The sequence below is a fragment of the Mirounga angustirostris genome, unplaced genomic scaffold (genome assembly GCF_029215605.1).
Source record: "Mirounga angustirostris isolate CCGP_5_RB_7025 unplaced genomic scaffold, mMirAng1.0.hap1 SCAF_8, whole genome shotgun sequence".
NCBI classification, from domain to species: Eukaryota; Metazoa; Chordata; class Mammalia; order Carnivora; family Phocidae; genus Mirounga; species Mirounga angustirostris.
In genome coordinates, this window is record NW_026991716.1 from 31,217,934 (window position 1) to 31,351,724 (window position 133,791).

The window sequence follows — 133,791 nt, forward strand, 5'->3', positions numbered from 1 at the left end:
GAGTCCTCAGCTCCAGCCCCACTCCCAGCTGGGCTGGGCCCTGGCAGGGTCCCACCCTGGGCTGGGGAATCTCCTGCCCCTCCCATCCGCCACCTCAGGCGGGGGGAGCAGTTCAATGCCTGTTTGTTTTGTTACTCAGGGAACAGCTGGTGCTGGGGAGATGCAGCTTTATTGGGGGTTGCTGTGAAGCTGTTTATTGGGGAGGTGGGGGCAGGAAATGAGGCCTAGTCCCAGCGTTGGCCAAGGAAAAGGAGAAAGGCTGTTCCTGTCATACAGGGTACAGGCCACTTGAGGCCTGCGGCCTGGGTATGGGCCACTGGGTGGGTAAGGGGATCCGGGCTGGTTCGGTGGGCCTGCCCGCTCCCCAACACGCACACCCAGGTAGATGCCCATTCACGGGTTCGCACACACCCGAGCCCCGCACAAATGCATGCGCACACACAACGTTTGTCCAGCCTCAGGGGATCCCCCAGACAGCCAGACCCTTCAGCTTTCCACCCTGTCATCACCACCAGCACTGCCCCTCCCCACAGGAGGCGTCTGTTGAATCTTAGAAAGGAGCGTCTTCAAGGACTTCCCATTTCTCTCCTAGTGCACCCAACTGGGGCCCCCAGGCCGTCGGCTCCCCTGGGTGCTCAACCCCGGGTGCTTTGCTCGGCAGCTCCCCAGACCACCAGGGTCCCGGGCCCACCACTGCCCTGCCCCAACCCCTGGGCTCTGGGCCTGTCCCCCTGCTCCAACCTGGAGCCTGGTCTGGAGGCTCCGGGCTTCAGCAAGCCCCCGCCAGCTGTGGTCGGGCCCCCAGCAGACCCTTCCCTTGGCAGAGCAGTGGCGGCCGGCGGAGCAGAAAGGTTGCCTGTGTTTTATTAGCCAAGCAGAACTGGCCATGTCTTGGGGGCTGAGGCTCTGCCCCTGCAGAGTGGCCTCCCTTCAGGCTGCATAGGCAGGGCTCAAGGTATGGCCTTGGGGGCTCCCGCGGGCTCTGCGGTCAGCCCAGGGAGACAGGTGGGCAGCCTGTGGAGGGACGGGCCCTTCTGAGGGTGAAGGGCCCGGATCACAGGGCCAGGAATGCCTGGGAGATCAGTTCTGAGCTCGCAATCCATGCCTCCAAATCCTGCCTCTTGTCACCCACCTCCCCACAGCTGGGAGGGCGCAGCCCCCATGGCAAGGCGCTCTGGGTTCCCACCAGACTTACCCGTTAGCTGTCTCGTGCCCAGGGAGTCGTCCACCGCAGCGCCAACCTCGGGGGCCCAGGAGAAGGCGTCGGCAGTGCGGGCCACAGCTGGGTCTCAGCCAGGCATCTGGGGCGGGGGGCAGCGGGACCAGGGGCCAGCAGGGCTGGGGGCAGAGGTGGTACTCGGGTGGGCCGCTGGGGGCCTGGCCACCATCCAGGGGTGGCCCTCTGAAATCTCGGGGCCCTGTGCCCCGTAGGGAGCCCTTTGCCCCCAGCCCAGGGCCACCTGTTGGTACGGTGGCAAGACCTAGCTTGCGGGGCTTACACAGAGGCTGTGGTGGGCTCAGGGGGCCAGGTCTGAGGGGCAGTGTGGACACGGGCCGAGTGCAGGAATGTGTTTGGAGGAAGTCAAGCAGCCTCGAGATGAAGAGTTGGCCAGGCCTGATTTCCCATTATAAGTAATCCTTCCTTATTTACCTGAACAAATACGCTCCCTGCTTACCTCAGACCACAGGCGGGCTCCTGGTTAACCCTTGCAGGCCTCCCTCTCCTCGATGGGGGGATCCACGCGCTGGCAGCTAGAAAACCCATTCATTCATTCACTCATTCATTTGTTTATTCACTTACTCATGTTCATTAGCTGATGCATAGCTACTGAGCTTACAGTGTGGGCAAGTCACAGGGGATACATCTAGAGGGACGTGGGACAGGACACTAGGAGGGAGGAGCCAAGATTGGGGAACAGATAAGCAAGTTCAGTGGAAAGTCAGAGCCACCCATGCCTTGGTGGAGGGCTGTGGAAGCACCCAGCAAGGCAAGTCAGAGAGGGCTTCCTGGAGGAGGTGCGGTCTGGCTCTCCAGGCCAGGGATGGAGGGAACTTCAGAGAACCCTGTGGAAAAGGACCTGAGGCTTGCGGGGGCCCCACCCACCCTGCGTGCAGGGCCCGTGCTTGCTGTGATGGATGCAGGCCCGTGATGCAGCGGTGCTCAGGAAGGACTGGTGGCTCACTCTCCCAGGCCCAGAGCGGGGCCGGCCAGCAGCAGCTAGCTCTCCAACAGTCCCTGAAGGATGGAGGCCATGAGGTACCCACGCTTGGCTCCTCCACCTCCATGAGTCCCAGGACGACCACACAGCTGACCTCTCGGCTTCCTCCCCGTCCTGCCAGGCGGGTTGAGGGATGTCCCTGGAGGGCAGGGCCTGGCTCTTCCTTTCTCTGGATCACCTCAGAAAGGCACCAAACCCCTGCTTCCCCCATCCTGTCAGATGAGGGCGTCTGAGATACTGTTCATTGCTGTTTTCTGACTTCAAGGAACCGAGTGGCTGCCCACAGTGAGAGTATTCTAGGGCTGCAGGAAGATTCCAAGGTCTTCAGCACTAGCCCCCTCACCTTAACTGATGCCCAGGTTCTCCTACATCCGGTTGGACCTTTCAGCCCGGAGAGCCCCGTGCTTGCCAGTTATGGTCACCGGCACCTTGGTGAGGATGCGTTTCCACAGTCAGTCCCCAGAAAAAGTGGAAGTAGGGTGGGCCAGAGATAACACAAAGTCCTAAAATGGCTACCATCCCAGCCCTCCAGGGTCGATAAAAAGAAAGACCCCTGATGTCCCAGGCAGGACCTCCTCCAGAATGCCCTGCACACCCCACCCCCCTGCCTGACAGGCCGTTTTCCTCTCAGAATCCCATGCCCTTCTCAGCACTGCAACGCAGTGGTAATATTGGCCATTGCTCAGGGAGCACCTACTAGGTGCTCGGCACTGTGGACACCCAGGAGATAAGGTATTCATCATCTGTTAAGTACTATAACATGGGTAAGTACAGGAGTACCCCCCAGAGGTGCTTTTTCAATGGACGGGGTGTCAGAGATAGATAGTCACCCCCAAATGACCATTCTCCCAATTTCCTCAGTAAACAAGCGCCTAATTTTTAACTGGGAACTTGGCTACCTCGAATGAAGACTATCCTGACTCCTTTGCAGCCAGACTGTGGTGACCAAGTAGAAGTGTCGTGTGTCGGTTTCTAACAATATTTCTTAAAGGTAAACTGCCTTGTGTCATTTGCCCCCTTCTTCTTGATCCTGCCTCCATCTTGCTGCCCGGAATGCAGCTGTGATGGTTGGAATTCTGATTGCCATCTTGGACCATGATGACAAGCTAGTGGATCAGTGAGCAGGAACAAGCCCAGGTCTCGAGGACTGCATAAAACCTCCATACTGGCTCTGGACTGCCTGTCTCAGGAATTTTATGAGAGAAATAGACCTTATGCTTTTGTTAAGTGTGGTCTTTAATATTCAAAGCCAAGTCAGATCCTAGCTGAGACAGACAAGAAGATAGACAAGCAGATGAAGATAGTACACTCTTATAGCCAGAAATGATATCTCACTGCTGGGTGGCATTGAGAAGGCACCTGGTCATGCCACGAAAAACCTTGGCCTTGGGAAGGCTGCCCCTTGAATGCTGGGTATATTCTTGCTCTGGGTGCATGGGAACACCTCATAGGTCTCTCCAGGGATGGGCGGATTTGAATGGATGGACCAGGCTAAGCTGAGCTGAGGGTGGACCTGCCCAAGCCTAGAGTAGGTGCCTCTGGAAGCTGGGAAGCTCCAAGAGGGAACAAAGGAGGGGACTTTCCATCTGCTCAGCTGGGGCTCACGTGGGCGAAGGTGCTAAGAGGCTCCTGGGAGAGACATCAGTGGTGGGCTCAAGGCAGATTTGGTGCCCACCCAGGACACTCTGTTGGGTTCCAGGGGAAGGGAGGGCCAATTATAAACTATCTTAACCCATGAAGGGACTCTAGAGGACACACACCCCCTCAATACCTTGATCCATCCAGAATAGTGTTGTGATGTTATGTGCTCAGGATTTGACCCAAATGCACAGCCAGGTTCCGTCACCTACCAGCTTCATGACCTGGGCCGAGTATCTGAAGCCTGCTGAACCCCCCGCTCCCCATCCCCAGAGAACTCTCAGAGCTGCTGTGGGAAGAGAGATAATATTGGTGAAAGTGTCCTATGAACCGAGACACCCTGTCGTGATGCCTTGCTGGCCACCAACCACATGTCACCAGTCTGACGTGTGTCATCTAGCTCCGCATAGCAACCTCTCTAGGTAGATGTTACTATGCCCATTTTTAGGTGGAAATTGAGAAATTGAGGCCAGAATGTTGAAAATGTCTTGCCCAAGGTCATGCTGGGAAGCAGACTCAAACTCAAATTTGGAGTTTCTTTGACTGTCCCGTGCCTGATAGGACACGGTTATTATCCCTTGTCCCCTCAGGGTCAAGTCCCAGGTTCCTGGCATGGGTCACTGGGTCCACTGGGCCACAGTCCAGCCCCCACCCCAGGCTGGTCTCCTCCTCGACCCTCCTCTGGCCAGCTCCCATCAGGTGAAATGTACCCTCTCTTCTTCTCCCTCCGTCTGCATACCACCCATCCGTTGTGGGCACCCTCCAGACCTGGGGGCTGGCACACCACTCACATTGGCCTGATGTCACTTCTCCCTGGGACTTTTCTCTGACCCACCGCGATGGCATATTCTCTCTTGCACTGGGGTTTCTGAGCCCCGGCCCCAGTGAGGTATGCTGTGACAGCCCACAAGACCAGCCCCAGCAGGAGCCTTGGCTGAGCGAACATCTGGATGAACCAGTAACATCCTTTGTTGTTCAGATGGATATGAGCTGAGTTTCTTCTTCTTGGGATTACTCCTTCAAGCCCCATCTCAAGAGCAATCATCTCCACAAAGCTTTCTCGTGTTCCCTCCAGCCCTCGTAGACCCCCCATTTCCCATTTCTTTGTGCTCTCATGTCTCCCAGTGGTTCTTTTCTCCCTAAGCTTCTAACTCGTCTAGGGCAGGGACCCTGGAGCTGTGGCAGGACGGGAACCCGCACACAGATTATGAGCCCTCTCCCGGGGCGCTCCTGCCTGCCGCTCACCTATCACCCGTCCGAGAGGACAGTGCCCAATGGGGGCAGGGCCCATTTACTGGTGGGGTGCCGACGAGCCAGCTCAGGCCCCCTCTGGCCCTCCCTCACCTCCTCTGTGGAGTAGAGATAATACTCGCCGTGCTGACCTTGTGGACAGGGCACTGTGATGAGTGAATGTCAGCTGACAATGGGAGTTGGGAGTACTTTGGAAAGGGCAGTCGGTCTTGGTCGGTTGGTTGGTCACCTTCCTAGCTTTCTTCCTGTCCCCATCTCTCTGTTCCCCCATCGTCCCACTTGGGTCCTCCTAGGAGCTGCAGCCTTGGGGGTGATGGCCGGGTCAAGGCTGGGCTTCATGCCAGCCACAGAGAGATGGGGCTGCCCCTGCCCAGTTGACACAAGGCCCTGCTCTCTGTCCCAGGCTCCAGCTCTGAGAAGGTGGGGAGAACTCGGGGGAGGACTGCCCTGCTGAAGTGTGAAAAGCCTGGGGCTGGTCACCCAGATGGGACCGCAGGGGCGGATGGGCAGGAAGCCTGGTCTGAGGGGCCCCACAGACCATGCAGTCCTCATGGCACAGAGGAAGACCCTAAGACCAGAGAGGCTAGGGAACAGACCCAAGGACACACAGCAGGGCTGGGATAGGAGTCCAGCCTCCAACCCATGCTTCTATGTGGTGTGTGCTAGTTCATCTAATCTTAGTAAGTCCAGCACCTGAGGGCCCCGTTGGCCTTCTCCTCCACAGTTGAGGAACAGAGGCTCCTTAGATCTCGCCAAAGTCAAGGCTAGAAAGTAGCAGAGGCAGGATTCAGGCCAGTCTGTTGGTGTCTTTCCAGGATACCATGCCGCAGCCAAATGGTGGACAAGGGGACCAGGCCTAGCTTGGGGTGGCAGCTGTGTCCTCAGGGACTACATAACTAGGCATTTCTCCCAACTGGCACATGGAGGGTGCCACTTGGGTCCAGGGGTGGCCGTTGGGCCCCCCTGAGCCATGACATGTTTTTCTGTTCAGACCGGCATGCATTTCTCGGGCACCTACTCTATGCCAGGCCCTGACTGGGGGAAGGATGGCCAGAAATAGTCTGTCCTCAAGGAGCTCATGGACTGGTGGCTGCAGCAACTCGGCGTCTCTGTCTCTGAGGGCCCCGATGCCCCCCAGCATCCCTCCAAAAGCTAGCCATCTGGGGGATTACTGGTTTCTCAAACACCTATTACCTGCAGTCAGCTGTGGTGCATGACTCTCTCCGTTCCAGGAGCCCGAGGCCCTCCCTGCTTGGGGCGTGCTTCCCCAGGCCCTGGGCTTCCTCACCAATGCCATTTCCTGTTCTTCTTCAGACTGACCCCTCGGAAAGGACCCAGGCCCCTAGGGGGAAGCTGAGTAGACAGGCAAATCTTCCGTGTCCAAGGCTTGCTTGTATACTGCCCTCTTCCCTGTGGCTTCACACCCCCACCCCCATCACCCACTCACACCCGGGATACCATCAGAGGAGGCCTCATCCCTGCCCAGGGCCCCAGCACAGCCCTCAGGGGCCCCAGAGTTTCCCTGTGAACTGAGCCAGAGTGGGCTCTCGCCAGAGGTGGCCTCCAAGCCTGAGGAACCTGGCAGGCCTCTCGGGGGGCAGACACACATACACACAGCATCCTCCCTACTGGCTCATCCCTGTGATGGTAGAGCAGGGTGGTGTCCCAAGGGACACCCTCGATCTTGGCCTGGTCTCTGCCCCATTAATCCATTCACTCTACACATATGTGGCCTCCGGGCCTGCACTGGGCCAGGCACGGTTCACTGGGATACAGCAGCGGGTTTCACCGGGTTCACATTCTAGAGGGGAAAGACAGAGTCAACAGTAAAAGTAATAAATGAGGGGGCGCCTGGGTGGCTCAGTTGGTTAAGCGACTGCCTTCGGTTCAGGTCATGATCTTGGAGTCCCGGGATCGGCCCCTCCCCTCAGCAGGGAGTCTGCTTCTCCCTCTGACCCTCCTCCTTCTCATGCTCTCTGTCTCTCATTCTCTCTCGCAAATAAATAAAATCTTAAAAAAAAAAAAAGTAATAAATGAGTACATTATATAGTACTCCAGAAGGTGACAAATGCCACGAAAAATAGGGCCAAGGATGTCAGGAGTGCTGGGTGGGGCATTGGGAGCAGCATTAAATTCAGTGGTTGGGGCGGATCCCCTTGAGAGGGTGGGATTTGAGCAAACACATGAAGGAGAGAAAGGCATGAGCGCCGCGGTTACCTGTAAGCGTTCCAGGCCCCAAAGCTTGAGCAAAGGCCCTGAGGTGGGCTTGTGCTCAGTATGCTTGTGGAGCCAGCAGGGGGCTGGTATGGTTGGGACAGAAAGAGAAAGCAGTGGAGCTCGGAGATGAGGCCTGGGAGGCGGTGTGGATGGAGCCAGACTTCAGGGCCTCGAAGCCCCCGCTCCTTCATTTCCCGAGTCCTCCCTGCCAACCACCCCACTTACCTGGGCTCACCGTGACCTAGCTGCCATGCCCACGGCTGTACAGCGTTAATTTTTTTTTTTTAGATTTTTTTTTTTTTTGAGAGAGAGAGAATGAGAGAGAGAGCAGGAGAGGGGGGAGGGTCAGAGGGAGGAGCAGACTCCCTGCAGAGCAGGGAGCCTGATGCGGGACTCCATCCTGGGACTCCAGGATCATGGCCTGAGCCGAAGGTAGTCGCTTAACCAACTGAGCCACCCAGGCGCCCCTGTACAGCGTTAATTTATTTAATCTCCTTAACGGCCCTCTGATGAGCATGCCTACTTTAACCTCAGGGAGGGAACTGAGGCACAGAGAGGGAAGCAGCCTACAGGGTGAGGCGTGGGGCCAGGATCTGGAGCATGCCCCGCTCTCAGCCCCCGCGGGGCCCCTCCCCGCTCAGGTGCAGTGCGTCAGGTGTCCCTCGGGCCTGCGCCAGAGTGCCAGGTGCACCCCCGGCCCGCCGTCGTGGGGGGTGGAGATGGAGGGGCCGCGTCACTGCCCACACCTAGAGCCGCCTTTCCCCCCATTAGCGCAGAGCCAGCAGGGCCTTACAAAACCGCAGTCCCAGATAAGAGCACAATCGGAACCTGTTTTGCTCCGCGGCAGGCCGTGGGGCTAGGCGGCGGGGGGTGGGAGGCAGGGGGAGGCAGGGGGAGGCCGTTGGCAGCGCCGGGGCCCTGCTATCAGCAGCCCTGCCCACCCCCTTCCCCATTAGCCCCTTTGAAATTTACCCACCTTATCGGGTGCAGGCTTGCCGAGGGCCAGCTCGAATGCCTTTGTCAGGCTGCGGAAGGCTGCCTTCCGCCTGGCCCGGCCTCCGCCGTGACCATGTGGGGGGACCCGGGTAGGAAGGAGGACCTGGCTATCAGACACCGAGGGGGGCTCCTCGAGCAGACCGCCTGGAGGGCGGGCGGGCCCCTCCCCTCTCCTCCCCTCTCCTCCCCTCCCCTCCCCGCGCCGACTCCCCTGCCCTCACCACGCGCCCCTGCACGGAGCCGGCAGGACCCTGCGCCCGCATCCTTTCCTCCAGACTTCTCAGTGGTTCTCCTCCTCCTCCTGGCCCTCCTCAGCACCCCGTGCCTGACCCCCCAGGCACACCCTCAGCAAATGTTTATTGAGCACCTACTAGGCCAGGCGCTGGGGCACAGCGGGGCAGACAGACCAATCTCACTCTCCTATGGAGCTGACGTTTGCAGGCTGGGAGAGATGATAAATAAACACAAATAAGTAGGACACAGAGTGTGTCAGAAGGTGGTAATTGCTGCTATGGGGCAAAAGTAAAGCAGAGACACGGGGATGTGTTGGGGCAATTTTAGGTGTGTGTGTGTGAGGGGGCTGTGGGGTCAGGGGAAAGCCTGTCTGGAACGGGGACGCTTGACTCAAGATCTGAAGGATTCTCCCTTGCTCCCTCTCTATGGGGTTAGAACCACAAGCACGGAAGGGCAGCGCCAGGAGGATAGAGATCAACCAGTCCTACAGACTCCTTTTTTTACTGAGGCTCAGGGCAGTGAAGGGCTCAAGGTCACACAGCACAACAGCAGCAAAGCCCAGCAAGAGTTGGAGCCCAGGCAGGACGCTTCCCCCTATTCTAGCCTCCCCTCGCTGGGGTACTGCCAGGACCCTGGGCAGGACAGTATGGCCATTGCTGGGCAGCTCTGGGGAGTGGGCTAAGCCTGCGAGGGCAGATGTTCATGGCGGTTGACTCTGCTTTTTGCAGCCTAGGGCCTGCCAGGTCTTCTCGGAGGATGAGTTTGCCCCCTGCCCAGAGTCATGGTCCTCCTGCCCCCTCACCCAGCCCGTGTACTCCCCGTCGGTCTGTGGATGCCTAAGTGCACCAGTTGTCTGACCTCAAGGGATTGTTCTTCTAGGAGACGCTCCTTCCTACCACCCTACCCCCTCACTCCCAACACACACCTGCTCTCCTGCAAAGGGGAAGGAGTGAGTGGCCTGGAAGTGGGGAGGGAGCAGTGGCTGCATCTGCGGGCAGGTAGCATGTGGGGTCCTGGGGCCCGAATGCGGATGCGCAGACTTGTGCCAGACGGGCTTTGAGGAGACAGGCGACAGAACAGATGCTGAAGGTGGCTCACGCTAGCAGGCTGCTGGGTGGACCATCCCTGGTGGGTCCTGGGCTTTCGGGGCTTCAGAGGCCCTCAGGGCACAGTTTGGATTGGGCTGAAGAAGGCCAAGGCAGCTGGGTTGCTGGGGAAGAGCGCTGAGTCTGGAGACAAGTTCAAATTCCAGCTCTGCTGCATTCTCACTGTGTGACCTTGGGCCAGTCACTTTCCCTCTGGGCCTTTTTCTTTTCTCAGTAAAAGGGGAAAAAGGCTGGGGCGCCTGGGTGGCTCAGTCACTAAGCGTCCGCCTTCGGCTCAGGTCATGATCCCAGGGTCCTGGGATCGAGCCCCACATCGAGCCCCACATCCGGCTCCCTGCTCGGCGGGGAGTCCGCTTCTCCCTCTCCCACTCTCCCTGCTTGTGTTCCCTCTCTTACTGTGTCTCTCTCTGTCAAATAAATAAATAAAATCTTTAAAAAGTGGGGGGAACAAGGCTTTGTTTTCAAAGGGATGTCATAAGGAGCAAATGAGAAGACAGGAAGTAGGAGTGCCTGGCATGCGGGTGGCCTGTCCTCAGTGGGCTCTCTTCCCTGCAGGGACTTCGTTGTCACTCAGCTAGACAATGGCCAGGGTATAGGGAGCACTCAGCATGTGCCAAGTACTGCAGAGGCTTTTTTTTTTTTTTAAAGACCCACATTAATTGGATTTACCATAATCCTGGGTTTACAACACACACTCATCATGCATGCATGGCCCTCTCTTAATTTTTAATCATATAATGAACACTGTGAACCCACCGCCAACCCAGAACCAAGGTTATTACGAACAGTGCTACATGTATTAACTCACTTATTTCTCACATCAGTCCTATTGTTTAGCTCTGAATTGTCCCCATTTTACAGATGAGGAAACTGAGGCACAATTGAGGGCTTAGGGCATCTGCTCCACTGGGCAATGCTGAAGATACATTGGGGGTATTCTTCCAGTTGACTTCCTTTTCTGGGTTCCAGGAAGGCAGAGCTCTGGACAATGATATCATCACAGGACCCCTGCCCTGGTCCTGCCAGGCTGGCTAGCTCAGCTGAGGGGATTACAGCCACAGGCCAGCTCCCTCCCCTTGCAGGGCCCCATCTGCCACGGAGGGTGGGGGGAGCTGCGAGGAGCAGCCTGCCTGGTCTGGGGGCTCCCTGCTTACCTGGGGCTCTCCTGGCCCCTTCTTGGCCCCCAGGGGTCCCCCTAGCCCAGCTCAATGACACAAAAGCCTGGTGCTCCTAACCACTCTCCTATCCTCTTTCTCGGTGGTGCCCAAGAATGAATGAAAGAAATTAAGTGAATGAATGAATGGGGATGCTAGAAGAGGGAGAAGGGTATTACAAAGAAAGATGGAGGTGGGAGGGGTGGGAAGTGGGCAAGGTGGGACTCAGCATTGAAAGGTGCCCCTTTGTCAGCTGCCTCACTCAGGGAACCCCAGGGAACCCCTTCGGTAGTGTGGATTGGACCTTCCCATCCTACTGCCTCTGCCCTGACCTGAGTCCTGCTCCCTCCCCCATGGTGACTTCCCAGATGCCACGACAGTCCCAGAGTTCCCAGGAACCTTTCAAAGCTAACACAGCTGAAGTTGCTCCAGGGAGCTGGGGTGTGGGCGGGACACCTGGGCTGGGCGGTGGCAGCCCTGGGAAATGCTTGGTGCCCTCGCCTGCTGCCAGGAATGGCCAGGCCCCGACAGAGGCTTGGGGAGGGTTTGGCAGAGTCAGGGGTAGGCTGAGATTGGGAACTTTTTCAGCAGTGTCTAGATGCACTGCTGGGTGCAGGAGCTTCCTTCCTCACATGCGTGGGTCCTGACCTATATGGGGAACTGGTCACTCTTGCGAATCTACTAAAAGCTATGGACTCCCCACCTCTGAAAACACACACACACACACACACACACCCCAATTCCAGCGGCTCACAGACCCTCTGAAGCCTCTCCATGAACCCCAGATTAAGAGTCCCCGTTGTGGATGGAGGGTAATATGCCGGCAGGACTGCCTGATTCATGGCCAGCTCACAGCAAAACATGTGGCATATAATAAGTGCTTGATATGTGTTTGTTTCCACAAATCAACGGACATCAACTTGTTGGATGAAGGAAAAGGGAGCTGCGGGGACACACATACTGGATCAGAGTCAGAGTCGGGGAAAGGGAAGGAAAGTGGGGGTGGTGGAGGCTGTTACTCCGCTGCTTACAATCCTCCCATGGCTTCCCATGGCCCTCAGAGAAAGTGGAAGTCTTATGGGGGGCCTGGGAGGCTCTGCTGGATCTGCCCCAGTTGCTCATCTCGCTTCTGCTTGCAACCACACGTGCAGACTCAGCCCTAGGCGCTGCCAGGAGCTCTCCCTAAACATCTGCTTATTCCAGCATTTACTGAGCATCTGTTGCATGCCACCCTGTTTTAGACACTTGGGGTACAACAGTGAACAAAACAGACCTTGTCCTTGTGAGGCTGACAGTGGCTCTCGCTTCCCGACTTGCTACATGCACTTGTACTTTCCAGAATCCATGAGCATCATCTCCTCTAAGAATCATTCCCTGATCCCACCATTCTGAGATGACAGCACATATCCCACCTTACCAAATAGTCCTTCTCCTGCTCTCTCCTGCACTGGGAGAGCAGTCCTTCGAGACAGGGCTTTGTCTAATTTGCCCGGCACAGAGCTGTGCATGGAGTAAAGGGATGGATGCATGGATGGATGGATGGATGCATGGATGTGTGGATGGATGGATGGATGGATGCATGGATGGATGGACGGATGGATGCATGGATGGATGGATGGATGGATGCATGGATGCATGGATGGATGGATGCATGCATGGATGGATGGATGGATGCATGGATGCATGCATGGATGCATGCATGGATGCATGGATGCATGCATGGATGGATGGATGCATGGATGCATGGATGGATGATGCATGGATGGATGGATGCATGGATGGATGCATGCATGCATGGATGGATGCATGCATGCATGCATGGATGGATGGACGGACGGATGGATGCATGGATGGATGGATGGATGCATGGATGGATGATGGATGCATGGATGATGCATGGATGCATGGATGGATGCATGGATGCATGGATGCATGGATGGATGCATGGATGGATGCATGGATGCATGGATGGATGCATGGATGGATGCATGGATGATGCATGGATGCATGGATGGATGCATGGATACATGGATGGATGGATGGTTCTGTTGGGACTGGAGCTATCAACCAGGAAGTGAGAGGGGAATGGGGGCAGGGCAGGGGTAGGCCTGAGAATGTCCCTGGGGAGGACAGAAGGTGTGGGGAGGGTGCAGGGCTGGGTTCCCTCCTCTTGGTTCCCGTGTGGACAACAATGGCCATAGCCATGTGGTAAGGAAGGTCAGGGGAGGGGTGACAGAGAATAGGATTTGTTTCCTCATCTGGGGTTTCCAGCCACTCTCACCACTCTCACCGCACCCTGGGGCTCCAGTCACAGGCACCCTTCCCCTGAAGGGACTTAAGCCCTGCCTAGCAGGGAGGGTTGGAGGACGGGTGGACAGTGCAAGACCACCTGTGTGGGGCCTCTGGGGGAGGGGGACATTGATTCTTACCTTCCTGGGTGGGGACCTTCGTGTCACCAGCTCCAGGAGGGGCTGAGACTCAGGGCTCTAAGTCAGAACTCAAGACAGCCCCAGAGAGAATATGGGGGCTGCCCAGAGTCACACAGTGGGCCAGGGCTTGACTCATGGCCTCTGCTGTCTTCATGCTCGGCCCGGGCCTACCCAAGCTCTGCCAAACCAATGTGGGGCTTCTTTGAGGATCGCCCCCCTCCAATGGAGGGGCAAGCCAGGCCTGCCTCTGAGGGTCCCAACCCAGTAAAGGGGCCAGGCCTATCCCCGGGACACCAGGGGCCAGCAGAAACAGGACAGAGGCCTTGCGGGGAGGGGACCTATCCCTCTCCTTCCCACCATCCCTGCACCGTGACTGCCTCCCCACTTCCTTCAACACAAAGGCTGCCCCTCTCCCTTGGCTGCCATCCTGGAGGAGGGGGAAGGAGAGAGGGAGAGAGCAGAGAGGCTGGGGAGGGGTCCAGTCCCCCCGTGTGCGAGGACTGTAAAATGGGAGGGGTGTGGTGTGAACGCAGCCTGCCTCTGCTTCGCAGAACCATGGATCTCAGAGATAGAAGGAGCCTCCGGCTGAACTAGTCTAATGATTCGTTTTTTTTAGGGAATGCAGCAGAGGCCCAGAGAGGAAAGGGACTCGCTGAAGGTCACACAGCACTGTAACTGCTCAGCTTATGGAGTGTTTGCTCTAGTACCAGGCATTCTCCCCGGCTCTTTACACATATTAACTCTTGCCTGAATCCTTCCAGCAACCTTATGAGGCAGGTGCACTATTACAATCCCCATTTTACAGACGGAGAAACTGAGGTACAGAGAGGTCAAGGAGGTTGCCTGGAGTCAACAGGTTGAGCAGGAGGGCTGATCCTTGAGCCCAGGCAGCCTGGCTCCAGTGCCTCGTGCAGAATCCCATGCTTTGTTGCCTCTTGCTATAGTTACCAACTAGGAGTCTTGGTCTGTCCTTGGCTTTTGCCTGCTGTGTGGCTTCTGAATTGAAGATTCATGGATGGATCCATGCATCCATGCATCCATGCATCCATGCATCTCACAGTCTCTGTGCATGGACACTAATAAATATACTAATAACGTTACTATTTGCATTTATTGGACACTTTCTATGATCTAAGCCCTGTGAACAAATCCCTTTTCTACATAACGTCATTCATTCTCACAATAATACTATGGGGTAGGTATCATAATCTCCATTTGCAGACGAGGAAGCTGAGGCCCAGAGAAGTGAATTAACTTGCCAGGACACACAGCCAGTAGGAAACAGCAGGATGCAAAGCCAGCCAAGCCCACGCTGATCATGACCCTGTCCTGCCTGTACTCGGGCTGGGCAGGACGAGGGGTCTCCGTCAGTCCCAGGAAGGTCTTTCAGTCCAGCCCCTCCGTCCACCTTTGGAGGCCTCTGGCCGTGTGTGCCATTCGCTGGACGCAGCAGCCCTCCCACCCCGCTGATGACCCTTGCCCCCTTCTGCCACCTGACGCCACGCCTGCGTCACTGCATCCCCGCGCCCAGGCTGGGACGCGGTTGGCAGCAGCTGCAGGAAGCAGGACTCCCCCAGCATCTCAGGTGTCACTCATAAGCCCTCTCCCTGCTCTGCTCGCTCCTTCTTTACTCAGCCCCAGCTGTGTGCCCGGGGGTGGGGGGGAGCTGAGACCGGGGGCCCAGCGTGAACGGGAAGGACTCCCGGAGCAGGAAGGGGGTTCTGGGTTCTGAGAGGCTGGGCAGGGGCGGCAGCGGCGGGCCAGGCCTTGAGGGAGGAGCTTGGCCTTGGGGGGCAGGGAAGGGACGCCTGCTGACCACCAGAGGTGCTGCCGTGCTGGGTGCCTCTCACACGGGAGGCACAGACAGGAGTGGGGGAGCGGACGGACAACTGAGAGGCTCCCCGGGGTCTCAGCGCGGACTCGTGGGTGGCAATGAGGAGGAATCTTGCTAACTCCAAGCGGAGAACGCCTGTGAGTGGGGCCTTGGGTCACCGCTGGGTCCCCACAACAGCGGGGTTGTCTTCCGATTCCCATTTCAGAGTTAAACAAGCTGAGGCAGGGCAGGGGTGAGGCGACCTGCCTGTAGCTGAGCAGGAGCCAGGGCCTGCCTAACCACGCATCTCAGAGCCTGAGGCCGGAGTGGGTGGGACGTCTGGGGGCTGGAGGGGAGCTGAGGCTGGAGACTGTCTTCACAGCCCCAAAGCAGTTGGACCAAGGGCCTGGACCAGGGAGCTCCAAACCCAGCCCTACCTCTGACTTGCTGTGCAACCTCCACAAGTTCCTTTCCCTCTCTGGGCTTTGGCCTGGTCTTCTGAAAGCCAAGAGGCTGGATTAAACAGTTTGTCACTAGGTCCCTTGTGGGCTCTCCCTATCGTTGTGGGGAGGGACTCCCAATCTTCCCCTCACTGAAATTATTCTGTCACCATCCCCAGTACCGTCACATTGATTGGGAAGGCTCTTTACATACGTTGTTTCATTTCATCTCCACACACCCTTGTGAGGAAGCTTTCATTTCCGGTTTACGGATGAAGAAACTGACCTCCGGAGAAGGGAAGTGGGCAGAATGAGGAGCCGAAATCTCCATGCCCCTGCCTCTCCTCCCAGGTCAGGTGGTCACCTGGCCCAGTGGAGACCTGGACTGCCTTGTCCCCTTGTCCTCCAGCCCAACAGAACTGGGGGAGGCCGGTTTTAGGACGGGGTGCCTCTCACTCGGCCTGAGGCTGCTCAGGCCTCAGCTGGGACCCTGGGGGCCGCTCCAGCACCATCTCTCCGTGGGCCGGTCTTTCCACATGCAAGGGCTGGCTGTGGGCATCCTGGTGGGTTGCAATGGCTCTTCCTCTGCACTGCTCCATCTGGGAGCTTCCCTGGGTGCCCTCTGGGAGGAGGAGGCCCCGTTCTCACTAGGTGGACAAGAGTCACAATGAGACCATGCACAGACCCTCGAAATTCTCAGCACTTGACACATTTTAACTGTTGAAGCTGCACATCGACCCTAGGAGGTGGGCACAATCATCAAGCCCATTTTACAGATGAGGGAACTGAGGCAGAGGAGGGACTCCATTACCTCCCGAGGAGCACAGCTGGCAAGTGCAGAGTGAGGATTTAAATAAACCCTGGCGGCTTGGCCAGAGAACCACCATGCTCTACCCCCTCCCAACGTACACGAAACAAAGGAAAACAATAGTGGACAGGCAATCTGTAATTACCAATTTAACTGTACAGGACAGACTCTCTGTGCCCGAGAGAAGCTGAGAGGGGAGGCAGATCAAAGTTTCCAAGAAGAAAGCCTGAGTCCTGGTGACTGAGGTGTTGGAAGGGGGGGGTCAGGGTCCAGGCATGGGTCCTTCTGGTAAAGGTATTTGATCCATTCGAGACCTGGGTCTCCATCCCATAGGTGCCAGGCACTTTGCCCAGACCACCTCCCTGTCCCCACACCCCCTCCGACACTTCCATTGCACAGATGGGCGAACTAGGCCTGAGCTCTGTCCAGCAGGGCCCTCTGATTCGCAGAGGGTGGAGGGTGTTGGCTGAAGGGATGAGTTTCTGGGGGCTCAGGAGGAGGGGCTGTGGACCCTGAACCTCAGCTCTCCAGGCTTCTTCCCAGCCCACCTGGCGAAGGGTCCCCCTCCTCCCCTTTCCTCCCCACTGTGCTCCGCTATGGTAGGTAGGGCCTAGGCAGATGGGAGGCCAGCGTCTTTCAGCCTTCACAGCCAGCCCAGGAAGGGGGTGCCCAGGAAGGGGGCCACTATCACAGAGGGAAACATTTAGAGCTCCTCGAGTTTCAGTCTTGCCCAAGGTCACAACCGCTGATTGGAAGTGGGTCAGTTTGCCTCTCTTGAGAAGGGGGAGGAAAGGCAGAGAACAGAGAGAAGAAAGGAGAGGGTAAGAGGGTGAGGAAGGGGAGGGGAGGGGCGGGCTCGGGTGTCCTGAGCCCAGTTCTCACAGCTCCCTGCCCCAGCCTCAGTCTCCCTGGTTGGCTTCCCTCCCCCTTCCCAGAATGGATAGACCCTGGCCTTGGCCGTAGGCATGAGGCATGGTGGGAGGGGACGAGCTGGTGAGGTTTCAGTGGGGTGTGGCCTCCGGGGAGGGGCTGGGGAGTGGCTGTTTGTTCCCAGGTTCGGGGATGGCTTTATAGTGCCATCTGGAAGATGTGGCATGGGCGGGCCTAGCTGGCACAGGGCCAGGGCGGGGAAGGGGGCACTGGGGCACAGTGGGGAGCTGCCCCCCAGCTGTTGCCTGGCACCGAGAGGAGGGTGGAGGCCCCTGGTGAGCATGAGCCCAGCGTAGTCTGACAAAGATTCGGTCCCCATTTCATGAGTGGGGACACTGAGGCCGAGCAGATCCGTGAACTGCCCAAGGTCACACGTAGCCAGTTATGAATGATATTGGAGCCCATGTGCTACCCACATACCCGCCTCTCAGCACTGCCACACGGACGCTGGGCACCAATAGCAAGACTGGAACCAGAGGACTTGGCCCAGATGCTCTTAAACCTGGGGCAAGGGTCTCTACCTCCTTAGGGCTCAGTTTCCTGTAAAATGGGGGTAACATATACCTTCTTGGGTGGATCAATGGGAGAAACAGCTGAGATAGTATTTGTGAACACTGTCTCTGAGCCTCAGTGTTCTCATGTGTCAGGTGGGGGGCAGATAGCATTCTCTACAGAGGGTCCATGCGAGGCTCCAGGAAGCCCCTGTATGAGAAAATGCATCACATGTACGTAGAGTATAATGACTGAATAACAGCATGGACCCCGTAAGCAGTATCAGTCCTTAGCTCCTCTGTGAGGAGTTTCTTTGGTCCTCCTAAAGGGCCTCAGAGACATCACGGTGAGAGACAAGGTCTCCCGCAGCAGGACTTGCAGAAAGAGACAACTGGGGGTCATTAGCCCAGTCTTACTCCTTCCCTAGCACCCCGAGGCAGCTTTCTCCATGGAGAAGTGTGCTCGGGGTTTAGGAGTTCTGCCCTTGGTGGTGAAAGTTACTTCCCTCATATGGCTAGTTTGGGGGTAGGGCTGGTTCCCTTCCAAGCCCAGTGAGAGGCCAGGAGGGTCTGCCTGGGGATGTGAGTATCTGAGGGGAGGGAAGCCCTGTCTCTTTTGTCAGGTGTCCACCATTCAACTACACACACGGGACCCAACCCACTAGAGAGGACCACTTAGGAAAGACCCACTAGGACAAGTCTTGGACCCTCCGCATTTGCTAGGTGTCTAGACCCAGCCACTCCTCTGAACAGCCTCAACTATTGATGTAGGACCTCCTACCCCCTGTGATTCTTTTTGTCCTTTTCCAGGCTTGGGCCCGCCCCTGGACTGAGGGTCCTAGCACCTGACACCTGCCCTGGGCCCTTCCATCTGGAGCTGTGTTCCATCCCCTGCCTCTCAAGGGTCTATAGCCTTTGGATTCTGGGCCACTCTCCTGAGGGCTACCCAGACTTATCACATACACTTACTGAGTGCCAACCATGTGCCTGGTGCTCCTTGATCACCTGGTTAATCACTATCTACTATCTTTCCCTGGTTTATCTTCTTGGTACTTAGAGGAGCCTGAAAAGACCTTCTTTAGGCTTTGGTCTGTGTGATGCTCTCTCTCCCCATCAGAATGTCAGCTCCTGGAGGCAAGGACTAGATCTGGCTTGTCCACTACTGTCTCCAGTTCTGGTCCCTGTTGAGCAGCGAAGTGGGGAGGCCCTGCACTTCCTCTCTGATGGACAGCACAGGCTGGTGTTCTGTGTTCTTACAAGTAATTCCACTCTCCCCCCACCTTTCACTCAAGTAACCCTGGAGGTGTGGTTCTGTTACTGGCAACCCTAACAGGTTCAGAAAATGTGCTGTGGGCTCCTTACCAGAGAACAGAAGGGTTGGGGTGAGGAGATGGGGCCCCACAGGTGGAGGGGACACCATGGCTTTATTAAGGCACAGAGATGGAAGAGTGCAGGGCAACAGTGCTAGTCGCCTCCCTAATATCCACTCTCTCCTTCTTTCTTACTAATGGAATCCCAATTTTCCTGGCTAGAATACTGCCCGCATTCCTTGCAGACAGAAAGAATAGTCAACCAAGTTCTGGCTAATGGGATATACATGAAGTTGTTAGGTAGGGATTCCAGGACAGTTCCTTAGAAAGGCAACTGATTCAGTCTTTCCTCCTTTCTGCCTGGAACTGGGATGTGATGGCTGGAGCTGGTGGCTACATTGTGATCATGAAGAGGCCTTGAGGATGGAAGCCAGCCCTGTAACTGCCTTTGGACTTTACATTTAATGACAGAAAATAAATCCCTATCTTGTTGGACTGTGTTACTTGCAGCAGAATGCAATTCCTAAATCACTTAAGAGGGTCTGTCAGTTTCTCCTTCTTTGCCATCTCCTTTGTCTAGATGGTCTTGGGTGACCATTTTCCTTAAGAGGGTCTTTGAGAAGCAGAAGGGGAAGTGAAGGGAAGGGGAAAAGGGCCTAGATGTGGAGCCAATCCTGGGAGGCGGTGATCAGGGGGTACCCAGGAGAGAGGTCCTCTAGAGATGAGCCATGCCTGGGAGTGTCCAGGGAGGCTGGAGTCTGAAGGGACCCTAATCTCAGTTCTCATCCACTGTTCCCCTCAAAAATAAATGTGCAGATAAGTGTATGACATCCAAGTCACAAACAAATCTCCAGTAATACCACCCCATTCTCCCAAATACACAGAGCCAATATATGAAAGTGCTTTAATATCCAGGAACTATACCCGGGTCTCCCTTATGGCAGCCCTGCCCACTGCATCTAGAAGGGTCAGGGCCATGGACTGAGGCTGTGGCCAGCTCAGGAGTGAGGGCGGCCAGGCCAGAGGCTTTGCTGTGACCAGACCTGGGGGTGACCACAGACACTCCTCTGCTGTTTAGGGCAGGCCCTCGAGGACAGAGTGCTCAGGTGGACACGGTGGCTCATGATCTCGTATCATGTGGGTGAAGGGACAGAGCCCAGAGACGGGACTGGTTCCATCAGTCCCACAGACCTAAAGGTTGGGGCAAGGCAAAATGCCAGAATCTCATTTCACAAAATCCACCACTGTCCTCTAAAATCCAACAGGCACCTGTGTCTTTCCCCTTTTTCGGCTGTTCTCCTTTTCTGGAAGGCTCTTTTCCCAGACATCACAATGATCACTCCCTCGGCTGCTTCACGTCTTTCTTCAAACATCACCCTCTCGGTGGGGACCTCCCTGACCTCCTATTTAAAGCACTTCACCTTTCCCCCTTCACTACCCCCCTTCCGTGTCTCCATATCCTTTCTCATCATCCAACACGCCACCTATTTCACACTGTTCAGCCCCACGATGCTGGGTACTTTCAGGCTGTGTCACTGCTGCATCCTCAGCACAGAGGACAGGGCTGGGCCCAAGGTAGGGAAGTGCTCCATAGCGCTGTATTAACAGAGTGAATACAAGGAGGAAAGTCCAGCCTCACCAGCAGTGCTTCCACAGACGGAGGGCACAGTGAAAACGCTTGGATGGCTCCTTCTAGTGCAGAAATGTCCTCCCACGCGCTCCCACAGGCTGCAGCCCCTGAGCGCACGGCACAGCACAGAGCTCGCCGGTCCTTCGTGAGCCAAGACGCGCCCTTTTAAGGGTCGATTGAAAACAAAGCTTAAATTGTCTCGGCTGCTTTCCTCATGGAAAAAACAATAGACCCTTCCACCTCTTTTGAGATCAGGGCTCCCTGTGACTGTGAGGGTTTGCGCGTGCGTGTTATTGGGTACTGATGCAGTGTGGCTGTCTGGAGTCAGCCTCCAGTCTGGCTACTTCTTAGTGTGTGACTGTGGGTCTGAGCCTCAGTCTCTCGCCTCCTAAATGGGAATAATAATGGTGCTGACCCTACCAGAATCCTGGCTCTTCCTGTGCGGACCGTCGATTGGGAAGGCACACGGGGGAGCCTGCTGGGGCCCTGGACGTGTTCCAGACCTTGACCTGGGTGATGGTGACGCAGGGTGTTGATAGGAAAGAGTTCACCAAGCTGCACCCGTAAGTTTTGTGTTCTTTACGTATGTAAAGTATAGAACAGTAACAGGATAGCAGTGAGGCTGGAATAGAAAAATTAAATAAAAACTAGTGAAAAACACCAGCTATTATTATGAAGTATGAACAAGTGCATAGGGTGCGAAGTTCCTGTGGGCACGTGGTGGTGTGATGGTATGTCTGGCTATGGGCTGAGGGAATGGGTGGGCTTCTGTGTCAGTATGTGGGTGCCCGTGTGTGGTGTGAGTGTGCGTTCCTGCGTGAGGGGAGCACAGCCGTGCACTGGATTACGTGCTTGTGAGTCTGTTCCTGAGCACGCAGGTGTGGAGGCCTCTGTTCCTTGGGCCCCAAAGCTGAGCCCGTGGGACTGGGACGCAGCTGTGCTCCTCACCCCAGGTAAGGTGGGGCCTGGCTGGCACAGGGCCTGCTCCCCCATCCCCACCTTGTGCGGGGGGGTGGCAGGCGACTGAAGTCCTGGCCAAGGGCTCCCAGCCCCCCTTCCCTTCCCATAGCTGTAACTTCTCAAAGATGCAAATTCCTCCTCACTTCATGCAAATGAGTCCTGAGAGCCAAGGCTGCTGTCCCTCGGGCCCAACCACTGCCACTCTGATTGGACCCCACTGGATAGCCTGGCTGCCCGGCTCAAGGATCCGAGCCAGTGCAGTTGGTTCCTGTTTCCCAGCCACTGATTCTTTCTCTCCCCTGGGGGACCTTGGCTCTCCTGCTGGCTCAGGTGTCCTGGAGAGAGCCTGGGCTGGGAATAGCCACACTGGCGGTGGGACTCTGGGGAAGGCAGTGCCCTCTCCGGCTCTTCCTGCTCTCGTATTTGGGGATGCTCTGGAATGGTCACTGTCCCCAACCCAAGGCTGCTGGAGAGAGGCCTGGCTGCCCCAGACCCTCCTGCATGGCATATTTACCGTGGACCCCACTCACAGGCCTTAGCCTCTCCAGTGGGCCCCTGGTGCTCACCTTTCCCATCTCCTGGGTCCGATCTCCCCACAGGGACGGGCGTCTTCATCAGCCCTGGATGACACATATCGGGGGGCGGGGGGGGCTGGGAGGGGCGTGACACATACACAGACTGCCCTTCTGACCTGTCTGGGTAACAGCTGCCCCCACCCCCAAGCCTTCGTCCCCATGGCTTCTGGCGAAAGGGTGCTCAACTATCAGGAAGCCAGGAGGTGTGGGAGGAGAGAGGCCATTGAAGGAGGTGGCAGACGAGCGGGAGCTGGAGATGTGCAGAGGATTTCTGCACTCTCTGGCACCAGCAAATGCCACAAGGAAGGGGTGCAAATGCCGCTGTGGCGCCCACCTGTGGCCTGGCCTCCGGCCCTGGCGCTGATATGGGCCCTGGAGGGCAGCTGGAAGCAAATGTGTCGGCCCCACGGCTCCACCCTCGGAAGTGGTTAAACCACCGTGGCCAAACCAGTTCCCAAGCAGAAGTTTCAGGCTGTCATTCTCAACCTCATGCACACCTGTGACACCCTTGCCCTCCAGGAGCCCCGCCGCCGTCCAGGGGCTCGGCTGGGCTGGGCAGTGTGCGCCTCTAGAAAGCAGGCCAGTCCCCCACAGGGTGGCCTCTCCTACACATTTGTTCGTTTCTCTACTCAACAAACGTGTATTGGGAGCCTACTGCCTGCAGCTGCCCACACGGCTCTTCCCCTTCGAGCCTCTTCTTAGAGGGAATTAGGATCTCCTAGACTCCCTTCCAGAATGGTCCTTTCCTGCAACCCAGCTCCCACCCCAACCCAAGAAACAGCCACAAGGATTTACTTGAGATAAGGGATTTTTTTGGACTCTGTCTCCCAAATGCCCAGTGTCCCAGGATCCTCTCCTCAGGTCATGAAAATATAACAACGGCTCACCTCATGTTGGACACTTACCATATGTTAAACTTTTATGATGGGTTTCAATTCTCATGACGCCTCTGGAGCTGTCAGGACAGTGAGCTTCTCAGTGCATAACCTGACCAGTCACACATGGAGACACAGCCGAGCCTCGATTCAGGAACGCAAGCTCACCTACCTGGAGTGGAGGGCAGGGGCAACACGCCCTGGAGGAGTGGGGATCTGGGCAACACATTTGCAGGGGGAGCCGGGCCTGGGCAGGGTCCATCCTTTCCCGACAAGGCCTGGGCCACAGGGCACCCTCTGCCGGCTTTGGGCCCACCCTGCCCCAGCTCTGAGGTGGCCACACTCCCAGCACCCCCTGGGACGGGTCCTGCTCTCCACATGTCACCCCGAGAAGGCATTCCTCACAGCCCAGCTGCAATCTCTCCCTGGACCTTGCTGTCCCACTGCCCTCGAACTGTCTGGGGGGCCTCGGCTGCTCAGAAGCCCAAAGCAGTGACAGCCCAGCTTGTCAGGGATCTCGGGGGTCTCAGTTGTTGACCAGGGCCAGGGGGGGTCCCCACTCAGCCCCCATCCTCTCTCAGACTTCCCTTTCCCACAGCCCAGCAGGAGGAACTCCTAGAACTTGGCTCCAGAGCCCTAGACTGTCCTTGAGAGGACAGGCCACAGGAATGAAATTACAGACTATTGGGGTCCTGGCTTCACTCCCCCATGCCCCTGCCACCTGGCTCCTGGGTAAGGCCGCCCCTGGCCTGGACTGCAGGGAACCCCTCATGCCCTCTGTATCCAGCTGAGAGGGTTGGGACAGAAGTGACTGCCAGGACAGGAGAGGTCAACTGCAGCCCTCAGAGCTCAGAGTCTAAGAGGGTCTGTCTTCTTGGTCAGAGAAGTTCATCACAAGGGAGCTAGGGCAACGAGGAGGCTTTGAGGGAGTGTGCTGACTGATGAGGCCAAACCTGGGGGCACTCTTGGGATGGAGAGCTCCTCTAGTCCTGAAGCTCTAATTTCCACCTAATGGTGACAACCCCCACCGTCTCCCACCCCCCATCTCCCCCGCGCAGCAGACTTGCCTATCCACCTGGCTGCCCTGCGCCTCCCACAGATGCAAACGGGCATCTCACATTGCACAGGTCTGGACCCGACCCCAGATTCTACCCCACGAGCTGCTCCTCAGACAGCCCTCCCTGTCTCAGCGAACAGCGACTCCTCCATCTTGCACCCCGTCCCTCTCTTGGCACTCTGCATCTTACCCGTGGGCAAATACTCTCACTTCCCAAGTGTTCTGAAGATCTAATCACTGCTCCCCAACCCACTGACAGCGCCCAGTCAACACTGGTTCTCCCTGCTTCTGCCCTTGTAACCTACAGTGTTGTCTCCTTTGAAGGATGTCAGATGTGTCCCTCCCCATGCTCACAGCCTCCTATGGCTTGTCTCGCCCAAAGTGAAAGCCAACGCCAGGTCAGTCACCTCAAGGCCCCATCTCACTTGACCCCCCTCAACTCTCTGACCACATTTTTTAGATTTTGAGAGAGAGGTCTCACGACCGTGAGATCATGATGAAACCAAGAGTCAGACGCTAAACTGACTGAGTCACCCAGATGCCCTTGACCTCATTTCCTCCTACTCTTTTTTTTTTTTTTTAAGATTTTATTTATTTATTGGGAGAGAGAGAATGAGAGACAGAGAGCATGAGAGGGAGGAGGGTCAGAGGGAGAAGCAGACTCCCTGCCGAGCAGGGAGCCCGATGCGGGACTCGATCCCGGGACTCCAGGATCATGACCTGCATGACTCGTTTAACCAACTGAGCCACCCAGGCGCCCCTCCTCCTACTCTTCTTGCTCACTCTGCAACAGCCAAATTCCCACCTCAGGGCCTTTGCATTTGCTGTTCTCGCTGCCTGGAACCTTCTCCCTCCACATATCCACAAGGTGTTCTTCGTGCATGTTAGTGAAGGCTTCTCTGGCCTTCTCTAGCAATCCTCTCTCCCTCACCGGCACTCCCTGTCCTTCTTTGCTTTCTCTCTCTCCACAGCACCCGCCACCTCCTGACATCTGTGTTACTTGTCTTGTCCGCCCTGACTAGAGTGTCAGCTCTACGAGGATAGGGACTTCGTCTCTTTTGGCCACGGCCCTACCTCCAGCACCTAGAATGGTGCCTGGCATAGAAGTAATGGTCAATAAAAGGGTGATCATGCGACCTGCAAAGGGGCAAGGGCAGCAGAGCTCTCCCAAACAGTCACCGGGAAGGCCATTCTCCTCCTTCCCCCTCCACATACAATTGGCCACAGGAAGCAACAGTCCTGGGAGAGGCGCTGACCTCCTTTCAGGGTCTCAGTACATCACCCTCTCTCCCACCTTCCCATCCCCCATCCCTCCATCCTTCAGGTTGAGCTCGTGCCCCTTCCCCCCAGAAACCCCTGGACTAAGTGGGGGCTGCTCACTGCATGCTCCTCAGTACCTGCACTTCTGTTCTCAGGAGTCGTGAGACTTAGGAGTAACTTGTTCACCAACTGAGCATCAGACCGGCCTGCCCTGGGATGCCTCATGGTTGTGAGGAGTAAATGAAGTAATTCATGTAAGTAGTTTAATAGGAATTGGTCAATAGCAGTCAACCAATATAACCACAATTAGAGTGGACACGCCAACATTTGTTTGTGACACAAACGCAGTATGCTAGAAGTAATGTGTAAGCCAGAAATCACAGCCTTGGATAATCCCTGGGAAATGCTGGGGAACCATGGCCCACATTTTGAAGATCACTGTTCTAGATACTGAGTATGACTGTTGAACTCCCTCAAATTCCAGTGGGCCTGGCCAATGCAGCCCTGGCTAGACCTGGCTCGGTCTCACAGACCCAGGAGGTGGGGGTGCTGGCAACCCCTTCAGGCATCCTCTACTCTCCCCATGCAACGTGCAGTCCCAGGACCAGCAGCATGTGCTCATCCGGGAGCTTGTCAGACATGCAGAATCCTGCCCTCTTCCCCAAGATTTACTAAATCAGAAGTTGCATCTTAACACGTTCAAGTTTGAGAAGCACTGCCCGAGATCACAGCATCTCAGACTAAGGGCCAAAAAGGATATTCACCACCCCACCCCCCAAACCCGAGAGCGCCATTGAAGTCCTGGCTTTTACACATGGCCACATCCATCTTCTAGAGAAGGGCATCTGAGACCCATCAGTCATGCTAACCTGTCAGAATCCATTCTCTGGACACTCTGACCCCCAAACTCAAACACACTCTGCCGGCTCACAGCAGTCTTGCCTGCTCCCTACTGCACCCCCAGGAGCGCCCTCTGGGCCCATTCTCTTGGCTGCCACAGGGCTGGACACCAGGTGGTGTCTGGGAAAGTGGCCGAGTCACAGCCAGCAGGTGAGGGAGGGGCCTTCTCGAGAACAGGGTGGGAGGCACCCAGGTACAACCTGAGCTGGGGCAGGGAAGTGGCTTGAGGACCTGTTTGTTCTGCCAGGAGGGCTGGGCCTGGACCACTGCAACCGGCTCCCCCCGCACCTCCACCCCTACCCTGGGCAAGAGAGCCCCCTCCCTGTCACCTAGCCCGCGTGGGAATGGCTTGACTCAGGAGCTACCATCCAACCTGCTCCCCTCTCCCAGGGCCTAGTGACTTCCTGACAGGTTACAGCCCCAAAGACAAACAGATTCTGCCAAGCAAATAAGTGTCCAGCGGTAGGTAGGGGTATTGAGGAAGGCCCGGGAGTGGGTCTGAGCTGCCGGAAGACCCAGGTGACAGGGTGGGGGCCCCTCTCCTGCAGAGAACAAACAGCCCAGGGCACCTGGAAGGAAGCAGGATGCTGGTGTGCTGTCACGGCACTGGGAGGGGGCTGGGTGAGGGCACTCCCCACAGGGGTCTCCGGGCCAGTCTCCCACACTGGGTGTGGGCTCTGCGACCAGGCTAACCAGAGGAACTGGAGTCCTGCATTTAGGCCCGTGGAGCGGAGGCCAGCTCTGTGGTGCCTCCATTCCTCTCATCAATCTGTGGCCACCGGTTCCCTCACTAAGCTGCTTACAGAGAGACGGCCTCACCATCCTTTAGAACACACAGCTTTGCCAGCCGGGGTGAAGGCCCAATTGGGGGGTCTGCAATTAAGTGAATTTAATGCCAGCATCTGGGAGCTGAGGCCATGGGTCTGAGCCTGTAGCAACTCCCTTCCTCTCTGATCTCACTTTCTCTTCAACAGAGGGGTGATTATGTGACTAAACAAACTTGAGTTCTGAGCTCTTAAACGTGCTACAGACATGAAGAGATGGATCCAGTGAACCCATCATTTGCTGTCATGCCAATTAAGTGCATTCCCTCTTCCGTCTGCATCTAGGATGCCAGAGGCCCAGCTGGGACTAAGAAGGGGAACTCCCCAACTCAGCCTTGTCTTTTTTCCCAGGAGGAAAGATGCCCATGATGCTCTGCATTCCCCCTGTGCTATTCCTCTACCTGGGCTACATACCTGAAAGGCCTGCTGGCTGATGGACACTAACTTGGCTGCTACTGCTTACGTGCTGGGCATGGCGAAGTGCTAGAGAGATGCACAGTACCCGGGGGACCTAAGGCCCTTGGAAATGATTTCCTCCCCTTTCTGGTCACTGAAGCCAGGAAGGGCAGATCTAATTATAACCCCAGGGTGAATTTCCCAAACATAAACTCAGGGTCTCAGTTTTCCCATTTGCAAAAGGAAGACCCAGGGACCAAAAAGTGCACATCAGAGAGTCACTGTGGGGGCAAGCAGATACACAGGGTGCTTGATGGCACAATAAAACTCACTGACACACATGAAAATAGGTTTTTTTTTTTTGGTGTGTGTGTGTGTGTGTGTTAATTTAATCATACAAATATTCATTTATACAGTAAGGAAAAACCTCCCCATCTTCATCTCCTCCCAGGCACCATGAGGCCCCACCACAAACACCCACCCAGCTTGCTTGCTACACACCACTGTCCAGGTGGAGGGGGCAGACACAGCTGCTCCAGCATTCACCCAAGGAAATGAAGGGAAGGAAAGGCAAGGCAGGGTGGGGTGGGGGAATCAGCTTGCATTTCTGAGCCCTAGCAACCCCACCATCCTCTCCTGCTGGGGCTCCGACTGAATTTGGGGATCCCATCTTGGCCACCCTCAAGCCACACGAGCTGTCTTGGTGAGGTTCTATGATGAGCTTAAGGTTACAGCCAATCCTTACTGGGGGAGAGAAGGCTGTTTCTTGTAGAAAAATACCCCGAATTCAACTGCCTCCATGGCAAAAAGGAAAAAAAAAAAAAAAGGGCATGCACGCGTACACACATCCACACACACCTCACTCCATGCACACGCTAGGTTCTTCCCAGGCCTGAGCCCCTCTGCCTCCCTCGCTGGGCTCAGGCCCCTAAGGGTGCCGTCTGCCTCCTCTCATGGGTGCCGGATACTGGTGGTCCTGCCTAGAGGCAGCCTGCCTTCTGGGGCTGAAAGGGCCACTTCTACCACCACACTAGGCAGGGGAGGAGAGGGGCTCTAGGCACTGCTCAGAACTCAAACCAGTGAGAGGAGACAGAATGAATGGGACTGGTACCCCCCTGGTCCTGGGGGAGCCGTGGAATCCCGACTCCTACCGCACGGCTTGGGCTTGCTCTGGCTCTCTGCAAGGAGCTCGCCTCTCCAACAATGCGCACAGAAATGGTTTGCTCTTGGGAGGGGAGTCAACGTGCTTGGGACGGTCACCTTGCCTACAAGCAAGAGGAGGAGCAGGATGCCTCTGGCAGGACCAGACCCACTAATGGTGACCTATGAAAGCCCCTGCTGAATAAAGGCAGGCAGCCCCTCCTGGGAAATGGGGAAGGGGCACCAGATGTGGGGCAGATGAGGAGGCCAGGAAACCAGGCCATGTAAAGCCTCCCACAATCCTGCCAGCAGCAGCCAGAGATGTGCTGTTTGGAGGGCTGGGCATGTGTGGGCTCCAGGGTGGCAGTGTCCCAGGAGGTTGGCACCAACAGTAGTGGCAAGCTGGGCCCAATAGGGCCCTCAGACAAAAAGTCATGGTGAGCCCCTGGCTTGGGCCAGTGATGGACTGGGCACCCACCAGGACGCCCCTCTACTCTGCTCAGGAATGGGGCACTCGAAAGCACTGCAAATGGCCACTCCTCTGTGAGCCTTAGGCTAGCCCCAGACCCAGCTGCCAAACCTTCTCAGCAGGTTGGCTCCATCCTCCCCCAGCGCTTCTCCAGTAGACCAAAGGGTTTCCTGCCTTTTATTTTTGGGGAGGTGGGGATGTGAAGGAGGAATTTCATACAAGCTTTTCTCCCACAATCAAGCTTTAGAAAACAACAGTCTCAGAAGAGGACAAGGAGAAACAAAGAGCACACATTTCTGGAGCTCAGACACCCACACAGAGACAGACGGGCAGGCAGACCCTCACCCACACCCAGGCTCTATGACCCCTTGCAGCCGCTCATCACCTGGTCTCCTAGCTTGTCTCACACCCCCGAGGTGGGTGAGGATGCGGTTAATAGGCAGGTAACCCTGCAACCACACCCTAGATCCACATCCCCGGCTATCAAACCAGCCAAGACTCAAGGGAAGGAGAGGGTGAGAAGAAAAGAGAAGAGGGACTTTGCATATTCTTGTATCTTTGGCAGACAGCTGTTCTAGCCTGGTTCAAGCTTCCCATGGAGAGGTCCACAGCTCAACCTGCTTGGAATCCACAGGACTCCAGTGGGGCCACATGCCCAAGTGGGCAGCCAGCCAAGTAGCCTCTGCTCTGGCTGGGTTGCCCCTCGCCCACCACCTCCCACTACTGCCCAAGCATCGTGCTCAGGGTGGGGGTGCTCTTGTTTCATCAAACTGTGGTCTCCAAAATCACACAGTCAGTAACTGTGGCCCTTCCCCATGGCCAATTCCCTGCTTGGGGCTGTATCTCCATACCTTAACAGCTCAGCCTCCGCGAACAGGCTGTGAAAATACCACAAAGGACAATGGGAGGGAAACACAAGGAAGGGAGTTGTGTCACAACAGAGAAGCCTGGACACCTTTCCACCTGCCTGCTGCACACTTTGCTGGTGAGCTGCACCAACACCCGTGTGTGTGCGTGCACGTGGCACACACACGTATGCAGCACAGAGGCACTCTTCCCAGAGTGAATGAGGAGCCGCTGTGTATGAAGAATCCAAAAGAGCAGTAAGCGTGATGGCATTTCTCTCTGCCAAGAGAAACATGGAAGAAAAGCAATTTGAGTTGTTATAAGTGTGTGCAGAAGGACACCTCTCGGCCTTAGAAACTCCCATGTCGCCCAAGGTCTGTCTTCAAGGCTTCCTCTGCTGGCCACACAGGGAAGTTTGGTCTTCAGAGAGGTTCTGATGGTAACAAGCCACAGGGGTTGACGGATACAAATGTCAAAGGTGTAAATCAACAGAAGATTAAAGAAAAAAGAAGAGGAAAAGGATGATAACTCATTGGCTGATGCCATTAAAAACAAATGGGGTCAGAGACTGCTGGAGTCGGGTGGCACAGGAGATGTCTTCCTGTGGCACGGACCCGCAGAGTCCCCAAACATGCCACGCCAGCTTGTAACCTGAATCGCTTCCAGAGCAAGCAGCTATTCTAGAAAGGGTACGTTATCCCTTACCTAAAGAAAAAAAAAAGTGGGGAAAGGGGGAAAAAATTAACATGTGCTCAAAACTACAACCTGTCTGTAGGCAAAATAATTTTTGTTTAAAAAGATGGCTTTTTTTCCCCCATTTGAAACTTTTTTTCCTTCCCGAGTGACCTAATGACTTGTTAGACTGACGCCTAATAAACAAAACCCAAGGCGGCTGCATGGGTTTCTTCTTAGTAGCCTCAACACCATTCCGCGATTCAGCATTCACACATGCATACTGAGTTTACTCAAAACTAGTCTGTTCTGCTTCTTCCTCTTCTTCCAGGATGGGGGGGCGGTCAGAGCCAGGGGTCCATGCGGTGTGGTCTGCAATCCAGAGGAACCCCCTGTCCTCCCCCCCACCCCAAAGTCAGGCCTTCTGTCTTTTGTTAATTTTTCTTCTTGCCGATGCCCGTTTAAGACTGGCCGAAGGGGTAAGGCCCGTGGAGCCCCTGGAAGAGAGTGAACACAGTCAGTGATGGTAAACAAAGCAGGTACAACTTGACAATCAAACCAAGTCAAAGAATCTATGGTCCCCAGTGAGCCAGAGGGAAGCCCCACGGCACAGACAAAGCCTGAGGGTTGTCCTTGTCCTGCAAAACCTCAAGAGGCCAACTCTCAGCACTGCCAGTCGCTAAGTGTTCCCACTGCATCACGCCATCTGGAGAGAGGGGAGGCAGTGGAGGGCGGTAGTCTTCATCTTTCAACTGCTGCCTCAATCAGCGCCAACCTTCCTCCACCCAGGTCACAAAGCCTGCCTTCCTGCTGGACAACAAGGTCTCAATCTCTCTGCTAAAGATCCCTGTCCACCATTTTCTGCACCTTAACCTCAGATGTAGGCTACTTCTGGCTAATGACCCTTCTACCAACACCAAGACTGCAGCAGCAATGGCAACTGTCTACTGAGCACCTAGGTAATAGGCATGGTACTAGGAGCTTTGTATATATTGTCTTTAAACCTCAGCCTGTAGCCAGGTGAGGATTCCCACACTCAGGTAACTCTTGCCCATTTGACCGCAGAGACTAAAAGACCTGCTCCAAGTGACATGGGCAGGGAAAGGCAGAGCCAAGGTTCAAACCCAAGTCTGATTTTTTTTTTCCTCCCACATTGCCTCTCCCCTGCCACGTGATAAGGTTTATTCTCAATTCCCAAGGTATTTTTGATGCTGCCTGTCTGGGTGGAAAAGGCTTCACAGTCTCACTTTTCCCTTATGTTCAGAATGATACACCAAGATGTGCCAACACCAAAATCAGTGGCATGAACTTGCTGGAGAATGACCTGTGCCTCCCTCCACCTTCCCACCCTCCTCCCAGAGTATGCTCCTTGGAAAGACCCAGTCAATGCCAAGACCTAGGAGGGCAAAAGTTAACTGGTGACCAGCCTCCCTGGAGTCCTACACCCTAAAGTGGCCTACAAGCAGCGGGGCTCTTGGACCAAAGGGACCAAATGGGTACCAAGAGCAGGTGACTCAGCCATAATCACGACAAATGACCCGGAGAGCATTTCCTAATGCTTGACAACTACGTTAAGAATCCTGAATCCAGGCACAATTAGGAGTGAAAAGGCACAAGAATGAGTGAGATGCGGGGCGCCTGGGTGGCTCAGTTGTTAAGCGGCTGCCTTCGGCTCAGGTTGTGGTCCCAGGGTCCTGGGATCGAGCCCCGCATCAGGCTCCCTGCTCGGCGGAGAGCCTGCTTCTCCCTCTCCCTCTCTCTGCTGCTCTGCCTACTTGTGCTCTCTGTTAAACAAATAAATAAAAATCTTAAAAAAAAAAAAAAGAGTGAGATGAAATTTTCCATTAGCTTGATGGGATGTGGGCAGTCAGAATTTGTCTTAAGAAAAAAAAAAAAGACATTTCTTTGTGGAGGGAAAAACAGTGCTTGTTGCAGGGTCGCCAGTGATTAGAATCCTTTTCACTATGACTTTGGTTTTGTTTGCTTTCATCTCTCCAGCATCTAGCATGATGCCTGGCCCAACAGGTACCCAATAAACATCTGTTGAATTAATAACTAAAAGAGGAAAGGTGTTTCCCAGACTACTACCTGGAGTGTCAGACACCTTTGAGTCACAGGAATATTGGCCCTTCCAAAACCAAGTTTTACAACAGCTGCTTAGGGGCGCCTGGGTGGCTCAGTCGTTAAGCGTCTGCCTTCGGCTCAGGTCATGATCCCAGGGTTCTGGGATCGAGCCTTGCATCGGGCTCCCTGCTCTGCGGGAGGCCTGCTTCTCCCTCTCCCACTCCCCCTGCTTGTGTTCCCTCTCTCACTGTGTCTCTGTCAAATAAATAAACAAAATCTTTAAAAAAAATAAAAAAATAAAATAAAATAGCTGCTTAGGCCTGGGGGACACAAGTGTCTGGGGGTCATGCCATCCATCTGGTCACAGCCTCCTAGGTCCCAGGTCCCAGGAGAGGCGGGGCTCTCTGGAGGTGGTCAGGCTAGAGATGCAAGACCCTTCCTGTTTCCACTGCAGTGGGATGTAGATGGAGAACTGGGAGGGGATCTGGGTTCTACTCCCAGCTTCGCACCAGCTCACCAAGTGACCTTGAGTGAGGTCCCTTCCCCTCAGAGGAGCTCAGGTTCCTCTCTAAATCTTCTCAGGATTTAAAGTTCTAGAAGTCAATACAGTGCCTGGCTCAGAAGGCTGAAAAACAGGACTCCAAGAAAGAATGCCCTTTGGTCATGCTTAGGCCAGAAGTCAAAGCTGCCAAGAAAAGGAAACATGAGATTAAAGTTCCTATAGTGTTTTCAGGGGAAGGCACTGAAATCGCTTTTGCTTTTTTTCCTCCCCCACATAAAGCCTCAAAAGACCAGAAGTATGTCTCTAGCTGCTTGGTGGTTATCACTGAACACAAAATCCCGACTGGGTGAATCTGGGGGAGGGGCAGGCCAACGTGGACGCAGCATCAACTACATGCCAGGTGCTGCTGCTGGGGCACTTTACCATATTCTCTGTAATTCTCACAAAGATCCACTGAGACAAGCCAAGATCTCCAAACTCAGAGAGGGAACCCACACAAGGGCACAGAAATGGTAAGAACAGTGGTGTTTAAAATGGCCACGTGTCTGCCAGCCCCCAAGCGAACTACGCCTCCAGCACACAAGCTGAGGCTGGGACCATCTCAGCAGCTATGTACCACCTGATTAACAAGGGTGGGCTGGGGGACCGAAGGGCTCTCAGTCTCCATCCTGCAGGGCCTGGTCGGAGGTCACACACACCAGAAGTAGCAAGTATGGAAGCTTAAAACAAGCTGCGCTTGGTACTTCCCAGCATTTGTTCATCTGGAACAATCCAAGGAAACAATAAAGGCCTAGAATTCCCACAAGAGTTGGAACCAATACAATGCTCAAAGGTCTCTGTGCAGGAAAAAAAATGCACAGACAGAAGAAAACCCGAAAAACAAACAGCATTTGTTTTCTATGAAATATTTTCCCCTAAATTTAACTGTTTTCCAGACCAAAGCTCCACACATTTCACATGGGCCTTTATAATGCAAGTAATAGCCTTTTGACTTATCTAGAATGCTTCGAGAAGGGAGTTTGTGACTTTGCCAAGGAGCTATTGCACATTTCCATTTTACAGATAAATAAAATGGGTCCTATGCAACTGGCAGAGAGAGACACAAAGGCATGATGAGCATTTTCAGATTTCCACGTGAGTGCCCTGGCCCTCCGACATTCAGTGAGGTATGTAACTAGCTTAGATTATGGATTTGTTGACCCTCTAACTTAGTGGCTGAGGTTCTGTGCCTTTGGGGGAAAAACGCTACCTAAGTCCCTTTCACCCAGAGAATGGCATGTTGGAAGTTGTTGGTGTTTTTTTGGTGCAGAAAGGTGGCTTGGGAATAAACTCTCTTCCCACCCACCCCATCCCACCCCACCCAATTAACTACCATCACTTCGAGGAAGGGAGAGGGAGCCAATTCTATTTCAAAACCACTTTATCATCTAGACTCCCCACATGCAGGATTATAGGTGTCACAAATGGATCACAGAACACAGGCAATGCAATACCAGTGGTGGAGGAAAAGCCTGGCAGAGATTCCAAGAACAGCTTGTCCAGGGCGTCCTATGGCAGGAGGCCAAGCAGGAAGTGTCTTTCCTAACAGTAGGATGGAGGTATATTGGAAATGGGAGGCCCATCCACACTTCAGGTTCCACTGGAGTTCCAATACCCAGTGTAACAGGTTCTGGTGGCTAATGTCTCTAACCCCAGACTAAAAGCAGGGTTTGGCAATAGTGTCCATTCTCTTCTGGGGCCTAGGAACTCTTCAACCTCCATCCATAGGAAAAGCAAATGCCAAGTATTTTAACTAATTTGGCATCACTTGACACCTCTCCTGTAACAGTTGTGCCTCTTCTAATAAGGAAAACAGGGATAGAGGCATCAGATGGTAGTTACCACAGAGCCCTGAATTAAACTGACTCAAGTGACAATTGAGGCCATCAGATGATTAAAAGCTCAGGAGTCTGATGCAGAAGGCTACGCTTCTCTCTGTGAGGAATCACTTCTCACCACCTAGGGACTGGCAGCAAGGCTGGATTTATCCATGCTAATAGAGGGTATGAATAATCAAACCCTGAAAAGAAGTCCTATATCTGACTCTAGGTCTAAAGGCCAGTTCCCCAGGGCCTACCTGAGTTGCATAGTTTTCAAGGCTTTCAAACGCTACGTCTGGGACACCTGGGTGGCTTAGTCGGTTAAGCATCTGCCTTCAGCTTGGGTCATGATCCCAGCTCGAACCTCGGATGGAGCCCCACATCAGGCTCCTTGCTCAGCGGGGAGTCTGCTTCTCCCTCTGCCTGTGCTTATGCTCTCTTTCTCTCTCTCTGACAAATAAACAAAATCTTAAAAAAAAAAGGGGGGGGGGCTACATCTGCTAGGGAACAAGAAAGTGTTCCTGGCAAAGGAGAGATAGCCTTTAGGTCCACGGTGATTGAGGTGTCGCCTGTGTGCTCAGCCTTCCCCATTTTTCACTCAACAGCTGTAGTAGTGGTGAGCCCTGGGACCTAAGTTCTACTTGGCTACAGGGCAGGTAAGCCCTCCTAGAGCACAGAAGTGCCATATCGAACAGCTAAGACAGAGGTGCCTCTCTGTTCCTTGGTGTCTGGGAAAAAGACCCTGGCCTCGAGCCAGCCGAATCATCACAGTGGTTGGGCCAGGTCCTGAACTGCACTTCCATGATGGAAAAATGACTGAGAGCCATAATTTGGCTAATATTCTCAAGTATTTTTAAATATTTTTAAAGACATTTATAAACATAAACATAAACTCAGTCCCATTCACCACAATCTCTTTAAAAAAGACAATTTAAGATCCAGTACTTGTGATTCTGTTCTCAAGCAAACCTAAAAATAATCTCTGATTTTTCACAAAATCACTGGGGACCAGCCAGTGATCTGGTTATCACTGATCTCATGTGAGTGTGCACCTATAAAAGTTCTCCTAAAATTATGGACTAATCAAAGTAACTTTTCCAAAACAGTACTAAAAATTGTCACTCAGAGAAAACACTAACTGCAAGCTAAAGTACTAAAAAGACTGGACACTGGTTCGGTTTCAGCTAGCATATTTTTTAAAAGTTTCTTCATCAATTTCAACAGCAGGAAGTGCGGGGCTATCAGGAGAGCAAACTGCCCTTGGAGAGGGTGGAACCTGCTTCTGCCAATTCTTTATGCCTTGCATACAGTAAGCCTCAAGTATTAGTAACACGAATGAAGGAATGACAGTGAGCTACTCTGCCCTGGTGAGCCATCTGTTTTTTCACATTTAACATTCCAGGAGGAAAAAAGAAGGCTGAAAAGCCTATTGAAACAAGAGTGTCTTACAAGGGCTTTTTGGGGTACGCTTTTTCTATCCGAAAGCTAGTTGTTTAGATAAAGCACCACAACATGGAGACTTTCACACACCTGTCTTTATTTTGCTTTTATTTGTGATTTAAAGAAAGAAAAAGGTTCACACACGTTAACACGAAGGAGCGTGCGTGGCAGGGCTCTCCAGGTGCACACTGATGGCAGCATCAGGTAACACCGCCGGGCCCTCCTTCTCCTCGCTTCCTGGGCCAGTCCTGGTCAGCGCTGTGTCTGTCTAGTGCTCCTTTCGCAGCACTAAGTTCACTGAATGCAGACAGAAGAATACAGGCTTTAGTACTAAGTTCTGTCCTGATCCTGTACTGCGAACACGGGCTGGTGGGGCCCTGCTCACATGGCTGGTTCGACTGCCTGAGCCCTCAACAGTCCTGTTAGTCTCTCACTAATCAGAAATAAAATCAAGTCCCTACTGGAGTCCCGGGGGCAGGGCGAGGAGGGACGGTCTCAAGAAGATGCAAAAGGGACCCTTCCCTCCATGGCTGCTGCAGGCTCAAGGCGGCTTCCTACTGGAAGAGCAGGGCCACGTTAGCGGGACAGGAACTGCGGCAGACGCTTTCATACTGGTGTTCAAGCCACTTTCGTGGGACAGTCCTCCAAATTTCAAAGATACATTTGATGCACTGGCTGAGGATGAGTATGAGAACCAGCCAAAGGAAAGAAAAGAAGTCTTATTTTTATGCACGAGGGCCGATCATGGGGCAGGCTCCGTTCACAGTCTTCTTTCTGCCTGTGCCAAAACTGCTCAAAAGCTTGACTCAGTCATAAAGTGTGATGAATTTATTTTTTAAAAAGCCCTGCAAAACCATTTTTTTATATGTACCTCTGTAATACAGTGTTTCTTTTGCTCCTGACTTCTACAGTCCTGCTGGGGACCTTGTCATTCATCCATCCTCCCTCTACCCATCCATCCAATCCTTTATCATGCCACCCTCATTCTTCCTCCCTTCATCATCCATCTTTCCATCCTCCCTCCAGTCTTCCATCCACCCAGAGCTCCCCATGGCCAAAGGCAACTCCCAGAGCATTCACCTACCCCGTGGCAAATCAAGAAAATCACCATAAAGAATAAAACTCAAACATCATTGTGAATGAAAACAAAGAGATGAAGGATACTGCCTGGGTTGGACTTCCCCTTTCAGTAAAGACTTCAGAAAGAGTTATTTGCAATTTGGAATTCTAGCTCCCAAATCTCATGTAATAGGAAGTGTGCTAGAATCCAGGTATGAGGCTGGCACACAGAGCTCTCTCATGGTCATCGCCCGGGGTAGAGGAACCTCCTAAAAAGGAAGAAAGACCTGGTAAGAGTCTCACTGGGGAGGTTACCCAAAAGGAGAGCAGCTTATCCAAGTTCCTAGCCCTGCCACCACTGGTGCCGGCTGTACCGTGGGGGTTCTGCTAAAGCACTCTGGGTGAGGCTGTTGCTCCCACTTCCTCTTAGAATTTCCATCCAAACTCCTGTAACCTTCCATCAATTACCCCTTATTTACAAGCTATTGTGTTCTCTCTCCTCTCTTACAATTAATTCACAGAATCCCCCGCCCCCCAAACGTCTGGCTGATTGAGGTAGGAGAATAAATGGACTCGCCTTGGTCTTATGCAGCCATATTTGCTATCATCTCGCCACTACCCTGGCTCCAGAGTATCGTCACTCTGCTTCCTTGCACATTAAACATTGGCTCTCATTTGCTTGGCTTTCAAAGGTCTTCCTTCAAAATTCGCTCCACCCTCTTTAAGTACACTGTAGGTAGGCTGGCCAGTGTCCCGTGAACACACCCTGCCTGTGGATGCCTCTGGGCCTTCCTACGTGGGGTTCCTCTTCCCTCCAATTTAGTTTGAGCCTATCATCTACCAAGGTACCACTGCCTTTTCCGTCCTCCAAATTCATATGAACACTTACTTAAAAGTCAACTGGAACTCAATATACTCCTTCTTTAGTGGCTGTTAGTCTTTCCTATGAGCTAGTCACATGTATGTAATCAGACAGTAAATTCTTTGACGATAAGGATTAGGATGGGTCGAGCACCTAGGAGGCCTCTCTTATTAACTCAGTAATATCAAAGCTATCTCTGTATAAAGCAAACAGTTTAAATTGGCCCTTGGGCAATGAAATCACAGCAAAAAGCCCAAGACCCTCAAGCCTTGCAAGTGGATGTGTCCACAGCTTTGGAAAAAGTCTCCCTTGCAGCTGAGCTCTAAGGAAGCCCATGTTTTCCCCCTGAGATCCAATAGCTCCCAGCTCGTAACCTCACATTTCGCACCTGTTCTGCTAGAACTCAGTTACAGCGGACTTAGCTGAGACCAAGTTATTTGAAACCTGAGCATCTATACAAATTCTCACACTTCCGAATTTCATTTATCTGTTTGAACCTGTAATTTCACTAGTCCGACTTTCAGAACTTCCACCAGAAATTAAAATGCGAAATTCAGAGCCTAGGAAAGAAAACGCACCTTTACAACCAAAATAAAATATTCTGGCAATCCTGGGAACACTGGTTGTGTTTCAGCTACAGGACTGCCCAGCGTCAGACCAGTCTAAAACAATGCTCAGAGCCCCAAAGCAAATAAAATGGAGCTGAACAGCTTTGAAGCTGTTGAGGTACAAAAGGGAGAGTTCCTGGAGATACTTCTTATTCTCAGTCAGACAGTAATGTTACAAACAACAAAAGACATTTTCTAAAGCTCATAGTGTTTGCTTAATTTATTTTTAAAACGCACACACGACCCATGCCAATGCAAACACCAGCAAGGCTGGGAGGACTTTCCTGGCTCCTCTGGGTTTTCAAAAGAGAGTCATGGTAATATCATTAAGCCACAGTTTCCTGACAATCCCCTTCTGGTACAGAACGTACTAATCGGCCAGCGAATGGGGCAGGTTCCTCCGTTCTGCATTGCTTCCTCCCTGGTCACAAATTCTTCTGGAGCTCTTAAAGATGAATGAGGACGTCTCTACAACCTGACACTAGGTGTATAAACTACCTTCAGGGAACAACCAAAAGACTATGCTTCTGCCAGCAAACCTCATCAGAGTGTGGTCTAGAAGAATACTGGACTCACACTGGGTCCCTGGGTTCCAGCCCATGCTCCACCTCCAATTTGCTATGTGAATGTGAGCAAGTCACTTATGACTGCCGTATTATTTTGTCCAATGAAGACTGTAACTACAGAAGTCATGAGCCTGTTATGAATTGAGAATAAGTACAGCAAATGTGCTTTGAATAACATGAAGTGGTTTGTTTACATGTTAGACAGACAGTATTAAGCCCATTCCGGTCTTTGGACCTCTTCTCTGCCTACACCAATGGTTCACAAGTAGGGCAATTTTGTCATCTCCCCGCCCAGGGGACAGTGGACAATGTCTGGAGATATTTTTGGTTGTTACCCTTGGGGTTCGGGAGGTACTATGCCGTGTACTGGGTAAAGGCCAGGAATGCTGCTAAACATCTTATGATGCATTTAGATACCCCCCACTCCTTGCCTCCAGACATACCTGGCCTAAAGTGTCAATAGTCTTAGTACTTTGGCTGAGAAACCCTGCTCTACACTCAGTGGACTGCAGCCAGTCTCACAGCATTAAATATAATCCATACATCAATTCCCAAATTTATATCTCCACCCAGACCTCTCTCCTAAACTCTATATGCAACTTGGATAGACAACAGCCCAGGTACCTGACATCTCCATTTGGATATTTAAAGGAATCCCCAGTGTGCCCCAAGTGGAACTCTGGACCTCTCCCCACTTTTTTTTTTTAAGTATTTATTTGAGAGAGAGAGAGAGCACAGAAAGAGTGTGAGAGGGAGAAGCAGACTCCCCGCTGAGCAGAGAGCCTGACGTGGGGCTTGATCCCAGGACCCTGAGACCATGACCCGAGCCGAAGGCAGACGTTTAACTGACTGAGCCACCCAGGCGCCACCCTCTCCCCACTTCTACCATAGCCTTTTCCCTCTCCATTGATGGCAATTCCGTCCTTTTACTGCTCAGGCCAAAAACCTTGGTGTCATCTTTATTCCGTTCTCTCTTACATCCCGCTTCCAAAGGCAGGGGGTTTATTTATCATCTCTGCTCAAAACCCTTCAATGGCTTCCTCTGCCCCTCAGAGCAAAAGCGCAAAGCTTTAGAAGGGCCCACAAGGCCCTCCATGATCTGGTTTCCATCCTCTGACTTCATCTTTCTCTATTCTCCTCTTCCTTCACTCTGTTCCTTAAACAAACCAGGTAAACCTCAACCTCAGGGTTTGTATTGGCTGTTCCTTTGCCTAAAATTCGCTTTCTCTAGATAGCTTTTGCAGAAATAAAACGATTTTTTTTTTAAAAAGACTTTATTTATTTATTTGACAGAGAGATAGAGAGCACAAGTAGGCAGAGATGCAGGCAGAGGGAGAGGGAGAAGCAGGCTCCCCACAGAGCAGGGAGCCTGACGCGGGGCTCGATCCCAGGACCCTGGGATCATGACCTGAGCCGAGGGCAGCCGCTTAACCGACTGAGCCACCCAGGCGTCCCGAAATAAAATGACTTTAAAGGGGATAAGGTAGCCCCTAAGTATGTTCTAGTTCTAAAATATTAAGCATGTTCAAAGGGAGATTTTAAGTTCATTTCAGAAAAGTAAAACTTCAGAGAATACAGACAGGCTTTGTGACTTCAAGAGACATAGGTGTTGCTGTCACAAGAGTGACTTAATGGAAATTTCAATGTCAACAAAAATCTAAACCCAACTAACTATGGAGGTTCTAGGGATTTCTTTTCCCTTGGGAGGCTAAAGAGAAAGACTGGTTTCTATAGTTGCCATAATAGCTTGTGAGGGGAGGGGGCTTAGTAGTAGAGAAGTCACATAATATTTAGTCAATAATTGGCTTGATCTTCAAGTGAAATATAACACTATATTATAGAAAGCATTCTCTCCCTAGCCCACAGCTGTTAGCTCAGCTGGTAAGAATATGAATTTGAACACTATTTATGACCGGGAAGCAATGTAGTACACTGTTGAGAGAGCAGGCTAGGAGTCAAAAACAATTGCTTTTGTTCATACCCTAGTTTTACCATTGCTAGCTGCATGACCTTGAGCAAATCACAGAACCTGTGTACTTCATGCCGCAGCAACTGTAAAGGAGGGAAAAGAGCAGCCCCCGCACCACGTGCTGTCGTGTGCACTAAATGAAGTAATGCCTATCGAACACTGAGCCTGCTGCCTCTGAGGAGCAAATGCTGGGGGTGGGGAGGAAGGGAGTGACCGGTGTTTGTATAATAAATTTTGTAGAACTACTTGGCTCCTTACATTGATAATTTTAATAAAAATTAAATTTAAAAAGTTCCTGGCACAGTGCATGGACATTGTAAGTGCTCAATAAATGGTAGTTTGATAGCTCTGATTACTGCATTCGGATTGGCCTCTGCCTGGGTGTCCTGTGCTTTTGCTACCCGTCCCTTGCCAGAAGAAAACAAAGTTGGATAAAATACCAAGTGACGCAAGTTTTTCTTCTAGCTTCTCCTTCAACCACCTTTAAGCCTTTCACGAAAGGGTCAGCATCTGAGAGCAAAAACTCAAGTCTCATGGTAGTGGGAAGGTCACACTGCCCTCTAGCCCCTCACATAACCAATGAGCCCAGCTACAGACGCCAACCACCCGCCTTCTGGTCAAATTCAGGGCCCTCTGAACTGGGCAAATGTTGAACCCAATTCCATTATGGCACCCCAAACTCACGCCTTATTATGATGTTAAACTGACTGGCTACTTTAAAGTAGGTTAATAAGATCCACCAGCCATTATATCCTCAGGCCCACACAGCAAAAGATTTGCCTTGTGCAAACCTCCGCCGGTAACCTCTACCATGATTTCTAAACTCTCACCTAAATGGAGGGAAAGTAACTCCTCTATGCCTTAGTCAACAGAGAGAGCAAGCAGGTTGGGAGAGAGCTGACTTCCGATGCAATAAAAGCAGACTGACTCCTGCTCTAGCTGCAGATCCAAAACATACTCAAGGGTGGCTGTCAGACAGAGACAGGAAGAGAAGCAGGTGGCAATGTGGGCAGGCAGGGCAGACGGCACTCGGCAGTGGCTGACACTGGAAGAGCACGATGAACCTCCCCACAAAGATAATAACAAGTTTCTCCTTCTGAACCAGCATTTGGCGGAAGTAATAGCAGTGGCTCAGACCGTAATCCAGTTTAAAGGAGGAGTACATGACATATACCAGCTCCAAACATTTCTTAAAGTAAGGACAAACACAAAATAGGAGCCACAGGCTAAGTAACAAAATAAATGAGTTTGGGATTCTTTTCAGCTCCCCCAGGGTAAATTGTTACTCTTTTTTTTGGAGAAAGGAAGCGAAGCATTTGGCCTTCCTCAAGTATAGCCCCTTGGTTTTCGACAGCCATACTCTTATTATCATCTGTCCTGAATCAGACCGTTTGGTGTCTTTTTCCTCTGTAAGGCCTTCTCAGAAAACATTTAGAGATTAAAAAAAATACTGCCAAATAAGGGGAAAAAAGCATTTAATTTTAACAGGACTTATTTTCTCCTTCCACACTTTTATAAATTGTTTTTTTACTATTCTCACACCGTCCAAACAGAAGCTATCCTGGCCTCCAGGGATGAGTCAGAGAGCTAGAATTCATGGCGAGACCAGCTTGAGTCAACAGAGTGAGCACCTATCCTACTGTGACTCTTTGTCCTCAGAGGCTCTTGAGCTAATCACATAAAAAGGGCTCAGTAAAACAGCACCTACCGTTCATCAATACTTGATCTGACTGTTCACATGGGACAGGTCAGCCACAACTGAGCCGACAAGGAGGTCAGCCAATTTCTAACAAAGGCGAGGAGTCAGATTTATGAATATTTGGAGCAGGTCAGCATATACTTACTTTTCTGACTCCCTCTGACAGCTCTCACACAGGGAGGGGCCAGGCCCTCTGGGTTGTGGGATGGAGCTAGAGCTGGCATTCCCACCCAGGGCTTCCCCCCCGACACAGAGCACAGAGTCCGGAGAGCTTATGGTTATTCAAGTACAGCTGGGGAAGGACTCCCGGGGTGTCCGGTTCCTGGCACTGACATATGTGCCATTATGTTGACATACCATGCAGCCCTCATAGAGCAGGTGCATGAAGCAATCTTTTCATTTCATCCTACCAACCTTAGCAAGTTAAAGTGTAACTATGGAGGCAGCAGGAAGCCATATGTGCCTATTATAGCCATGGTCATGGGCTTTCAAGAGCATCATGTTCTTTCCCAGCCTTAATGGCAGACAGGGAATTTCTTTAGAGTTAAGTCAAATCTATTGTCTACTCTGATCCTTGACACCAGGGCATCAGGTTCTCCTCCCCATAAAGATGGCATCTGGAGTGAACTGAAAACACATGCTCCAACTCTAGAGCCCAGGGGTTTCTTTCATTCTTTCCACTCACTTATAAATAAAAGGGTGCTAATTATTATAAACACCACAAAGTTTCTGCACCCAAGTTCTTATTTTTACTAACCAGGAAAAGAAGTCAACTACTTTAAAGACTCAATGGACAAGGTAAGTCTTCAAAAAGAAGATGCCATGAGCAATCTTCAGTTTATATTAGAGCCACTTATCTTATTTCAACCCTGCTGTTTTTCACTCCTTGATGATACTGATCATCAACTCAGTAAATGCTTTCACTCAACATAGCCTTGAGCCCAACAGGAAGATCCAGGGAGAGCCCAGGTTCACCTACTAATAAGACACGTTTTAGTAATGTGGCACCTTGGACTGGAATCCCAGGTCTGCCTCTCAAACAGCTATGTAATATTGAGCAAGTTCCTAAGTCCCTTGGAGCTTTTGTTTTCCTGTCAAAAAAATGAGATGATCCATGTGAAGTCCATGGAAACACACCTGGCACATAGGAAGAGTTAAAATCTAACTTTGGTATACCTGATCTCATCACTGTATCAATTATACCCTTCAAGTATACCCTTGAGCAGACTCAAGCACGCCTGTCTTTAAAAATAAACGAATCTATATTCTCAAGTCAAACACAAATGTCTAGGATTATGAATAAGCTCTGCTTTAAGATATCCATTTAAGTACAGTCCCAATTCTTGTCAAAGCCATCTGTGATGATTCCATCCACTGCTCCTCCAAGGAAAGCCCTGCAAATGACTGAACCCACCTCTCATTGTCTATCACCCATATCTCCGGACCACACGTCTCTTAACGCATTCTGCCCTCAGCACTTAAACTGTTCACTGTCCTTCCTGTCTTTCCAAATCTATCCCTTGAAAAGCCCTTTCCATCAACTCAATCTCTTCTTCCTCTCTGCCCTAACTCTAATTCACAGCCATACACACAAACTGCACATTTTGACTGTGTTCTTGTCTCTCCAGACTTTTTGACTGAATTGTTCTCTAATTGCTGCATCCATGTTTCATCTCCCCTACCGTACTGTAAGCTGCTTGCTGATAGGGGCAACTTCTTTTATTTTTCAAGTCTCCCACTGATCAATGTACACTGACCTAAACAGTGCACAGAGTGTTAATAAATACTTAGTGATGTTTGTCTACACCCTAACCCTATTCCTAAGGAGCTTTAAGAGGTGGAGCTGACTCAACTTTAACAAGAAATGCTTTCAGAGAAATTGCCAGATGCTCACATAAGTGCATTCTGAATACGAGTCTGCTTAAATTAAGAAACAAGAAGGGGTGCCTGGGTGGTGCAGCTGGTTAAGCAAGCATCTCACTCTTGATTTCGGCTCAGGTCATGATCTCACGGTCTTGATCTCAGGGTCATGAGATGGAGCGCTGCACTGGGCTCCTCACTCAGCGAGGAGTCGACTTGTTCTCCTTCCTCCTCTGCTCCTCCCCCCACCTCTAAAAATAAATAAATAAAATATTTAAAAAAAAAAAAAAGCAAAGAAAGAAACAAGGGAGGCTCCAGTTTCTCTTTGGGACCTAAGTGCCTCATTTTCAATGCATTATAGCCAATAGTCTCCTTGAATATCATCTATCTCCAATAAGAACCTCTTCTCTGTTTTTTTTTTTTTTAAGATTTTATTTATTTATTTGACAGAGAGAGACACAGAGAGAGAGGGAAGGAACACAAGCAGGGGGAGTGGGAGAGGGAGAAGCAGGCTTCCCGCCAAGCAGGGAGCCCGATGCGGGGCTCAATCCCAGGACCCTGGGATCATGACCTGAGCCGAAGGCAGATACTTAATGACTGAGCCACCCAGGCGCCCCTCCTCTGTGGTTCTTGCAAATACTACTTCTAAATGATTCTACAGAGTTCATAAAAAAAAAAAAAACCCAACTAGGTAACATACCATGAATTCATCAACCTCAAAAAATCTCAATAGCCTCTAGCCTCACCATAGCACAGTCCTTAAAAAAAAAAAAAAAAAAAAAAGGTAGGACCTCAACTAAGGCTGGTATGTAATCCTTTCTGACTCTCTGCCAACCCCACCCCAGCTCTCACTCCCAAGGCCAGGGCAATCATCACAGAATTGGTGAGAAGGCATCAGTCCCTAAAGGAACTGCAAACAACTAAGAGGTTCACAACTTAGGAAGATGAGTGCAGTGCCCTGGCCAAGAATGCCAGCCATCTCCTAAGACCACAATGACTACTGAGCCAGGCACCTCACAGTTGGGAGAGGGGGCTTCCATTATACAAAGCACTGGAGCAACTGGTTTTGCCTCCTGCAACTCGCATCTTCCCATTAAACTCAACTGCAAATTCCAGTTCTAACAGAACATGCTTACCCTAGGGCTTGGCTCACTTACCACCTAGAACAGTCCTACTCTGGATGGTTAAATTTAAGGAGGAGAAATCTGGAGAAACAGGAGCTTCGAGGAAAAGCCTTTTATTGTAGTGTAAAGTCTTAACTCAAATACAGGCAATTTACTGTCTTGCCGATTAACTTCTCTTATATCCTGTACAACTAACGTGACTCCACAGAATCCTTTATAACAACCATCCAAACAACCAAAAAAAAATCAATCCTTTGTTACACCACTAGTGAATGAAGTCTCTCTTACTAGACTGTGTGGAGAAATAGGATTCACATCATCAGGTTTCTTTTCTTAATTTGTCTCTTGATCTGGACCATATATAAAGCACTAGTCAGAAAAAATACCATTCTTACAACAGACAAGCAATTTGTCCCTCAAATAAACATCAGTTTTATTTTTCAAAATTTGAGGGTAAATGCCAACATGACCCAATGGCTGACTTAATGGTTTTAGGATTGTACAGGGGGGATGCTAGGCCTAATACACAGCATTATTCATCAGAGGAGAATGCAGAGGAATGCTCACAGGCCCACGCCACATGAAACACCTAGAACAGTGAGCTCTCAGCATCAGGGCTTTACTCAACCAACCCAAACCAACAACCAAGAACCATCATCACCTTAGCAGACTGTGGAAGACACTGTTTAACCAGCTAGCAAGGAGAGAAGCAGGTCAAGAAATGAAACACCCAGAAGAATGTCTCAGAACAATCAGAATATTTAAAATCATGGTGAACTCAACAAACAATTCTCTCACTTACTGCCCCACACATAAAAAGTCAAAATATCACTTGGGCCACTCTGGGTTGTGGGTGAGGAGGCAGATGGGCCATAAGAAACTGAAAATACATCTACAAGAAGACATGCAAACAAGCTAAGTAAAGCAAAAGCCCAACAACAATATTTAGGATAAATAATAGACTTTTTTTCCTTGGGAAAAAAAAAAAAAAAGCCCCACCCAAAGCCAAAACAAGAACAAAAACAACAAAGTAGGAAGAGATTCCAAAAGCATGTTGTTGTTCTAGGTTTAGTATACATTTACACTGGAAGGAGAGCTGGTGATATTTTTACTTTCTTTTTTTTTTTAAATGCTAAAGGTAAATAACTTTGTTCTTTCAACACCCAAACCAGAGCAGAGAGACAGTAGTAAATTATAAATGTGGATAAAGTAACATCCACAGGACATGAAGATTGGGGGGGAGGGGAGAAGGGGTAGGTTTTTGTATTGTTGCTGTTGGCAGGAGAGCTAAGCAGTCTTAAAGAACATTCTAGGCTTCTAGGTTTGCCATGAAAGGGTATCACAAAAGTCCCAAGGCCCACCACCTACCCCTTCTCCTCTTCTCCGAGGGCACCTACCTTACTGTAAGTCACTACTGATAAGTTGTTTGCGTGACTGCTGGGGGACAGATTTACAGAGTTCTGTGAGAGTCTATTCTCATCTTGCTCGGTTTGGTCAGGAGCAGGAGCCCATGTGTTTTTGCTGATCGAGTCGAACCCGGAACCCCCAGGGTCTTTTAAGTTGTTTTCATCTGATTGTCGGTTCTTTTGGGGAGAGGCAAACGGGTTGAAGTTTCCTTCTACCTTGCGATGTGGCTGTGTGTTGAACTCCGTTTCAAAAGATGACAGCTGCTGTGTTACTCCTAAAAGTCCACCCACCTCCACACTGAGAATCACCCAGATGACATCTGAAACAAAAAGGCAACTCATGTCAATGACAGGCATACCCTCAAGGTCCAAAGCAGCCACCACCAGAAACCCCAAATGTCACCCAAACCATAGGAAGAAATGTCCTTTTATATGCGAATTTTAAAAGCAAGCTGACAAAGTAGCCCAGTACCTTTGCACTGTATGCATTTCTACATTGTTGGTAATGTCACATTCAAACTCCAGTGCACATTCAGTACAGGTCTATGGTAAGACTCATGAAAGTATTTGTTAAAAGGTTACTAGTTGATTCTGATGCACAGCCATATTTGGAAATCACTGCTCCAGAGAACAATGATCTATAGATAGAAACCTAAAAACTGTTTTCCCGGAATTATAAGCTTTTTGTGGTTTTTGCTTTAGCTTGAATGTATGTAACTTAGAAAACTCAGGGCAGGCATAATTCTTGAGCCAAAAAATACTTATAATTCCTAGAATTGCAACTTATCAAGGACCCCCTTCCCCCCATCTCTTTGAGCAATTTAGAGTAACAACATATTATCCAAACTAGGATAACTGAGAGTAAAGGGGGAAACAATTAATAATGACACCAGGACACATGTGAAAACCAGCACTAACCCTGACTATTAAGGCAAGTATCACCTGGATTTTCTTTTCTAATGATCTATGTGATCAAAGGATACCAAAAATTTAGTATGTCCCAGGCTTTCTGAAATAATCCAATTTAACACCACTTTGCCTTTGTCATACAGGGAAACCCCACCATCTACACTGAAACCATAATAGATTTGTTTTAAAAAGGTACACCGCAGGACTTTTGGTCATAATTCAGTTATTTCCTCAACTGCCGAAGCTAAGGGTTCAAACAGAAGAATAAAGAGACAGTTTCCTTTGATGTTCTGCACCTCAATTTAGAGAACAGTGACATCAACTTTCCTGCTGGAAATCTTTTAAAAAGCACCACTACAGAAAGGCCAAGAAGCTTTTAAGTGTAACCCAGCTGAAACAAATATGAAAAGTTGTCCAAGCCTCCTAAATAACTGCTGAATGGTTGATAAGAAAAGGCTAATAAATTTCATCAGTTACCTACACAGAAATACAGATAATATTAAGAATAGGAAAAAAAACCAAAAAACCACCAACACTAAAAAGAATAGTGAAAGAAACTGAGGAAAACCCTCTTGGGCCGTGCTTAGTCTCAGTTTTCAATCTGGGTTCGATATCTGATGAAGGCCATAAATACTCTATTTGTGTTCAGTGGTTTGGGAACTCCATTAACAACTTGGTGGCCTGTGAACAGCTAGGAGCCAGAACCCTAGTAAAGTGGAGATGCAGTGACATCTGCTGTTCACTTCTGGAATTAGCAACTCTGCAGCCTCTAGCTGCGCAAGCATGACTCCTAGGAATGGTAATCCATTCCAGACACAACTTTTCACGACGGCAAATGTGAATCCTCATGTGAACTAGTGCCATAGTAGCTCAACCTGTTAACACTGTAAGCCAGGATGTGCAGCACGCCACTTCACTCGGAAATGTGGGACGGTGCCAGGAATACTGGGTCAGAGGACTTTCATTCAAAGCTCTAAGTCAATCTCATAAACCAACATGACGTCGGCCTTAAAGAACCATTGCAGGCAGCTGAGGGAGATTCATTCCATGCTTTTCTAGCCTAGCTTTCTAACCAAAGGCAACATCTCTTCACTCTATTGTTCATTTTCCCCCAACAGATATGCCCTACCTTACAGGATATTAGTTCTTACTTCTTCTCTTTCACCCATCTATTTGCCAAAGTCCTTTTGTAATTCCTGATATGTTTCACATACTCAGTTACAGGTCATATGCTTCCTTCACTTTGCTCAGGAAACTAAATGCTTACGAGAAGAGAAAGGACAGTCTTCAGAAGACTGTTATCAGTATATGAGACTAAAGACATTTTCTGCCCTGGCTTTAAGAACTAAAGCTTCTTTCATACAATTCATTGGGCCTTATCACACGTAAGCAACTGCACTCTCTCACCTTGGCTGTTCTTCTGTACTGCTCACAGATTTTACATAGTAGCTCTAAAGAGGTCATTTAAGAAACCACTGATTTATAAACACCAACAGTGAACACTCCAGTTCTGATCCTCCCAAGTTATTACCATGATGGGTCATTATGAATAGCAAAATATACCCTCTATGGGGTACAATCTAACCCATCTAGGTACTACTGCTAGCCCTCATGTTTCAGAATGTGTTCATCCCATGCATAGTGTGCATGAATGAGTGTGTTAAGTAAAAAGGGTGATAAAAATGGACCAAATAAGCTTGTTTCAAAGAGGCTGACCATTTCCAATTCTTCCCAGAATGCCTTAATTACTGAGATAGGAACTGCCAGCCACATATTTTACTATTTGTGATGATAAAATCATAGCTGTAAGGAATCTTACGGGTCATCTAATGGAATGGCTGCACTTTCTAGATAAAGGATCTGAGGTCTGGAAGTAGAAGTGACAGGCCCAAGATCAGACTTCGAGTTAAAGGCAACTTACATGATGACTGAGAATGCTCAACTCTCAGAATAGCTTTTACAAGGCTGCGTGGGTGGCTCAGTTAAGCGTCTGCCTTCGGCTCAGGTCATGATCCTATGACCCTGAGATCGAGCCCAGCATCAGGCTCCCTGCTCAGCGGGAAGCCTGCTTCTCCCTCTTCCACTCCCCCTGCTTGTGTTCCCTCTCTTGCTGTGTTCCTCTCTGTCAAGTAAATAAATAAAATCTTAAAAAAAAAAAAAAAAAAGAATAGCTTTTACAACTCATACTTATTTTTCCTCAACAGGAACTTGGGAACCAAGAACCTAGGGAACTACAGCTATAGTTAAGTCAGTCCCATTTCCCAGGCCATAGTATCTTTACCCACAAACATATAAGATCTTCGGTGCCAATAATAAGAATGGGCCAACAGGATGTCCTAGAAAAGTAGCCAATAAAGCAGAATCAAGTGCCAAGCCTACACATTCAGGGCTTAGTAAGCAAATTGAGAAACTGATTTTAGAATGTCTTGCCTTAAGATGTTTTTTAAAAAGCACTGAGCCAGGACTTTGGAACTAAATGGTACTGTAAATAGTTTCATTCAACTCGTCCGTTTTACATATAAAACCTTTAATAAGTACATAACTTTAATAATAAATATAAACTTCCTTTTGTAGAAATGTATAATAAATTACTAAAGAGAGAACATGAACTTTTTATTTCTTAAGTTTAGATTATCAGAAATGCAGAGTAAAAGGAAAATATTTTGGGGCTCTTGGGTGGCTCAGTCAGTTGGGCATCCAACTTTGATCTCAGCTCAGGTCCTAATCTCGGGGTCATGAGTTCAAGCTCCCCATTTAAAAAAAAAAAGAAAAGAAAAGAAAATATTTTACTTGAAGCCCAACTCCATAATCTTAATGAACTATGCTGATGTACAAAGACATCTCAGATTATGGTAGGAATGTTAAAAAACACTGCATATATCCAAAGGCTAGAATCACAGATCAAATCACATGATAATAAACATGAACAAACATCCATGATTTGTCCACTACAACAGAATTGCTAAAAATCAGTACAATATTCAACTGGTAAATTTGTTTCTTGAGGGGTTATGGGTTATAACCCATGCACAACATGGGTACATGTATATTGGGGTTGAATAAGTAAATGAACAGTGAAATGCTGAGCGCAAGGTTTCTCATTGTTAAAGAAGGATATCACAGATGAGCAAGAAAGGAAGGCATTCTAAAATGAACTCTGTGGTACTGGATTAACGTCAGAGACATCAGTATCAACTCATGTTTATCTTAATATATATACAGATGAAGAAACACAGAAACAATGATAGATATGTCTGTTTACAGAGGTTAGTATGCATACACACGTTACCCAGCTCTGTCTGAGAAGGCCTAAAGTAATGACAGCCCAGTAGCACCGAACATATCCAGTGCCCAGTGGTTTCTGAATAGCATTCTCTAAAAAAAAAAAAAAAGTTCCTCAGAGAAATGGCTGATTCTGGGGCTAAGACATGGAAAATATAAGATGAGCCTGGAATATCTTTGTAGTATCTGAAACTAAGAAAGTGTTTAAAAAAAAAAAAAAAGGATAGAGTATGTCATAGGGATAGGAGATACCTGAAAGAGCTCCTTCTGGCCAAAGCCGGAATAATTTGGGCACTAAAATAAATAACCTAGTATTAGATTATAACTCAAAAGTATAAAATAGATACACATGAGTCCATAGTGACATAAATAAATGACTAAATAAATGGGCGAGCAGAGGGGCGTCTGGGTGGCTCAGTTGGTTAAGTGACTGCCTTCGGCTCAGGTCATGATCCCGGAGTCCTGGGATTGAGCCCCGCATTGGGCTCCCGGCTCAGCGGGGAGCCTGCTTCTCCCTCTGACCCTCTCCCCTCTCATGCTGTTTCTCTCTTGCTCGCTCTCTAATAAAGAAATAAATAAAATCTTAAAAAATAAATAAATGGGCGAGTAGAGACAAATTTCTTTACATAAGAACTGCAAATATATGTAGATATTCTCCCCTTCTAAGAGATGGAGCTTAATTCTATATATCCCCCAACCTATCCTGAGTGTGAGACAGACTTAGTGATTTGCTTCCAAAGAACAGAGCAGGGAAAGAGAATAATAGTAACTTTATAACAGAGAAACTGGCAACCAAAAATTTAATCAAGTGACCAATGTTAATATCATCAGTGATGTTATGTAAATATCAAGTACCCCCTGGTAAGGTACTTCACCTCTGCAGTATTCTTCCCCAAATCTATAAACATCAGTCTAAATTGAGGAAAACATCGGAAAAGCTCAAACTGGGGTACATTATAAAGGATACCCGCCAGTATTCCTCCAAATGGTCATGGATCATGAGAAACAGAAAAGATTGAGAAACTGTCACAGATCAGAGGAGACTGAAAGACAAGACAACTACATGTAATGTGGTGCCAGAGACTGGATTCCGGAAACAGAAAGAGGTCATGAATGGAACTGATAAAATCTAAATAAAGTCTGTGCTCACCTCGGCAGCACATACACTAAAATTGGAACGATGCAGAGATTAGCAGGCCCCTGTGCAAGGATGACACACAAATTCATGAAGTGTTCCATATTTAAAAACCAAAAAAAAATCTAAATAAAGTCTGGAGTTAACAGTAATGTGTCAACAGTAACGTGCCAATGTTGATGTCTTCATTCTAATAAGTCGTCCATTCAAACTAGACACATGAGTTCACTCCTATGTGCAACCCCTTCTCAGTACCGCCAGTAAGGGCCAGTTACTAGTCTTCAGAGGGAACAGCAACAACTATACCAATGAGCCATCATCTTGCTGTGCATGTTAGGCTGAAGCTGCCCAATATCTTCCAGAGCACGCATCTGGCCTGCACAAACTGCAGACAGAAGTCACTTAAAGAAAGCAATAATCTGCCACATCAGTATGTTCCACTTGGGTCTGGGCTTCCCAAGGGAAAAGGCCAGGGGACTTGAGAAAGCACAACTTTTACAAATTCAGTTTACAAAGACACCTCAAAGTGGTTCAAACTGTGGCTAGGACTGAAATCTTGTAGGCTTCTGATCCCTAAAGCAAACGCCTTGGGCTTGTCCCAAGGAGTCGTGAGACAAGAATGCCACAACACCAGGAGACAAAGCCTGGCTTTAGTCAGCATGCACATGGAAGACTACCATGGAGGTCACATCTAGGTTTGGAGGTGGTGGATTCGAATCCTTCCTAAAGCTCAACGCATCTTCAAACAGGAACCTCATATTTGCCCTGAGGATTAAGAAACAACTTGGATCTGGAGAGGTACACAGGCTCTAGTCAACTGCTGAGCTACAAGCTGTAGGTTCACATTTCAGTTCCATGCGAGGGCTGAGTACATAGTGCCTACGTTCTGTGACAGAGGCTTGAAAGGAGAGGTTGAGCACTGCCAGTCTATGGACTGAAACATTCCTAGACAGGAAGCAGTGCAAAGGTCAGTATTATGAGCAAGTCTCAGCATATCTGTGTCTGTCTCTTGGAACTACCAAGGCAGCAGTGTGTGTGTACTACTGGGAAAAGGAGGCACTTCCAACTGTCAGCACTAATCTGCCTAGTCTCAACTTCCAGTCTACATTTCCACATTATTTACTCAACACAGAACTGCCATGACAATGCCCAAGCACTCAGATACTTTAACTTTGTCTATCAACACACCACCTACCTCAGCATCTAAGGGGGGAAAAGGGTAGAGCCAGGCTCCAGTTCATCAGCTGCTCTGAGTGATGGCTGAAGGACTGCCTCTGCTCAAACTCTGTTCCCTACCCATCCTCACTCCCCACCCCACCTTGCCACAAATGCATTAGAACCTTGTTCCTTGGTTTTAGTATTATTCTCAGGAATTTCCTTTTAAAATGCAAATGCCCCCAAAGGAATATATTAAGCTACCCTAAACTCATCAAATCAACCACTAGGCAAAACTCACAAAAGGGAGAAGAAAAGGGCCTAAGGAAGAGCAGTGAAAGCCTGGATGAGACAAGATGGTGAAGGCCCGGGTGAGGGGCTCAGAACGAAAAGTTGAAATGGCAACAACAAAGAAACTATTCCTACTTCTCAATTTTCGTGAACCATGCCCTATTTAAAAAGTATGAGCTTTTAACCTTAATTTGGGGGTAGGTTGGGGGACTACAGTGATCATTTACCCACTTAATTACTTGCTTCAGTCTTAGGAAACAAGAATCTCTACTTCCCAAATCCAGAAAATCTGTGCCCTTGAACTGAAAGAGTAAAAACATCTAGATCAAAGATGACAATCAGCTCAGAATGAAAAAGAAAAAAAACCCTACCCTTAACTGGGCTGAAAGGACAGACACTTATAAAGGCAGGTGCAAAAATAAAACATTTCTCCCAAGGTCATGCAGCAGCTACAAAATGCTGTAACAACCCTCTGAGTGACTACTGCTTTCTTACCAATGATGCCCCCAGACCCATTTCTTGTAGCACTGATTACTGAGGATTGTTAATTGTTAAACTGCCCCTGCCTCAAGATAGCACCCAAACCCTAAATAATCCTCCCTTCTAATCCTGCCTCAGAAATAGCAACCAATCCAAAATTGACCCCCCATCTCCCTTAGAGCGTTCTCAGAATCCTTCAACAGGAACCCAAACCTTATGGAGGCTGCCTCCCTCCTCCCTCTTGTTGTGTGGCATTCCACAGTTCCCCTGGACAGCCTGCCCTCACCGTATTACACCAATAAATTCTGGTTGTGTCAGCCTTCAGGCTTGTTTCAGGTGACCTTTGAAACAAGAAGCCTTCCTCTCTTCCCCCTCCCAGCTTCAACTTCTAGATGCAGAGACTCCACCCCTTCCTACTTCCCAGCTGCACACACTGCCCTGCCCTCTCAGGAAGCGGGCCAGCTGGCCCAGCCATCAGCTGATACCACAGGAAAGAGGAAAAAAGAGAGAAGCAATAGCGTCAAGAATAAAGAAAACCCAGGAGCATATGGTGTTCTAGGAGCCTAGTCACAAGTGTTTCAAGGAGGACAGAGTCATCAATTGGGTCCAGGGCAGCTAATAATTCAAGTAAAGTTGAGAAGTGAGAAGAAAGCTTTGGAGGTAGCATCATGTAGGTCACTGGTGTTTTGAAAAGAATAGTTCAGTGGAGTGGTGGGGAAAGAAGCCTGATGGAAAGAATTTAGGAATCCAGAAATCAAGAGGTGGAGACAGCCATTACTGATTCAAAATTTTCCAAGGAGTTTTGCTATGAAGGAGAGCAGTGAAATGGGGAAGAAGCTGGAGGAAATAACAGCTTTATATGTTAGAGCAAGAGATTTTTGGAAACTTGAATGTCCATCAGTAGTGACTGGCTAGAAAAATGATAACACATCTACCTAAAGGGATACTGCATAGCCATAAAATGGAATGAAGATTTCTGGAGCGATCTCTAGAATATATTATTAAGTGGGGGGTGGGGGAGTAAGATGCAGATCAGTATCTATATAGTTATGATGCTTTTGTGTAAGAAAAGGATCAAATACTGGCTAGTATTTGCAAGACAAAGCAAAACAATACTGTACAGATAAACCATAAATGAATAGATAAAAACAGGTATCTGGCTGAAGGAGGCAGTAATGGGAAGACTCCTCTAAATATATCATTCCTAAATTGTGACTTAGGAATAGTAGAAATGCCTTAGATACTGAAAAAAAGAAACAACAAAAAGAAAACAAAAACAGACCAAAAAACCTAGGTCAAAGGAAGACAGTAAGAACTAGAGATAAATTTTGTAGGATGGTGATTGGCATAGGATAGGTGCACAATAAACAGCAAATTATTTATGCACAACTACTTAGCACCATTTAAGTAGTGTTAAAAAACAAACAAAAAGGGACGCCTGGGTGGCTCAGTCGATTAAGTGTCTGCCTTCAGCTCAGGTCATGATCCCAGGGTCCTGGGATCGAGTCCCACATGGGGCTCCTTGCTCAGGGAGCCTGCTTCTCCCTTTGCCTGCTGCTCCCCCTGATTGTGCTCCCTCTGTCTCTCTCTCTGACAAATAAATAAAATCTTTAAAAAGAAAATGTTTATTGTGTTGCCCTGTTGGAAGTCAGTTAATGTTAAGAGTAAAGTCTGATGATTGGCTGTGTCTAACTATAGCTGAAGGACTGTAACAATAACAGTAAACAAAAAGCAGAAAAGACCTCCTTACCTAGGCAAGTTAACATTTAATGCTGTAATTTAAAAATCAATTACTTTGATAAGATTGGGCATTAACTTGTCAGTAAACACCACCTGTGGTATGGAAGACAACACAACAAAACAATAACCAGTTTTCAACCATATTACTTTACAGCAGTCTGCTCTGTAGACTACCTACATCAAGATCACGTGGCTTGCATGTGAAAAATACAGATTCCTGGGTCCCTAACTACAATGAACTAAAGTTTCATATATGAAATCTAAAAGTTTAGGATACCTATAAGAAAGGTATATAACCATTAACTTTCTCTCCTCATTCATTAGTTTCACTGAAAGCAACTAGAGCACCAACTCCTTCCTCTAAAAATTGGCAACTGAAGGTAAAGAATTAAGCATTTAATCTAGCCTTATTATAAAACTGAATTTCAGAATGTCATTGTTGATGACGAAAACTTCTTTTTTTATCCCAGAACTATTCCAGCTAATGTATATGGAAGAAATAATCACTTTGTAACCCCTGATGAAATGATTCAGGCAATAATCATCCATGAATGAAACCATTAGGCAAAAGGTTGGTTGACAGGGAGGACCTCTGCAATGGAGGGGTCAGGCTATCACTACTTGATCCTTTGATTGCTCTTAGCATCACTAAAGCTCTAACAATTTTCAATAGCCAAAACAATTTTGAAAAAGAAGGAAGCTGCAAGTCTCACAATTCCTAATTTCAAAATTTATTATAGCACTACAGTAAACAAAACAGTGTAGTATTGTTAAAAAGATGTACAGACCAAGAGAAGAGAAGAGAGAGTTCAGAAGTAAACCCTCACATATATGGTCAAATGATTTCTGACAAAACAGGCAAGGCCATTCAAAGGGGAAATGACAGTCTTTCCACCAAATGGTGTTGGGAAAACTGAATTTCATATGCAAAATAATAAAGTTGGACACTTACCTCATACCATATACAAAAATTAACTCAAAATGGGATCAAAGACCTAAACATCACAGCCTAAACTATAAAACTCTTAGAAGAAAACAGAGAGAGGAAACTTCATGACATTGGATTTGGAAATCATTTCCTGGATTATGACAAAAAAAGCACAGGCAACCAAAGAAAGAATAAATTGGACTACATCAAAATTAAAACTTTTGTGTATCAAAGGACACAATTAACAGTGAAAAGGCAACCCACAGAATAGAGAAAGTATGTACAAACTGTGTATTTCATAAGGGGTTAATACCCAGAATACATAAAGAACTCCTACCAAAAAACCCCCAAAAACCTGGGGCACCCAGGGGGCTCAGTCAGTTAAGCATCTGCCTTTGGCTCAGGTCATGATCCCAGGGTCCTGGGATGGAGCCCCACATCAAGCTCTCTGCTCAGTGGGGAATTTGTTTCTCCCTCTTCCTCTGCTCCAACACCCACTTGTGCTCTCAATTTCTCTCACAAATAAATAAAATCTTAAAAAAAAAAAAACCTGATTGAAAAATGACTTGAATAGACAAGCTGAATGGCCAACAAACACATGAAAAGATGCTCAACATCACTAATCACTAGGGATACCACGAGATACCACCTCACACCCATTAGGACGGCTACTATCAAAAAACAGAAAATAACAAGTGTTGGCAAGGATGTGGAGAAATTGGAACTCTTGTGCACTGTTGGTGGGAGGGTAAAATGGTACAGTGGCTATGGAAAACAGTATGGCGGTTCCTCAAAAAATTAAAAATACAACTGTCATATGGTCCAGCAATTCTACTTCTAGGTGGATCCCCAAGAGAACAAAGTAGGCTCTCAAAGAAATATTTCTATACTCATGTTCATAGTAGCATTATTCATAATACCAAAAGGTGGAAGCAATCCAAGTGTCCAATGATGTACGAATTCATTCTAAAAGTGTGGTACATACATATAATTGAATATTATTCAACCTTAAAAAGGAAGGAAATTCTGATCCATGCTACAACTTGGATGAACCTTCAGGACATTATGCTAAGTGAAATAAGCCAGTCACACAAGGACAAATACTGTAATACTATATGATACCACTTATACGAGATACCTAGAAGAGTCAAATAGAGACAGAAAGTAGGATGGTGATGTCAAGAGCTGGAGAGAGAAAAGAGAAGTTATTATTTCATGGGTACAGAGTTTCAGTTTTGCAAGATAAAAAGAATACTAGAGGTAGATGGTGATGATGGTTGTGTAACAATGTGAATGTACTTAATGCCATTAAATTGTATACTTAAAAATGGTTAGGATGGTAAATTTGGTTATGTGTATTTCACCACAATTAAAACAAACAAACAAGCAAAAAATACCCTGAGGCCCAGTAACTTTAAGTTAGTCCTTCAAGGCCAATCAGTGGCAGAATAAAAAACAAGAACAGAAGTCAGCTCTTTTTAATCCTAATCTAGTGCTTATCTATAACACCATGCAGCACTCCTACCCCTGGTCAGTTGTGAGCATTCCATCAACCAGGAAATAGAAAATAGTTAACGGAGACAACTATTCCTGGCAGAAAAGATGGAAATATTAACATCCTCATTATTTAAACTTCTACAGCCTACTAATAAAGCATAATCTGAGTGGGTAATAGCACAAGTGCAGAAAATTAAGATAGACTGCAAGTACATTAAAGCAACTTAAAGTACTAATTTAAATTTAAGTGCAACTGGGTTTAAGAATAACGCAGGGAATCAAAACTATAGCTACAGCACATTAATAGCCAAACTTACGCAACTGGCATAAAAATACACAGATTAAACTAACATTTTAACAACCATTTTGGCAGTTACGTTGAAAAGAATTTAAATATAACACTGGATAAAAGGACTTAATATTTAAATATTATCCATTTTATATGCAAATAGGTAGAAAGATGGCTGATGTTCTTATTCTTTCACTACTACTGCTGAATTTCTCAACTAGTCTGACTGGGACACACTTAGAATTTCTTGATATTTATAGTATTTTTATCAAAGGATAATTTAAAATAGAATATTTGAGCAGAAGTACTTCCAAGTAAGAATTTGGTTCATCAGAAAGTCAAATTTTAGACTACCTAATTCAAACTTAAATATCTTTAAAAAAAAAAAAAAGGCCATTCCTCTTTGTACACATGCTTCGAAGATGAAGTTTAATTTAGGACTCTGATAACTTTCTATGGAGTTACTATGTATATTTTGAATACTTAAAGGCGTAACAAGACATAGGCCCCATTTGTCTTTTTTAGAAATTCAAACCTTATCTTTGACATAAGTATGGGCAAAATGTATAAAACAGCATTACTGATGGTAATTAGTTATTCCTGGTGAAAGCTTTTCTGTCCTAGGGAGCTGGTAATACACTACATTAACTCTGTTCTTCCTTCCCCCTCCTCCTAAAAGAGGACAGGCTTTGTTTTTGGCTTCAGAGAAACTGCTGCCAGTCAATACCACCACCCAAGCAGGGCCAATGCAAGAACTAGCAAAACAAAACCCCTCCCCCTCATCGTTCTCTCCAAAGACAATTACATTACAGACATCACATTCACTGACAAGTCAAAGACAGTGACAAAGCAGAACTTCCTAAATGTTTCTTCAATCTCCTCCTCCGTGCATTTTTCACTTTCTCCTTCATTCCTTTGGTCTGACACAACTTGCACAAGCACCCTGTCCTCTTCATTTCCATCGAAGCTTACTAGGCCAAATTATCTTCCTGGCTCAAATCTGGGCACAGAGCTTTGGAGAAATGAATGAGTACTCATCCCTAAACTGAAGTAGGTCTAGCAACATCCACACATGCGAGATCTTAGGGCTCACTCATGACCATCTGGACTTCTCAATCCTACAAAAGAAAAGTCAATCTCACCACTCACTGACATCTGAGGTACACAGCATATACAGATGCCCCTCCTTGGCCCCTTAGTCTGGGCCATGATAGCCTGCTACTCACTCCTCTCTCTTCCACATGACTGCTGGTGTAAATATTCCTCAGAGTACTATCACCTCCAATCCATTTCCCACTCTTTCCCACACAAAACCCTCACTCATGCCAAACTGCACAAGTCACACTCAACCTAAGTTTATGCTTAATTATTGCAGGCTGGAAATGTGGTGCCTTTTCCCTGCCACCAATCTGAATCTATTTAGTTAAAATACTGCATATTAGGGAAAGCCCTTCCAGACCATTTAACCTAGAAAGTTATTTTTTAATGTTTTTATTGAGAAGTATTTTTTAATAATTTTATTTTTCAAGACTTTATTTTTAGAGCAGGTTTTAGGTTCACAGCAAAACCGAGAAGATGCATGTATACTCTCTGCCACATACGTACAACCTCCTCCTCTATCAACATCCCACACCAAAGTGATACTTGTTATAATCAATGAACCCACACAGGCACATCATTATGACCCAAGTCCATAGTTCATATTAGGGGTCACTCTTGGTGGTGTACATTCCATGGGTTTTGATATATGCATAATGACATGTATCCACCACTATGGTATCCTTACAGAATAATTTCACCACCTTAAAAATCCTGTGTTCCACCTATTCATCCTTCCCTTCCCCAACCCCGGGCCATCACTGGTCTTTTTATTGTCTCCAGTTTTGCCTTTTCCAGAATGTCATATAGTAATCATACAGGATGTAGTCTTTTCAAATCGGCTTCTTTCACTTAGAGATATACATTTGAAGTTTCTCCATGCCTTTTCATGGACTGAAAGCTCATTTCTTTTTAGTGCTGGAAGTATTTCATTGTCTGGATGTACCTCAGTTTATTTACCCATTTACCTACTGATAGACATCTTGGTTGCTTCCAAGTTTTTGCAATTACGAATAAAAGAGTTATAACACAGCAGGAGTATTTTAGTTTTATAAGAAACTGCCAAACTGTCTTCCAAAGTGACTGTACCATCTTGCATTCATGCCCACAATAAATGAGAGTTCCTGTGGCTCTACATCCTCGCCAGAACCTTGGTGTTGTCAATGTTCTGGATTGGGGCATTCTAATAGGTGGATAGTAGTAACTTGCTTTAATTTAATTTGCAATTCTCTAATGACATGATAATGAACATCTTTTCATATGCTTATTTGCTATCTGTGTATCTTCTTTGGTGCCATGTCTATTTTACATTTAGGTTTATGGTCCATTTTGAGTTAATTTTTATGAAGAATATAAGGTCTGTGTCTAGATTCATTTCTTTGCATGTAGATAGCTAGTTGATCCAGCACCATTTGTTGAAAAGACTATCTTTTCTCCATTGTCTTTGCTTATTTAGCAAAGATCAGCTGACTATATTTGTATCCATTTCTGGACTTTCTATTCTTTTCTATTGATCCATTTCTTTATTCTTTCACCAATACCAAACGGTCCTTTTTTTTTAAGATTTTATTTATTTATTTGACAGAGAAAGAGAGAGCACAAGTAGGCAGAAAGGCAGGCAGAGGGAGAGGGAGAAGCAGGCTCTCCAGTGAGCAGGGAGCCCGATGTGGGGCTCGATCCCAGGACTCTGGGATCATGACCTGAGCCGAAGGCAGACGCTTAACTGACTGAGCCACCCAGGGCCCCCCAAATGGTCTTGATCACTATAGCTTTATATAAGTCTTGAAGTCAGGGAGTGTCATTTCTCCACCTTTCTCTTTCTCAAATATGAGTTGGCTACTCTGGGTCTTTTGCATCTTCATATAAAATTTAGAATCAGTTGATACCCACACAAAAATTTGCTGGAGTTTTGACTGGGAATGTGTTGAATCTATAGATCAAGCTGGAAAGAAACAGCATCTTGACAATATCGTCTTCCTACTTGTGAACATAGAAAACCTCTCTACTTACTTCTTTGATTTCTTTCATCAGAGTTGTATTGTTTTCCCCATATAAATCTTGTTCACATTGTGATAGATTTATACTTAGGTATTTCATTTTGGGCGGATGCTAACATAAATAGTAATGTGCTTTTAATTTCAAATTCAAGTTGTTCATTGGTAGTATGCAGGAAAGTGGTTGACTTCCACATATTAACTTTGTATCTTGCAACCTTGCTTATTAATTAGTTCCAGTGGTATTTGTCATTTTTTTCAGATTATCTACATAATCATGTCATCTATAAAAAAGTAGTTTTAGCTCTTCCTTCCCAACATATATACCTTATTTCTTTTAATTGTCTTATTCTATTAGCTAGAACTTCCAGTATGACGCTGAAAAGCAGTGGTCTTTTCCTTGCCTTATTTCTGATCTTAGAGGGAAAGTTTCTAATTTCTCACCATCATGAGGTTAGCTGAAGGTTTTTTATAGATATTCTTTATCAAGTAGAGGAAATTCCCCTCTACTCAGTTTTCCCATAGTTTAACCATGAATGGGTGCTGGATTTTGACAAATGGTTTTCCTGGATCTATTGACGAGAACATGTCATTTTTCTTCTTAGCCTATTGAGGTGATGGATTACATTCATTTATTTTTGATTGGTGAACCAGTCTTGTATATCTGGTATAAATTCCTCTTATCATAGTATGTGTAATTATTTTTATACACTGTTGGATTGGGTTTGTTATTATTTTGTTAAAAATATTAGCATCTAGGGGCACCGGGTGACTCAGTCAGTTAAGCATCTGCCTTCCACTCAGGTCACTATCTCAGGGTCCTGATATCAAGTCCCACATCGGGCTCCCTGCTCAGCATGGAGTCTGCTTCTCTCTCTGCCCCTGCCCCTCCGCTCCTGCTCTCTGTCAAATAAATAAAATCTTAAAAAAAAAAAAAAGAATATTAGCATCTTTGTTCATGAAATATAACAGTCTGTGGTTTTCTTTTCTTGTAATACCTTTGTCTGGTTTTGGTATTAGAATAATGCTGGTCTCATAGAATGAGTTAGGAAGTATTCCCTCTGCTTTTGTCTTCTGCAAGAGATTCTAGAAAAGTTGTATAATTTCTTTAAGTGTTTGGTAGAATTCCCAGTAAACCCATTTGAGCCTGGCGCTTTCTGTTTTGTAAGGTTATTGCTGAATCAATTTCTTTAATAGATAAAAGCATATTCATATTTTCTATTTCTTCCTGTGTAAGCTTTGGCAGATTGTATCTTTCGAGGAACTGGCCCATTACATCTAAGCACAGAGTTGCTCATAATATGTCTTTATTATCCTTTTAACATCCATGGGATCTGTAGTAATATTCCTTCTTTCATTTCTTATTTTATTTATTTATTTTTAATTTATTTGACAGAGAGAGAGAGAGATAGCGAGAACAGGAACACAAGCAGGAGGAGTGGGAGAGGGAGAAGCAGGCCTCCTACCAAGTAGGGAGCCCGACGCGGGGCTCGATCCCAGGACCCTGGGATCATGACCTGAGCCGAAGATAGACGCTTAACGACTGAGCCACCCAGGCGCCCCTCATTTCTTATTTTAGTGATTTGTGTCTTCTCCTTTTTTTTCTTAGCCTGTCTAGAGGCTTACTGATTTTTTTAAAAAGATTTTATTTATTTGACAGAGAGAGAACATAAGCAGGAAGAGCAGGAGAGGGAGAAGCAGGCTCCCCAATGAGCAGGGAGCCCAACTGCAGGCTTGATCCCAGGACTCTGGGATCATGACCTGAGCTGAAGGGCAGACATTTAACCGACTGAGCCACCCAGGCGCCCCAGAGGCTTATTGATTTAATTGATCTTTCAAAGAACCAGTTTTTGGTTTTGCCAATTTTCTCTATTGATTTTCTCTTTGCAATTTCATTGATTTCTGCTCTAATTTTTATTATTTTTCTTCTTCTGTTTACTTTGGATTTAATTTGCTCTTCTTTTTCTAGTTTCTTAAGGTAGAAGCTTAGATTATAGATTTTAGGCCTTTCTTCACATTAAGCTGAATATTCTTCTGCCTTGGGTACTCCACACAAATGTTCAACACCTTCCTGATTTTAGGACCTAGAATCTTTGACTCCACCATCAAGATCCCACTAGAACTCCAAAAAAAAAAACCAGATCACTAGGATATCTGAGGTGACAAAAGCCTTAAGGAACCTTTACTAAGAAGTTAATACAAAACAAGTTAACAGTTGAAGAGTAATTACTGCACAAGATTTCACAATATAGTCAGATCTTTTAATAATAACAAAAATGCTAAAATAATAATAGCATCTAACACTTAATCAGCGCTTATCATGCCAGTTGCTGTTCTGTAAACTTTTACATGCATTAACTCCTCTAATTCCCTCAAAATTGTATGAAGTAGGTACTGTTTTTCCTTATTTTATAGATTAAAAAAACCTGGAGTCACTGAAAGATAAAATAACTTCCTAAAGATCACATTGCTAATTACTATTAACTAAAAGTCAAACCCAGATGATATGATTTCAGAGCTCATGCTACTACTCTATTGTCCTATTTTACTAAAAAAAAAAAAAATAATAATAATAATGAATTTAACTATAAGTGAGCCAAATAAGTATGGTTTATTCATTCTTAGCAAGCAGCCCAGATTCTATTTTTCAGATGGCTAATACATTTATTATTTATATACTTTGCCCCACCTCAGCAGAAAGAATTAACAACCCACAGAGATAGAAAGCACATAGTGGCTGCCAAAGGCTACGACAATAGAGAGTGACTGTTTAATGGGTATGGAGTTTCCTTTTGGGGTGATAAAAATGTGTGGGAACTAGATGGTTGATGAATGCACAATACTGTCAATGTACTAAATGCCGTGAAGTTGTACACTTTACCATTTTATTGTAATTTTTTTTAAAAAGAATTATCTAGGGGAGCCTGGGTGGCTCAGCTGGTTAAGTGTCTGACTCTTGATTTTGGCTCAGGTCATGTCTCACTCTGGGTTGTGAAATCGGGCTCTGCCCTGGGCATGCACCCTACTTAAGATTCTCTCTCTCTACCTCTCCCTCTGCCCCTCCCTGCCCCTGTCTCTGTCTCTCTCTCCCGCTCTTAAAAAAAAGAAAAAAAAATTATCTACATTGGAATAGTAATCCAATGAAATGGTATTCAACTACTAAAAATGGTATTTTTTTTTTTAAGATTTTATTTATTTATTTGAGACAGAGAGAATGAGAGAGAGAGAGCACATGAGAGGGGGGAGGGTCAGAGGGAGAAGCAGGCTCCCTGCCGAGCAGGGAGCCCGATGCGGGACTCGATCCAGGGACTCCAGGATCACGACCTGAGCTGAAGGCAGTCGCTTAACCAGCTGAGCCACCCAGGCGCCCCCAAAATTGTATTTTTGAAAATATTTAATAACAGGGGAAAGATCCTAAAATATTAGTGAGTAGGAAAAAAGTAGTATACACAACTATGTACGTAACATCAAATTTGAAAAAAATTTCTTTGTTTTTAATATTGGATACATACATTAACATTGTTTATATCAGTATAGAAGAGTAAATGTTTTGTTTATATTTTTTATATTCTCTAAGTTCTATATTTCTTTTATTGTCAGAAAAAATACTATTTTTTAGATTTTATTTATTTATTTGACAGAGAGACAGAGAGAGAGAGAAAGAGAAAGTACAAGCTGAGAGAACAGCAGAGGGAGAGGGAGAGGGAGAAGCAGACTCTTCGCTGAGCAGGGAACCTGATGAGGAACTTGATCCCAGGACCCTGAGATCATGACCCGAGCTGAAGGCAGACGCTTAACTGACTGAGCCACCCAGGTGCCCCAGAAAAAATACACTTTTAAAAGAATTTAATTGCAAGTAACTAATAAGTTTAGCGATATAATGGACTTAAAAGTCCCTCAAATAAGAGAACAAACAGAAACCAAATAAAATGGCTGAATTAAATTCAAATATAACAATAATTGCATTAAATGTGAGTAGTCTAAACATACCAATTAGAAGACAGAGATTATCAGACTGGGGGAAAAAATGGCCCAACCATATGCTGTCTCCAAGAAACTCCAAATATAAAACACAGGTAGGTTGAAAGTAAAAGGCTGGAAAAGGATATATCATGCGAACAATAATCAAAGAAACCTAGAATGGCTTTATTAATATCAGATGAAATAGACTTCAGAGTGAAGAAAATTACCAGGGAAAAGGGGGATATTACACAATAATAAATGGGTCATTCACTTAGAAGACGTAATTTTAAATGTGTATGCACCTAACAACTGAGCTTCAAAATATATGGACCAAACACTGACAGAACTGAAAGAAGAAATACGCAAATCCAAAGCTGAGGCTGGAGACTTCAACACTTCTTTTTCAATAACAGAGAGAACTATTAGGCCAAACAAACAAGCAAATAATAAAGACACAGAGAAATTGAACATCCTCAACCAACTGGATCTAAATGACATTTATACAACACTCCACTCACAATAGCAAAATAAACATTCTTTTAAAGTACACATGAAATATTCACCAACAAGACAGACTATATTTCCTGGGTCAAAAACATCTTTTAAACAAATCTGGAAGAACTGAAATCATATAAACTGTGTTCCCTGACCATAATGGAATGAAACTAGAAATGATTAAACAAGATAACAGAAAAACCACCAAACATTTGGAAATTTAACAACATACTTCTATATAACCCATGACTCAAACAGGGAATCTCAAGGGAAATTAGAAATTATTTTCAACTAAGTGAAAATAAAAATACAATGTTTCAAAATGTGTGCTATGTAGCTAAAAGTAGTGCTTAGAGGGCAATTTACAGTTGCTATAAGTGTTTGTGCCCGCCCCCTCCCACTCCCCCATCCCCAAATTCTTATGTTGAGACCTAATCTCCAATGTGATTGTACTTGGAGGTGGGGCCCTTGGGAGATGATTAGGTTGTGAGGGTAGATCCCTCAAGAATGGGATTACTGCCCTTATAAAAACAAAAAACAAAACCACCCAGAGAGCTCCCTTACCCCTTCTGCCATGTGAGAACATAGAAGACAGCCTTCTGTGAACTAGGAATCAGTCCCTCACCAAACACCAAATCTGCTGGAGTTTTGATCTTAGACTTCCCAGACTCTAGAACTGTGGGAAATAAATTGCTGTTGTTTACAACCCACCTAATCTATAACAGCTTGTTACAGCAGCCCAAACAGGCTAAGAAAATAGTATTAAGCACCTACATTATAAGAGGTCTCAGGTCAACATTAGCTTCCATCTTAAGAAACTGGAAAAAGAATAAAATAAACCCAGGGCGCCTGGGTGGCTCAGTCGGTTAAGCGTCTGCCTTCAGCTCAGGTCATGATCCCAGGGTCCTGGGATTGAGCCCCACATCGGGCTCCCTGCTCAGCGGAGAGCCTGCTTCTCCCTTTCCCTCTGCCTGCTGCTCTGCCTACTTGTGCTCTCTCTCAGTCAAATAAATAAATAAAAAATATCTTTAAAAAATAAATAAATAAAACAACAAAGGGTACTACAAACAACTCTACCTGGAAAAAATTTGACAATTTAGTGAAAACGATCAATTCCTTGAAATTACCCAAAGTCACCCAAGATGAAATAGATAACCTGAACAGATCCATAACTTATGAAAATAAACTGAATTAGTAATTTTAAATTTTCCAAAAAAGAACCCTCCCAGTTTCACTGACAAATTCCTTAAAAGAATACCACCAATTCTATACAATTACTTAAAGGAAAAAAAAAAAGTACAACATATTAGTGTTTACAGAGCTACCCTGTCCAATGAGGTAGGCTACTGGCCAACATGTAGCTACTGATTACCCAAATATTACCCAATCATGTTGAAATGATCCTATTTTGGCTATACTGACTAACATAAAATGTATTATTAAACATTTTTTAAAAAAGATTTTATTTATTTATTTGAGTGGGGGAGAGAGAGAGAGAGAGGTAGAGCAAGAGCACAAGAGCAGGGGGAGGGAGAAGCAGACTCCCCGCTGAGCAGGGAGCCCAACACAGGACTTGATCCCAGGACGCTGGGATCATGACTCAAGCTGAAGGCAGACGCTCAATTGACTGAGCCACTCAGATGCCCCTATTAGTAAACATTTTTAAAAGTCCTCACATAAGGGGCACCTGGGTGGCTCAGTCGTTAAGCGTCTGTCTTCGGCTCAGGTCATGATCCCAGGGTCCTGGGATCGAGTCCCGCATCGGGCTCCCTGCTCGGCGGGAAGCCCGCTTCCCCCTCTCCCACTCCCCCTGCTTGTGTTCCTGCTCTTGCTATCTCTCTATCAAATAAATAAATAAAATCTTTAAAAAAAAAAAAAAAAGTCCTCACATAAGACTTAGGTCAGAAATAGGATCTGCTTTCTTAATCGCTTCTGATTTCTAAACATAAAAGAGAAACTAAAACTAAAAAGGAAAAATGACTTTGAAGTGGCTACTAAGCCACAGCCTAACTCACTTTAGAATTCAATTGCTCTCAAAACCATCTCAAAACAAAATACAAGCAAAACTCTTAGAAATCAAGAAGAGGGGCGCCTGGGTGGCACAGGCAGTTGAGTGTCAACTCTTGGTTTCAGCTCGGGTCCTGATCTCGGGGTTGTGGGATTGAGCCCTGTGTTGGGTTCCGTGCTCAATGCAGAGTTGGCTTGGGATTCTCTCTCCCTCTCCTTCTGCCCCTCCCGCTTGTGTTCTCTTTCTCTCACAAATAAATCTTAAAAAAAAAAAAAAAGGTAATCAAGAGGTAACTGGAAGGACACTGATCACTACAAAGCAAAATCCAGAGGTTAACAGGTGCACACAGCATTCCTTTCTAGAGCCCAAATGTCCAATATGGACATCCTCTTTGTAGAGAAAGGGAAGCATAAGCTCTTTAAAGATAAAAGGAGAAAAATAAAGAGGGCTTTAAAAAAAAGTATTTTTTTCAAGATAAAGATTATAGAATGAACCAATTTCTAAGTGATAAATATCTCTACCATTTCAAGGAAAAACCCCTTAGAGTTATTATGGGGCTAGTGTCAAAGCATCATTACAGGAACGGAATGCGTTTGCTTTTCAGTAAGGAGACATCCTCTTCAAAGATTTCCACCTTAACTACAAGACTAATGGGAGGTTTCTAAAAATAAAGTAATGGCTACATTCTGAGCAGTAATTAAGGAATTATCAGGCAAAGCTTAAGAGACCAATACATCGATCATTTTAGACAGTAATCATCAGTCTGTTACAAAATAACCACACAATTTTCAGCAGGTTTATAGCACATACTGATAAATTAGGTATTCACCATGATTTGAATGGAAAGCAATTATGCTTGCTTCCTTCTAAGAGATATGATCTGGCCTGATTCAGTAGAAACTGTACACCATACTGCACTTACTAAAACTTCCTGTTACACAATAATTTAGTAAAACCTTAAGAATGTCTCAGGTAAAGCAATTTCAGCATATATGTACACATTTTTTTTTAAAGATTTATTTATTTATTTATTTGACAGAGAGAGAGAGACAGAAGAGCACAAGCAGAGGGAATGGCAGAGGGAGAGGGAGAAGCAGGCTCTGCACTGAGCAGGGAACCCGATGCGGGGCTCGATCCCAGGACCCTGAGATCATGACCTGAGCCGAAGGCAGATGCTTAACCATCTGAGCCACCCAGGCGCCCTTTTTTTTTTTTTTTTGCAAAGGGGAAATGTACATATCCCTCCATTGCTCTTTTTCCCTCATTTTTATTATTTCTGAAATTAAAAGAAACATATAACCAAATGTGTTCATTTGATATAATGGCTCTACCTCTCTCCCTGCAAGAAAGGTAATCATTAAACCAATGATGCATATTAAAATTACTATCACCTAAGACTCAAAGAAATGCAGTTTTTATTTGTTTTACTATGATAGGGTTATACTAAGTTACTAAACACTCTTTAGGGGTGCCTGGGTGGCTCAGTCGTTAAGCATCTGCCTTTGGCTCAGGTCATGATCCCAGGGTCCTGGGATCGGGTCCTGCATCGGGCTCCCTGCTCAGTGGGAAGCCTGCTTCTCCCTCTCCCGCTCCCCCTGCTTGTGTTCCCTCTCTCGCTATGTCTCTGTCAAATAAATAAATAAAATCTTAAAAACAAAACAAAACACTTTTTAACTAGATCCAGCCCCAGCTATAGCCCCTACCAATGCATACGCACAAAAAGTTAAGGATTCTATATACTTATTTTTTAAAAGCAAATTATGCTTGAGTATTTAACCTTTAAAATTGTCAGGGATTTTAGAACTAATTTTTTTCTTTTTAACAAGAAGTATATTCATATTTTAAGAAAGAATTATATTTGGTTAAAAACATTTTTAAGGAACTGTCAATCTCCAAATTTTGAACCCTTGAATCCTAACATTCCAGATCAGAGAAGTTTATTAACAAAAGGGCTTTAGCTACCATAAGAAAAAAAGATGCTGCTTTCAAATTATATTTTCCCTTCTGTCAAATAATAAAACTAATTATGAAGCAAACTACTAGCACTAACACCACACATTAGAACTACTCACAGTTGAATTTCAAAGAAACTACAACATTTGATGCTTCATACTCGGACATGCAAATATTTTATTTACTACCCTTTATAGACTGATCACTGTTTTGTCTGATTTCTTGATTTTCTATGCTCCAAACAGGTTCATGACACACATATGTGCATTTTAGAGGTTAATCTGAACAGTACAGCCATTTCACGTTGATTTGACTCATGTGGAACTACCTAGACACAACCACCAAATAATTACCACCATCTGGTGGCACTACTACCAACAGCAGGTTTCCTTCTCTGAAGCTGAAATAGCACATCACCTTATACACTTAATATAAACCTTACAACATAAAGATACTTAAGGATTTCAGATTCATTTACATTTGAAATATCCCTTCTAAATATAAAAACATTTTCCACACAAGTCACAAGCAGCTTAAGCTGACATTTCTTCATCAAAAAAGAAATCTGTTGTTCTCAAGGGCTACTCATATTTCTGACATTACAGAATTCTAGAGACCAGAATTGAAACACAGAGTGCCTTACTGAGGATCTTCCAGAAGGAAATGAGGCAACCTTTTGAGTCCAACATATAAAAGAGAGAAGTTCTAATGTAAGGTCAACTAAATAGACATTTTTCCAAAGAAGACATCCAGGCGGCCAACAGACACATGAAAAGATGCACAGTATCACCAATCATCAGAAAAATGCAAATCAAAACCACAATGTAATACCATCACCTGTCAGAATGGCTATTGTCAAAAAGACAAGAAATATCAAGGTGTTTTTTTTTTTTTTTTTAAAGTAGGCTCCATGCCCAATATGGGGCTCAAACTCATGACCCCAAGATGAAGGGTCACATGCTCTACCGACTGAGCCAACCAGGTACCCCAAGAAATATCAAGTTTTGATGAGGATGTGGAGAAAAGGAAACCCTTATACACTGCTGGGAATGTAAACTGGTGCAGCCACTAAGGAAAAGAGTATGGAGGTGCTTCACAAAATTAAAAATTGAACTACCATACTATCCAGCAGGTATTCAACAACAACAACAACAAAACTAACTTGAAAAGACATACACACTCCTATGTTCATTGCAGCATTATTTGTAATAGCCAAGTTGATCAAAAGATGAATGGGTAAAGAAGATATGGCATGTGTGTGTGTGTGTGTGTATATACATATATACACATATATATACACACACACACATATATATGTATACACACACACATACATATACACACTATTACCCAGCCATTTAAAAAAAAAAATGAAATCTTGCTCTCTGCAACAACATGGATGGACCTACAGGGTACTATGCTAAGTGAAATAAGTCAGACAAAGACAAGCACCATATGATTTCATTTATATGTGGAATTACATTAATAAAACAAAACAGACAGACTCACAGATACAAAGAACTCATGGGTGCCAAAGGGGAGGGTTTCTTTTTAACAAGATGGATAAGACAGGCAAAGGGGATTAAGAGGCAGAATCTTCCAGTAATAAAATAAATAACACACAGGGATATAATGTACAACATAGGGAATATAATCGATAATGCTGTAGCAACTTTGCATGGTGACAGACGGTAACCAGACTTACTGTGGTAACCACTTCATACTATATATAAATATCCAATCACTATGTTGTACACCTGAAACTAAAACAACAGTATGTTAACTATTCTTCAATTAAAAAAAGAAAAAGAAAGGAAAGGTGGGTTCAAAAGGCAAGAGGGAAAGAGAAGTGGCAGAAGTGCCAAGTAAAACAGTGTTTAAATGGAAGACACAAGTATGGAATCTAGAGGAAGTCTGTATGAAACCAGGGCTTCTTTTACAACACCGATCAGTAAAAATACAGGAGAAGAATGAGGAGGGACAGTTCTGCATCACCTGGCTAGGAAGGACACTCCATAATTGGAGGAGGTAGAAGAAGAACTTAAAAAAAGTTTTAGGAAATAGTGTGGTTTATATAGAGTACCCAATATGTTTTCTAACATGTGGGACATATTATGGTTTAGGAGCTTAATAAGGAAAGTTCCAGGGATGCCTGGGTGGCACAGTCGGTTAAGTGTCAGACTCTTGGTTTCGGCTCAGGTTGTAATCCTAGGGTTGTGAGATCGAGCCCCCGCATCGGGCTCCCTGCTTGACAGGGAGTCTGCTTGAGATTCTCTCTCTTCCTCTTCCCCTGCCAGCCACCCCCCCATGCACCCGTCCTCTCTATCTAAAATAAATAAATCTTAAATATATAAGGAGGGCGCCTGGGTGGCTCAGTCGTTAAGCGTCTGCCTTCAGCTCAGGTCATGATCCCCAGGGTCCTGGGATTGAGCCCCACATCGGGGTCCCTGCTCCACGGGAAGCCTGCTTCTCCCTCTCCCACGCCCCTGCTTGTGTTCCCTCTCTCACTATGTCTCTCTCTGTCAAATAAAATCTTTAAAATATATATATATAAGGAAAGTTCCATTTCTAACCTCTGAGAAACTAAACGAACAATGTGTATTTAATGTACATATGCAATGTTCCTAGGGACCCATGTGAACTATTAAGAAGAGCTATTAAGAACTATTAAGAAGAAGAACTATTAAGAAGAACAAGAAGAGCTACTTCAAGTGGGAGAAACCTTCATCAGCACGTGATGACCACACTATCATTTCATCTTAGCTTACTTCACAACCAGAATGCCTCTGACTTAGAAGGAACTATCGCAGTGCAGGGGTAAATCTTTCCTATGGAATTCTGGAAGGGTGTACTCTATTATAGGAAGAGAGGAGGCATGTTATTGTTGGTATCAAGACTAAAATGGTGATACGCATGCTGCTTACTGCTTCCCAAGAGTCAAGGGTCCTAAGTGTTCTTACGAAGTGTGCACCTCCAAGCAGGCAGGAACTCCTTGTGGAACACTGATATTTACCCAACTACCTAAGAGTCGCCTCACCAATATTAACCCCACTTCATTCCTAACTTACTATGGAAATGTAGAGAAGACCTGGGGACTATATACCCTACCCTCCCTAAGCCCTGACAAGTATCCATACCCTGGAGCCAAAGTTTCCTTGTAAGCCCCATGTAGTAGTGAGGGCCAAATTAATCACAAAGGTCATAAAACTACTTTTCTTAATTTATAATAATTTATAGTGAATTTTTAACTTTTACTGAACCCTAGACAAATTATTAATTATCTCTGGTCTTCAGTTTCCTCATCCATAAAATATAGCCAATACTTCCTTTATAAAAGGTAATTTATATGTACAAAGACCAATACAGTGCCTGACATACAGCAGATATTAGATAACAGGTAGCTTTTACCTAAGAAGCAAAAGTCTAAAAAAGAAGATAAAAGAAAATGTTTGGGCTTGAAAATAAATCTGCCAGGAATCAGATACTTAGTGGTATTTAACCAAGGTGGTTAGAAACGTGTGGTGGAAGAAGAGAGTTGCCAGTAAAGATGAATATAGAAGCTAAAGTATTTAGTGAGAGAGGGCCAAGGGTCATATACACATGCCCCACATAATGGAGAACTGTCCACACAAGATGCCAAGAGCACTTCTCCTGAGATACTCTGAGAGGGCACACCAATTTAAAATGGGGGAAGGGGACCCACTTTATAAATTATTAAATACAACAAAAATTCCTTTTGAGGAACAGAAATGAACTGAAACATAAGTGTAAAAATAAAGAAAATGATTCTTTCTACAGAAGACCATCTAAAGACTGTAGAGGAGACCACCCACCAAAAACAAAAGAAACAAGCTTTGTTGTTAAGACAGAAAGGTGAGACACAGAGTAGTTACCTAACTTGTCCAAATTTGTGCCCAGGCAACCTAAGCCTACTTTCCAAACTCTTCCCACTACACCACACTTTATGAGCTTGCAAGGTGATACTTCATAGAAAAACTGAGAAGAGCCAATCACAGTTAAGAAGGCAGCTTATTTTCTTTTACATGTTCATAGTTGTGGTTTTATGTATACTATATTCGGATTCTGCCAGCAATTTACCATCTCTGCTATCAGGATGTGTTATAATCAAGAGTAATCTGGATTCAATGAAATTAGTAGTTTGTACAATGGAATTAAATTCTTTACTAGAGAAGATGAACTGTTTGCAAACTGCACCACACAGCACTAGAGGTCATCAGAGCAGGCAACACAGGTTAAGGAGGCTCCCAATTCAACAAAACCAGTTTCATTTTTAGGTTTTCCCTTTTTTTGAGGGGGCATTCATATATGCTCTTATAAAGGAAAGGTTTCTACTGATTTAAAAAAAAATGCTTTGAAAATCATGGAACCAGATCAATTATTAAGATCTCTTGAAGGTGTTAGATTTCACAAAATCCTGAGAAACGACTCACAGATTATATAACCAAGGCTTTAAATTCTTTATTGCCTCCAAAGCTAGTATATTTTATACTCTACGTACTTCTAGACTTGGAGGGGGATGTTACAAGTATAAATTTTAATGGCCCATATAGTGATAATTATATTGATCTTAACACTGAAACACACACACACGTGTGCGCGCACATGACCAGAGCTCTCAAACTCTAGAAAACAGTAAGAAGCAATATTTTTGCATCAAAGGGATTTTTTTTTTTAAAGTCACGTATGTGGTCATGCCCCTCCCTTAAAAACACTGACATTCATTTAAAAAAATCTCCACTTTGCACTGGGCTCAGCTTTTTGAAGTTACAAAGATAAACAAGACATGTATCACCTTAAGTTTTAAAGGTGTATCAGACATTCGTCAAATAACTGGGTAGAAAGAGGTAAGGTGCCAAAGAGAGGCAAGGAGTGAGAGGTGCAGAGAAAATGCAATGGGGGAAAGAAAAAGAAGAAAATGCAATGGGAGCTCAGCAGTGGAAGTAACTAGTTGACCTTTGAACAACGTGGGTTTGAACTTCACAGGTCCACTTATATGTGGATTTTTTTTTTTTTAAATAAATACAAGACAGTACTGTAAATGTATTTTCTCTCAATTTTCTGAATAACATTTTTTCTCTAGCTTACTTTACTGTAAGAACACAGTATATATAGGGGCGCCTGGGTGGCTCAGTTGGTTAAGCGACTGCCTTCGGCTCAGGTCATGATCCTGGAGTCCCTGGATCAAGTCCCGCATCGGGCTCCCTGCTCGGCAGGGAGTCTGCTTCTCCCTCTGACCCTCCCCCCTCTCATGTGCTCTCTCTCTCTCTCTCTCATTCTGTCTCAAATAAATAAATAAAATCTTTAAAAAAAAGAAAAGGAACACAGTATATAATACATATAACTACAAAATATGCGTTAATTAACTGTTAATGTTATTGGTAAGGTTTCTGGTCAACAAGGCTATTAGTAAAGTTTTTGGGGAGTCAAAAGTTATACATGGATTTTCAACTGTGCAGCACCCCTAACCCCCCATGTTGTTCAAGGGTCAACTGTACTTCCAACTGTGCAGATACAAAAGTTATTAGAAGGAGTGGCCTGTTCTGGAAAACAGCATGGGGGTTCCTCAAAAAGTTGAAAATAGAGCTACCCTATGACCCAGCAATTACACTACTGGGTATATACACCAAAGATACAAATGCAGTGATCCGAAGGGTTTCTGCACCCCAATGTCCACAATAGCCAAACTATGGGAAGAGCCCAGATGTCCATCGACAGATGAATGGATAAAGATGTGGTATATGTAGACAATGGACTATTCCTCAGCCATCAGAAAGGATGAAATCTTGCCCTTTGCAATGAGACTGTGGATGGAACTAGAGGGTATTATGCTAAGTGAAATAAGTCAATCAAGAGAAAGACAATTATCGTATGATCTCACTAATATGTGGAATTTAAGAAACAAGGCAGAGGATCATAGGGAAAGAGAAAAAAAAATGAAACAAGACAAAATCAGAGAGGGAGACAAACAATAAGAGACTCAATCTCAGGAAACAAACTGAGGGTTGCTGGAGGGGAGAGGCATGGGGGGATAGGGTAACTGGGTGATGGACAATGGGGAGGGTATGTGCTGTAATGAGCACTGGGTATTATATAAGACTGATGAATCAGACCTATGCTCCTGAAACAAATAATACATTATATATTAAAAAAAAAAAAAAAAAGTGGCCTGAAAAGGAGAGTCCAGAAGGGAAGGGACAAATCATTTCTGCATTCTGATACATGACTGCACATTCGTTTGTCATTCAACAAATAGTTCACAGTCTAGCAGGAGAGAAGGGTAAGTAAACAAACACCTAAAATACAATGTGTGAAGTATAATACGTATGCCCGTGCATAATATTAATGAAAAAAGGAGGGATAAATTTCCATGGGGTCGTGAGGAGAGTAAACAAGGAGGGGAAGGAGGAATGGTGACTTCATCATGGCCCTGAAGATGAGCAGGAGTTTACTGGAAAGAAAAGATATTTCTGGCAATAGGAACAACACAAGCAAAGGCATGGTGAAGTGAAAGCATGTGGTGTCTTTGGGGACCGGCTGTGGGGGAGTAAAGAGGAGACTGATGATAAAAGTGAAAACGAGGCCAGATCGTGAGGAGCTTTAAGCCCCATGCCAAGGAATTGGGCTTCAGTACAGTAGGCATGAAGGTTTTAGGCAAAGAATGATGTCATATAAGCACTATGAGACACCCTTTCTAACATTAAAATTTTTCAAGGCTATAAAAATACGCAAAGTTTCCATTGGCTGCAAAAACATATAGAAGAACATTAATTCCAGGACCCCTTGAAATCACTCCAAAAGGCCCCACTGGCCTTGAGTCCAGTTAAGGGTTCCCACAAGGCTGGAACTATTTACTATTTACTTTTCTTTGGATTACCAGGACACGGGATATAGTGGAAACAACAGGAACTGGTTTATGATGAAGAACAGTTTTAAGACTGAACAAAATATGACTCCAAGGCTCCTGCCTGATCACCTCAGTGGGGTGCTGATGAGAAGAATGTTAAGTTTTGCCTGAGAGACATTAAGATTCAGACATCTACAGGATGTCCAAGTGTTCTGTCCATAAGCAGTTAAAACACAGGTTTGGAGCTCCAAAGAGAGTTTGTAGCCACAGATACGAATTTGAACATTACCACGCACCGTACTGGTGACAGCTGAACCTATGTGGATGGGTGAGGTCACGGAGCACGGACAGGACCCAGCTCAGAATCTAGCAATCCCGGGGCAAAGAGGAGACTAGACAGAGACAGAGAAAGATCACTCAGAGGAGGAGAAACAAGACAGCTATCATGTGAGTCTAGGAAGGTACACAGTTCAGAACACATTTGGAGTATGGTGCCCAATGACAGAGGGTCAGTTAGTACGAAGACTAAGTGGCTGCTGGATTTGGAAACTGGGTAGTCTCTGATTTTCATTTCTCTGGAGTGGGTAAAGAATAAACTGGGTTGAAGAACAAATGAAAAAAGGGAAGAAGAGGCAGTGTAGCTCACTCTGCTCAAAAAGTATGGCAACAAAGAGGAGAAAGGTGTTGACGGGTTGTCTGGCTGGGAGAAGTACGCACATTTTGTGCGTTTTCTTTTTTTATAGGACTTACATCTAGAGACTCTGAGAACAAGGACTGCCTTCAATATTCTTACAGCATCTACTAGATTATATAATAAAAAGAGCAGCACTACAAAATCACTGTTTAGAATGCAAGATACAGATCTCTCACACACTTCACTAAACTTTAACTAAACTGCCAGTGGAAAAGGGAGAGAACTAGACTGAACCAATTAGATGGTCATTAAATTCGAGTCATTTACCTGCTCGGGGTGACTGTTTAAAAGAGGCCACGCCTTGTTACGTAATTTGACAGGCTCTGTGAGCAACACCGGGAATGCTGTAAGATGTTACCTTAATTCCTTCACCCTGGGCTGCACAAGGACATACTCACCTCCATAGTAGAGTCCTGTAGCAGTGCACATCCGCCACTGTCCCTGATACATTCCTGCTCTGCTGGGGCTGCACATCTGGACGCTGACATCTGCAATCTCTTGGGGCTCTAGCGATCTCACCATCACCATGTTCACATGTCCAAACTGGTCTCCCCCGACATATTTAAGACAAACCCCTGGAGGCCAGGCCTCTGCCCCTGAGTTCAAGCAAAAGAAAAAAATGTTAGGCAATTAGTGGTCCTAGGCTGGGTGCAGTTCATTACAAAACTGTAGAAGAGGCCGCTTTCTCTGTCTTTGGCACATACGTGAACCTAGCCACATATCCTTGAGCTATATAATGTCACAAGACTGACCAGAAGGAATTATCAGAGTTAACAACCTCTGACCAACTGTCTATCCCTAAGATAAGGCACATATGACCAAAGCAAGGCAAGCAAGAAGATGTGTTTCAGGGGACCCCACACATCACACTGAATCCGTAGAATCTAAGAATGATGTCCACGAAGAGGCGTGGAAATGAAGCACAGACCCACATCTTTGGAGGGCTGCTTTCTTCACTAAGAGGTAACACATGTCCATTTTCACTGGAACTTTTTAAGCTGACATTCTAAGTAAAAATACATGCGATTGCCCCTGGTTTTTCTATCAAGGCAAGCAGATGAAACACGTGAGGAATAATTTCTATATTACTTTCATTTTAAAACTTTTTCCCTGATACACAACTTTTCCTTCTGGAATCCTTAACTATGAAAAGACCAAAGTACAAGAGATTCTGCAAATACGAGACAGAGGAGTCAAGTGAAAGTTTCATTTTCAGGTTCAAACAATAGTGGGGAAAGTAGGAACAGGGGCATGAACTCCCCTGCTAACAGCACACTGAACTGTGGTCTCAGAGGTGATGACATCAGCCAGAGGTACGTGTATAAAGGATAGGAATGGCAATATAGGGACAAGGCATTGGCAGGAATGTCTTTCCTCCTTTGGAGGTGATAAAGATCTTATTTGGGTACCTCCTCCTGCGTACCTAGTTTTATGTAAACTAATTCAAAACGAGCAATCCATATATTGACTCGTTCTGACAAGTCATAGGGCCACTCAGGGCCTCTAGGTCATCTTTCCAGTGAAGTCTCTCCAGTATACTCCTTTTTACTGTAGACAGAAACCTCTGTATCTTTTGGGGGGATATATACATTATACATTATAAAAATTAATCACCGTGAAAAGGTGGACATGGCAGGACTCCCAGGACAAAGCACGCTTGAAACTGATCTCCTGAGAGTACTCTAGGACGCATTAGTATCTTGTTCTCGAAGTGCCAGATTGGTTTTGATATACCTGAGGACGTACTATTGCCAAGGGAACCAGAGAGAAAGGCAGCCACAGCTCTACTGCTGAGACTGCAGCCCCATCCTGGACGGCACACTCTGGGGCTCCTAGGATTTAAGGGGTAGCAGATGAAGCAGTGGGCACAATGTTTTGTCGGACCCTCTTAAAAACACACCTGCCAGCAAAGTGCCATCCAAAGTTAACACCATAAAGGGCAACTGCTGCAGGTGGAAAGCTTGTGGGGGATACCCTGACAATACCTGTATGTTGTCTGGCATTTCTGGGGCCCACGGGCTTGGCAAAAGCCTATCAGTCTGAGGTCAAGAACAGCAGCAACTGGCATGGAGCACCTTGGAAAATGTCAGTCTCTTTAGAGACCAAGATCCAAGAGGAAAATTCAACTGCTGTGCTGGGGCTGAATTCACAATTGTTCTTTCAAACACACATACACACAACACCTGTAACAAGACAACATCTGTTGGTATGAAACATCTGTTGGTGTCTGTTTTTGAACTTCTAAGAAACTAAGGAAAAGGAAGACTGCCTGGGTGTGAGAAATGTGTGGCTGGCTGTCCCGAGCACACAACCACAAGTAGCCGAGATGGTCAGAGCTCCCCGCTCTGCAGAAGAAGGGGTGCTGCTGTGCTCCAGAGACACTGAGTTAATTGGTAAACATTAAGTGATTAAAAATTAGGCAGCTAAGGTCCTGATCTTTTTTACTACAGACACTCTATTCATGTGGTGCCTGGGGAGCTTGTTGGAGAAAAAATTGCATGAATTATCCATCATCAACTCTAAAGTGTTAATTTGCTGTAAAGTGAAGAACCAATCATTCACTTTCTGAGAGTTACCAAGAGTTCACTACGACATTTAGTTCTTACAGCCTAGTAAGTCCGGCAACTCTAAGAAGGTCCAAGATACCAGTTCTTAATACAGAAGGAAGGTAAATACCGCTGAGCTGTATGGACCACCAGCATACCTAAAATCTGGATTTGAGAAGTATTAGTACAACAGGGCCTCAAATTAAGTCTCAGTTACAAACTGGCTTACTGGGGGACAGATACATTTAGAAGAAAAGAAAGACTAATCTGTGTTTTATGACTTTCCAAGTATCACAAGCACACATATGATCAAGGCTGTGATTCTCCAATTATCATGGAATATAATTTTATTAAAAAAAAAAGTAGGGGCGCCTGGGTGGCTCAGTCGTTAAGCGTCTGCCTTCGGCTCAGGTCATGATCCCAGGGTCCTGGGATCGAGTCCCACATCGGGCTCCCTGCTCGGCGGGAAGCCTGCTTCTCCCTCTCCCACTCCCACTCCCCCTGCTTGTGTTCCCTCTCTCGCTGTCTCTCTCTCTATCAAATAAATAAAATAAAAAATCTTTAAAAAAAAAAAAAGTAAAAACAGAACAAAGCAAAAAAACCCTGACATATGGCAATTTTGAGATGATAGAGAACATGACAAAAATGAAATAAAAGTCCATCAGTTCCAGAAAGCCTGGACTTACTAGGTGTAAGTCATTACAGAAATAGTTGGGAGATAGTAAGGAACATTCAAAGATTGATGAGGAAGAACCTCGATGAAGAGCCCCTGTTCTTTTTAATCCCTAGAAGTTTGGAGACTGCATTTCAATTAAGCTGCAGACAAAAAAAGGGACCTTCATTGATCTTGTCACTATTTTCTTCCCGTACCTGCTGTAAAGTGACTGGAATATAACAAAATTTGCTGAATGGATGAAGCAGAATTACCTTCTCTATAGTCGTGCTGAAGAGAAAGGCAGAAATTAACTATTTTAAGGAGCCAAAAGAAAAATGGAGGAAACAGTTGTTCTTTTTCAAGTTTTCTCAACTCTGCTTTATGTTCACAAAAAATAAAGTTGACTGTGAAGCCACTTTCTCACATGACAATCACAACTACTTCACCAAAGTCCAAGAAATGCCAGCGTTATCATAACCTGCTCGGCTTTACATTCACTATGGTTGGACAACAGAGCATAGTTGTAACAACTGAGAAGCTGAGGGAAATTGTCCGTTTTCACCTTGGAGGGGCAGTTTCAAATTTTTACTTTCAATTTTAATTGTAAGGTTTCCTGTTCAAGTTTCCCAAGCTTCTAAAACTTATAAAGTGCCAAAAGTTTGGATCCTGGGATTCTGCATCTATGTCATTAAATGTCTGACTTCCGTTTTACCATGGTCTTAAAAGCTGAATTTTAAACAATGTGTGACACATTTATCTTCTTTGGGGAAACTGCTGGGACAGCTATATGCAGTTCCTACCAATCTCATCTGTTGTATATTCAAATGCCTGGCATGCCTAAAACATGACAGCAGAGAAATACCATGAAAATTATTTATGAAACTATTTCAGTGAGCACTCATCTCTTAAGAGAAGGTTATGAATGAGAGTAAAAGAGCCAGAGGAGAAACAGCTAAGGCCTGCCATATTTCGGTGTTACTCTATTTCCAGAAAGAACTCAGGCCAGATTAGAATGATGCCAAAGAACCAGTACACATGCATGCTTTCCCTCTTTCTCTTTAATAACATAACTATTACTTCGTTATGGAAGGCCAGGTTCTCCTTAATCAAATCGAGAGCATGTAGCTTACAGATACAAAACTATTTAAAAATGGATGAACAATTTCCAAAAGGATAAAAAATCCATGTGTTCAAAGTAACCTGAAGGGTAAAATCTCCAGCCAATTGTTGCCGAACTCTTTTCAAGAAGTGTTCAGGCACAAGAATGGCCTTTCACAGGAAGAGAGACTGCAGATCCAGAGGCTGTCTTAAACTGGAGTTACCACGCAAAAGCAAGTGGAAAAAGCAGCCAGCCCCACCAATACAGATTTTCTCCAAGGTGAAAGAAAGGTAGGCTCTTTGGGGTTCTGATCTGACATTTAGCCATTTTATACCAATCCCTCGCAATCCTCCATTAACTCAAGAACTGTCTGGTGAGTGAACGGATGTATCAAGAAGATTTCTGACATACAAAATGGTTTCTGCTATCTCAAATATTTCAGCGGTACTCTAAGAACTTTTAATATTTAAAATATAAAGAATTCACAGAAAGCCAGACCATTTTCAGTGTTTTCGCTATAAATAAACAGGGTCTTAATTTTTTTAACTAAATAAAATTGAATTCATGTGTAAGTTTCAAAAGCAGTTTTGATCAGCAACTTAGCAGGTTTTAGTAATTGAGAGAAAACACATGATGAACAGAAGCTGAACTAAAGAGACTGTTTTAGGGGCGGCTGGGTGGCTCAGTCAGTTAAGCATCTGACTCTTGATTTCGACTCAGGTCATGATCTTGGATTATGGGATCGAGTCCCACATCCATCTGGGCTCTGCAGAGTGCAGAGTCTGCTTGGGATTCTCTCCCTCTCCCTCTGTCCCTCCCCATGTGTGCTCACTCTTGCACACTCTCTCAAATAAATTCTAAAATCTTTAAAAGAAAGAGATTGTTTTAATATTTTTAAAAGCCCACAACATTAAGAAAAGTGAGAAAGAAATCAGGCCCCCCAAAAAGGAAAGAAATATAATTAAGCTTTGAAAAAAAAAGAATTTCAAGAAAAACAGAAAACATGGCTATTTTCCCATATTACCAAGTGTCTCTCAAACTAACAATGCCCCACACCGTTACAATCAAAAGGGAAAAGAAGCTAATGAAAATTTTATAAAGCCATGAATGTCTCCAGTCATCTACTACCATGGGTCAATCCAGATTATAGGCATTTCCTCAGTGACACACTGAACTTTCATCCAAGGGAGAGTTACTTTTAAATAAGTCAGAAAAACTAAGAATAACAATTTCGTACATTCATTACTATATAAACAGCTAGCTTAGCCAGTCTTTCCCCATCATAAAAAAACTAAAGTACAAAGAATTGAAAAGTACATAGTCAATAAAAGGTCATTTTTACAGGTTTATTTGAACCCTGAGAGTTTTACATCACCTCACATCAGATCACCCTGCTAGACAGGGTTCCCCCACACGCATAGATTTTTAGCTAAATACGCCTTCTGCCTAGTTTCTCATCTCTCAGAATTTCTCTGTTAAGTCCTCGGTAACAAGGAAGTTAAAGCATCCTGACCTAGTCAGAAGCATGAATAATTACTGCATGAAACAAGCAATTCTAAACCCACTCAAATTAAAAAAGTCATTAGAAAAGAATTTAACAAGCAAAAGGTAATAATGAACTGTTACCAGACACATATTCAGATCCTTTTTTCAAAGAACTATCACTAACTTATTTTTCATTTTTCTTAAAGTCAGCAGTACATTACAACAATGCCTCAAAAAAATTTCTCGATCTTTCCATCTTTCCCATTTTGAGCAAATCCCCGCATTTCTTACCCTATTTTTCAAAGTGGTATTAACATTTCAGAGAGATATCTCAATGAAATTTCATAAAGAATCATCCTTGTAGCTACAAAGAAAAGAGCTTTCAAAAGAGCAGATGCTCACAGCTCTTTCTAACCACCTTGTTCTATTCAAGGATGTACCTCCTCTAGCCTGCTGGAAAGAACTGGAAGATTAATTAGAGCAGAATTAAAATGATGGAGTAGAACTGTACAGGTGGGGATAATACCACCACCACCACACACAGGCCTAGTTCCTGGTATCAAATGAATATTGAATTGTTTAGAGGCCATCAAGACCTAAATTTAAAAAAAAAAATCTAAATTATTTTTCCTGATCTAGGGCAGGGGACATTTCACTGATGTTTGGTCATCACACCAGTACAAAAAAGTACTACATCAGGGAGCCTGGGTGGCTCAGTCAGTTAAGCATCTGCCTTCGGCTCAGGTCATGATCCCAGGGTCCTGGGATCAAGCCCCATGTGGGGCTCCTTGCTCAGTGGGGAGACTGCTTCTCCCTCTGCCCCTCATCCCCAACCTCATGCTTTCTCTCTCTCAAATAAATCTTAAAAAAAAAAATAGTACTACATCATGTATAAGAAAAAGCTCAGTTACAAAAGCATATAACTTAAGCTAAAACATTTCCTTGTTTCTTTTAACTACTAAACAAAGAAAACTGGGCAATGAAGAACTGCCCATTATCATTTACCAGAATTCTGGATCCGCCATGTCTTTATAAACTGAGTATCAGGAGGTATCGACTCCCCTTCTCCTATGGTGACATCTTCAACAAACGACATAGAGGGTACACTGATGTTTGGGCTCTCAAAGTCGTAATAGGCGCCAATTGCTGCTTGTAGGTTCCTACAAACAAAAAGAAAAGGCAAAAGATTTTACTTTAGTCCTGTCCAGAGTCTATTATCTTGATTCTCAAAACAAATGGAAAAAGCCTGTTTCTTAGGGTTTGGTATAGAACCTTAGGCTCATGATATATAAATTTTTAGAGCCACTGGTTCTGCCTGAGGAACAATAAGAAAAACACCAAGACCAACAAACTTGTGCATCACTTTCCTCCCAAGTGCCCACATAAAAAGTAAGAAACATGAGCACCATCAGCAACAAGATGAGGTAATCTCCATCTTACCCACAGGGATAGCAAGTTTGGGTAAGGAAGTCAATTAAAAGAGTGCTCTTCTACAACCATGATTGGAATTCAAAAAAACTCTATTTTAGAAGACATTCTAATTATTTAATTTTTTGAAAAGGCAACACATGCAGATGGTTCAAAAGTTTTGTACAGTGAAAAATAGCGATCTTATCTCTTCTTTCCTATACACACACATACACACACACGTAACTGCTCATATTACTTTCTTCAATCTTTCCAGAACTTCCTTATGCACATACAAGCAAATAATATATACTCTTATTTCTCCCCCTTTTACACAATTATTGGCATATTATACACTGCCCTTTGCTTTATTCCCATGAAGACATTCCTATGTCAGTACATAATGAATATCTTGTTTTTTATAGCTGTATCCATTGTACAGATACATCATTATTTATGTAACCAGTCCACTTCTGAGCTTGTTTCCAACCTTTAATTCTTCCATAAATAAGCTTAAGCAAACATTGTTTTTATATACATGCAAGTCTATCTGTAGGATAAATTCCTTTAAGTGATACTACTGCTGGGCCGAAGGGTATAGATTTGTGGTTTCAACAGATATATTCTAAACTTCCCTCAATAAAGTTGTACACTGGGTGGCTCAGTCGTTGAGCGTCTATCTTCGGCTCAGGTCATGATCCCAGGGTCCTGGGATCGAGCCCCGCATTGGGCTCCCTGCTTGGCAAGCCTGCTTCTCCCTCTCCCACTCCCCCTGCTTGTGCTCCTGCTCTTGCTATTTCTCTCTCTGTCAAATAAATAAAATCTTTTAAAAAAAAAGTAAAAATAAAAATAAAGTTGTACACTTACTGCTCCCACCAAGAATGTATGAGAGTGTCTATTTCCCCATTTGCTCATCAACAGTGTTCCTCCAAAGTTTTGGATTTGTGTCAATCTGATAGGTTAAAAATAAGATCTCAGTGAGGCCTTAAAATGGTTTTCTCTTGTTACACAAAAGGTTAAGTATCTTTTACATGTTTAGGAGCCATTTGTAGTTTCTGTTTTGGAAGCACCATTTTGTAAATGATGGTGTTCTTTTTAATTACTCATAAACCCCCTTATGTCAGAAGGAACTACCAAGCACACAAACAAGAGTCCCTAATTGAACTGAAACACATGATTGACAGCGCGTTCAGCCATGCCAGAAACCAAAGGCCACTAAGGGGTTTAAGCAAGCTGTGTTCATTAGAGAGATCAAAGAAATTGCTAGGAATTACAGTAACTGCTCCTCTTAAGGTCTTACTTAAACTAGTGACATCAGCTCTAGTCCCCACAGTGGACAACAACACAAGCTGCATTTTTCTAAACATAACCCAACCATAAGCCAATGGATCCAGTGGGTTGTTTTTAATTATGCATAAACATAGCAGGAAACAAGCTGTGACGGTATATAACTGTGCCACAGACATACTATTAACAGCAAATACTTTCCTGCCGGGGGCCTGCCTGCAGCCCAGGTGTTGCAGCTGCCACAAAGGAGGGCTATATTCAGAGCAGCTGCCTCAGGTCAAGCCTCACGCAACGGTGGCCTGTCCTATTAGTCAGTAGTGGCTGGAATTACACCACCACCAACTGCCTGCGTGGTGTATGTGTGCTGGATAAAACTGACATGGAGCAGAGCTGGGCCAGGGGCCAAACTGCCTATTTGCTTGACCATTCAATAGGAAGGCTTGGACTTCAGTCTTCCCAGCAACTTCCTTCTCTAGCTGACTGTGATCCAAAATGAATAATATGTGGCTGGTCAAACTTGGGGACGCCCAGCCTCTAACCACCCACAAACAGGCCCTAGGAGTGTATCCGGAATCAGCCTTACACTTAGGAATTAGGGACAAAATGAGGAAAAGAAAAGTAAGGCTAGTTTGTATTTTGTTCTTCTGAAAACTTTTTGTAAAAGCTGTGTGTCCACCCTTTTATAAAGATAATTTTTCTGCCGCAGGAACTCCAGCAAGTAGCCTGCTAAATTGTTTTCTGTTCACTTGGCTGTAAAATATGCTTGGGAGGGAAGAAACTATTTGTGCACTCAGGACAATTGCCAATTCTCATCCCCAGCATGTGTCATATTTCACCACTTGGCTCTGCCTGATATCAGAAAGGACTCAAGACCACTGCAGTAGAAACATGAACACGTTCAGCTATCCTACTTAGACAGATCTGGCCACCTCAAATCTTGTTTCACACAGTCCAACTCATCCCAAAGCCAAGCCAACAAAACTATTTATTTGTACCTGTATTATATAGGTAATCCAGCCACAGAAAGAGTAAGAAACACTTTTAAAGCCCAAAGTGAAACCGAAAGTAGTGAACTGGACTCCTGGCAGGAAGCAGGAGTGGAGGATGACAAAGCAAATTAATTTCCCAAGTACAAGGCCAAGAGTGGACTTAGCCCAGTGGTGCTCTAACCCATTCGGGAGGTACACATCTTAAAATGTGGGTACACAGCTTCTTGGCGCTTGGACCACTTAGATCACTGCCTTACTGGGCCAAGCAACGGCAGAAATAGACCAAACAGCTCCAATTCAGTGTGAGAACAAGGAGATATGAGAGCATGTATTCCCGTTCAAATCAACATACTCAGCTATTATTAGCCAACAAGAAATTCTACATGACAAGGAACTGGCTGAGGAAATGGGAAAAGGAAGAACATGGACTCTGTATTCAGCCCAGTCTGAAAGTTTAAACTTCCAGGTTCCTCCAATGTTTTTGCTCAAAAAAAGTTTTTAATCTGATTTCAGATTAAACCAAAAGCACCCTGAAGAACAAAGGCAGGCAGTGTAACTGAGGAAAAAAGCAGGGGCCAAGACGATGGTGATGGCTATGAATATGCTTAAAGCCACAGAACTGTACACTGCAAAGTGGTTAAAATGGTAAAATTTAGAATGGCTTTGTTTGGAGGCAGCGCCTACGCCTGGCTGAGGGGCTTTGAACAAGTGGCTATGCATCTACGTCAGCTTACTCAGCTACAAAACTGAGTTTGTTGTATCAGAAGGCTGGTTTATATTTTATATTACAAAGTTGGCAATGATAAGGTTGGCTGTGAAGACTGTATCAGACAATGTGTGTGAATGCCTTAGGGTTGGCATTCAACCAATATTTAACTAATAATGAGCACTTATCCATGTGCTAGGCACTCAACCTGAGACTAGGGATAGAACAGATGGCAAGATGGGCAAGGCCCCTACCTTTACACAGCTTATAGTCCAGCAGACTTCAGCAAGCTAGGGACATTCAAAAAGGGTAACTCCAACTGTCTCTCACACTGAGGTTATCAGTCCAAGGCAGCTTTTCCTACTTGAGTGAAAAAAATGGGCTTGGTGCACAACAGTTTCAAATGCACTGATAATCAGGTGAACCTGATTGAGAGTAGAAGAATTTGGTGATGTTGATATGTGTTCCCTAATGAAATGCAATTTTGTAACTCAGAAGCAATACTGTCGAACATTAATTTTATAGAGGAGGCCACAAATGCACTGACAGGTAAATAATTTGCCACATGCTAGACCATCAATTAGGAGGATTTATTCAAAGGCATAAAACTTTCAGCTTACCCAGAACTTTCCAATTATCTAATAACATTCTGAACACCTGATTTTCTTAAGAACATAGTAATTACCAGCATGAATTCTTTTTTTAAGATTTTATTTGAGGGAGCCTGGGTGGCTCAGTCGTTAAGCGTCTGCCTTCAGCTCAGGTCATGATCCCAGGGTCCTGGGATCAAGTCCCACATCGGGCTCCCTGCTCTGCAGGAAGCCTGCTTCTCCCTCTCCCACTCCCCCTGCTTGTGTTCCTGCTCTTGCTATGTCTCTCTCTGTCAAAAAAATAAAATCTTTTAAAAAAAAAGATTAAAAAAAAATTTTATTTATTTGAGAGAGAGTGAGAGCAAGAGAGCGTGTGAGGACACATGCATCTGAGGGGGAGGGAGGCAGAGGGAGAAGGAGAGAATCTCAAGCAGACTGCTCCCTGAGCACAGGGCCTGGCTCGGAGCTCGATCTCACAACCCTGAAATCATAACCTGACTCAAAATCAAGAGTTGGATACTTAACCAACTGAGCCACCCAGGTGCCCCCACCATCACAAATTCTTTAAACAAATTAGTTGTAATCCTCCCCCCTTCAGTTGAACTACTGAAAATGGCGAAGTATCTAATCTTGCAAAAATTCACAAACACAGAACATTTATTTCTGCACTATGTATACATATACAGGTCAGATTACTGATCTTATAAAGAAAAACCTTCTATCTGCTGAATATACAATCAGGAACATCACCCAAAAATTGGGGGTAGAAAAGAGTTAAGAAAATCAGGAAATCAGAATTAAAGAGGGAATGTCAGAAGACCAAGAATTAGCTCAGATTCTCAGGAAGATTAGATACCTTCTCTCTCCATTCTCTGAACAAGAAACTCAAAAAGATCCAAATTATTTATGAGAAAAAGAAAACTACCCAAATTTTGGACACAAATTAAAATGGGAAGTCAGAATAATGAACTGATTCAGTTAAGCACAAACAACAGCATCTTTTGGCTGTGAGCAATACTTATTCCGAACCACAAGAAGCTTCTCTCACCTCTGGAGCGCCGATGATACTGCTGCTAAGGCCACAAGCCCACCGGGAATCTCTAATGTGACTGAAATCATCTCTGAGTGACTCAAAAACCAGACTAGAAAAAGGATGAGCAAAATAGAAAAGGTTCTTATTAGGGCTTTCCAACATCAACTGGACAGGAATCAAATGTCAAATGGACAGGAATCAAATGTCAAATGTCAGATTTTTGACAAGAGTGGTCAAAAAATAAGTACTTGTGACTACAGTGAAGAAACTGCGAATTTCATAAAACCAGAAACATGACAGCAGGTAGGCAATAGGAATTGGGCTGAAGAAGGCTCAGTATTTTCAAACCTAAAAATTAACTCATGGATGATACTATTTAAAATGAGAAGACTGTGAGAAAAAAGAATGTATGGAAAATTTCATTAAGAGTACGTTTACACTAGCATTTACCCACTTCTTAGAGCCGTAGCAAGTCCAAGATCATTTCTTGTCTCTTCTTTTCCTATTTACTGATCCATTAATTTTATTACTTTTTAGAACCGATCATTCTAACTACCATCAGCAGTTACACCTTTTCCAAATAGAAAGTAAAGAACAAGCATTCTGCCATGAAAAGGCAAGGTGGTGGCACTGTTCTAGATTTAAAGAGACGTAACCACCAAGCACAATACATGGTCCTTGAAGTCCTTGATTGGATCCCAATTCCTTAAAAACATGAAAGAGGGTTATAAAAGATACATCTGGGGAGAACTGAGGAAATTTAAACACAGGCTAGATATCTTTTACTAATAATAAGTTTTTGTAAATTATCTTCCTATCTTAGTATGTGGTTATTTAAGAGAATGCCTATTTTTAGAAGAAGCACGCTGAAATATTTAAGGATGAAGGGTTGTGATGCCTACAATTTTCAAATGATTAAAAAGATGTTTATACAGAGAAAACAAATTATGACAAAAATGTTTACCACTGTTGAATCTAGGTGGTAAGTATAAGGGTAAACACTACAATTCTTCATAATTTTCTGTAGATTTGAAAAGTTTATAATAAAAAGGCAAATGGAAAAAAGAGAGAGAGGGAGAGAGAGAGAGGGTATCCTTTTTTCCTGCCCCTGGAAGTCAGGAAAATTCATTGAGAATTACTGCAACCATCTTGGGAACAGAGAGACCTACCAGGAACCTCAGGGGACCTAATGAGGATATGCCTGATATGCTAAGGATGATCAATCAGAAAGAGGGAAAAATTGTTGTGTCCTTGATGATATAAACTACTAAACTAAATCTGGCAACCCCAGAGCCATCTTACACTGGGCATTCTTGTCATCTGAGATAATAAAATTGGCTTATTGTTCGTTTCTTAAAAAAAAAAAAAAGGAAAAAGCAGATTCTAAGTACAGAGCAAATTCAACACTGGCATTGAAGAAGTTTAGTTTCCAAGTGCCTTTGGCTAATAAGTCATGACCAAATTATTTTTCCTTTTTTTAAAAAAAACTGAGGTGAGATTCACATAACATACAATTAACTAAAGTATCTAATTCAGTGGCATTTAGTATTTTCACAATGTTGTGCAACCACCACCTCTCTCAAGCTCCAAAACTTTTTCATCACCTCATACCCATTAAGAATACCCCATACCCATTAAGTAATCATTACTCATTCCTCCTTCTCCCTATTCTCCACCCCCCCAATTCCCTGGCAACTACTAATCTTCTGTCTCTTCGATTCTGCCTATTATGGGTAACTTATATAAAGGGAATCATACAATACATGACCTTCTGTGTCTGGCTTCTTTCACTTAGCATAGTATTTTCCAGATTCATCCCAAATTGTAGCATGTTAATCAGTATTTCATTCCTTTTTATGGCTGAATAATATCCCATGCTATGTACACACCACATTTTGTTTAGCCATTATCTGTTGACAGGCATTTCGGTTGTTTCTACTTTTTGATTATTATGAGTAATGCTGCCACAAACATTTGTATACAACTGTTTAAGTATATGGCTTCATTTCTTTAGATATATACCTTTGAGTAAACCTGCTAGGTCATATGGTAATTCTGTGCTTAACTTTTTGAAGAATCACCTGTTTTCTATAGTAGCAGAACCATTTTACATTTCCACCAAAAATGTACAAGTGTTCCTATTTCTCCACATCCTTACCAACACTTTTTTTTCCAATGATAACTATCCTACTAGGCGTGAAGTGATATCTGATGGTTTTGATTTGCATTGCCTTAATGACCAATGACCTTAAACATTTTTTCATGTACTTGTTGGCCATTTGTATATCCTCCTCAGAGAAATGTCTACTCAAATCCTTTGTTCATTTTTTGACTAAGCTGTTTATCTTCCTGTTGTTGACCTGTAAGAGTTCTTTATATATTCTGGACAGTTGACCCTTGTAATATAGATGATTTACAAATAGGCTGGTCTTTCTTTTTCTTAATAACGTCCTTTGAGGAGCACCTGGGTGGCTCAGTCAGTTAAGTGTCCAACTCTTGATTTAGGCCCAGATCATGATCTCAGGGTCGTTAAGATCAAGCCCCGAGTCTGGCTCCACACCTCCACACTCAGCACGGAGTCAGCTTGTCCCTCTCCCTCTGCTCTTCCCTCCCCCACCCCCCCCCGCCCCGACTTGTGTGCACTCTCTCAAATAAAATGTCTAAAAATAATAATAATGTCCTTTGATACACAAAAGCTTTAATTTTTATGAAATCCAATTTATCTAGTTTTTCTTTCACTACTCATGCTTTTGATGTCAAATATTAGAAACGATCACCAAATCCAAGGTCATGCGGATTTATCCCTTTGTTTCTTCTATTAGCTTGACTGTTTCAGCTTTTATATAGACCAATGATTCATTTTAGTTAATTTTTTTTTTATAAGGAGTTAGGTAGTTGTCTAACTTCATTCTTTTGCCTGTGGTTATCCAGTTGTCCCAGCACCACATGCTGAAGAAGATCAAACATTTTTAAGAGAAAACAAAGCTGGACAAACTCTTGGGTATGGGTGGGATCCTGCCCTATTTAAGACCCTAGCTCTTGGTGACACTTACATGGCAACTGCAATCAATGGTGAAGCTGAGATTTGGGAAATCAAGCGGGAGAACAAGCTGAGACATGCAGAACACCTCACCTTAACTCAAGTATGGTAATCCTTAGGCTCAAGATCACCCTAAATGATATTTCCTATTCCCACCAGTTTCTAGGACTAAAGGAAGCAACATTTATCTAACGATCAAACTACATTATAAGCACAAAGTTTTGCCCTCTCTATCAGTAAGTATGCAGTATTTACTCATTTATTTTATTTAAGTTTTAACTCATTCATGACTGTAGGTACTGGAAACATAAAGATAAATAAGACAAAGTCTCTGCTACAAGGAAATGCAAAGTCTATCAAGAAATATTTGGGAACAATTAATCACAACTCAATGTGGTAAGTGTCAGAGGAGAAACATAACCAAGGACTGTGAAAGTACAGAGGAGGAAATACCTAATTCAAACTTAGACTTCGAGGGAAAGCTTCATCGACCAGGTAATATCAAACTGATGGCCTCGTTAACCACCTAGAGGAGGAGTGAAGGAGCAGTTAGAGGGAGAGAATGTGCAAAGGCACACAGAGGAAGAAGAGCTGTATGCCTCTTTTCTCTGGGAACCACCTTCCTTGTCCCCAGGAAAGCAGATATAAAATAAGACAAGAACATAACGAGTTAGTAAATGACTCTGCTCCAAACCACAAAGGATTAGTCCAGGAATGAACACCTGACCCAAAGCTGAATCAATCTCAACCTTTCCCTGAGAATTTTGGGCCTGGAGCTGAAAGCGAGACCAATCTCTCCCTGAGTACCTGGAGCTTTTAGTGCCATATTCTGCCCACTGGAAAAGGCACAGAAAAGTGCTCTTCAGAGAAAAAAGACCACAAACTCACAAACAGCCAGAAAGAGAGAGGCCTGACAACATTCAAATCCCTGGTTCTGGTTGTTTCTGAAACCCAAATGAATTTCTAACTTAGGTTCTAAGACATCCTCCCAGGATCTCCTTACTAATTCTCATTTTTACTTGGGCTTGTTTGACAGGGTTCTGTTCACCTCCAATAAAGTCCTGATAAAAGACTGAGAAGTACTGCAAAAGTGACAAACCCAAAATGTGTAACAAAGTTCAAGTGAAATGAGGCCTCCCCCCATCTCAGGCTGGGAAGCCCAGCAGTGCTTGTGTATAGCAAACCAGTTGGTTACACTCCATATGCACTCCAAAGCTACATGGAGCCTTACGAGCTTTGGACAAGAAAAAGAAATTGCTCACAGAAGACTGCTAACTTCAGTAAGGTTTTGCAAAACAATCCAATCTGCAAAACACAATCCAGCCCAATCCAGCCTCCTAGAGAGGAGATGTGACACATAAGAATATAATGACTAAGCAAAGCCCTTTCTGCCTATACAGCCAAAGATCCAAAACCTCTAATGGTCAGATAATTACTTTGCTGAATTTCAGCAACTGAATTCTTTGTGCCACTAGGAAACTGTGAGACCCTGAATGACTACAATGTAGACAGCCCCTTTCAAAACACTTCTCACAGGGTTCCCCCAAACTGCCATCCCCTCCCCTCATTAAAGTATTGTCTGACAGAAATGCAGCTGGGGAGGGGGGCAATATCCAGGGGTGACATTCCATAGAAGATTTGAGAAAGCTCTAAATCCAGAATTTTCCACTCATGCCCTTGAGGTAGGAAGATAAGCAAAACCAAGGAGAATTAAACCTGGTCCCAGCTATTCTCTTCAGCAACCTTAGAGACTAAAAAGCCTAAATATTACTGGAGTTGGTTATCAATGGGAATGAACCCGTATGAAATGGATGATGAGAAGTGAACTGCAGTTTTAAAGGAGTTCTATCAGCAGGAGGCTGTAATTATACTCCTAGTCAAACCCTAGGTCCAAAAAGTAGCATCTTCCTGGGAGGGGAAAGCTACAGCAGCATGGCCCTCATAAAAGGAACTATCTCCCACCCTGCCCCTATAGCCCCTGTGCTGCTCTTAAGGATGGTCCTGAAGAGTATTAGACATAGGGAATCTTTTTGGGGCAAGCCAGGCTAAAGCCTTCAATCCTCTGCCAGTGAAATGAGTTAACGGGGGACCATGAGCTTTGCACATTATATCATACTGCTCCTGCCTACAGAAGACAGTATATGCTCTGTATTCTTCTGCTTATATCCCCCAGGCTGAGAATAGTGCCTGGCATATAGAAGGTGTTTAATAAATGGAATAAACTAGTAACCAAAATACAGTATTTTTCCTTTCTCCTTTTTATCTGGTTTTCTTCTCAAGCTCATATACTGGGACTATAAGAAGGAGGGCAGAGGAATAACAACAACAAAAAAATCTATCAGCCCACAGGCTGTAGGATCATGCAAATATTTATCTGGACCAATCAAGACCAAACTTGGGAAAGCACAGCTATCATCCTGAGACCTTCAGCTGGTGGGGTGGGGCACCTCTGACAGTAAGTCACAGTATGATAGCCGGACCTGACTGCCTCGGGTCATCTCCCACTGGGGAGGGAGATGAGAGCATCTAGTTGTTACTTGTCTAGGCAATGCCCTCAATTCCACATACGACTCCTTAGGACAGAGTGATGTCATTCCACAGTTAACATGAGGGTGGGGGCACCCCGGAATTTGGAACTGAGAGTTTTCCCCACAGTATCTGGGCTATAAACTCCACATCTGGGAGCTTTTGACAGTCATTTTCTTCACCAAAGATAGACCACTGCAAACACCTACACAGTACATAAAAAGAAACCTAACGGGGTACCTGGCTGGCTCAGTCATTACAGCATGCGATCCTTGATCTCAGGGATGTGAGTTCAAGCCCCACGTTGGACATGGAGCCTAATTTAAAAGAAAGAAAGAAAGAAAGAAACCTGAGCTATTTTAAAGTCCAGTTTTTCCTAAAGCCCAAACATATTCGGGTCTTTGGGTTCTGTGTAACATACCAACATCCTTAAAATGCCTCCTCCTACTCCAACACACACATCTTTAGCATTATCTAGTCTGAAGTGAGTTTGTTACGTGCAACATAATAGGCTCCGATTAATTCAAAATTACATACTGTGTCCAGGGATAGAGTCTGTATGTGTGATACAAAGTCAGTTACAAAAGGCAGAAGAGGAACTGGAAAGATAAATTAAAACTTAACTCGGATCCAGTAATCTCACATTTGGGTATATATCCAAAAGAACTGAAAGCAGAGTCTCAAAGAGATATGTGCACATCAATGTTCAGAGCATTATTCATAACAGCCAAAAGGCAGAAGCAACCCAAGTGTCCATCAACAGGTGAAGGGGTGAATAAAAATGGTATACACATACAATGGAATATTAGTCTTAAAAAGGAAAATCTGTTACATGCTAAAACTTGCATGAACTTTGAAGACATCATGCTAAGTGAAATAAACCATCACACACACACACAAAAACAACACACAAGTACTTATCATTCCACTTATATGAGGTATCTAGAGTAGTCAGATTCATAGAAACAGAAAGTAGAAGGATGACTAACTGCAGGGGCTGAGGGAAGGGGGAAATAACAAAAACTCGTTATTGTTTAACAAGTATAGAGTTTCAATTCTGCAAGATGAAAAAGTTCTGAAGGCTGGCTATATAACATGCTTAACACTACTGAGCTCTATACTTAAAAATGATCACTATGGTATGTTGTATGTGTACTTTACCACAATTAAAAAAAAAATTAGGGCACCTGGGTGGCTCAGTTGGTTAAGCGACTGCCTTCGGCTCAGGTCATGATCCTGGAGTCCCGGGATCGAGTCCCACATCGGGCTCCCTGCTCGGCGGGGAGCCTGCTTCTCCCTCTGACCCTCCCCCCTCTCATGTGCTCTCTGTCTCTCTCATTCTCTCTGTCTCAAATAAATAAATAAAATCTTAAAAAAAAAATTAAAAAAAATTAATTTGGATGGGACCAATATTTTTCATTAAGAAATTTGGACTTCTAAAAGCAAAGAGAGCATCTAGGAGGGCCTGGGTGGGCTCAGTCAGTTAAGCGTCTGCCTTTGGCTCAGGTCATGATCCCAGGGTCCTGGGATCGAGCCCGGCATTGGGCTCCCTGCTCCACAGGAAGCCTGCTTCTCCCTCTCCCTCTGCCTGCTGCTCCCCCTGCTTGTGCGCGCTCTTCTGTCAAATAAATAAATAAAATCTTAAAAAAGAGAGAGAGCATCTAAAGTTAAAAAAAAAAAAACTTTACTGAAATATAATTTACATAGCATAAAATTCACGCATTTCAACTGTACAATGTAATGATTTTTTAGTAAAGTTACTGAATTGTAAAAACATCACCATGTTTTAGAACACTTTCATCAGCCCCATAATGCCCTACTCTCCATAACATGTAAATGTTAGGGTACATAAATTAAGACTGCTAATCAATCAGCTGACCTGAAAATGGGGAAATTATACTGGATTATCCAGGGGAACTCAATGTAATCACTTCTCTTAGAGTGGTCTGAGGGAACTGGAAGAGAGAACCAGGGAGATCGCCACATAAGGACTCACACAGCATGCTGGCTTTGAAGATGGAAAAAACGAGGCCATAAGCCGAAGAATGCACGTGGCCGCTGGAAGTGGGAAAAGGCAACAAAATGGATTCTCCAGCAAGAACACAGCCCTGTTTTTAGCCCAGTAAGACCCATTTTGGACTTCTGAACTTCATAACTGTAAAATAATAAGTTGATATTTTTTTAAACCACTAAGTTTGTGGTAATTTATTACAAAAGCAAAAAACTGTGGATGGCTGGCTAGTCGTTGTATTATTCTTTCTCCCTTACTATTTGAAAATATTCATCATAAAAGGAAAAAACTATGAATATGAAAGCAGACTAAAGAAAGATCATAATTAAAAAGGTACTGAGTCATTTCCTTCATCATAACTCTGCTTTCAAGAACTCAATTACCCGTGAGAGATGCACATTTAGAAATAACTCGCATTTTTCTGGTCCCCAATTTAAGTCATGAATAGTTCCTGAAAAGGTAAACAATAACTAGGTTCAGTGCTAACTGAAACTTTTGAAGATACTAACTAGAACGGCCCAGAGGAGACATGAAAATGTATGATACCCAAAAAGTCCCAGAATGCCAAACAGAAAACGTGATTCAGACAAAGCTATCTTCATAAACAAAACATCTGTGGTTTATTGTTATTCATGAAACTTTCTTTGGGACATAATTTTAAGTAGCAGTTACGAAATGATCAGGTAAATCTATAATTAAGTACGGTTTTCAAAAGTATGTTTACCTAACAGGAAACTTACAATAAGCCAGCAGTGGTCAAATGTGTCTTATCCTGCAGCCTAGTCAGAGAACTAATACTAGAAACTTTGGGGGGTTTTTATTCTACAAAAAGGACAAAGTGCCTAAAGGCTAAACTGTAAATAAATACTCCATTCTCCATTCTCCAATCTGGCTGTTTTTCCACATACAGAGGAAAATGCATGGACTTTGAAAAGAAGTACCACACACCTTTTATATACACCATTGGTTAAAATGCTCTTGCCTTGGAAATTTCTTGAAGGCACACTACCGGGGCCAGCTTCAAAGCTCTTCAGTTTCATCTTCCCTAAAGAACAATGCTGACCATACCATCTTTGGAGAGAATACAAAAGTCGACCTCAGTATACCTCATCTCCAGAAATACTTACTAGGGTACACATCTAAGAGAGAATCTAAAGCCCTATGTTATCAATCTTATTTTCTCCCGTAAGAACGAAAAGGTAAACAAACCTTGACTAAGTTCTATGTAATATGATAAACAAAGCCAGTGCAATGTTATCACCACCAAATAATGCTAAATGGCATCAATGCCAACTCTACTCATTCTTCAGTCAACCCATCTCCAAATACTCTATGGCTATACTTGACTACTCTCTGGTACATATGAGATAGATACCTTTAAAAAGCTTACTTAATACATACTTACAGCTAGGAGACTAAATTTAGATGGAACTCAGAGAAATGTGATAAAGGCAGATTTTATGATAACTCACAAACCTGAGAAGACCAAGCCCCTTTTTCTTTTACACAATAATAAATGACAGTATAAATATGTCCGAGATTGTTGCCATTTTTCAGTAACTAATCACTGAGAACAAACAAGGAAGACAACATTTTTTTTTATTTTTTATTTTTTTTTAAGATTTTATTTATTTATTTGACAGAGAAAGACACAGCGAGAGAGGGAACACAAACGGGGAGTGGGAGAGGGAGAAGCAGACTCCCTGCCGAGCAGGGAGCCCGATGCGGGACTCGATCCAGGGACTCCAGGATCATGACCTGAGCCGAAGGCAGTCACTTAACCAACTGAGCCACCCAGGCGCCCAGGAAGACAACATTTAAAGACAATTTCCTTTAAAAGTCCTATGACACTTGAAAACAATCTCACATACTCTGTTAATGTTTTCATGTTCTGGGCAACTAGCTACAGATGACAAGTAGTCAGGCCTAGACAGCTCATCCAACTATGGCATTTCTGGTACATTACGAAAGAAAAGGATTTTTTGAAATAGCTACTTTGGGCACCTGGGTGGCTCAGTCGGTTAAGCATCTGCCTCTGGCTCGGGTCAGGATCCCAGGACCCTAAGATAGAGTCCCACATGGGGCTCCCTGCTCAGTGGGGAGTCTGCTTCTCCCTCTACCCCTGCCCCCTGCTTGTGATCTCTGTCTCTCTCTCGGATAAATAAATAAAATCATAAAAAAAAAAAAAGCTACTTACATGACACTGCATACTTGCCACCAGTTAGATTACTACAAAAAAAAAAAAAAAATCCCAAAACCATAAAAAAATAAAATAAAAAAACCAGGAAAAAAAATCTATCCAATTTGGTTTACAAAGAAAAACTAATAAAAACCCAGGGAAAAATTTTTCTGTAGCTTTTTCTGATTCTTTCTAATAAAGTGTGGTCTCTCAAAGACAGAAAAGCAAGCAAACACACCAAAATAATGGAAACACAATGATGGAATTTCTTGTATTTCTGGCTTCACAAAAGTCAAGGAGATCTCTCTCTCCAGCACCTTTTCTTTAGATCTTCTGTGATTGAGGGTAAAGCAAGTACACTTTTTCCACACTATTAAGATATACTAGGGCGCCTGGGTGGCTCAGTTGGTTAAGCGACTGCCTTCGGCTCAGGTCATGATCCTGGAGTCCTGGGATCGAGTCCCGCATCGGGCTCCCTGCTCAGCAGGGAGTCTGCTTCTCCCTCTCCTCCTCCCCCCTCTTGTGCTCTTTCTCTCTCTCACTCTCTCTCTCAAATAAATAAATAAAATCTTTAAAAAAAAAAAAAAGATATACTAAAAAATAACCAAAAATTTTCTTCATTCAGCATGAAGTCCTTCATGACTCCAATTTGTTAAGTTCCACTTAAAAATCACAGCAACATCTTTACAAAAGACTTGCCAACTAATAAATGAAGGAACAAAAGAATTAGAAAATTACCTTTTTGCAACCCACTCAGGCAATAAACAACTCAGGGCAAGGATCATCAATGGATACTAACACAGTTGGCAAAAGATTGCTGAGGGAAAGGATATTCTCAGTCTCTCACAGATTACGTATTAATTACAAAGAAAAAAAAGAGGTAGACACTATCATAAACAAATACTCAAATATAGCATAATAATGGGACAAACTAACAGCATATGCCTCTGGATGTGATACAACAGAAGACACACAATCATCCACGTATTATTTCTAACAACAACAACAAAAATGTTTGACCTGAATCTAATTGTGAGGAAGCAATCAGACTAATCAACAAGACAGGACACTCTAGAGGACAAATGTGCTGGACTCTTAAAAAATGTCAATGTCATAAAACATCCAAATGACAACAGTGAGAGAAACTTGTTCTAGATTGAAAGCAAGTAAAGAGACATGACAACCAAATATAATGAGATGTCTGAGAAGATCCTGGATTAAAAAAAAAAAACCACACACACACACAACAAAAAAACCCCACATTATAAAGAGCATTTGGGGAACAAATAGGAAAATCTAGATATGGAATATATATTGGATAATACTATTGTTTCCGTACTAAATTCCTAGAGAGTGACAATAATATTGCAGTAATGTAGGATGATGCCATTATTCTTAGGAGATACTTGCTGAAGGGCCAAGGGGTAAAATGTCATGCTGTCTGCATTTTATCTCAAATGGTTCAAGAAAAAAAAAATTATAAATCCATACAGAGAATTCTCCTATTTTGCTGATGGGAATGTAAATGGTAGTTACTTTAGAAAAAAGTATGGCAGTTTCATAAAAAGTTAAATACAAAATAGCAATCCATTCCTAAGTATCTACTCAAAAGAAATTTGAGAATGTGTGTGAACCACACATTCACACACAGTCTTCCTAGAGAATGTTCACACAATTTTATTCATAGTAGCCAAAAAGTAGAAACAATCCAAATGTTCATCAACTGGTAAATGGATAAACAAAATGCTACATATCTATACAATGGAATAACCCTCAGCAACAAAAATGAAGGAAATACTGATACATAAACAGATGCCTCACAAACATGCTAAGTAATAAAAGCCAGATACAAAAGACCACATATTGGGGCGCCTGGGTGGCTCAGCTGGTTAAGCGACTGCCTTCGGCTCAGGTCATGATCCTGGAGTCCTGGGATCGAGTCCCGCATCGGGCTCCCTGCTCAGCGGGGAGTCTGCTTCTCCCTCTGACCCTCCCCCGTCTCATGCTCTCTCTCTCTCATTCTCTCTCTCAAATAAATAAATAAATAAAATCTTAAAAAAAAAAAAAAGACCACATATTATATGATTCCGTTGATATAAAAAGTGGAGAAAAACAACTACTTAGAGACAGAAAAAAGATCAGTGGCTGCCTGAGATTGGGGGATAGTAATGAGGATTAGCATAAACAGGCAGGGGCACCTGGCTGGCTCAGTTGGTGGAGCTCATGACTCTTGATCTCTGGGTTGTGGGTTCGAATCCCATGTTGGGTGTAGAGATTACTTTAAAATAAAATCTTAAAAAAAAAAACAAAAACACCAGTAAACAGAAGAAATCTTACTGGAGTGATGAAAATATTATACAACTGGATTATAGTGATGGTTGCTCAATTCTTACTAAAAATCAATTATCCATTTTAGGGCGCCTGGGTGGCTCAGTTGTTAAGCGTCTGCCTTCGGCTCAGGTCATGATCCCAGGGTCCTGGGATCGAGTCCCACATCGGGCTCCCTGCTCAGTGGGGAGCCTGCTTCTCCCTCTCCCACTCCCCCTGCTTGTGTTCCCTCTCTTGCTGTCTCTCTCCCTCTGTTGAAAAATGAATAAAATCTTTTAAATAAATAAATATCAATTATCCATTTTAAATGGGTTAATTTATAACATGTAAATTATGCTTCAGTAAAGGTGGTTAAAAATAAAGCAAATGTGGTAAAATGGCAATTATATAGGTATTCATTGTGCTAGTCTTTCAACTCTTCTATAGTTTTACAATTCTTCAAAATAAAAAGTTGGGGGATACAGATCAGAATGAACTCTACAAAATACACCCCCCCCCCAAATTTAGTGTATGTAACTGCAGATTACCTAAAGGAGGTAAAGGACATGTGTAACACAACTGTGAAATATTTAGCATTAAATAAAAGAAGAGCACAGCACGCTGGAATCTAGGGCCAATTTTTATCCAAGGATTTGATTACAATTTTTCTCAACTTAGGTGTTATTTTTTCCTAATTACTCTAGCAATACATGTTTACTGTAGAAAATTTAGGAATTACAGTGAAGAGGAAAGATTAAAAATTAAAGTATAAAAAAGAAAATAAAAAACAACTATACTCTCATAGGCAAAAATAACCATTAATAATTTGTTCTTCATCCTTCAGGTAAAACAGTTCCATTTCAGCAAAGGAAAGCTATCCATATATAACATCACAACTTGATCAACTGGCGTGCTGAAATTTTATAACATATCCAAACAATCCCATAAATCATAGTAAGAATGAAAAGGCAAAATAAAAAATTTTAGATGCAAATCCAATGCTTCCTTTCAGCTTCCAATTAAAAAATGCATGCACTAACCTCAGGTCTCCCCCCAAACCCTCCTAAAATACAGGTATGATGCTCCAGATTGAAAGAATGTTTGTGCCTCCCAAAATTCACATGTTGAAATCTAACCCCCAATGTGATGGTATTAGGAGGTGGAGACTTTGGAGGTGATTAGGTCATAAGGGTAGAACCCTCACCAACGGGATTAGAGAGATCCCTCTCCCGTTCCACCATGCGGGGTTTCAATGAGAAGTCAGCCATCTATGAACCAGGATCAGGCCCTCACTAGACATCAAATCTGCTGGCACCCTGATCTGGGACTTCCCAGCCTCTAGATCTTGTGAGAAATAAATTTCTGGTGTTTATAAACCACACAGTGTATGGTGTTGTTATAACAGCCTGAACAAACTAAGACAAATGGGGGGAAGAAGTCATAAACTCACAAGGACAAAGTGAGCAAGTGAGGAAGCAACATTTGGGGCCCTGGAAGGTAAACAGACAAGTGGTAAATGACTGAGCCAACCTGAGAAAGATGAATCCTCCTCAGCCGGCAGTGGGGAAAAGCAGAGAAGCAACTTGACTGAAAATGAGGATTCCCAAAAGGTTCAGGGATTAACAGCACTGGGTACCCTACAAGTGAAGGTGAAGAACGGATAAAAACAGGACAGATTATGCATTCGCCTAAACCCAACTAGTTAGAACTGTCTAAACTGCATAGGAAGCCTGGTGAATGCCTCACCCTGGAGGAAACGGGTGGGGCTTTTTTAAGCTCTCACTTAACAAAAACTAGTCAGGTCCACAGCTTCCAATCCACTTTCTGTGTCCTACTTTTAAAAAGGAGTAGACAGCCAAGAACAACCAAATACTTAAGGTAAAGTGTCGAATATGAAAGAAAAAGACTATAGGCAAGCAGACAGAAATGGAAACTTGAAGAAAACAACACTGAGATCTCCCAGAAAGCAGAGCAAAAAAAATTGTCAAAAGCTGAAAAAAGAAAAGAGGACCAGACCAGAAGGTCCAATACCTAAAAAAATAGGAGATCTAAGAAAAGATAACACAATGAAGGGGAGGCAATCAAAGCATTAACTCCAAGAAATCTCCCAAGAACAAGAGGGCAGTTTCCAGACAGAAAGAGCTCCCCAAAGCTGAGCACAAGGTAAGAAAATACATACTGAAATGTGTCACCATCAAAATTCAGGACACCAAGGACACAGCAAAGTTACCAAAAGCTTCCAAAGAGGGAAAAGACGGGATTCATACAAAGAACAAACAATCAGAACAATGTTTCTACTGAGAAAAAGAAGACTAAGGAGCAGTGCCTTCAAAATTCCAAGAAAAATATTTCCAACCTTAAAATTGCTACCTAACCAAAACCGGGGTATCAATGAAGCAGCAGAGTAAAATATAGTTTCAGAATACAAAAAGTCTCAAGTTTTATCTCCTCTGCACTCTCAGGAAGTTAAAAAAAATGGGGTCCAGGAAACAAGGTTTCCAACAAAGGCTGGGGAGTAGGAGTGTGAAAGAAATCCCCAGGGTCCCCGGGGTGGTAAGAGCTGTGCAGCAAACCCAGAGCCCAACCAGTCCAGATCAGAGGAAGTCAAATGCTGTGCAAGAAACTTCTTCAAAAAGGTAAAACGGATACAACACTGTGTGAACTTACCAAGAAGGGATTCACAGTTGGTAAGGACTTTGAGGGTAACTTAGGGAAAAAATATCTAAGACTGAGCAAACCAAAAGTTAACACAATTATTGCCCTTGGGGCAACAAAAGATTGCACAGAAAAGGAAAATGAATCTAAATATACTAATAACTCAAGTGTCAATAAGCATTTAAACAGGGCGCCTGGGTGGCTCAGTTGGTTAAGCGACTGCCTTCGGCTCAGGTCGTGATCCTGGAGTCCCGGGATCGAGTCCTGCATAGGGCTCCCTGCTCAGCAGGGGGTCTGCTTCTCCCTCTGACCCTCTTCCCTCTCGTGCTCTCTGTCTCTCATTCTCTCTCTCTCAAATAAATAAATAAAATCTTAAAAAAAAAATAAGCATTTAAACAGTTAAAACAATATAAACACTAAAAACTGACTTAACCAAATTACAAATGATTAAAGTGGGAGAACAGGAGATAGGGTGAGTGAAACTACCATGTGCCAGGCACAGCTCTAAATCTTTACACAATATTAATTTATCTACTCATCAGATAAAAACAGATATTGCCCTTATATATGAGAAAACCAAGGCACAGAAAGGTTAATAATTTGCCAAAGGTCATACAAATAGTAAGTAGCAGAAGAGCTTTGAACTTTTTTGCTCTTCACCACCACACTGGAAGGATTTAAATCTGCATTTAGAATGGAGGAAAGTATAGCAATAACTCCTCATTAGCACACATATGGACTCTGTGACCACTCTGATCAAATACAGACCTACAGAGGTACACAAGTGTCTCTGAAAAAACAGAGTAACGGCCACTTCTGGAGAATGAGTTGAGAGAGGGAAAACACAGGGACTTATGTACTCTCTAAACTTTTCACAAGAAACACGTATTAGTTTTATAATTATGTATCTAAATAAAATTTTAAGAAGTTAAAAAACAGGAAACTGAAAAAACATGTGCAAGATATAACTTACACATACCAATTTTTAAAATGACAAAGATACCAAAAAGCAAGGGCATTTACAGGTATTTAAAACTATGCAGAACAACATCTGGGAAGGTACACAGGAGACTGATAGTAGGTACCATCTCAGACAAAGAGACACAAAACCTAGAATCAAAAAAAGACTTACCTTTCATTGAAAAATCTTTGGTAGTGTTTGAATAATTATGTTTTTCATAATAATGATTATTTTTTAATGTATGTAGAAGATTCAGCAATAAAATAGAACAGAATGAATTTCCATAAATGATCCCTGCTACAACGCAGCTAAACCTTGAAAACATTATGCTCAAGAAAAGAAGCCAGCCGCAAAGGCCACATGCTGAATGTTTACAGTTACATGCAATATCCAGAAAATGCAAGTTCGGGAGAGACAGAAAGCAGAATGGTGGTTGCCTAGTGCTGGGGAGGTGAGAGGACTGACCACAAATTGGCATAAACCTTACTGGAGGGGCGCCTGGGTGGCTCAGTTGGTTAAGGGAATGACTCTTGACTTCTGCTCAGGTCAGGATCTCAGGGTTGTGAGACCGAGCCTCACCTCCGCCTCCACGCTGGGAGTGGAGCCTGCTGAAGATTCTCTCTCTCCCTCCACACTCCTCCCCCCCCTCCCCACCTAAGTGCTCTCTCAAAAAAAAAAAAAAAAAATACAATACTGTTCTTCTGGTGAAAAAAAGACAAAAAATTAATGACTATGAAATCAGGATGATGGGTACACAGGATTCATTATACTTTTTCTTTTCAATATAAAAATGTCTATTAAAAAAATAGCCAATGCACACACGTAAAACTTAAAATTTCAGCAAGCAATCAAAGAAATGCAAACTAAAACATGTAATGCCTTTTATCTATCAGAATAAATCTACCCAGCAAAAATTAAAAATTATCATTCCCAGAAAGCAAGCTTTCTAATGCCTAACTGTTCAGATTATTAATTGTTACATCCTTCATGAAGGCAGTCAGTCTGTCAATGTTCAAGAACCTTCAAAAGGGCATAACTTTGACCTGGCAATTCCACTTCTAAGAATTTCTCCAAAATAAATATATAGGCTATACATATCACAATTTCCTTTTTTATTATTATGTTAATCACCACACATTACATCATTAGTTTCTGATGTCATATCACAATTTCTTAAAACATTAAGAGAGGAGAAAATAATTAGGAAAGCAAGCAGATATTTATAATAGTAAAAAACAACAACATAAACAATAAACGCCTTCTTAACTAAGTTTCAAAGTAAGTAATGGAATACTAGCAGCCATGAAAAACAGACATGGCAAGATATCTATGCTTAGTGAAAAAGCAGGCTGTAAAGTTACGTGTTATATATTTTTTAAAAGATTTTATTTATTCGTTTGAGAGAGAGAGAAAGAGAGAGCGAGCACAAGCAGGGGGAGAGGCAGGGGCAGAGGGAGAAGCAGGCTCCCCACTGAGCACAGAGCCTGATGTGGGGCTCGACGGAGACCTGGAGATCATGACCTGAGCTGAAGGCAGACCAAGGCAGACACTTAACCGACTGAGCCACCCAGGCTTAACTTAAAATATACATCATATATATATCTATAAATGCATATATGCGAACACAAACTGACAGCTGAGTAGTATTATAAGTGGCTTTCTTTCTTTTTTTTTAAGATTTTATTTATTTATTTGACAGAGAGAGACACAGCGAGAGAGGGAACACAAGAAGGGGAATGGGTGAGGGAGAAGCAGGCTTCCAGCAGAGCTGGGAGCCCGATGCGGGACTTGATCCCAGGATCCTGGGATCATGACCTGAGCTGAAGGCAGACGCTTAATGACTGAGCCATCCAGGCACCCCAGTGGCTTTGTTTCTTTATTGTTCAACATTTCTGAATTTGCTGGTTTTCTGTATTCAGTATTACTACTTTAACAGGAAGAAAAATTTCCTTTCCAGAAAAGCACACTTCCTTACCAAAAAAAATGGACAAAGGGCATGTTCAGCTAATTCATAAAAGAAATATAAATGGACATTTTGGACATAAAAGTACTCATTAGAGGGACGCCTGGGTGGCTCAGTGGGTTAAGCCTCTGCCTTTGGCTCAGGTCATGATCCCAGGGTCCTGGGATCAAGTCCCGCATCGGGCTCCCTGCTCAGCGGGGAGCCTGCTTCTCCCTCTCCCACTCCTCCTGCTTGCTCTCTCTCTGACAAATAAAAAAAAGAAAGAAAAAAGTACACATTAAAAATGACAAAATATTAATTAAAACAAGTCACATTTTTTAATCTACAAAACTGAAAAAAATGTTTTTGATTGTAATATGCTTCATTGATGAGGTATTAAAAGAACAGTCATTCACACAGTAGTGGTGGAAATACAAATTAGTCTGACCTTTATGAGAGAGACAATTTGGCAATTAAATATTAAGAGTATTAAAAGCCATGTTTATCTTTAGCCCAGCAATCTAATTCTAGGGAAAAAATTCTAAGGAAATAATTAAGGATGCAAGCAAAGATTTACCCACAAGGATATTCAATACTGAGTTTATAGTGATAAAAAATTAAAAACAATCCTGATATCCAACAAAAAAAGGATTATTAAATTATTCTACATCCATGTAACAGAATACTATGAAGCCTTAAAAGTAAAAATGTAGAATCGTATTAAAAATACCATAGTCAGGCGCCTGGGTGGCTCAGTTGGTTAAGCGACTGCCTTCGGCTCAGGTCATGATCCTGGAGTCCCGGGATCGAGTCCCGCATCAGGCTCCCTGCTCTGCAGGGAGTCTGCTCCTCCCTCTGACCCTCCCCCCTCTCATGTGCTCTCTGTCTCTCTCATTCTCTCTGTCTCAAATAAATAAATAAAATCTTTAAAAAAAAAAAAAAAAAAAAAAAAAAACCATAGTCATAAGAGATTTTAAGTGAAAGCAGATTACAAATAGTGTATATAGTGGTTGAAGAGTATCTGCCAAAATTCACATCTACCAAGAACCTCAGAAAGTGATCTTATTTGGAAATAGTCTTTGCAGATGCAACTAGTTTAGAAGCGGTCAGATTAGGCTGGGTCTGAAATCCAACTGACTGGTGTCCTTCTGCGGAGGGGGATATCTGGAGACACGCAGACAAGGAAGAAGGCCATGTGACTACTGAGGCAGAGGTTGGAATGAAACAACTACAAGCCTAGGAACCCCAAGAAATGCCATCAGAAGCTAAGAAGAGGTAAGGGAGGGTTCTTCTCTAGAAACCATCAGAGGGAGCACAGCCCCGCTGATGTCTTTTTTTTTTTTTTTAAGATTTTTTTATTTTTTTATTTATTCATGACAGACAGAGAGAGAGAGAGGCAGAGGGAGAAGCAGGCTCCCAAGGAGCAGGGAGCCCGATGCGGGACTCGATCCCGGGATCCCGGGATCATGACCTGAGCCGAAGGCAGACGCTTAACCATCTGAGCCACCCAGGCGCCCCCCGCTGATGTCTTGACTTCAACGTCTAGCCTCCAGAACTGTACAAGAATAATTTTTTGTTTTAAGCCATCCAGTTTGTGGTAATTTGTTATGGCAGCCCTGGCAACCCACAAAGTGTATAAAACACAGCAATCAGGAGCACAGCCTCTGATCCCAAACTGCTTACATCTGAATCCTATTTCTACCACTTATTACCCATGTAACTTTAGGCAAGTTACTTAACCTTACCGAGCCTTTTCCTTTTCTGTAAAATGAGGTAACAGTATTTATTTCCTAAAATTATTGTGAACATTAAATTATAAAGTAAATAATCATCTGAAACAGTACCTGGAAGACAGTAAATATTCCACTTTCATAAAGCAAACAGGTACCCACACACACATACTACAGTATGTATTAGAAAAATACACGTTAAAAGGTTAAAATTATCTCTGGCTCCTGTGAGTAGGGCTTATTTTTGTTTCCTTTTTGCTGACTGGCACTTTCTAGCTTATCTGTAATGATTTATGTCACAATAAAATTTTATATTCTAATAAAACAGTTTTTATTTTTAAATTTAAAAAAATTTAAAGGCAGTTGGTTCCCAGTTGTAGTTGTATGCAAACCCCATCCCTCAGCCAGTGATTTCTATTCTCCCAAAGCCTATTATCAAAGTATTTAAAAAGAAAAATTAAAAACAAATGCTGGGGCGCATGGGTGGCTCAGTTGTTAAGCGTCTGCCTTCAGCTCAGGTCATGAGCCCAGGATCCTGAGATCGAGGCCCACATTGGGCTCCCCGCTCAGCGGGAAGCCTGCTTCTCCCTCTCTCTGCCTGCTGCTCCCCTCCCCCCGCAACTGTCAAATAAATAAAATCTTAAAAAAAAAAGAAAAAAAGAAAAGAAATGTTGACCAGAAAGCACTTTAGAAGCACACTGTGTATCATTCAATCAATCGAGTAGTAGGCTGTTGCTCCATAGTAAGCTGTGAATCACTGACCTCAAGCACAATAATTCAAGTGTGAACCCTTGGAAACACTTCACAGAGTCAAGGCTCAAACATAAGAAAACACAACTGTTCATTTTTAGACTTTTAAAATCCAGTACACAGTAATTTCAGTGGGGCTAAGTTCCATATTTGGAATAAACTGCTCCCCTCCCAAGATATACATTAACTTTGACAAATCATTAGAAAGCCACTCACAAAATCAATTACCCTTACAAGTGAAAAGTGTATTAGTTTTCATCTGCACAAGGTGATTTAATAAGAATTAAACCTCTTCCATGTGTTTGGGGTCCCTAAAAAGTTTAACTTATAAAATGTGTTCCCTGACAATATCTCATAAGCAAATTCAGATGAACTCACTAGTTAACACATTTTGCTCTTAACACAGCAAAACAAAGTTTTAATAATTACATGTAGTTAATGGATGAGAGTCTGTTGCTCAATACAGTGAAGGAATCCTACTGTATTTGAAGAGATCAAATCTACCACTACACTTTTAGAAAACTACATACCTATTTGATCATCCTATCCAAATATCTTGATAGCTAACTCAGTGCAAGGGCTGTGGTATCCACTTTACTGGATAGGAAGAACAATTATTCAAATTACAATACCACTGTTGTTAAAAAATACACACACACACACATATATACACATGCGCACACAGAAAATTCTCTAAGTATATGTGCATATACATGCACATGCAAAATTCTATAGGCATGGGAATTTTCTAAAAGGTACAGAACAAATAGGGTCCCTGCTCAGCCTGGAGTCTGCTTCTCAGGCTCCCTCTGTCCCTCCCCGCACTGTGCACGCGCGCGCTCGCTCTCTCTCAAATAAATAAATAAAATCTTAAAAAAAAAAAAGAGAAGCCAGAAAGGTAGAGGCAGATAAACCAAGACCAATCTTTGGAGGGCCCTGAATGTCAAGCTAAAGCTCTGTTCTTTATCTGGTGTGCAACAAGGGCACTGTTTAAAGGTTTTTAAGGGAAAAAAAACGGCCCAGATCAAAGCTGTGATTTAGATTAATCCGGTAGTGGTATGTCCACAAAATGGATTGGAAGGAAGAGAGCCGGGTGTGGAAAGCCAATTTGGAGAGTATTCCTGTTAAGGTGGTGGCAAGGGGAATGGAAAAAAGAGCTGGGAAGTGCACTGTAGAGTGGAAACAAATGGGGTTTGGCAAATGATTTGAAATGTCCAGGAACAAGAGGGCATTGGATAGAATTCAGTTCAAGCCTAACATCTGGGAGACCAATGGAGCTATTAACAGAAAAGGGAAAGATCAGAAAGAAGAGCTGGCTGGTAGGATGGGGAAAAGGATGAACTGACCTTTTAAAAACACATTTAGTTTTTTAGTTTTGGGCACCAACAGAACATCCATAATATTTTCCCCCATCAGAAAACCTTGCACACTTTTCTGGCCCAATTTTTAGGTTTAGCCAAATATAAGTAAAGGATATATTTAATACAGAGTCAATGAGAAGCCAGTCCCAGAGCATATGACATAATCAAAATTAAACTACACAGGATTAAGTTGGACATCTACCTCACACCCTATACAAAAATTAACTCAAAATGGGTGGGTGACCTAAATATAAGGAGTGAAACTGTAAAACTCTTAGAAGAAAACATAGAAAAATCTTCACGACCTTGGATTAGCAATGGATTATTAGATATAATGCTGAAAGCACAAGCAACAACAAAAAATTAGATAAACTGGACCGCATCAAAATAAAAACGTGCACTGAAGGACATTATCAAGAAAAATGAAAAAATAATCTACAAGAATAGGAGACAATGTCTGCAAATCACGTATCTGATAAGGGTCTAGTATCCAGCATATATAAAGAACTCTTACAACTGAACAAAATAAGAAAAAATCCAACTAAAAAAAGCAAAGGACTTGAATAAACACTTCTCCACGGAAGTATACAAATGGCTAAAAAGCATATTAAAAGACATTCAATATCATTAGTAATTAGAGAAATACAAATCAAAATCACAATGAGGTACCACTTCATACCCATAAGAATGGCTATAATTTAAAAAGAAGGAAAATAACAGTGGTTGGCAAGGGAAAGAGAAATTGGGACAGACCTTTGTTCATTGCTGGGGGGATATAAAATAATTCAACTGCTGTGGAAAATAGTTTGGTGTTTCCTCAAAAAGTTAAACATAGAATACCATAAGATCCAGCAATTCAACTCCTAGGTTTATAACCAAAAGAAGTAAAAACAGGCACTCAAACAAATACATGTACATGCATTTTCATAGCAGCACTATTCACAATAGCCAGATGTTGGAAATGGCTTGGATGTCCATCAACGGGTGAATGGATAAATTGTGGCATCAACATATGCTGAAATATTATTTAGCCATAAAAAGGAATGAAATACTGATACATGCTATACAACATGGATGAACCTTGAAAGACACTAGACACAAAAGGAGTAATACTGTATGACTCCCTTCATATGAAATACCCAGAATAGGTACACGCATAGGGAAGAATTCAGATTGGTGGTTGTCAAGGCAAGGGGGAGAAAATGGACCTGGGTCGTTGCCAGGGCTTGGGTTTCCAAAGAATGATGAGCAACTGCTTTAACAGGTGTAGGGTTTCCTTTTGGGGTGATGAAAATGTTTCCACTAGACATAGGTGGTAGCTATCACATTGTGAATACACTAAATGCCATTGAAGTGTTCACTTTGTCATGGTTTAATTCTATGTTATGTTGATTTCATCTCAATTTTTTAAAAAATCAACAATATTCCAAACAAAAAATAAAAATAAGCTTCCTGATTCCATTTGTCACATTCTAGCCAAGCCAAGATCCTAGATGGCTCTGCTCCACTTGCTCCTTCCTGGTTTCACTCAGGAAACATCCTTTACCTACAATACACTGCTTTTCCATCAATTCAAATCCCCTAATTATTTCAAAACTTCTAAGAACACAAGTTGCCCATAGCAGTCATTCAATCTTTGTGAATCACTGGTTCTATTTGATTCAGTCCATTCCTACCTGTTCTGAAATTTTATTCAGTTATTTTAGTATTGATAAATGAATGTTTCCTCATTATCCCAAAACTTTTCTCTGATCATTTCAGACATGTTCTTTTCCTATTAGAGCACAAATTATAATAGTGGCTGTCTTCTACTTTTTGTATTACACTGCTAAGGATCTATCCAAAATACATTTATTTAAATACTGCCTGGTTGATAGTTTTTGCTGTTACGTGCTACACAAATTTTGTGTGGAAGGAGTGGGAAGATAAGAGATGGTGAAGAAACCACCTCCACCCACCCTAGCTATAACAGAGATTAGTTTTGACCTCATCTATGATCAGAAATACAAGTCCCACAGCAATACTGTTTGTAAAGACTTCCTGTAGGACAACAATGTGCTTTTTACTGTGTTCCTTTTAAAACTAAAATGAATCTAGATGCTCTTATTTGTAAACTTTTTTATATCATACCCAGGAGTCCCAACTTGTATGTGCCACTCAAAAAACGTAAGAACAAAGTGGAAAAGAACTCTAAAGCAAGAACTCTCAACCTTCTTAAAAATGTCATAGAGTGTGGGGGCACTGGGGTGGCTCAGTTGGTTGAGCATCTGTGTGCTCAGCAGGGAGTCTGCTTGAGATTCTCACTCTCCCTCTTCCTCTGCTCCTTCCCCCACGCTCTCCCTCTCCTTCTCCATCTCCCCCTACCTTGCCCTCTGAATCAATCAATCAAATATTTTTTAAAAAGTCATAGAGTGCACAACACTCTGTCACTGAGTGTTATGCAATCCTTCCCTACCCTCTCCCTAAAACTGTTGCTTGGCAGACATTATTTTCCAGAAACCCAGTATTAATATCATGGTTTATCTGATATAAAGGGACTTTTCTTAGACTCATGCATATAAACCAGAGAATGGATGAGAAACTCATTTACCATGCAGGTGACTGAGAAATGGATTAAGATCAGGGAGGAGAGGTACTGTAAAATAAGAGATACAACTGATTTTCACATCTAGATTCTGATTTTGCTTCATTGTGTCAATTATACCTTTATTTTATCCAGTCGGGTGCCTCTGATAATGTTGACAAAGTCAAAAGGACATGATTGTATAAAAATGTTTTTCCCTAGTTAACTTTTCTAGAAAACATCTGTTCCACCCATCATGGGCACATGTAATGTTCCAAAATATACACACTACTTCCTGAAGACACCTGCAGGTAACCTAGTATGTTGCAACACCACAACTGCAAAGCACCATCCAAATGAAGTCAACACTGGCTATATGCTAGTCAAAATTATTGTATTTATACCTGTACCAAGAAATAAGGCCAGTACTCGGGCACCTGGGTGGCTCAGTTAGTTAAGCGACTGCCTTCGGCTCAGGTCATGATCCTGGAGTCCCTGGATTGAGTCCCGCATCGGGCTCCCTGCTCAGCAGGGAGTCTGCTTCTCCCTCTGACCCTCCCGACCCTCCCCCCTCTCATGCCCTCTCTCTGTCTCTCTCTCTCAAATAAATAAATAAAATCTTTAAAAAAAAAAAAAAGAAAGAAAGAAGGCCAGTACTAATTCCTAAGTTAATGTCCTCTACAAATCTAGAAGTATTAAAAAATAAAATAAAATCTAGGGGCAGCTGGTTGGCTCAGTTGGTACAGCATGAACTCTCTTGAGTTCAAGCCCCATGTTGGGCATGGAGCCTACTTTAACAAAATAAATAAATAAAATAAAATAAAATCTAAAAGTGTTATTTGCCTCTTGTCACAAATGCTAAAGAACTCACTTTAAAAACATGAGACAAATGATTTTGAGGGCCAGAAGTGAACTTAAAATCTTATGTTAACACTAAACTGTAGACTTAAAATTGGTTAAAATGGTTTTATGTTAAATTTTTTTAAAATCATATGTAAGTTCTCCTCTGAATCATGCTGGTTTCCCCTTAAAACAAATAAATCTATTAAGCTACATTAAAGGATGAGAAATCATTAAATGGAATGTGCTTAAATTATAAATGGTTAAAAAGCTTCAGTGATTTGAATTAACAGAAACTTTCTGACCTCTTAAGGAAGGTGTTTATTAGATATTCTCCATCTCAAAGGAGGGTATAAGCAATGAAAAAGTTTTAAATTGCAGTAAGAGAGATTTAGTTTTGACAAAATTCTAACTAGAAAAGTAATTAAACACTATAATAAGGTATCATGCAAATTTCTGCCCTCAGGGATGCAAGAATAAGCTGTCTTGGAAGGATTATATGCAATTCTTCAGGAAAAACTGGAATGAACTAGAGAATCTCTTAAGCCTGCTTCCAGTTTTAGAATTCCAGGTTCTATACTCACAGCCCAGTAGTGTCTCTGCAAGACATTCCACCTACAGAAAGTTATAGTAATCCACAAGTCATTTCAGTTGGCTTCAGATACTGGGTCTTCTCACCACACCATTTATTCACTTTATGTACTCACTTAGGAACTGAAAATTGACTACTTTTGTTAAGAGGCAGTTCCATCAATCTCCAGCAGCATGGCTGCCAGCTCAGGTATAAACACTACAAAAACACTTAAACTGAAACATACTTCATCCCAAATTAAACAAATAGAAATATCTACATAATGCACAATGAACTAAAGACTAGGGGAAAAAAAATCCTTTATAGGGTAGGTAATTTACAAAGCCAAAACATCCAATTTAGTCAGTTCTTCAACGGCTTAAGAAGTTATTTGTTACCGGGGAGCCTGGGTGGCTCAGTCATTAAGCGTCTGACTTCAGCTCAGGTCATGATCCCAGGGTGCTGGGATCGAGCCCCGCATCAGGCTCCCTGCTCGGCGTGAGGCCTGCTTCTCCCTCTCCCACTCCCCCTGCTTGTGTTCCCTCTCTCACTGTCTCTCTCTGTGTCAAATAAATAAATAAAATCTTAAAAAAAAAAAAGTTATTTGTTACTGACAACAAAAAATACTTACTTTTGAAAACAAAAGCATAGTCTTTCCAACTCAAGTTTCATTTTAGAAAACTTATGGCTTTCATTTTAAAATGATGATTTTTAATCTACCATATTATTTTCTAACAGTTATCAAACAACTGAATGGTGGTTATTTATTAAAACCCACAGCAGGCACTTATGAAGTTACAGTAAAGTTAATCATCTCAAATTCAACAGGTTAATCACAGCCATTTGAGATTTTGCCAACCTGTCTTAGGATCTATCTCAACAGTGTGCAAAATTGGACATTAAATAACACTTGAAAACATACATTTCTAGACTATATATCTCTTAACACACAAATGTTTTGACCAAGTATGTATACATGACTGTATTTATTTTAACTAGCTTTTTTTTCTTAGATGCAGAATTTATTTATAAAACATGTTACAGAAAATTCAATTCATAAAACCACCTTTTCAGGCAGAGGTTATCAGAATTTTAAGATTCTTGACAATTATCAAATACCCTTTCAAGTTACTAAAGTGCTAAACTTGCTTTTAGGTAGAATGAAATTCTCAGTACCAAGATATCAGTTACTCCACTTTTATGTTAGGTGGACAAAGGGAAATTAACACTAATTACTGTGTTTGTGTGAGTGGTACGATTTGTTGAAGGTTTGTGAACAAATAACGTTCGACTGATAATTCAGAGAAAAAAGTCTTTATCAAAAGGATATATTTCTTTGAGGTGGGTTAGCAAATATGTGATTGTTTTACACAAAACTTTTGGCTAAGCCACAGAAAGAGCTGTATTACAGTCTAAAAATATACTTCTATGGCTATTAATTATGATGATTTATTTAAAATAAAAATCTAGGGGCGCCTGGGTGGCTCAGTCGTTAAGCGTCTGCCTTCGGCTCGGGTCATGATCCCAGGGTCCGGGGATCGAGCCCCGCATAGGGCTCCCTGCTCAGTGGGAAGCCTGCTTCTCCCTCTCCCACTCCCGCTGCTTGTGTTCCCTCTCTCGCTGTATCTCTCTCTGTCAAATAAATAAAATCTTTAAAAAAATAAATAAATAAAATAAAATAAAATAAAATAAAATAAAAATCTAATATGACAAATTTAGCCAGGTCAAAATAGGAATCAAAATATAATACTGGAGCTAACTGCTTTCATTAGAAAGAAAAGAATACCAAGCCTCACTCCCTTCAGTTCACAAGTAATTCTTCATTTTATAATCAAAAACAAAGAATATGACTTCTACAGCCAAAAAATAAGGTAATATGGCTCAAAGCTGAGTTATCACTTAATTGCCTCGATTCCTAAGAAGCTACTAACTTCTAACTGCTTTAAAACCTGAACCCATCTTTTAATGGCTTACTGCTTTGCTTAGAAATGTATCACACTTTGTTTCATACAGAGATGCTATCTCATTAGAATACGTGCTCTGTGCCTTTGAGCTTAATAATTTTTTATTAAGAAATTCAAATAAAATTTTTCTAATGCAACTATAATTTTTAAGTTTTTTTTTTCTTATCCACACTGGGCCTCACCTTTCACAACACCTAAAAACAAACAATCTCAGATGTTAAACACACACACCTCAAACATATAAAATTCATTACACTGGTTTTGTAGCCATAATAATTATACTAATAAATACTGACTCTAAAGAACTAAAAACTTATAGGGGCAGGGTTTAAATGGTACGACTCACAAGGGGGTGGGGAGAAATAATGATCCTCCCCTACCAAACTGGCAGCAACAATATGCCAAGTTTCCTATGCTGAACTAGTGTAAACAAGGAAGAAAAAGAGCTGGGGGTAGGAAGTAGGCAGGCAAGAGAACCCTCGTCAAGATACAGCTTTACTTCTAAATTTCACTAGCATAATACCTGTTCTCAGTATTTTCAGTAACCCCTACCAAGGACTATTTAAACACCATAGGTTGGTGTTCAGAAAACTACTGTAGGCTGTAGTCCCTCTCTTAGATAATCCCAGGCATAAAAGATAGAAGTGGGGATCACAAATGCTTCTTCAACTATAAAGACTATCTCCTGCATTGAATGCCTCAAAAAGTTTTCTAAACATCTAGAAATTCAATCCCACTCTTGCTATAACAATCAAGTTTAAAGATAAAATAATGGACCTACCAATGACGCTACAAAAAAAATTTCACATCTCACCTTTGGTGTGACCACAGCTACAAGTAAGATGAGCATCATTCCAGACAGGACTAGAAGAGGAATGGGATAAAGACTAGGCTTACAGCCTCTTTTTTCTGGCATTGCCTGAGGCATTCAGTGGACGTGGAATAAAGGGGAAGCTGGTTGTATAAGCGATGCCAAGAGAAACAAGATTCCACATGTCAGGGGACTGAATGCCCAAACACAGAGAGCAAAGGGCACTCATCCCCTGGCTTTCTGACCAAAGAAAAATGAGTTGTTTCACCTGAAATCCTTTCAAAGGAAGTCTAATGGTCTCTAGTTTATCACTCACCCTAAGTGAACTCAACAGCCCCTCCTCAGAGAACAAGCCCTGCTTATCAAAAATAGCAAGTGCTACATCCAAAGCCAAGAAACACTCCTTTAGTCCAAGTGCCATGGTCTTCTGCCCCAATTCTACAAGGAGACTCCAAGCCAAAAAACTTGGTTCCCAGACTAAGCCAAGTTCTCCATTTTCCCAAACATCCCAAACAGAGCTTTATTTCAGATAAGCTCCTCTCCATTCTGGCATTCTGGAGTCCAGGGCTCCAAGCCCCTCCAAAAGTTCCGTCCTCCAAGATAATCTCCTTCCCTTCACTTTTCCTAAGGATTTTCCAGACCCTGCCCCAGGTCTAGCACTCTCGGTCCTCCGTTAGGAGATCTACTAGTAGATCCCACTCCTCCCTGGCACAACTCTCAGGAAAGTCATCTCTCTTACGGTACTCACTTGTCCTCCCCCATCGTATTTTTTTCCTTTTTCCCTATCTGTCCTCAAAACACACACACACACACACCTATCTGTCCTCGAAACACACACACACACACACCTATCTGTCCTCGAAACACACACACACACACAATCTGTTCTCAGCTCCTAACTCCCAAGTCTCTCCCGTGCCCCAGGTTCTTCCACAAGACCTAATTCTCTCCCAGAGTTCCCCCTCATCCCTGTCTTCCTCAACCCCAACTCCATACCCCAAGCTTTTTTCCCCACTCCCCAAATTCAGATTTCCTGTGCTGTTTACTCTTAACCAACACCACAGCCCTCTTGCTCCCAGGTCTACCCCTATGCCTCGATACTCAAGTCTTTCCCCTCTTCCCACGTTTCTCGGCCCCTAATTCTCTGCAGAACCTCAGGAGCCCCTCCCCAATCTCCCTTCCTCCCCTCCTGCACTCCGTGGCCCCCCACTCCCCTCGTACGTCCTCTCTAGCCTTGCTCAGCCCCCAAATTTCTCCCATGTCCCTGAGGCTCCCCCACGCGCCCTCCACGCCCCGGGAAGGGGGTGCCCCTCAGTGCCCGCCCGGCCCGCCCTGCCGCCGGGCTCGGGTGTCCCTTCCCTTCCCCGTGGGCCCCAGTGCTGGCGCGGCGGGGCCGGCTCACCAGTTGGTCATGTCCAGGAAGAAGGCGCAGCCGGCCGGGTTGAGCTGGAAGCCGAGCAGCCGCTGGAACTCGGAGATGAGCACGTCCTTGTCGGTGGTGCCCAAGCAGCTGAACTTCTGCATCAGCTCGGGGTCCAGGTCCACGTCCATGCCCTCCATGGCTTGGGCCGGACGCCCGCTTCCCCGCCTCCTCAAAACCGAGCCGCCGCCGCCGCCGCGCCGCCGGGCCCGGGGACCGGGAGGGGGCCCGCTGCTAGCTGGCGCCGCGACCCCGCTCCTTTGAGGTAGGCCCCGGGCCTCTCACCGCCTCATAGGGATAAACTCACTCAGCCACTCACTCACTCTCTCGCTCCCCCCCCCTCCCACCCCCCCCCAGCGCCGCCGCCTCCGCCGCCGCCGCCTCTCGCTTCTCCGCCGCCTCCGCCTCCTCCCGCGCCGCGCCCACTGCGCAGGCGCCGCCCGCCTTGCCCCGCCCCTTCCTCTCCGGGAGCCCCGCCCCTCAGTGGCGTCACAACCCCGTGACGTCCCCCGCGTGACCTCACCGCGGTGGAGCGAGGGGGCGGGTAGTGGGAAGGAGGAAAGGGACGGCCGGGTGGTTGGGGTGACTCCTGGCCTGACCTTCTCCTCGCCCCGCCCCCACTCTCAAGGGGAGGAGTTAAAGCCCGGGTCTTGGGAGAAGCTCCGGGATCTCGGTCTACGGCACCTTCATTTTGCAGGTGAGAAATCAAGTCTGAGAGAAGAGACTAGGGCAAGGTCAAGTACCAAAGTGCACGCAGAACACAGTCTTCTTAGCCAGGGGTTTGCCCCTCGCCCTGGCAGGGCTTTTTGCATAAGTTTTAAGAGCTGCTTTTCTGGATCGTTAGTGCCGTGAATCCTTGGTTCCCTGCCGCCCTTCATAATGGTTACTACAATTTATCAGTGCTGTTTCTGTTATGCAACAGTAGTATCAAGTCTCTGGAAAGTAAAGGAGGCCTGGATACGAACGTCAATCACAGATCCAGACAGCAACACACGTAATCTCCCACCCATTTGGGCAGGACCAACCCTCTCAAAATAAAGGTTAAGTCACGAGAATTTGGCATACCTTGTGTTTTTAAAATAGAAAACAAAATATTGCTGTACATATGGTACACCTGCCTGGTCAAGGCCCCATTTCAAGATCAAAGAATGAGAAACGCAGCATAGGGACCATCTTGTCTACCCCCTTGCATTCCTATTTGCCCAACACCGCTACATCCAACAGGGGAAATGATGAGTAAGAAATGGCCTTCCGCCTTCAAGTAGCTCTCTGTTTTACAAATAAGGAAAGTGAGATACAGAAAGCTTTTATGTCTTGTCCAAAAATATAGAGCAGTAAAACTAGAACCCACCTTTCAGATTCTGAATGGGGTATGTTTTCCATAACAGTTTCAACAGCAGACAGCACTAGAATACGTGACCAATAGTGTCTGGGTTGCTAGAAGTTTTTAGAAAGGGAAAGCATTTTACCTCCTCCTGTCCCAGTACCAAATAAGACTTAATAAAATATAATGGCTTTAAAAGCCTGGGTTCTGGGTCATACACATTTAGGATTCAAATTCTCATTCTGCCAATTCTTGGTAATCACAGTGCCTGCTTGGATAGGATTGCTGTGAGAATTAAATGAGATAAAATATGTAAGCTCAATACAGTGCCTATTCCATAAAAAACCCTTCAAGAAATGATAACTATTGTGGCCACAAACATAAGATGATTATGGGAATAGACAATGGTACTAGTAGCCCAGATCATTTCTTCACCTGGCTACCCTTCTACTTTATTTCCCTTCCTTGTCCTCTCTTAAAATATGGAATGTATGCCCTTTCTCTTCTCCAGTGATTTTTTTTTCCCTCCAACGTGACTATCTTATGGGAGACAACTCTAACAGCATACAGGTATAATACTTACAAACTCTACAGTAATTATAAACATTTTATAAGAAACTGGTCTTACGCCTCTAACACCTGTGCGGAAGCTTAGCTCATTGCCAGGACCTAATTTTTGGGTGGCCACAATGTTGCAATATTTTACTAATATTAAGGAAAATTCTGTCTCAGAGGCGAACACATGTTGTCCCAATATTATGGATGATGGAATGGGGACACAGATTATAAAAAATCTCAATATTAGACCTGAAAGAAACTGAGACTGTCGAGCCCAACCTCCCCATTTTACAGATGAAGAAATTGAAACCAAGAGAGGGTAACTGATCACCCAAGATTACATGCTAGTAAGGATCTCTAAACTCCCAGTCTAGCACTCTATCCACTATATTCTGCTACAGTTCCCCTTGCTTTGAGTTTAGTTTGGCCTTACCTACATAATAATCAGAAATTGATTTTAGGGACACCTCGGTGGCTCAGTCAGTTAAGCGTCTGCCTTGGCTCAGGTCATGATCTCAGGGTCCTGGGATCGAGCCCCGCATCGGACACCTTGCTCAGCCTGCTTCTTCTGCTTGCTGCTCCCCTTGCTTGTGCTCTCTCTCTCTCTGGCAAATAAATAAATAAAATCTTAAAAAAAAGAAACTGATTTTAGTCTATTAACTAAAACTAAGTTAACTTGCAATACCCATGGATTAAAGTTGTGTTGACCAAGAATCCAAGAGAAGAAAATGTTATTGGAACCTGACAACTCTATTAGAATGCTGACGCAAGAGAAACAACTTTAGGCCAACCCCATGCAGTACTAGGGGTATACTAGCTCACACATAAACAGCCCACATAATGCAAAGAGATCCTTGCAAATAAGAGACCCAAGTGGCTGAGAACTTCGGTTCATGGCAGAAGTTATCTCAAAGGAGTGCAACTACTCCTCAAGTGAATTCTATAACATTGTGGGGATATTTTGGTTCTCATGAGATTGGAAGTGGTACGCTAGCCATTAATTCCTTGAGGACCAAGGGTGCTTAACATCTGCAATTCTTGGCATGGTCACCCACAATAAAGAGCTCACCATTCTGATCCACTATGCAAAAACACTGACCAAGGTGACTGGCACATTAGGTATGAAGGAACTACCAACCGCTCCATCCTCCACTGAATGATTCTCTCATGGGATGGGGTATGAAATGGAGAAAATGAGGTGTTACCCAATCAAGACACTCCCAGAAATGAGTTTCCACTTGAATCTGAGGGGTTATTAACACATATGGTTGGCTGTAATGGCTCTGCAGTTTTGTTTCGTTTTGTTTTGTTTTGTTTTGTTTTGTTTTGTTTTGTTTTGTCGGGAAGAAGGCACGGAGAAGGACTGGTTGAGAGACAAAGGGACAAATTGCTGAGCACCACCCTAAGGAAGAAAAGCTGATGGCAATATTCCAAAAGGGCTTCTAGGTATTATCTCAGAACAATGTTAGGAGCTATGCCTGGAGATGCCACTGCCTGGAATATGCCCAAGACCAGCCAGTTTCTTTCTGAATTTCTTGGGCTGGTGATCTCGTATAAGAAATTTTTTTTTTTAAAGATTTTATTTATTTATTTATTTATTTGAGACAGAGAGAGAGACAGAGAGCATGAGAGGGAGGAGGGTCAGAGGGAGAAGCAGACTCCCAGCTGAGCAGGGAGCCTGATGCGGGACCGATCCCGGGACTCCAGGATCATGACCTGAGCCGAAGGCAGTCGCTTAACCAACTGAGCTACCCAGGCGCCCCTCGTATAAGAAATTTAAATGAATCCCAAATCTCCAGACCAGGTTAGTTTCAAAGTTTCTTAAAGGATTTAAGCCATTCTACCACTGGAAGTTGAAAGTCTAGGAGAAAAGTGATTCATCTTACCAGGGCAGCTGAGATTGCCTCCAGATCTCTAAGTCCTTAAGATTCAGAATTGCCAAGACCAGCTAGTACTAAGATTATACTACAGCAAAACTGATTAAGAGAACAGAGTCCAAATAGACATTAGGGTACATTATATGATAATAGCAACTTGTAGTAGAAAGCTTTTGGGTATATATCCAAACTGTGATGACCTCCTTTTCTGCAAACCATTAATGACCCTCTATGTGGCCTCCAGCAGCCATGTCTGCCCTACGTGGCCCTGTCCCTTAGCCCCCACTGATTGGACAAGAGGGAGATGCTTGAGTTAGGATCAGCCAATCAGATTCTCTCTCTCTCTCAGGAATTTGGAACTGAACTCAATGAGTTTGTGGAACAGGCCAGGGCGGTTTACTTGAAAGTGGTAGAAATACAGAAAAGGGACCATCTTTGTGGGGCACCCATGAAAACGAGATAATGCCCATCTGCAGAAAGAGAAACAGAGAAAAACAGAAACAAAGATAAGAAACCTGAAGGCTTGGGAGAGAGAAGTTCCTGTCATCCTGAGTTCTGGTTATTCAGCTTCCTTTAGATTCCATGAAAATCTCCAGGTTCCATTCCAAATAATTCATCTCTTAGGTGAAGTAAAAAAAGAATCAAGTTCTTTTTTTTTTTTTTTTTTAAGATTTTATTTATTTATTTATGAGAGACAGAGAGAGAGACAGAGGCAGAGGGAGAAGCAGGCTCCCCGCAGAGCAGGGAGCCCGATGCGGGACTCGATCCAGGGACTCCAGGATCATGACCTGAGCCGAAGGCAGTCGCCCAACCAACTGAGCCACCCAGGCGCCCCAAGAATCAAGTTCTTTTTTAAAAAATTAAAAAATAAAGTAAATACAGTATTTGATTTCTAGTTAGGGATGGACATCCTTCTCTTAAAATAATGAAAACTTGGGGCTCAGTCAGTAGAGCCTGCAACTCTTGATCTCAGGATTATGAGTTCAAGCCCACATTGGGTATAGAGATTGCTAGAAAAATAAATAAATAAACTTAAAAAATATAATGGGGGCACCTGGGCGACTCAATCAGTTAAGCATCCAACTCTTGATTTCAGCTCAGGTCAGATCATGATGTCAGTGTGGTGAGATCCCAATGGGTTCCATGCTCTGCAGTGAGTCTGCTTAAGATTCTCTCTCTGCCTCTCCCTCTGCCCACACTCCCCCCCGCCCCTACTCCCCCACCCCGCACCCACCCATCATTTGCACATTCTCTCTCTCTCTCTCAAATAAATAAATAAATCTTTAAAAGAAATAATGAAAACTCCTGTAGGAAAAAAAAATGGGGACACAAAGAGGCAATTCACAGAAGAAGAAATACAAATGGCCAGTAAACATATTAAAAGATGTATTATGCTACTCATAGTTAAAGAAATGGATTAAAACAAGGCATCACTTTTTCCTAATCAGATTGTCAACACTTTATAACATAACAGCTTTTGTTGGCAAGAGTATGGAGAAACAGGTCCTCTCAAACACCACTGCTTCTAGGAATGTAAATTGATATAATTTTTCTAAATGTGAGTAGATGTGAATTTAGATGAATTGATATGAGTTACCTTAATAATATTTATATATATATATATATATATATATATATATATAGCTCCCAAGTCCCCCAAATAAGTTTTTCATTAGAAGTATAATACATATAATAGTAAAAAGTTGGAAATAGCCCAAATGTCCACCAATAGGGAAACTGTTGAAAAAAAATGTGGGAGGGGTTGGATTCATTCTTTTCACCAATATAATTTTGCATGAATCTATGACCAAAAAAGTAAGGAATTAGAAAGAAACTTGAATGAATATTTTAATAATCTTAGAAGAAATCTCCAATTATGAAATCAAGAAAAGGCCGATAGTTTTGCCTGTATAAAAAATTTAAAACCTCTTTGCTGCAAAAGTTAAAAAATAAAATTAAAAAACACCATAAGCATGGTCAAAAGACAAACAGATAATTCAAGGACAGTATTTGTAACACATAGGACAGAATATTAATATCATCACTTAATAAATAAAAAGATATTAAGATAAACAAGGAAAAAATCTAAAGGAAAAATTGGAAAGGACATGAATGAGCAATTGACAAGAAAAATTATAAATGGCCTATAAATGCATGAAGATATTTTGAATATGAGAAATGCAAATTAAAATAAAAGTGCAATATCATTTGTATCTGTCAGTTTGGCAAAGTATGTATTTTTATTTGCTAACTCTAGCAATCCAATTTATGGGGAATGTTCACTTTTAATGTTAAATTTCTGTATTGCTTGAATTTTTACACTGAGCATGTATCATTTTAAAAAAATAAAATCTTTAAATAACATTTTAAAATTGTATGTTGGTAAGGTAGAACTTTATATAGCTCTTTGAAAACACATTTTTGAGGAACGTTTAATGATATTTTAAAAAATCCTTACATTAGGGGCAGCTGGTTGGCTCAGTTGGTTAAGTGTCTGTTTTTAGCTCAGGTCATGATCCCAGGGTTCTGGGATAGAGTTCCACATCAGTCTCCTTGCTCAGGGGAGCCTGCTTCTCCTTCTCCTTCTGCCTCTTCCCCCTCCCCCCATCCCACCACTCGGCCCTCCGCTCATGCGCACTCTCTCAAATAAATAAAATCTTAAAAAAAATAAACAAAAGCTGCATCAAAACTGTAAATACAATATAATCCTGTCTTTTTAAAATGTAGATATAACTCATTATAGTAAGCACAGTAAAACAACTAAAAGAAATGCATCAAAATATTACAATTGATTCTATCACACAGAAAAATTGCAGGAGATTTCTGTTTTTCTTCCTACACTTTTCTGTATTTTCCAGAGTTTTGACAATAAGCTTGAAGAAATTTTACCATGAAACTTGCCTATACTATATTAAGTGAAAAAAACAGCTTGTAAAATTAGTATACTGTATAAACCCAATTATATAGCAAAAGATTGGAAATATTAATAGGGAATTATTAATAATTTTAATTCTTTTTATACTTTCTTATATTTAAAGAAATAAAACTTTGGTTTTTAATTGATGGGTCCATTATCTCTGCTAACATAAAAAGATGTTTACAATATATTCGTGAATGATAAAAGCTGTAAGAAAACTAGTATTATCTGTGCTCCAATTTCTAACAGATGCATGAATGAGGGCAAGAGATGTCTGGAAGGATATACTTCAAGGTATTAATGATGACAATCTCTGAGTGTGGGGAATGATGGATATTTTTACATTTTTTATCTGTATTTTCAGATTTTTAATAAAATAATCATGTCATAAAACATCAAGAGACACTTCATTTTGGAGAACAGAAAGTTGGGTGACCTGGGGGCTTGTCAAACATGAGTTCATTCCTGGGCACCTGGGTGACTCAGTCAGTTAAGTGACTGCCTTTTGCTCAGGTCATGATCCCAGTGTCCTGGGATCGAGCCCTGCATCGGGCTCCCTGCTCAAATAAAAAACACACATGAGTTCATTTCAGTTATTGACATTCTCTTCTCCATGTCAGCTGCCTTAAACTTTGCAAGCTGCAAAACCTAGGAAGCAGCTAACAGTCCAATGAACTATCCAGTTGAGTAAGCAAATGCCTGCTGACTTACTATCAGCAAGTCTGAGTTAGGGACAGTGGTCCAGAAAGACCGCCTTCATCCTTGTGCTATGTGACCATGGACAAATTACTGAGCTTCTCTGTAGAGCTTGGTTTACTCATTTCTGTATAGGGAATGCTGCAAAAAATAACTGAAGTGGAGGAGTGCCTGGGTGGCTCAGATGGTTAGGCATCTGCCTTTGGCTCAGGTCATGATCCCAGGGTCCTGGGATTGAGTTCCGCATCCAGACCTGCATCGGGCTCCCTGCTCAGTGGGGAGTCGCTTCTTCCTCTCCCTCTGCCTCTCCCCCATCTACTCATGCTCTCTCTCCCCCTCAAATGAATAAATAAAATCTTAAAAAAAAAAAAGATCACTGAAGTGGAGCAAAATAGTAAGTCAAGCAAAAAAGAAAATTTTTTGGAATTTAACCTATGGCTACAGTTAGTATTTGCATAAACATAACCATGAACCCAAACTTACATTCTGTGCTTATTCCCCGGGACTGGAAGTTCCAACGAGGTAAGCATAGATGCCTGTTAAATATTAAGGTATTACATGGCAATGGGAAAGGACATACATACAGGGACATACATTTCTATAAATAACTATATAAAGGTAGCTAACCAGCAGCATGTGCTCAAGTGCCGAATGAGCAGTAGACAAAGACTGAGTAGGACTTGGGAGGAGGAAGGAGGCAAGAGTGGGCTGGGATGCCCAGAGAGGCCTTCGAGGAGTCCTTACCCAGGCCCTGGATGATTTTTCACAGGATTTGAGGAACAGGCTAGAGAGGGGACACATTACAACAAAGTCATTTAGACATTTATTTATTCTTTTAAGTGTGATTAAAAAAACATAACAAAATTTATCATCTTAACTATTCTTAAGTGTTCAGTTCAGTAGTATTAAGCATATTCACACTATTGTGCAGCCAATCTCTAGAACTTTTTCATCTTGTAAAACTGAAACACTGTACCCACTAAACAATAACTCCCCTTTCCCCCTCTTCCCAGCCCCTGGCAACCATATTCTACTTTCTGTGTCTGTGACTTTTTAGATACTTGATATAGGTGGAATCATACAATATTTATCTTTTAGTGATGCACAAAAGTTTTAAGTTTGATGTTATCCCATTTGTCTATTTTTGCTTTCGTTGCCTGTGCTTTTGGTGTCTTATCCAAGAAAGCATTGCCAAGTCCAACATCATAAAGTTTTTCCCCCATGCTTTCTTCCAGGAGTTGTATAATTTGGGTTTTGCATTCAGGTCTTTAATCCATTTCGAGTTAATTTTCATATATGTTTTAAGATAACGATCCAATTTCATTCTTTTGTGTACATTTGGGAGTCTTTAACAGCTACGAGACCCAGGCTCCTCTTTATTGCCTCCTGTTTTCTGTTCTGATCACAGAAATATACCTAGAAGTGAATCCAGGTAAAGGAAATAAAATCTAAGGGGTACTTGAGGGGCCATTTTCTCTGGGAAGTGAATGGGTGAGGTTGAAGAGCAGCCTACTACAGTGAGCAGTACCTCTGCTTTCAACATCCACCCAGAGCATGATGGGAAAGAACCAGATCCCCCACATTTGGGGTTTTTCCAGTTCCTCTACCCTATTTCCCTACTCAAGAGATACAAAAATGGGAGGCACCAACCTATTGTACCATCTTTTCTTCCAGAGAGAGCATCTGATGCCCTGGGTCTCTTTTTTACTGTGGTGAATGGGACAATGTGAAAGAAAACCTGATTGTCTTTATCTTGTGTCCCCCAGTCCCTTGACCTAGATACATTCAGAAGTAGTCCATTCTTTTCTTCTTCCTCCTCCCCCTCCTCCTCCTCCTCCTCCTCCTCCTCCTCCTCCTCCTCCTCCTTCTTCTTCTTCTTCTTCTTCTTCTTCTTCTTCTCCTTCTTCTGTGGCAGCTTTTTCTTCTTCTTCTCCTCCTCCTCCTTCTTCTTCTCCTCCTCCTCCTCCTCCCCCTCCTTCTCCTCCTTCTCCTTCTTCTTTCTCTTTCCTTCCTTCATCTTTCTTCTTTCATCTTTTTTTGGCTCCTTTAATCCACCAGAGCCAAGACTCATCTCAGTAAACACCAGCTCTTCACCTCTCCCTCATGTAAAAAACAAACAAACACACCTCACAACCGTTCTCATTTTACTATGATCACTCTTTTCACTCTCTCCAACTGGGTCACAATGTGTAAAGCATCTTCTTATCTGCATCCACGTTAGCAGTAAGAAAGAAAAGGAAGAAAAAGGAAACAAATATTTAATGAATCCCTACAATATGCCCAATGTTCGGCACTTTAGGTACTTTGGCTCATTTAATCCTCATAGCCAAATGAGATCAATATTATTATTATTCCCATTTTGCAGATAAGGAAATAGAGAGTGAGAGTTTAAATAATGCACCCAAGGGGACAGCCAGGATTTAAGCCCAAGGCTCAGAAAGAAACCTGTGCCCTCCTCTTTACTCTAGATTTCTTTCATTTCTAGGGAGTTTGCCTTTTCACCATGTTCAACCTGATTATGTTTCTATGGAACTGTCATTACTGCTTCTAATTGTGTTTCTTTGATAATTTCTAGGATACTGCCAGAAAAGATTGGGTAACAAATACTAATACTAATACTAATGTTTTCAATTTATGTAATAAAACCTTACAATTTCTTAACATAGCCATCCATTCTCTCATCTCATTCTCAAGAAAAACAGGTTGCAAGGACTCATCCATGCTTATTGCAAACAAAATTAAGAAATTTATATTAAGAAAATTATAAAGGAGAAAGTAAAAAAAAAAACCACCTAAATCCAACTATTCAGAGATAACCATTATTAATATTTTAGTAAATGGGATGCCTGGGTGGCTCAGTCGGTTAAGCATCTGCCTTCAGCTCAAGTCATGATCCCAGGGTCTTAGAATCAAGCCCCACATCAGGCTCCTTGCTCAGCGGGGAGTCTGCTTCTCCCTCTCCCTTTGCCCCTCCCCCTGCTCATGCTCTCTTTCTGTCTCTCTGTCTCTCTCTCATGAATAAAATCTTTAAAAAATATTTTAGTAAATATATCTTTATGAAACTTTCCTTTTGTATAATTTGCCTCAATATCATACTGTACCTGCCTCTCTAGCCTGCTTCTTTCATTCACAGTATGTTGAAAACAGCTTTCCACATCAATAAATATACATTTACATAATCCTTCTTAATGGCTACATAGTATTCCACCTTAGGAGTGTATTTTACTGATCAATCTCCCACTGATGGACTGAGGGTACTTCCAATTTTTTATTGTTGGAAGAAATTGTTAGCTCCCATATAAAGATTAGAGAACTGAAGCTCTGAGAAGCTATATGACCCCTTTTAAAAAATCTAGGTCAGGGAGTAAATGCTTTGGCTAAACCCCTGACTTCTGACTCTTAAAGTAGTGCTCTTTTCAACTAAAACCAAGATCAGGAAACTGGAATTCTCAACATATATATGGACTTGACAACTAGAAATGAGATTTTTTTAAATAACTGGTCCATTTCTTAAGAGGTTAAGTATATACTTACCATAAAAGCCAGTCATTCCATTCCTATGTATTAACCCCAAATAAATGAAAGCATATGTCCACACAAATACTTGTACATAATTGTTCATAGCAGCTATTTCTAGTATTCAAATAATGTAAACAATCTAAACATGTTTATCAACAGGAAAATGGCTAAACAAATTCTGATATATCTATATAATGGAATAATACTCAGCAATCAAAAGGTATGAGCTATTGCTACAACATGGATGAATCTTGAAAATATGATCTTGAGCAAAAGAAGCCAGACACAAAGGACTACATTCTGCATATCTCACTTATATGAAGTTCAACAGGCATAAGTAAGCTATAGCATTGCAAAGTGACCAGTGAGGCCTAGGGTTGCAAGGAAACTTGAATGGATGGTGAGGGATTGACTGGGAGGGGCATAAATGGACTTTATGGATTGGATTGATGGAATTGTTCTCTATCTTAATTATGGTGATGGTTAGTTGGGTGTATCCATTTGTCAAAAGTCATCAAATGGTACACTTTTTTTTTTTTTTTTTTAGATAGAGAGGAGGAGTGGGGAGAGGCAAAAGGAGAGGGAGAGAGAGAATCTCAAGCAGACTCCCTGCTGAGCATGAAGCCTGATGCGGGACTCAATCTCACAACGCTGAGATCATGACCTGAGCTGAAATCAAGAGTCGGATGTTTAACCAACTGAGTCACCCAAGTGCTCCTCAAATGGTACACTTTAAATGGTTAATTTTATTGTATGTAAATTATAACTCAGTAAAGTTTTCTTCTTTAAAACTGACCCTTTGGTTTTGCTTCCATGCCAGTATACAGCATGAGGGAGAGAGAAACATTTGGCATAAATAATAAATGGCTGTCACTGAAGGAATGACTATTTGCCGCTTAAGAGGATGAAAGACACTTATTTGGTCCTTTCACACTAGCAGGGATTTACTACTTATCAGAGGAATAAATTGTCTTCATGGACTTGACCCTGAAAAGGTGAGATACCGCTCAGCATAGGGGCCTATAGATGGTGCTGCTTTGGGCGACCAGACAGTAGCTGGGCCCTAGACAGTAGGGTGCTCAACAGTGGGCCTCAGGCAGGCATCTGGGTAGGAGCCAGGCCTCAGGGACACAGCCCTCCCCTCAGCATACACTTCCCAGGGGCAGACCTGCCCAGAAGGGCCACATGTGTGAAGCCCCAGCCATGCCACCATGCATGCAAAAGCTGAAGGGTTCCGTGAGAAAGAAGCCTTGGTGTTAAAAATAAACCTTCAAGGGGAAAAACAAGAGCCATTTTCTGAAGCTGGGCAAAGGTGAGCATTTCCTGGAAAGTTAAATGCCTCAAAAGTTAATTTGAATTTCAGAGGGCCATGATGAGGACTCAAGTGTGAGAGCACCTTAAGGGCCCTGCCTCAGAGGCAATAGAATTTGCTGGCCTCCCTCAGTCTCTCTCCTGCTTACCCCCAGAACTTCAGAAACCACTTTTAAGATGATCTCAATTTCTACAGAAAAGGGGAAATTAAAGTGAATTTCAAGTGCTCAATTGAATAGGAATGTCAGAGGGGCTTGCTTGGAAAAGAAAGCAAAGCAAAACAAAACTGAAAGCCCAAAGAAGAATCTCTATAAATAAATGTGTCTCTGTAACTGATCATGGCAGCCAAAGCAAAATGTTTGTTTTCTCTGCAAAAGTATGGTGTGTGTGTGTGTGTGTGTGTGTGTGTGTGTGTGTGTGTGAGAGAGAGAGAGAGAGAGAGAGAGAGAGAGAGAATGATATGAATGAGTCTGAGAGAGAGAAAGTGAATTTTTCATTTCTTACCAGACCTCACATGACCAAAAGGTACTAAGGTCCATAACCAACAAACTCCCAATCTTCCCTTGTGTATATATATTCTTAAGCCAGTGTTTCTCTGAGTGTAATTTCCTGTACTACTTACATCAGAGTCACTTGGGGGAAGGGGAACTCTTTCAAAATGTGCATTCCTGGGTCCCATGTCCCTAGAACCTGAGTCAGTGTGTCTGGGATGGAGCCCAGGAATCACCAGGTGATTCTTATGTACACTAAAACTTGAACATCATTACTTTAGACAAACAGTTAATTGTTTATTGATGGTTTGCTCAATAGTACACCTTGATTGTAGGTTCACAAATTGAACTGTATTTTCACTGGTATATTTGAATTACATCTGTCTCAAGAAAAGCAACTATGAATCAGTGAAGAAACAAATCAAAACAAACCACGGGATGGTTGGGAACGTAATCTATGCAACCTTTCTTAGATTAGTTGCAATATGTATCAAAATCCTTCCAAATACTTTGACCCAGATTTTCCACTCCTAGTCATGTATCTTAAAATAATGTAATGAGTGACGTGAGATATGTACAAGAATGTTGATTTTGCCATTGTTCATAATAGTGAAATACTAGAAACCATCTAAATGTCTAACAACAGGAAGTTAGTTAAATAAGTTATGATAGCATCATATAATAAATCCAGATTGATATTTATTGACATAGAAACAAGTTTACAATACTGTATTGTTGAAGAGAAAAAGATTACAAAAAAATTTTATCATGTTTCATTTCTTTACCAAATTAAAAACAAAAAAATTGGAAGATAAGAAATAAAATGTTAACAGTAATTATCTCTGAGTGGTAGGGTTACAAGGAATATACATTTTTCTTCTTTATAACTTTTCTAAATTGTTTTTAAAATAACATATATTATTTTATTTATTTATTTATTTATTTATTTATTTATTTATTTATTTATTTATTTAAAGATTTTATTTATTTATTTGACAGAGAGAGACAGCGAGAGAGGGAACACAAGTAGGGGGAGTGGGAGAGGGAGAAGCAGCCTTCCCGCTGAGCAGGGAGCCTGATGTGGGGCTCGATCCCAGGGCCCTGGGATCATGACCCGAGCTGAAGGCAGCCGCTCAACCGACTGAGCCACCCAGGGGCCCCAACATATATTATTTTTAATCAGGAAAAAGTGACAAGACTATATTCGTTTCAAATCAAAGGTAACAGGCCACTGAG

The 133,791-nt window shown here is 44.1% G+C and overlaps 1 protein-coding gene and 1 non-coding gene across 7 annotated transcripts; one reads left to right on the forward strand and one right to left on the reverse strand.

Moving 5' to 3' along the window:
- Nucleotides 1–28,285: 28,285 nt before the first annotated feature.
- Nucleotides 28,286–120,211, reverse strand: ILRUN (inflammation and lipid regulator with UBA-like and NBR1-like domains). Of its 6 annotated transcripts, XM_054505824.2 has the most exons (6): nucleotides 119,845–119,985; nucleotides 86,494–86,578; nucleotides 85,225–85,379; nucleotides 78,833–79,030; nucleotides 47,650–47,978; nucleotides 36,839–37,833 (listed from the first exon to the last, which is right to left on the reverse strand). In XM_054505824.2, exons 3-6 carry the CDS (start codon nucleotides 85,313–85,315, stop codon nucleotides 37,747–37,749), a joined length of 705 nt encoding a protein of 234 aa, XP_054361799.1. In that variant the 5' UTR covers nucleotides 85,316–85,379; nucleotides 86,494–86,578; nucleotides 119,845–119,985; the 3' UTR covers nucleotides 36,839–37,746. The 6 variants fall into 6 exon arrangements, with proteins under 6 accessions (XP_045722690.1, XP_045722692.1, XP_045722691.1 ...); XM_045866734.3 differs by lacking the exons at nucleotides 36,839–37,833; nucleotides 86,494–86,578 and adding an exon at nucleotides 28,286–31,137 and having other exon boundaries at nucleotides 119,845–120,206; XM_045866735.3 differs by lacking the exons at nucleotides 36,839–37,833; nucleotides 86,494–86,578 and adding an exon at nucleotides 36,563–36,802 and having other exon boundaries at nucleotides 119,845–120,207.
- Nucleotides 52,992–53,094, forward strand: LOC123838038 (U6 spliceosomal RNA). Its single transcript, XR_006789379.1, has one exon. It is a non-coding gene; the product is annotated as a U6 spliceosomal RNA (small nuclear RNA).
- Nucleotides 120,212–133,791: the final 13,580 nt, after the last annotated feature.

Bases quoted from the DNA above. Each gene is read 5' to 3' on its own strand.
- ILRUN (XM_054505822.2), bottom strand. From the start codon at position 120,002: ATGGAGGGCATGGACGTGGACCTGGACCCCGAGCTGATGCAGAAGTTC. The intron at 85,380-119,844 runs GTGAGCCGGCCC...TTTTGTTTGTAG, and splicing joins TTCCTGGACATGACCAACTG to GAACCTACAAGCAGCAATTG. The intron at 37,834-47,649 runs GTAGGTGCCCTC...CTTCCTTTTTAG, and splicing joins CAGTAGTGACTTACAGTAAG to GAGGTTCCTCTACCCCGGGC.